Source organism: Lepisosteus oculatus, chromosome 6 (genome assembly GCF_040954835.1).
Source record: "Lepisosteus oculatus isolate fLepOcu1 chromosome 6, fLepOcu1.hap2, whole genome shotgun sequence".
In the NCBI taxonomy this organism is placed as follows: domain Eukaryota; kingdom Metazoa; phylum Chordata; class Actinopteri; order Semionotiformes; family Lepisosteidae; genus Lepisosteus; species Lepisosteus oculatus.
In genome coordinates, this window is record NC_090701.1 from 44440289 (window position 1) to 44558877 (window position 118589).

The window sequence follows — 118589 nt, forward strand, 5'->3', positions numbered from 1 at the left end:
TGTGTAGGAAGAGATTCAAATCTAACTCTGAAAACATGTAACCAGTTTAAGTGAAACTGGCTGGAGTCCAACACATTAGTAAACTCATCTTGGCATGAAACAGGAATTGATACTTGTTTTATTTTTGCACTATAATAATGATGATTACACAGTGGTCTGGTTTCACAATGCTAGGCATTACACTGTAAATCAATACCATCACGCACAAGTGCCCTCCCCCTACCCACAGTGTTCCGATCCTTGTGATAAATGACCATCTTCCATCAACCTGACATGTCTGTCCTGACCCATCCCACTTACTGTATACTGTACATCAATGTGACGTTAGGTCAGAGGTCAAGAACAAAATACAAATAACCTTTACCCACCAATGTGATGGAAGCACAAGGACACAATACAACTAGGCCCTCAACCATCACGCTTCATACACCAATGTGATGGTTGCGCAAGGTCAAAGGTAAAGGACACAATATAAAATACAATTTTTCCTCTTTATTCTTTATCTGTTTCTCCCTACAGCCCTATGGATGACAAGTATCAGGCTACAGTACAATACAATCTTTCCCGAGAAGAAGTTGACTCTCCTGGTGCAATACTCAAGAGCCTGGTACAGCAACAGAAGTACAGCAGTGTATCAGTGCAGCTGTGTAACTGTGTTTCAGGAGGACAGGACTTCGGTGTCCGAAAGCAGTAGTGAAATTACAGCAGTCTATTGGTTAACAGTGAAGTGGTGCAACTAAAAATAATTTTAAAAAAATATAAAAAGCGCTCTCTAGACTTGAAATAGGAAATGACAGAAGTAACTAAACAACATAACTAAATATAGTTAGTTTAAATATATAAACTACCAAAATGCATAAGAACTTAAGAAAGGTTACACATGAGAGGAGGTCACTCTGGTCATCTGGCCATCTGTTGCAAAACGCCAGGGTATCATCTTCAACAGCATAGCTGCACAACTTATTCTGTACTGTATATACTATCTATATACAATACATACCCATGTTAGATATATATATTATACAGTATATATATGTTTACAGAGAAACTCGTGCTCGCCATAAAGCAATCATTAGGAGTCAGGTAAAGCTTCTAACCAAAATGATTGTATCAATATAAAAGTGATTGTATTTTTCAAAATATACTGATGGAAAAAATAAATGCAACATTTTCTGGAATGAGAAAACTATTGTTTTAGCTTATGTACTTTCACAAAAAGTTGTTAATTTGTTTTAAGCCCTCTGACAAGCAATACAGCTTGTGCAGTGAGGCATTGCAACTTGCCAAATACACGAAAGCTCGTTAGGTGCACTTTTACCCAGCGAGGTCCTGGTGGAACAATGCCTGATCAGGTCACCTTTAAAAAAGCCTTAATTCAAAGCTTAGGTCACTGCAAGAAAAAGGCCACACTTAGTCAGTTTTCTGTGCATTCCATAATGCCTTGAATGTCACCAGAAGAAGGGAGGGTCATTGGCATGCTGCAGGTAGGCATGTCATGTGCCAGCATTGCCAGACACTATGGAGTAAGCCGCTCCACTGTGTCCTGACTGCAGAGAAGGTTTCAGCAGACCGGCAGGAAAGATGACCGTCCAAGATCCAGTCACCCTAGAGTGACCACACCAGAGCAGGACCGACACATCAGACTGGTCCATCTGAGAGATCGTTTCAGATCTGCCACCTGTACTGCTGCTGAAACTGCTGGCAGACACAATGCCCGCATCAGTGACAGGACAGTGAGGCTTCATGCTGCTGGCCTTAGAGCAAGGTGACCTGTCAGAGGCCCTCTGCTCACACCTCCTGGATGTCACACCCGACTGGCTTGGGCCAGACAGAAGCTGCGATGGACTCGTCAGCAGTGGCATCAGGTCCACTTCACGGATGAGTCACTCTTTAGCCTGTTCCACGCAGACGGGAGGGCCAGTGTGGAGGAAGAGGAGTTGGCTTCTTTTTTCCATCAGTATATAAAATATAGCAGAGAGCATTGTACTCAACCAACTAAGCATAATATTACAGGCAGAAAGCTTAAACAGTCATTAAAGTGTAACAATAGAAGGATGTGACAATATCAGCGCAACACTGCTTAGATCTGTCTTCTTCACTTCCTCTGTTATCAGCTCCTGGCCCTGTCACACAAGACTCTGAGCACGACCAAGTCTCCCATGACGCCAACACACACGTAAGTCAGGCCACTCACACCAAACTGTGTGTAGCTGCCAAGAAAGCTTGCTAAGGAGAGGACACCAATGAACAAACTGAAATGAAACATCATTAGAAGCCACTCTGTATTCATTCAGTGCATGCCTTCTTGTTCATTCACATCTTTGCCTTCAGTTCTGCCATTAGTAAAGTCATTAGCAAGATCTCTGCAAGACAGAAGGTTAAGCATAGGATGCCCCTCATACTCATAAAAATTCTGACATCCAACATATTGGATATATTACATATAATATAATACATTTATTACAACTGTGTGGAAAATATGTTTGATTTCACTACAGGATGTTCGAGACACCACATTCACACTGTTTTTATTTCACAAACCAAATGCAAGGTCGTTTGATTCCACTGTTTCTCCCTGTTCCTCTTCACAGAACTGTGAATAATGACACATCTGTCACGACAAGAGCAACAGTAAGGAGAGATTTTGAATACTTACACTTTTTAGCTAGAACTGTACATAAATATGCAGATTGATTATCAGTAATGTGTGAATACTGTACCAATTTGAATCCTGAATCTTTTCAATTTGAATCCTGACTGTGCTCTGTCCTCATGACTGTATCTCTCTCTTTTGTGCCCATTTCCATCCCTCTCACAGCCGACTACGACTACAAGAGTGACCACCTCTCCAACAACACATACGTAAGTGATGACATTTGCTCTTCTCCAAGTTTGTGGCTCAATACTAGTACACTGCTCATCCGTTTGTTTCTGTTGTACTCAGATAAGAGGACTAAGAATTTAAAATACAAGATTGGCTCATTCACACTCTTCTTGTTCCACAAACTGAATGTAAATAATATTTTGCCATCTTGCTGGATTTCACTGTTTCTTCCTGTTCCTAATCGCAGAACTATGGATGATGAATCTTCAGCTTCAGGAGAAGAAGAGCCTTTAACTTCAACCACTACAAGACCAACAGTAAGGAGAAATATTCAATCTTTACACTGTCTATCCTTACTCCTTAACTTCTTTACACATTCTTAATGAACTTGAGAAGCGTGTGACACTCATGTTGTTAGTTGGATCCCATTCATGTTGTTGAATTCCTTTCCTGTATCTCTGCCCTATTCCCCTTGGGTTTGCATGTAATAAATACCTCCTTGATCTCAGATGTAGTTCTGGAAAGTTTGAAAACCACCGATATTATTCCATTGGCTACTGACTCCTGATATATGTTTTAAAAATGTACATCCTTTAAACTCCAATTCCTTTCTGCCAACTCTAATGAAGATATCAAAAGGGGCTGTTGCACTTGAAATAAAACAGGAATCATAAAGTGAAATGTAGTCTCTAATCCATTTATGTTGGTGTTCAGACATGATATAGTAGTAAAATGCCTTTTGTTAAATCTCCCAATGATCATGCCATGTAAAATGTCATTGCTGCAGTGTCTATATTAATTCTCTCACATCCTGATTTTGCATTTGATTCTATAAATCAGGGTTTTCTATTCACTGAACTGGAGATTTTGTCTTGCGTATGTGGTTCAGTTCATTCTTGTCCGGGAACTTGGAATCTCAGCCAGTTTGTCTACTTTTAAGTCTGGTGTATTTTAACAAATACATTTTAGTGATATTTGTCATTAATGTATTTTGCTGACCTGGCTTCTTATTAAAGCCTGACCCCGTTCTGTCGTCATCACTGAATCTCTCTCTTTTGTGCTCATTTCCATCCCTCTCACAGACAACTACGACTACAAGAGTGACCACCTCTCCAACAACACATACGTAAGTGATGTCACTTGCTCTTCTCCAAGTGTGTGGCTCAATACTAGCACACTGCTCATCCATTTGTTTCTGTTGTACTCAGATAAGAGGACTAAGAATTTAAAATACAAGATTGGCTCATTCACACTCTTCTTACTCCACAAACTAAAGGTGAATAACATTTTGCCATGTTGCTAGATTTCACTGTTTCTTCCTGTTCCTTATCGCAGAACTATGGATGATGAATCTTCAGCTTCAGGAGAAGAAGAGCTTTTTACTTCAACCACTACAAGATCAATAGTAAGGAGAGCTTTTCAATCCTTCCTCTTTGTATCCTTAATCCTGCATGTCTTACTGAACTGGTATAGTGTGTGACACTCACATTCTGTCTGTTGAATCCCATTTGTGTTTTTTACTTTCCTGTGTCTCTGCCCTTTCGCCCTTGTGTTTGCATGCAATGCCTTCTTGAGCTCAGATGTAGGTCTGGGAGGGTTGAAAACTGCTGTTCAACTCCAATGGCCGCACACTCACGTTCTGTGTTTCTAAAAATATATATCCTTTACACTCCAAATCCCTTTAACAATTCTAATGAAGATATCAAAAAGGGCTGTTGCAGTTGAAATAAAATAGGAATCTGAAAAGGAAATGTAGTTTCTGAACCATTTATTTAATAGTTTAGACAATTATACAGCAGTGACATATCTTGTGTTAAATCTCCCAATGATCATGCCATGTAAAATGTCGTTGCTGCAGTGTCTATATTAATTCTCTCACATCCTGATTTTCCATTTGATTCTATCAATCGGGGTTTTATATTTACTGAACTGGAGAGTTTGTCTTGCATATGTGGTTCAGTTCATGATTGTCCGGAAACTGGAATCTCAGACTTTTGTGTCTGGTGTATTTTCATAAATGAACTTTATAGTGATTGTTTGTCATTAATGTATTTTGCTGACCTGGATTCTTAAAGAATCCTGACTGTGCTCTGTCCTCATCACTGTATCTCTCTCTTTTGTGCCCATTTCCATCCCACTCACAGCCGACTACGACTACAAGAGTGACCACCCCTCCAACAACACACACGTAAGTGATGTCACTTGCTCTTCTCCAAGTGTGTGGCTCAATACTAGCATACTGCTCATCCATTTGTTTCTGTTGTACTCAGATAAGAGGACTAACAATTTAAAATACAAGATTGGCTCATTCACACTCTTCTTGCTCCACAAACTGAAAGTGAATAATATTTTGCCATCTTGCTGGATTTCACTGTTTCTTCCTGTTCCTAATCGCAGAACTATGGATGATGAATCTTCAGCTTCAGGAGAAGAAGAGCCTTTAACTTCAACCACTACAAGACCAACAGTAAGGAGAAATAGTCAATCTTTACACTGTCTATCCTTACTCCTTAACTTCTTTACACCTTCTTAATGAACTTGAGCAGCGTGTGACACTCATGTTGTTAGTTGGATCCCATTCATGTTGTTGAATTCCTTTCCTGTATCTCTGCCCTATTCCCCTTTGGTTTGCATGTAATAAATACCTCCTTGATCTCAGATGTAGTTCTGGAAAGTTTGAAAACCACCGATATTATTCCATTGGCTACTGAATCCTGATATATGTTTTAAAAATGTACATCCTTTAAACTCCAATTCCTTTCTGCCAACTCTAATGAAGATATCAAAAGGGGCTGTTGCACTTGAAATAAAACAGGAATCATAAAGTGAAATGTAGTCTCTAATCCATTTATGTTGGTGTTCAGACATGATATAGTAGTAAAATGCCTTTTGTTAAATCTCCCAATGATCATGCCATATAACATGTCGTTGCTGCAGTGTCTATAATAATTCTCTCACATCCCGATTTGCATTTGATTCTATAAATCAGGGTTTTCTATTCACTGAACTGGAGATTTTGTCTTGCGTATGTGGTTCAGTTCATTCTTGTCTGGGAACTTGGAATCTCAGCCAGTTTGCCTACTTTTAAGTCTGGTGTATTTTAACGAATACATTTTAAGTGATATTCATCATTAATCTACTTTGCTAACCTGGCTTCTTATTCAAGCCTGACCCCGTTCTGTCCTCATCACTGAATCTCTCTCTTTTGTGCCCATTTTCATCCCTCTCACAGCCGACTAAGACTACAAGAGTGACAACCTCTCCAACAACACACACGTAAGTGATGACACTTGCTCTTCTCAAAGGTGTAGTTAAATACTAGCACACTGCTCATCCATTTGTTTCTGTTGTACTCGGATAAGAGGACTAAGAATTAAAAATACAAGACTGGCTCACACTATTTTTGCTCCACAAACTGAATGTGAATAACATTTTGCCATGTTGCTTGATTTCACTGTTTCTTCCTGTTCCTAAACACAGAACTATAGATGATGAATCTTCAGCTTCAGGAGAAGAAGAGCTTTTGACTTCAACCACTACAAGACCAACAGTAAGGAGAGCTTTTCAATCCTTGCGCTTTGTATCCTTACTCCTGCATGTCTTACTGAACTGGTATAGTGTGTGACACTCACATTCTGTTTGTTGGATCCCATTTGTGTTGTTTACTTTCCTGTGTCTCTGCCCTTTTGCCCTTGTGTTTGCATGCAATGCCTTCTTGAGCTCAGATGTAGGTCTGGGAAGTTTGAAAACTGCTGTTCAACTCCAATGGCCACACACTCACGTTCTGTGTTTCTAAAAATATATATCCTTTACACTACAAATCCCTTTACTAACTCTAATGAAGGTGTCAAAAAGAGCTGTTGCACTTAAAATAAAATAGGAATCTAAAAGGGAAATGTAGTTTCTGAACCATATATGTTAGAATTTAAACATTATACATCAGTGGCATATCTTGTGTTAAAGGTCCCAACGATCTTGTCATTTAAGCTGTCACTGGTGCAGTCTCTATATTAATTCTCTCAGATGTCAACTCTGCACTCGATTCTACAAATCTGGGTTTTCTAGTTATTCACTTGGAGAGCTTGTCTTGCACATGTTTTTCTGTTCATGACTGATTCAAATTACATTCCACTGCATATGAACTTTTCATTTATCTCGATGTAGTTAAGCAGCTGGGAAGATTACATCTGGTGTTCCTCAGGGCTCAATTTCTGGCCAACTATGTATGCGATTTCAGGTGTCCACTTGGTCACAATGAAAGCAATTTGGGTTGTTTTTATATTTTAACACGTGATATCAGAATACAGTATATAACGACATTCTATTTTGAAGCTCACTCTAAAATACACTGTTTGCACCAATGCTATAAATCCAGAGGAATTTCAATTTCATTTTAATTAGACTGAGGCCATGTTATGTAGCTGTTCCCGTCAATTAAGTTAAATAATCCTGCTTTCTATCAATTAGCAGCAGTGATGTAGATATTCGACTCAAAGGATTTCTAGGTTTTTCTCCAAGCATGGATGGACTTGAAATTCACATTAAGAATCATTTATAAGTCTTCAATTTCACTTCTCAGTAGTTTGGCTGGGCAGAATCCTATGCCGTGTGTTTCAGGAACATGAAAGTGTTTTTTGCAGTTGCTTTGTAAACCTTTTTAGTTATAATGCTCTAAAGTAAATGCAAGATTCTCTAAATCTCAAGTTAAAAATTTATTAGATCTCAGTTCTCAATATCTTGTTCCAACAATGTTACACGCAAGAAAATGCATGACTCCAATTCTGGAGATTATGCACCTGCAAATTTCATGTTTCAAATGCATTTTTAAACCTATATGCTAAGAACGCTGATTGTGGCATAGCTCCCTTGAACCTTGGCGAAGAGTTATGGATTCATTCCCAACTGAAAGAACGATCATTAAATTCTTGCCACATGATGTATTTCCACTGTTCTCCTACACTGCATGGGAGACATGGCCCATTCCTACTGTAACAGCAATTATTGCAGTCCAAACCCAAAAGAATTTGGAAGCTCGACTTTTAAGTCTAGCCTAAATTCTCAAATTTTCACAAGTAACTTTTCAGTGGCATTCCACGTACAATATTTTGCTGACTTGGCTTCACATTCAATCCTGACCCTGCTCTGTCCTCATCACTGAATCTCTCTCTTTTGTGCCCATTTCCATCCCACTCACAGCCGACTACGACTACAAGAGTGACCACCTCTCCAACAACACACACGTAAGTGATGTCACTTGCTCTTCTCCAAGTGTGTGGCTCAATACTAGTACACTGCTCATCCATTTGTTTCTGTTGTACTCAGATAAGAGGACTAACAATTTAAAATACAAGATTGGCTCATTCACACTCTACTTGCTCCACAAACTGAATGTGAATAACATATTGCCATCTTGCTGGATTTCACTGTTTCTTCCTTTTCCTTATCGCAGAACTATGGATGATGAATCTTCAGCTTCAGGAGAAGAAGAGCCTTTAACTTCGACCACTACACGACCAACAGTAAGGAGAAATAGTCAATCTTTACACTGTCTATCCTTACTCCATAACTTCTTTACTCATTCTTACTGAACTTGAGCAGCGTGTGACACTCATGTTGTTAGTTGGATCCCATTCATGTTGTTGAATTCCTTTCCTGTGTCTCTGCCATTTTCCCCTTGGGTTTGCATGCAATAAATACCTCCTTGATCTCAGATGTAGGTCTGGGAGGGTTGAAAACCACCGATATTATTCCATTGCCCTGATATATGTTTTAAAATGTATATCCTTTAAAATCCAATGCCTTTCTGCCAACTCTAATGAAGATATCAAAAGGGGCTGTTGCACTTGAAATAAAACAGGAATCATAAAGTGAAATGCAGTCTCTAAACCATTTATATTGGTGTTCAGACATGATATAGTAGTAAAATGCCTTTTGTTAAATCTCCCAATGATCTTGTCATGTAAGATGTCGTTGCTGCAGTGTCTATATTAATTCTCTCACATCCTGATTTTGCATTTGATTCTATAAATCAGGGTTTTCTATTCACTGAACTGGAGATCTTATCTTGCGTATGTGGTTCAGTTCATTACTGTCCGGAAGTTGGAATCTCAGCCATTTTGTCTACTTTTAAGTCTGGTGTATTTTAACAAATACATTTTAGTGATATTCGTCATTAATGTATTTTGCTGACCTGGCTTCTTATTAAAGCCTGACCCCGTTCTGTCCTCATCACTCAATCTCTCTCTTTTGTGCCCATTTCCATCCCTCTCACAGCCGACTACGACTACAAGAGTGACCACCCCTCCAACAACACAAACGTAAGTGATGTCACTTGCTCTTCTCCAAGTGTGTGGCTCAATACTAGCATACTGCTCATCCATTTGTTTCTGTTGTACTCAGATAAGAGGACTAACAATTTAAAATACAAGATTGGCTCATTCACACTCTTCTTGCTCCACAAACTGAAAGTGAATAATATTTTGCCATCTTGCTGGATTTCACTTTTCTTCCTGTTCCTAATCGCAGAACTATGGATGATGAATCTTCAGCTTCAGGAGAAGAAGAGCCTTTAACTTCAACCACTACAAGACCAACAGTAAGGAGAAATAGTCAATCTTTACACTGTCTATCCTTACTCCTTAACTTCTTTACACCTTCTTAATGAACTTGAGCAGCGTGTGACACTCATGTTGTTAGTTGGATCCCATTCATGTTGTTGAATTCCTTTCCTGTATCTCTGCCCTATTCCCCTTGGGTTTGCATGTAATAAATACCTCCTTGATCTCAGATGTAGTTCTGGAAAGTTTGAAAACCACCGATATTATTCCATTGGCTACTGACTCCTGATATATGTTTTAAAAATGTACATCCTTTAAACTCCAATTCCTTTCTGCCAACTCTAATGAAGATATCAAAAGGGGCTGTTGCACTTGAAATAAAACAGGAATCATAAAGTGAAATGTAGTCTCTAATCCATTTATGTTGGTGTTCAGACATGATATAGTAGTAAAATGTCTTTTGTTAAATCTCCCAATGATCATGCCATATAACATGTTGTTGCTGCAGTGTCTATATTAATTCTCTCACATCTCGATTTGCATTTGATTCTATAAATCAGGGTTTTCTATTCACTGAACTGGAGATTTTGTCTTGCGTATGTGGTTCAGTTCATTCTTGTCCGGGAACTTGGAATCTCAGCCAGTTTGTCTACTTTTAAGTCTGGTGTATTTTAACAAATACATTTTAGTGATATTCATCATTAATGTATTTTGCTGACCTGGCTTCTTATTAAAGCCTGACCCCGTTCTGTCCTCATCACTCAATCTCTCTCTTTTGTGCTCATTTCCATCCCTCTCACAGACAACTACGACTACAAGAGTGACCACCTCTCCAACAACACACACGTAAGTGATGTCACTTGCTCATCTCCAAGTGTGTGGCTCAATACTAGCACACTGCTCATCCATTTGTTTCTGTTGTACTCAGATAAGAGGACTAAGAATTTAAAATACAAAATTGGCTCATTCACGCTCTACTTGCTCCACAAACTGAATGTGAATAACATTTTGCCATGTTGCTAGATTTCACTGTTTCTTCCTGTTCCTTATCGCAGAACTATGGATGATGAATCTTCAGCTTCAGGAGAAGAAGAGCTTTTTACTTCAACCACTACAAGATCAATAGTAAGGAGAGCTTTTCAATCCTTCCTCTTTGTATCCTTACTCCTGCATGTCTTACTGAACTGGTATAGTGTGTGACACTCACATTCTGTTTGTTGGATCCCATTCATGTTGTTAACTTTCTTGTGTCTCTGCCCTTTCGCCCTTGTGTTTCCATGCTATGCCTTCTTGAGCTCAGATGTAGGTCTGGGAAGGTTGAAAACTGCTGTTCAACTCCAATGGCCACACACTCACGTTCTGTGTTTCTAAAAATATATATGCTTTACACTCCAAATTCCTTTGACAATTCTAATGAAGATATCAAAAAGGGCTGTTGCAGTTGAAATAAAATAGGAATCTGAAAAGGAAATGTAGTTTCTGAACCATTTATTTAATAGTTTAGACAATTATACAGCAGTGACATATCTTGTGTTAAATCTCCCAATGATCATGCCATGTAAAATGTCTTTGCTGCAGTGTCTATATTAATTCTCTCACATCCTGATTTTCCATTTGATTCTATCAATCAGGGTTTTATATTTACTGAACTGGAGAGTTTGTCTTGCATATGTGGTTCAGTTCATGATTGTCCGGAAACTGGAATCTCAGACTTTTGTCTACTTTTATGTCTGGTGTATTTTCATAAATGAACTTAATAGTGATTGTTTGTCATTGATGTATTTTGCTGACCTGGATTCTTAAAGAATCCTGACTGTGCTCTGTCCTCATCACTGTATCTCTCTCTTTTGTGCCCATTTCCATCCCTCTCACAGCCGACTACGACTACAAGAGTGACCACCCCTCCAACAACACAAACGTAAGTGATGTCACTTGCTCTTCTCCAAGTGTGTGGCTCAATACTAGCATACTGCTCATCCATTTGTTTCTGTTGTACTCAGATAAGAGGACTAACAATTTAAAATACAAGATTGGCTCATTCACACTCTTCTTGCTCCACAAACTGAAAGTGAATAATATTTTGCCATCTTGCTGGATTTCACTGTTTCTTCCTGTTCCTAATCGCAGAACTATGGATGATGAATCTTCAGCTTCAGGAGAAGAAGAGCCTTTAACTTCAACCACTACAAGACCAACAGTAAGGAGAAATAGTCAATCTTTACACTGTCTATCCTTACTCCTTAACTTCTTTACACCTTCTTAATGAACTTGAGCAGCGTGTGACACTCATGTTGTTAGTTGGATCCCATTCATGTTGTTGAATTCCTTTCCTGTATCTCTGCCCTATTCCCCTTGGGTTTGCATGTAATAAATACCTCCTTGATCTCAGATGTAGTTCTGGAAAGTTTGAAAACCACCGATATTATTCCATTGGCTACTGACTCCTGATATATGTTTTAAAAATGTACATCCTTTAAACTCCAATTCCTTTCTGCCAACTCTAATGAAGATATCAAAAGGGGCTGTTGCACTTGAAATAAAACAGGAATCATAAAGTGAAATGTAGTCTCTAATCCATTTATGTTGGTGTTCAGACATGATATAGTAGTAAAATGTCTTTTGTTAAATCTCCCAATGATCATGCCATATAACATGTTGTTGCTGCAGTGTCTATATTAATTCTCTCACATCTCGATTTGCATTTGATTCTATAAATCAGGGTTTTCTATTCACTGAACTGGAGATTTTGTCTTGCGTATGTGGTTCAGTTCATTCTTGTCCGGGAACTTGGAATCTCAGCCAGTTTGTCTACTTTTAAGTCTGGTGTATTTTAACAAATACATTTTAGTGATATTCATCATTAATGTATTTTGCTGACCTGGCTTCTTATTAAAGCCTGACCCCGTTCTGTCCTCATCACTCAATCTCTCTCTTTTGTGCTCATTTCCATCCCTCTCACAGACAACTACGACTACAAGAGTGACCACCTCTCCAACAACACACACGTAAGTGATGTCACTTGCTCATCTCCAAGTGTGTGGCTCAATACTAGCACACTGCTCATCCATTTGTTTCTGTTGTACTCAGATAAGAGGACTAAGAATTTAAAATACAAGATTGGCTCATTCACGTTCTACTTGCTCCACAAACTGAATGTGAATAACATTTTGCCATGTTGCTAGATTTCACTGTTTCTTCCTGTTCCTTATCGCAGAACTATGGATGATGAATCTTCAGCTTCAGGAGAAGAAGAGCTTTTTACTTCAACCACTACAAGATCAATAGTAAGGAGAGCTTTTCAATCCTTCCTCTTTGTATCCTTACTCCTGCATGTCTTACTGAACTGGTATAGTGTGTGACACTCACATTCTGTTTGTTGGATCCCATTCATGTTGTTAACTTTCTTGTGTCTCTGCCCTTTCGCCCTTGTGTTTCCATGCTATGCCTTCTTGAGCTCAGATGTAGGTCTGGGAAGGTTGAAAACTGCTGTTCAACTCCAATGGCCACACACTCACGTTCTGTGTTTCTAAAAATATATATCCTTTACACTCCAAATTCCTTTGACAATTCTAATGAAGATATCAAAAAGGGCTGTTGCAGTTGAAATAAAATAGGAATCTGAAAAGGAAATGTAGTTTCTGAACCATTTATTTAATAGTTTAGACAATTATACAGCAGTGACATATCTTGTGTTAAATCTCCCAATGATCATGCCATGTAAAATGTCTTTGCTGCAGTGTCTATATTAATTCTCTCACATCCTGATTTTCCATTTGATTCTATCAATCAGGGTTTTATATTTACTGAACTGGAGAGTTTGTCTTGCATATGTGGTTCAGTTCATGATTGTCCGGAAACTGGAATCTCAGACTTTTGTCTACTTTTATGTCTGGTGTATTTTCATAAATGAACTTAATAGTGATTGTTTGTCATTGATGTATTTTGCTGACCTGGATTCTTAAAGAATCCTGACTGTGCTCTGTCCTCATCACTGTATCTCTCTCTTTTGTGCCCATTTCCATCCCTCTCACAGCCGACTACGACTACAAGAGTGACCACCCCTCCAACAACACAAACGTAAGTGATGTCACTTGCTCTTCTCCAAGTGTGTGGCTCAATACTAGCATACTGCTCATCCATTTGTTTCTGTTGTACTCAGATAAGAGGACTAACAATTTAAAATACAAGATTGGCTCATTCACACTCTTCTTGCTCCACAAACTGAAAGTGAATAATATTTTGCCATCTTGCTGGATTTCACTGTTTCTTCCTGTTCCTAATCGCAGAACTATGGATGATGAATCTTCAGCTTCAGGAGAAGAAGAGCCTTTAACTTCAACCACTACAAGACCAACAGTAAGGAGAAATAGTCAATCTTTACACTGTCTATCCTTACTCCTTAACTTCTTTACACCTTCTTAATGAACTTGAGCAGCGTGTGACACTCATGTTGTTAGTTGGATCCCATTCATGTTGTTGAATTCCTTTCCTGTATCTCTGCCCTATTCCCCTTGGGTTTGCATGTAATAAATACCTCCTTGATCTCAGATGTAGTTCTGGAAAGTTTGAAAACCACCGATATTATTCCATTGGCTACTGACTCCTGATATATGTTTTAAAAATGTACATCCTTTAAACTCCAATTCCTTTCTGCCAACTCTAATGAAGATATCAAAAGGGGCTGTTGCACTTGAAATAAAACAGGAATCATAAAGTGAAATGTAGTCTCTAATCCATTTATGTTGGTGTTCAGACATGATATAGTAGTAAAATGTCTTTTGTTAAATCTCCCAATGATCATGCCATATAACATGTTGTTGCTGCAGTGTCTATATTAATTCTCTCACATCTCGATTTGCATTTGATTCTATAAATCAGGGTTTTCTATTCACTGAACTGGAGATTTTGTCTTGCGTATGTGGTTCAGTTCATTCTTGTCCGGGAACTTGGAATCACAGCCAGTTTGTCTACTTTTAAGTCTGGTGTATTTTAACAAATACATTTTAGTGATATTCATCATTAATGTATTTTGCTGACCTGGCTTCTTATTAAAGCCTGACCCCGTTCTGTCCTCATCACTCAATCTCTCTCTTTTGTGCTCATTTCCATCCCTCTCACAGACAACTACGACTACAAGAGTGACCACCTCTCCAACAACACACACGTAAGTGATGTCACTTGCTCATCTCCAAGTGTGTGGCTCAATACTAGCACACTGCTCATCCATTTGTTTCTGTTGTACTCAGATAAGAGGACTAAGAATTTAAAATACAAGATTGGCTCATTCACGCTCTACTTGCTCCACAAACTGAATGTGAATAACATTTTGCCATGTTGCTAGATTTCACTGTTTCTTCCTGTTCCTTATCGCAGAACTATGGATGATGAATCTTCAGCTTCAGGAGAAGAAGAGCTTTTTACTTCAACCACTACAAGATCAATAGTAAGGAGAGCTTTTCAATCCTTCCTCTTTGTATCCTTACTCCTGCATGTCTTACTGAACTGGTATAGTGTGTGACACTCACATTCTGTTTGTTGGATCCCATTCATGTTGTTAACTTTCTTGTGTCTCTGCCCTTTCGCCCTTGTGTTTCCATGCTATGCCTTCTTGAGCTCAGATGTAGGTCTGGGAAGGTTGAAAACTGCTGTTCAACTCCAATGGCCACACACTCACGTTCTGTGTTTCTAAAAATATATATGCTTTACACTCCAAATTCCTTTGACAATTCTAATGAAGATATCAAAAAGGGCTGTTGCAGTTGAAATAAAATAGGAATCTGAAAAGGAAATGTAGTTTCTGAACCATTTATTTAATAGTTTAGACAATTATACAGCAGTGACATATCTTGTGTTAAATCTCCCAATGATCATGCCATGTAAAATGTCTTTGCTGCAGTGTCTATATTAATTCTCTCACATCCTGATTTTCCATTTGATTCTATCAATCAGGGTTTTATATTTACTGAACTGGAGAGTTTGTCTTGCATATGTGGTTCAGTTCATGATTGTCCGGAAACTGGAATCTCAGACTTTTGTCTACTTTTATGTCTGGTGTATTTTCATAAATGAACTTAATAGTGATTGTTTGTCATTGATGTATTTTGCTGACCTGGATTCTTAAAGAATCCTGACTGTGCTCTGTCCTCATCACTGTATCTCTCTCTTTTGTGCCCATTTCCATCCCTCTCACAGACAACTACGACTACAAGAGTGACCACCCCTCCAACAACACACACGTAAGTGATGTCACTTGCTCTTCTCCAAGTGTGTGGCTCAATACTAGCATACTGCTCATCCATTTGTTTCTGTTGTACTCAGATAAGAGGACTAACAATTTAAAATACAAGATTGGCTCATTCACACTCTTCTTGCTCCACAAACTGAAAGTGAATAATATTTTGCCATCTTGCTGGATTTCACTGTTTCTTCCTGTTCCTAATCGCAGAACTATGGATGATGAATCTTCAGCGTCAGGAGAAGAAGAGCCTTTAACTTCAACCACTACAAGACCAACAGTAAGGAGAAATAGTCAATCTTTACACTGTCTATCCTTACTCCTTAACTTCTTTACACCTTCTTAATGAACTTGAGCAGCGTGTGACACTCATGTTGTTAGTTGGATCCCATTCATGTTGTTGAATTCCTTTCCTGTATCTCTGCCCTATTCCCCTTGGGTTTGCATGTAATAAATACCTCCTTGATCTCAGATGTAGTTCTGGAAAGTTTGAAAACCACCGATATTATTCCATTGGCTACTGACTCCTGATATATGTTTTAAAAATGTACATCCTTTAAACTCCAATTCCTTTCTGCCAACTCTAATGAAGATGTCAAAAGGTGCTGTTGCACTTGAAATAAAACAGGAATCATAAAGTGAAATGTAGTCTCTAATCCATTTATGTTGGTGTTCAGACATGATATAGTAGTAAAATGTCTTTTGTTAAATCTCCCAATGATCATGCCATATAACATGTTGTTGCTGCAGTGTCTATATTAATTCTCTCACATCTCGATTTGCATTTGATTCTATAAATCAGGGTTTTCTATTCACTGAACTGGAGATTTTGTCTTGCGTATGTGGTTCAGTTCATTCTTGTCCGGGAACTTGGAATCTCAGCCAGTTTGTCTACTTTTAAGTCTGGTGTATTTTAACAAATACATTTTAGTGATATTCATCATTAATGTATTTTGCTGACCTGGCTTCTTATTAAAGCCTGACCCCGTTCTGTCCTCATCACTCAATCTCTCTCTTTTGTGCTCATTTCCATCCCTCTCACAGACAACTACGACTACAAGAGTGACCACCTCTCCAACAACACACACGTAAGTGATGTCACTTGCTCATCTCCAAGTGTGTGGCTCAATACTAGCACACTGCTCATCCATTTGTTTCTGTTGTACTCAGATAAGAGGACTAAGAATTTAAAATACAAGATTGGCTCATTCACGCTCTACTTGCTCCACAAACTGAATGTGAATAACATTTTGCCATGTTGCTAGATTTCACTGTTTCTTCCTGTTCCTTATCGCAGAACTATGGATGATGAATCTTCAGCTTCAGGAGAAGAAGAGCTTTTTACTTCAACCACTACAAGATCAATAGTAAGGAGAGCTTTTCAATCCTTCCTCTTTGTATCCTTACTCCTGCATGTCTTACTGAACTGGTATAGTGTGTGACACTCACATTCTGTTTGTTGGATCCCATTCATGTTGTTAACTTTCTTGTGTCTCTGCCCTTTCGCCCTTGTGTTTCCATGCTATGCCTTCTTGAGCTCAGATGTAGGTCTGGGAAGGTTGAAAACTGCTGTTCAACTCCAATGGCCACACACTCACGTTCTGTGTTTCTAAAAATATATATCCTTTACACTCCAAATTCCTTTGACAATTCTAATGAAGATATCAAAAAGGGCTGTTGCAGTTGAAATAAAATAGGAATCTGAAAAGGAAATGTAGTTTCTGAACCATTTATTTAATAGTTTAGACAATTATACAGCAGTGACATATCTTGTGTTAAATCTCCCAATGATCATGCCATGTAAAATGTCTTTGCTGCAGTGTCTATATTAATTCTCTCACATCCTGATTTTCCATTTGATTCTATCAATCAGGGTTTTATATTTACTGAACTGGAGAGTTTGTCTTGCATATGTGGTTCAGTTCATGATTGTCCGGAAACTGGAATCTCAGACTTTTGTCTACTTTTATGTCTGGTGTATTTTCATAAATGAACTTAATAGTGATTGTTTGTCATTGATGTATTTTGCTGACCTGGATTCTTAAAGAATCCTGACTGTGCTCTGTCCTCATCACTGTATCTCTCTCTTTTGTGCCCATTTCCATCCCTCTCACAGACAACTACGACTACAAGAGTGACCACCCCTCCAACAACACACACGTAAGTGATGTCACTTGCTCTTCTCCAAGTGTGTGGCTCAATACTAGCATACTGCTCATCCATTTGTTTCTGTTGTACTCAGATAAGAGGACTAACAATTTAAAATACAAGATTGGCTCATTCACACTCTTCTTGCTCCACAAACTGAAAGTGAATAATATTTTGCCATCTTGCTGGATTTCACTGTTTCTTCCTGTTCCTAATCGCAGAACTATGGATGATGAATCTTCAGCGTCAGGAGAAGAAGAGCCTTTAACTTCAACCACTACAAGACCAACAGTAAGGAGAAATAGTCAATCTTTACACTGTCTATCCTTACTCCTTAACTTCTTTACACCTTCTTAATGAACTTGAGCAGCGTGTGACACTCATGTTGTTAGTTGGATCCCATTCATGTTGTTGAATTCCTTTCCTGTATCTCTGCCCTATTCCCCTTGGGTTTGCATGTAATAAATACCTCCTTGATCTCAGATGTAGTTCTGGAAAGTTTGAAAACCACCGATATTATTCCATTGGCTACTGACTCCTGATATATGTTTTAAAAATGTACATCCTTTAAACTCCAATTCCTTTCTGCCAACTCTAATGAAGATGTCAAAAGGTGCTGTTGCACTTGAAATAAAACAGGAATCATAAAGTGAAATGTAGTCTCTAATCCATTTATGTTGGTGTTCAGACATGATATAGTAGTAAAATGCCTTTTGTTAAATCTCCCAATGATCATGCCATATAACATGTCGTTGCTGCAGTGTCTATAATAATTCTCTCACATCCCGATTTGCATTTGATTCTATAAATCAGGGTTTTCTATTCACTGAACTGGAGATTTTGTCTTGCGTATGTGGTTCAGTTCATTCTTGTCTGGGAACTTGGAATCTCAGCCAGTTTGTCTACTTTTAAGTCTGGTGTATTTTAACGAATACATTTTAGTGATATTCATCATTAATCTACTTTGCTGACCTGGCTTCTTATTCAAGCCTGACCCCGTTCTGTCCTCATCACTGAATCTCTCTCTTTTGTGCCCATTTTCATCCCTCTCACAGCCGACTAAGACTACAAGAGTGACAACCTCTCCAACAACACACACGTAAGTGATGACACTTGCTCTTCTCAAAGGTGTAGTTAAATACTAGCACACTGCTCATCCATTTGTTTCTGTTGTACTCGGATAAGAGGACTAAGAATTAAAAATACAAGACTGGCTCACACTATTCTTGCTCCACAAACTGAATGTGAATAACATTTTGCCATGTTGCTTGATTTCACTGTTTCTTCATGTTCCTAAACACAGAACTATGGATGATGAATCTTCAGCTTCAGGAGAAGAAGAGCTTTTGACTTCAACCACTACAAGACCAACAGTAAGGAGAGCTTTTCAATCCTTGCTCTTTGTATCCTTACTCCTGCATTTCTTACTGAACTGGTATAGTGTGTGACACTCACATTCTGTTTGTTGGATCCCATCGTGTTGTTTACTTTCCTGTGTCTCTGCCCTTTTGCCCTTGTGTTTGCATGCAATGCCTTCTTGAGCTCAGATGTAGGTCTGGGAAGTTTGAAAACTGCTGTTCAACTCCAATGGCCACACACTCACGTTCTGTGTTTCTAAAAATATATATCCTTTACACTACAAATCCCTTTACTAACTCTAATGAAGGTGCCAAAAAGAGCTGTTGCACTTGAAATAAAATAGGAATCTAAAAGGGAAATGTAGTTTCTGAACCATATATGTTAGAATTTAAACATTATACATCAGTGGCATATCTTGTGTTAAAGGTCCCAACGATCTTGTCATTTAAGCTGTCACTGGTGCAGTCTCTATATTAATTCTCTCAGATGTCAACTCTGCACTCGATTCTACAAATCTGGGTTTTCTAGTTATTCACTTGGAGAGCTTGTCTTGCACATGTTTTTCTGTTCATGACTGATTCAAATTACATTCCACTGCATATGAACTTTTCATTTATCTCGATGTAGTTAAGCAGCTGGGAAGATTACATCTGGTGTTCCTCAGGGCTCAATTTCTGGCCAACTATGTATGCGATTTCAGGTGTCCACTTGGTCACAATGAAAGCAATTTGGGTTGTTTTTATATTTTAACACGTGATATCAGAATACAGTATATAACGACATTCTATTTTGAAGCTAACTCTAAAATACACTGTTTGCACTAATGCTATAAATCCAGAGGAATTTCAATTTCATTCCAATTAGACTGAGGCCATGTTATGTAGCTGTTCCCGTCAATTAAGTTAAATAATCCTGTTTTCTATCAATTAGCAGCAATGATGTAGATATTCGACTCAAAGGATTTCTAGGTTTTTCTCCAAGCATGGATGGACTTGAAATTCACATTAAGAATCATTTATAAGTCTTCACTTTCACCTCTCAGCAGTTTGGCTGGGCAGAATCCTATGCCGTGTGTTTCAGGAACATGAAAGTGTTTTTTGCAGTTGCTTTGTAAACCTTTTTAGTTATAATGCTCTAAAGTAAATGCAAGATTCTCTAAATCTCAAGTTAAAAATTTATTAGATCTCAGTTCTCAATATCTTGTTCCAACAATGTTACACGCAAGAAAATGCATGACTCCAATTCTGGAGATTATGCACCTGCAAACTTTCATGTTTCAAATGCATTTTTAAACCTATATGCTAAGAACGCTGATTGTGGCGTAGCTCCCTTGAACCTTGGCGAAGAGTTATGGATTCATTTCCAAATGAAAGAACGATCAGTAAATTCTTGCCACATGATGTATTTCCACTGTTCTCCTACACTGCATGGGAGACATGGCCGTTTGCTACTGTAACAGAAATTATTGCAGTCCAAACCCAAAAGAATTTGGAAGCTCGACTTTTAAGTCTAGCATAAATTCTCAAATTTTCACAAGTAACTTTTAAGTGGCATTCCACGTACAATATTTTGCTGACCTGGCTTCACATTCAGTCCTGACCCTGCTCTGTCCTCATCACTGAATCTCTCTCTTTTGTGCCCATTTCCATCCCACTCACAGCCGACTATGACTACAAGAGTGACCACCTCTCCAACAACACATACGTAAGTGATGTCACTTGCTCTTCTCCAAGTGTGTGGCTCAATACTAGTACACTGCTCATCCATTTGTTTCTGTTGTACTCAGATAAGAGGACTAACAATTAAAAATACAAGATTGGCTCATTCACGCTCTACTTGCTCCACAAACTGAATGTGAATAACATTTTGCCATCTTGCTGGATTTCACTGTTTCTTCCTGTTCCTTATCGCAGAACTATGGATGATGAATCTTCAGCTTCAGGAGAAGAAGAGCCTTTGACTTCAACCACTACAAGACCAGCAGTAAGGAGAAATAGTCAATCTTTACACTGGCTATCCTTACTCCTTAACTTCTTTACTTCTTCTAACTGAACTTGAACAGCGTGTGACACTCATGTTGTTTGTTAGATCCCGTTCATGTTGTTGAATTCCATTCATGTGTCTCTGCCCTTTTCCCCTTGGGTTTGCATGTAATAAATACCTCCTTGATCTCAGATGTAGTTCTGGAAAGTTTGAAAACCACTGACATTATTCCATTGGCTACTGACTCCTGATATGTTTTAAAAATGTACATCCTTTAAACTCCAATTCCTTTCTGCCAACTCAAATGAAGATATCAAAGGGGCTGTTGCACTTGAAATAAAACAGGAATCATAAAGTGATATGTAGTCTCTAATCCATTTATGTTGGTGTTCAGACATGATATAATAGTAAAATGCCTTTTGTTAAATCTCCCAATCATCAGGCAATGTAACATGTCGTTGCTGCAGTGTCTATTAATTCTCTCACATCCTGATTTTGCATTTGATTCTATAAATCAGGGTTTTCTATTCACTGAACTAGAGATTTTGTCTTGCGCATGTGGTTCAGTTCATTCTTGTCCGGAACTTGGAATCTCAGCCAGTTTGTCTACTTTTAAGTCTGGTGTATTTTAACAAATACATTTTAGTGATATTCATCATTATTGTATTTTGCTGACCTGGGTTCTTATTCAAGCCTGACCCCGTTCTGTCCTCATCACTGTGCCTCTCTTTCTTTTGCTCATTTTCATCCCTCTCACAGCCGAAAACGACTACAAGAGTGAAAGCCTCTCCAACAACACACACGTAAGTGATGACACTTGCTCTTCTCAAAGGTGTAGTTAAATACTAGCACACTGCTCATCCATTTGTTTCTGTTGTACTCAGATAAGAGGACTAAGAATTTAAAATAAAAGATTGCCTCATTCACACTCTTCTTGCTCCACAAACCGAATGTGAATAACATTTTGCCATGTTGCTTGATTTCACTGTTTCTTCATGTTCCTAAACACAGAACTGTGGATGATGAATCTTCAGCTTCAGGAGAAGAAGAGCTTTTGACTTCAACCACTACAAGACCAACAGTAAGGAGAGCTTTTCAATCCTTGCTCTTTGTATCCTTACTCCTGCATTTCTTACTGAACTGGTATAGTGTGTGACACTCACATTCTGTTTGTTGGATCCCATTCGTGTTTTTTACTTTCCTGTGTCTCTGCCCTTTTGCCCTTGTGTTTCCATGCTATGCCTTCTTGAGCTCAGATGTAGGTCTGGGAAGGTTGAAAACTGCTGTTCAACTCCAATGGCCACACACTCACGTTCTGTGTTTCTAAAAATATATATCCTTTACACTCCAAATCCCTTTGACAATTCTAATGAAGATATCAAAAAGGGCTGTTGCAGTTGAAATAAAATAGGAATCTGAAAAGGAAATGTAGTTTCTGAACCATTTATTTTATAGTTTAGACAATTATACAGCAGTGACATATCTTGTGTTAAATCTCCCAATGATCATGCCATGTAAAATGTCGTTGCTGCAGTGTCTATATTCATTCTCTCACATCCTGATTTTGCATTTGATTCTATCTATCAGGGTTTTATATTTACTGAACTGGAGAGTTTGTCTTGCATATGTGGTTCAGTTCATGATTGTCCGGAAACTGGAATCTCAGACATTTTGTCTACTTTTAAGTCTGGTGTATTTTCATAAATGAACTTAATAGTGATATTTTTCATTAATGTATTTTGCTGACCTGGATTCTTAAAGAATCCTGACTGTGCTCTGTCCTCATCACTGTATCTCTCTCTTTTGTGCTCATTTCCATCCCTCTCACAGCCGACTACGACTACAAGAGTGACAACCTCTCCAACAACACACACGTAAGTGATGTCACTTGCTCTTCTCCAAGTGTGTGGTTTAATACTAGCACACTGCTCATCCATTTGTTTCTGTTGTACTCAGATAAGAGGACTAAGAATTAAAAATACAAGATTGGCTCATTCACACTATTCTTGCTCCACAAACTGAAGGTGAATAACATTTTGCCATGTTGCTTGATTTAGCTGTTTCTTCCTGTTCCTAAACACAGAACTATGGATGATGAATCTTCAGCTTCAGGAGAAGAAGAGCTTTTTACTTCAGCCACTACAAGACCAACAGTAAGGAGAGCTTTTCAATCCTTGCTCTTTGTATCCTTACTCCTGCATGTCTTACTGAACTGGTATAGTGTGTGACACTCACATTCTGTTTGTTGGATCCCATTCGTGTTGTTTACTTTCCTGTGTCTCTACCCTTTCGCCCTTGTGTTTGCATGCAATGCCTTTTTGAGCTCAGATGTAGGTCTGGGAAGTTTGAAAACTGCTGTTCAACTCCAATGGCCACACACTCATGTTTTGTGTTTCTAAAAATATATATCCTTTACACTCCAAATCCCTTTGCTAACTCTAATGAAGGTGTCAAAAAAGGCTGTTGCACTTGAAATAAAATAGGAATCTTAAAGGGAAATGTAGTTTCTGAACCATATATGTTAGAATTTAAACATTATACATCAGTGGCATATCTTGTGTTAAAGGTCCCAACGATCTTGTCATTTAAGATGTCACTAGTGCAGTCTCTATATTAATTCTCTCAGATGTCAACTCTGCACTCGATTCTACAAATCTGGGTTTTCTAGTTATTCACTTAAAGAGCTTGTCTTGCACATGTTTTTCTGTTCATGACTGATTCAAATTACATTCCACTGCATATGAACTCTTCATTTATCTCGATGTAGTTAAGCAGCTGGGAAGATTACATCTGGTGTTCTTTAGGGCTCAATTTCTGGCCAACTATGTATGCGATTTCAGGTGTCCACTTGGTCACAATGAAAGCAATTTGGGTTGTTTTAATATTTTAACACGTGATATCAGAATACAGTATATAACGACATTCTATTTTGAAGCTAACTCTAAAATACACTGATTGCACTAATGCTATAAATCCAGAGGAATTTCAATTTCATTACAATTAGACTGAGGCCATGTTATGTAGCTGTTCCCGTCAATTAAGTTAAATAATCCTGCTTTCTATTAATTAGCAGCAGTGATGTAGATATTCGACTCAAAGGATTTCTAGGTGATCTCCAAGCATGGATGGACTTGAAATTCACATTAAGAATCATTTATAAGTCTTCACTTTCACCTGTCAGCAGTTTGGCTGGGCAGAATCCTATGCCGTGTGTTTCAGGAACATGAAAGTGTTTTTTGCAGTTGCTTTGTAAAACGTTTTAGTTATAACGCTCTAAAGTAAATGCAAGATTCTCTAAATCTTAAATTAAAAATTTATTAGATATCAGTTCTCAATATCTTGTGCTAACAATGTTACACGCAAGGAAATGCATGACTCCAATTCTGGAGATTATGCACCTGCAAACTTTCATGTTTCAAATGCATTTTTAAACCTAAGCGCTAGGAACGCTGTTTGTGGCTTAGCTCCCTTGAACCATGCCGAAGAGTTACGGATTCATTCCCAACTGAAAGAACGATCAGTAAATTCTTGCCACATGATGTATTTCCACTGTTCTCCTACACTGCATGGGAGACATGGCCCATTGCTATTGTAACAGAAATTATTGCAGTCCAAACCCAAAAGAATTTGGAAGCTCGACTTTTAAGTCAATATTTTACAATATTTTGCTGACCTGGCTTCACATTGAATCCTGACCCTGCTCTGTCCTCATCACTGTCTCTCTGTCTCTTTTGTGCCCATTTCCATCCCTCTCACAGCCGACTACGACTACAAGAGTGACCACCTCTACAACAACACACACGTAAGTGATGTCACTTGCTCTTCTTCATGTGTGTAGCTCAATACTAGTACACTGCTCATCCATTTGTTTCTGTTGTACTCAGATAAGAGGACTAACAATTAAAAATAGGAGATTGCCACATTCACACTGTTCTTATTTCAGAAATTGAATGTAAATAACTTTTTGCTATGTTGCTTCATTTCACTGTTTCTTCCTGTTCCTTATCACAGAACTATGGATGATGAATCTTCAGCTTCAGGAGAAGAAGAGCCTTTAACTTCAACCACTACACGACCAACAGTAAGTAGAAATAGTCAATCTTTACACTGGCTATCCTTACTCCTTAACTTCTTTATTCCTTCTTACTGAACTTGAATAGCGTGTAACACTCATGTTGTTAGTTGGATCCCATTCATGTTGTTGAATTCCTTTCTTGTGTCTCTGCCCTTTTCCCCTTGGGTTTGCATTTAATAAATACCTCCTTGATCTCAGATGTAGTTCTGGAAAGTTTGAAAACCACCGATATTATTCCATTGGCCACTGACTCCTGATATGTGTATTAAAAATGTACATCCTTTACACTCCAATGCCTTTCTGCCAACTCTAATGAAGATATCAAAAGGGGTTGTTGCACTCAAAATAAAACAGGAATCATTAAGTGAAACGCAGTCTCTAAACCATTAATGTTCGTGTTCAGACATGATATAGCAGTAAAATGCCTTTTGTTAAATCTCCCAATGATCTTGTCATGTAAGATGTCTTTGCTGCAGTGTCTATATTATTAATTCTCTTATATCACGATTTTGCATTTGATTCTATAAATCAGGGTTTTCTACTCACTGAACTGGAGATTTTGTCTTGCGTATGTGGTTCAGTTCATTACTGTCCGGAATTTGGAATCTCAGCCATTTTGTCTAGTTTTATGTCTCGTGTATTTTAACAAATGAACTTTATAGTGATATTCGTCATTAACGTTTTTTTCATTAAGGGAAATATGTAGTTTTTAAATATTTCAAGCAGGAGTTATACAACAGTGAAATTGATTTTTTAAAGCTGCCAAAATCTTGTCATGTAAGCTTTGTTTGGTGTTGTATCTATTTTAGTTCTCTTAGATCCCAACTCTGCATTCAATTTCATAAATCATTGTTTTCTAGTTACTCGGTTGGAGAGTATGTCTTGCATTTAGGGTTTTATTCACGATTGTTTTAAATGATATCCCACTGCATACAGTATGAGCATACTTCTGTCGATTTGTGTAGTTACGCAACTGAGAAGATCATGTGAAATATCTTCTTTTTAAAGCTCACGGTGATCTTATATTGTAAACTTTGTTGTTTGATATATCTACAGTATTTTTAGTATGACAGTATTATTCTTTTAGGTGCCAACTCTGCATTCACTTCTATTAATCAGGGTTTTGTAGTTACTCAGGTGGAGAGTTTCTCTTGCATCTGTGGTTCTGTTCATGATTGTTTTAAATCATATACTGCTGCAAATGAACATGTTATTTTTGTCAACAGCTGAGATCATGTCTGGTGTTCCTCAGAACTCAATTATTAGCCCTCTTTTTATCTGTTCTCATGTGTCAGCTTGATCAGACACTAAACAAACACATCACTGTCTCTCTGTCTCCTTTGTGCCCATTTCCATCCCTCTCACAGCCGACTACAACTACAAGAGTGACCTCCTCTCCAACAACACAGATGTAAGTGATGTCACTTACTCATCCCTAATGTGTAGTTCTATACTGCTAAACTACTCATTCGTTTCTCCTTGCTCACTTAAGTGGAAAAGTCTATACTGATATACTAATCCTCTTGTTTGTGTTGTACTCCAGTAAGATGTCTAAGAATTAAAAATAGGAGGTCCCCTTGAATCACATTTCTCTCATTTCACAAACTGAATACGACTATGTTTTTGCCTGGTTGCTTGATTCCACTGTTTCTTCCTGTTCCTCTTCACAGAATTGCGGATGATGACTTTTCAGGCTCAGGAGAAGAGCCTTTTTCTTCAGCCACTACAAGACCAACAGTAAGGAGAGATTTTCAATCCTTACACTTTGTTTCCTACCTCCTTCATGTTGTACTGATCTAGGATTGCATATGGCACCCATTCATGTTATATAATTCCCCTCTTGTATTCCTGCCTTGGGTTAAGATCAGACACTCAACAAACACATCACTGTCTCTCTCTCCTTTGTTCCCATTTCCATCCCTCTCACAGCCAACTACGACTACTACAGCGATCACATCTCCAACAACACGGATGTAAGTGATGTCACTTACCCATCTCCAAATGGGAAGTTCTATACTGCTAAACTACTCATTCTTTTCTTTGTGTTGTATTTCTATAAGATAACTTAGAGATAAATTGGAGATCCCTCAGAATCACAGAGTTCTCATTTCCCACACTGAATATGAGTACATTTCCATTATTTCTTCCTGTTCCTCTTCACAGAATTGTGGATGACGACTTTTCAGGATCAGGAGAAGATCCTTTTACGAGACCAACAGTAAGGAGGGATTTTTTGAATCCTTACATTTTGTATCCTTACTCCTGCATGTTGTACTGAACTGGTATTGTGTATGACAATCGTGTCCTGTTTGTTTGCTCCCATTTGAGTTGTTTAAGGCTTCTCTTGTATCTCTGCCCTGTTCCCTTTGGGTTTAGACATTATAAACTCAGGTGAAGGTCTGGCAAGTTTGAAAATTGCTGCTGTTCATTCCAGTGGCCATCCTTATATGTGCTTAAGTAATATGCATGCTTTTCACCACCAATCCCCTTTGCCTTCTATACAGGCCACATCAAAAAGTGCTATTTCTTTAAACAACTAGGAATCTGAAAGGGAAATGCATAGTTTCCAAAATGTTTAAGCAGGATGTTAGACATTATACAGCACTGAAATATCTTTTTTGAAAGCTTCAATTGATCTTGTCATATAAAATAGTTTGTTTTGTCATCTACAGTCTCTATTTGAATTCTATTAGATGCCAACTCTGCATTCATTCTATAAATCAGGGTTTTGTAGTTAATCAGGTGGAGAGCTTGGCTGGTATCTATGGTTCCGCTAATTTTTTTTTGTTTTAAATCATATCCAGCTGCCTGTTTATACAGTATTTTATTTCTGTCAATGTTTGTAGTTATATAGCTGGTAAAAACACATCTGCTGTTCCCCCATGCTCAATTACTAGGCCTCCGTTCATCTCTTTTCAAGTGTCAACTTGATCAGATACTAAACAAAAACTCCTTTGTGCCCATTTCCATCCCTCTCACAGCCAACTACGACTACAAGAGTGACCACCTTTCCAACAACACACATGTAAGTGATGTCACTAGCTTTTATACGAGTGTATAGTTTCATTCTAATAATAAACTGCTCAGATATAGCTGTGTGCTGTACATTGATGGAGGAGTAACAACTAGAAATATAACATCCCTCAATTTCAAAGGTTCTCAATTCAAAAACCAGATGTAAGAAACATTTTGCCAGGTTGACTGATCCCACTCTTGATCTCTGTCTCTCTTCACAGAACTAAGCGTGATGATGTTACAGATTCAGGGATAGAAGAGCCCTACATCCCAGTTACTACAAGGTCCACAGCTAAAGTAAGGAGTGGTTCTGAAACTACATACGTTGGGTCCTTACCGGTGTACAGAATATCATACTGAAAGGGTATTACAGATCACTGGGAGACCCACATTCTCCTTCTTGAATACTTCTTCTTTTTAATTTCTTCTGTGTCTGGGTCCCAATCACTTGGCACTGAGTATAATAAATCAGTCCTTTGGCTCAAAATTACAATGTACAGTGTTGAGTCGTACAGCTTTCTAGTCAGTTCTCAACAAATCCTGGCTGTAATACTATAGAAGGAGTTCAGTTCAGCGCCAGTCCTCATTTCCTCGTCTTATGCAGACGTTATGCAATGATGTTGTATTCTGAACGTATCACAAATTGCTGCTGGAGTGAATTAACACTTTTCAAGCCTTTAAGAGATCTCTCAAATATTCAATATTATTCAGTCCGCACCTGTTAAAGCAGCTATTGATCTTCTCATGTAAACAAATTCTGGTGCAGGATCTTCATTAACTCTTTCATGTCCCATTGCAGCCTTCTGTTCTGTAAATGAGGGCATTCCAGTTACGTGGATAGAGAGCTTGTTCTACAAGCTGTGTTACTGTTATTGTTTTAATGTTACCTCTCTGAGCATCAAAGTATTAGTTCTGTTGATATATGTGCATATACAGCTGGAAAAATGTACGTCTGGTGTTCCACAGGGATCTATATTGGGTCCCTTATATTTCAGTCATTATCGCTCCTCTTGCTCAAGAAATATAATTACATGGGTCATTTTGAATTTTAAAATGTATGTCTGATATTGGTTAAATATTACAAAATGGGGATTTTAGTTCTACTTTAAATTAGAAGAAATCAGAATATATACATACTTAACGTAGAGGGATGTCCTTCAAATACTCTTTTACATTTATTCTAAACAAAATAACATGAAGACAGTGTAATATTCCCTGTTGATTCCTGGATTCATCGAATAAAGGCAAAGGTACACACCTATCCTCTTTACACTGTATAGCACTTTTACATTAGGTGCTGTAAGCAATGATATGATTTCAAGACAAGTTAGGAAAATATGCACCAAAGTGACTTATTACTAATTATTGACTATCTGTATGCTGAGTGTAAAATGTTTAGAATTGTTCTTTGTTTACACTTGTCCTCTGTCCTCAACATTGTCTCTCTGTCTTCTTTGTGCCCATTTCCATCCCTCTTGCAGCCGACTACGACTACAAGAGTGACCACCTCTCCAACAACACACACGTAAGTGATGTCACAAGCTTTTATACGAGTGTATAGTTTAATTCTAATAAAAAACTGCTGAGATATAGCTGTGTGCTGTACACTGATGGAGGAGTAACAACTAGAAATATAACATCCCTCAATTTCAAAGGTTCTCAATTCAAAAACCAGATATAAGAAACATTTTGCCAGGTTGACTGATCCCACTCTTCTTCTCTGTCTCTCTTCACAGAACTAAGCGTGACGATGTTACAGATTCAGGGATAGAAGAGCCCTACATCCCAGTTACTACAAGGTCCACAGCTAAAGTAAGGAGTGGTTCTGAAACTACATACGTTGGGTCCTTACCAGTGTAAAGAATATCATACTGAACGGGTGTTACAGATCACTGGGAGACCCACATTCTGCTTCTTGAATACTTCTTCTTTTTAATTTCTTCTGTGTCTGGATCCCAATCACTTGGCACTGAGTATAATAAATCACTCCTTTGGCTCAAAATTACAATGTACAGTGTTGAGTCGTACAGCTTTCTAGTCAGTTCTCAACAAATCCTGGCTGTAATACTATAGAAGGAGTTCAGTTCAGCGCCAGTCTTCATTTCCTCGTCTTATGCAGACGTTAGGCAATGATGTTGTATTCTGAACATTTCACAAATTGCTGCTGGAGTGAATAAGCACTTCTCAAACCTTTAAGAGATCTCTCAAATATTCAATAATATTCAGTCCGCACCTGTTAATGCAGCTATTGATCTTCTCATGTAAACAGATTCTGGTGCAGGATCTTCATTAACTCTTTCATGTCCCATTGCAGCCTTCTGTTCTGTAAATGAGGGCATTCCAGTTACGTGGATAGAGAGCTTGTTCTACAAGCTGTGTTACTGTTATTGTTTTAATGTTACCTCTCTGAGCAACATGTACGTCTGGTGTTCCACAGGGATCCATACTTGGTCCCTTATATTTCAGTCATTATCGCTCCTCTTGCTCAAGAAATATAATTACATGGGTCATTTTGAATTTTAAAATGTATGTCTGATATTGGTTAAATATTACAAAATGGGGATTGGTTCTACTTTAAATTAGAAGAAATCAGAATATATACATACTTAACGTAGAGGGATGTCCTTCAAATACTCTTTTACATTTATTCTAAACAAAATAACATGAAGACAGTGTAATATTCCCTGTTGATTCCTGGATTCATCGAATAAAGGCAAAGGTACAAACCTATCCTATTTACACTTTATAGCACTTTTACATTAGGTGCTGTAAGCAATGATATGATTTCAAGACAAGTTAGGAAAATATGCACCAAAGTGACTTATTACTAATTATTGACTATCTGTATGCTGAGTGTAAAATGTTTAGAATTGTTCTTTGTTTACACTTGTCCTCTGTCCTCAACATTGTCTCTCTGTCTTCTTTGTGCCCATTTCCATCCCTCTCGCAGCCGACTACGACTACAAGAGTGACCACCTCTCCAACAACACACACGTAAGTGATGTCACAAGCTTTTATACGAGTGTATAGTTTAATTCTAATAAAAAACTGCTGAGATATAGCTGTGTGCTGTACACTGATGGAGGAGTAACAACTAGAAATATAACATCCCTCAATTTCAAAGGTTCTCAATTCAAAAACCAGATGTAAGAAACATTTGGCCAGGTTGACTGATCCCACTCTTGTTCTCTGTCTCTCTTCACAGAACTAAGCGTGATGATGTTACAGATTCAGGGATAGAAGAGCCCTACATCCCAGTTACTACAAGGTCCACAGCTAAAGTAAGGAGTGGTTCTGAAACTACATACAATGGGTCCTTACCAGTGTACAGAATATCATACTGAACGGGTGTTACAGATCACTGGGAGACCCACATTCTCCTTCTTGAATACTTCTTCTTTTTAATTTCTTCTGTGTCTGGATCCCAATCACTTGGCACTGAGTATAATAAATCAGTCCTTTGGCTCAAAATTACAATGTACAGTGTTGAGTCGTACAGCTTTCTAGTCAGTTCTCAACAAATCCTGGCTGTAATACTATAGAAGGAGTTCAGTTCAGACCCAGTCTGCATTTCCTTGTCTTATGCAGACGTTAGGCAATGATGTTGTATTCTGAACATATCACAAATTGCTATTGGAGTGAATTAACACTTTTCAAACCTTTAAGAGATCTCTCAAATATTCAATATTATTCAGTCCGCACCTGTTAAAGCAGCTATTGATCTTCTCATGTAAACAGATTCTGGTGCAGGATCTTCATTAACTCTTTCATGTCCCAATGCAGTCTTCTGTTCTATAAATGAGGGCATTCCAGTTACGTGGATAGAGAGGTTGTTCTACAAGCTGTGTTACTGTTATTGTTTTAATGTTACCTCTCTGAGCATCAAAGTATTAGTTCTGTTGATATATGTGCATATACAGCTGGAAAAATGTACGTCTGGTGTTCCACAGGGATCTATATTGGGTCCCTTATATTTCAGTCATTATTGCTCCTCTTGCTCAAGAAATATAATTACATGGGTCATTTTGAATTTTAAAATGTATGTCTGATATTGGTTAAATATTACAAAATGGGGATTTTAGTTCTACTTTAAATTAGAAGAAATCAGAATATATACATACTTAACGTAGAGGGATGTCCTTCAAATACTCTTTTACATTTATTTTAAACAAAATAACATGAAGACAGTGTAATATTCCCTGTTGATTCCTGGATTCATCGAATAAAGGCAAAGGTACACACCTATCCTCTTTACACTGTATAGCACTTTTACATTAGGTGCTGTAAGCAATGATATGATTTCAAGACAAGTTAGGAAAATATGCACCAAAGTGACTTATTACTAATTATTGACTATCTGTATGCTGAGTGTAAAATGTTTAGAATTGTTCTTTGTTTACACTTGTCCTCTGTCCTCAACATTGTCTCTCTGTCTTCTTTGTGCCCATTTCCATCCCTCTTGCAGCCGACTACGACTACAAGAGTGACCACCACTTCAACAACACACACGTAAGTGATGTCACAAGCTTTTATACGAGTGTATAGTTTCATTCTGATAATAAACTGCTCAGATATAGCTGTGTGCTGTACACTGATGGAGGAGTAACAACTACAAATATAACATCCCTCAATTTCAAAGGTTCTCAATTCAAAAACCAGATGTAAGAAACATTTGGCCAGGTTGACTGATCCCACTCTTGATCTCTGTCTCTCTTCACAGAACTAAGCGTGATGATGTTACAGATTCAGGGATAGAAGAGCCCTACATCCCAGTTACTACAAGGTCCACAGCTAAAGTAAGGAGTGGTTCTGAAACTACATACATTGGGTCCTTACCGGTGTAAAGAATATCATACTGAACGGGTATTACAGATCACTGGGAGACCCACATTCTCCTTCTTGAATACTTCTTCTTTTTAATTTCTTCTGTGTCTGGGTCCCAATCACTTGGCACTGAGTATAATAAATCAGTCCTTTGGCTCAAAATTACAATGTACAGTGTTGAGTCGTACAGCTTTCTAGTCAGTTCTCAACAAATCCTGGCTGTAATACTATAGAAGGAGTTCAGTTCAGCGCCAGTCTGCATTTCCTTGTCTTATGCAGACGTTAGGCAATGATGTTGTATTCTGAACATATCACAAATTGCTGCTGGAGTGAATAAACACTTCTCAAACCTTTAAGAGATCTCTCAAATATTCAATATTATTCAGTCCACACCTGTTAAAGCAGCTATTGATCTTCTCATGTAAACAGATTCTGGTGCAGGATCTTCATTAACTCTTTCATGTCCCATTGCAGCCTTCTGTTCTGTAAATGAGGGCATTCCAGTTACGTGGATAGAGAGCTTGTTCTACAAGCTGTGTTACTGTTATTGTTTTAATGTTACCTCTCTGAGCAACATGTACGTCTGGTGTTCCACAGGGATCCATACTTGGTCCCTTATATTTCAGTCATTATCGCTCCTCTTGCTCAAGAAATATAATTACATGGGTCATTTTGAATTTTAAAATGTATGTCTGATATTGGTTAAATATTACAAAATGGGGATTGGTTCTACTTTAAATTAGAAGAAATCAGAATATATACATACTTAACGTAGAGGGATGTCCTTCAAATACTCTTTTACATTTATTCTAAACAAAATAACATGAAGACAGTGTAATATTCCCTGTTGATTCCTGGATTCATCGAATAAAGGCAAAGGTACAAACCTATCCTATTTACACTTTATAGCACTTTTACATTAGGTGCTGTAAGCAATGATATGATTTCAAGACAAGTTAGGAAAATATGCACCAAAGTGACTTATTACTAATTATTGACTATCTGTATGCTGAGTGTAAAATGTTTAGAATTGTTCTTTGTTTACACTTGTCCTCTGTCCTCAACATTGTCTCTCTGTCTTCTTTGTGCCCATTTCCATCCCTCTCGCAGCCGACTACGACTACAAGAGTGACCACCTCTCCAACAACACACACGTAAGTGATGTCACAAGCTTTTATACGAGTGTATAGTTTAATTCTAATAAAAAACTGCTGAGATATAGCTGTGTGCTGTACACTGATGGAGGAGTAACAACTAGAAATATAACATCCCTCAATTTCAAAGGTTCTCAATTCAAAAACCAGATGTAAGAAACATTTGGCCAGGTTGACTGATCCCACTCTTGTTCTCTGTCTCTCTTCACAGAACTAAGCGTGATGATGTTACAGATTCAGGGATAGAAGAGCCCTACATCCCAGTTACTACAAGGTCCACAGCTAAAGTAAGGAGTGGTTCTGAAACTACATACATTGGGTCCTTACCAGTGTACAGAATATCATACTGAACGGGTGTTACAGATCACTGGGAGACCCACATTCTCCTTCTTGAATACTTCTTCTTTTTAATTTCTTCTGTGTCTGGATCCCAATCACTTGGCACTGAGTATAATAAATCAGTCCTTTGGCTCAAAATTACAATGTACAGTGTTGAGTCGTACAGCTTTCTAGTCAGTTCTCAACAAATCCTGGCTGTAATACTATAGAAGGAGTTCAGTTCAGACCCAGTCTGCATTTCCTTGTCTTATGCAGACGTTAGGCAATGATGTTGTATTCTGAACATATCACAAATTGCTATTGGAGTGAATTAACACTTTTCAAACCTTTAAGAGATCTCTCAAATATTCAATATTATTCAGTCCGCACCTGTTAAAGCAGCTATTGATCTTCTCATGTAAACAGATTCTGGTGCAGGATCTTCATTAACTCTTTCATGTCCCAATGCAGCCTTCTGTTCTATAAATGAGGGCATTCCAGTTACGTGGATAGAGAGGTTGTTCTACAAGCTGTGTTACTGTTATTGTTTTAATGTTACCTCTCTGAGCATCAAAGTATTAGTTCTGTTGATATATGTGCATATACAGCTGGAAAAATGTACGTCTGGTGTTCCACAGGGATCTATATTGGGTCCCTTATATTTCAGTCATTATCGCTCCTCTTGCTCAAGAAATATAATTACATGGGTCATTTTGAATTTTAAAATGTATGTCTGATATTGGTTAAATATTACAAAATGGGGATTGGTTCTACTTTAAATTAGAAGAAATCAGAATATATACATACTTAACGTAGAGGGATGTCCTTCAAATACTCTTTTACATTTATTCTAAACAAAATAACATGAAGACAGTGTAATATTCCCTGTTGATTCCTGGATTCATCGAATAAAGGCAAAGGTACACACCTATCCTCTTTACACTGTATAGCACTTTTACATTAGGTGCTGTAAGCAATGATATGATTTCAAGACAAGTTAGGAAAATATGCACCAAAGTGACTTATTACTAATTATTGACTATCTGTATGCTGAGTGTAAAATGTTTAGAATTGTTCTTTGTTTACACTTGTCCTCTGTCCTCAACATTGTCTCTCTGTCTTCTTTGTGCCCATTTCCATCCCTCTTGCAGCCGACTACGACTACAAGAGTGACCACCACTTCAACAACACACACGTAAGTGATGTCACAAGCGTTTATACGAGTGTATAGTTTCATTCTGATAATAAACTGCTCAGATATAGCTGTGTGCTGTACACTGATGGAGGAGTAACAACTAGAAATATAACATCCCTCAATTTCAAAGGTTCTCAATTCAAAAACCAGATGTAAGAAACATTTTGCCAGGTTGACTGATCCCACTCTTGTTCTCTGTCTCTCTTCACAGAACTAAGCGTGATGATGTTACAGATTCAGGGATAGAAGAGCCCTACATCCCAGTTACTACAAGGTCCACAGCTAAAGTAAGGAGTGGTTCTGAAACTACATACATTGGGTCCTTACCAGTGTACAGAATATCATACTGAACGGGTGTTACAGATCACTGGGAGACCCACATTCTCCTTCTTGAATACTTCTTCTTTTTAATTTCTTCTGTGTCTGGATCCCAATCACTTGGCACTGAGTATAATAAATCAGTCCTTTGGCTCAAAATTACAATGTACAGTGTTGAGTCGTACAGCTTTCTAGTCAGTTCTCAACAAATCCTGGCTGTAATACTATAGAAGGAGTTCAGTTCAGCCCCAGTCTGCATTTCCTTGTCTTATGCAGACGTTAGGCAATGATGTTGTATTCTGAACATATCACAAATTGCTATTGGAGTGAATTAACACTTTTCAAACCTTTAAGAGATCTCTCAAATATTCAATATTATTCAGTCCGCACCTGTTAAAGCAGCTATTGATCTTCTCATGTAAACAGATTCTGGTGCAGGATCTTCATTAACTCTTTCATGTCCCAATGCAGCCTTCTGTTCTGTAAATGAGGGCATTCCAGTTACGTGGATAGAGAGGTTGTTCTACAAGCTGTGTTACTGTTATTGTTTTAATGTTACCTCTCTGAGCATCAAAGTATTAGTTCTGTTGATATATGTGCATATACAGCTGGAAAAATGTACGTCTGGTGTTCCACAGGGATCTATATTGGGTCCCTTATATTTCAGTCATTATCGCTCCTCTTGCTCAAGAAATATAATTACATGGGTCATTTTGAATTTTAAAATGTATGTCTGATATTGGTTAAATATTACAAAATGGGGATTTTAGTTCTACTTTAAATTAGAAGAAATCAGAATATATACATACTTAACGTAGAGGGATGTCCTTCAAATACTCTTTTACATTTATTCTAAACAAAATAACATGAAGACAGTGTAATATTCCCTGTTGATTCCTGGATTCATCGAATAAAGGCAAAGGTACACACCTATCCTCTTTACACTGTATAGCACTTTTACATTAGGTGCTGTAAGCAATGATATGATTTCAAGACAAGTTAGGAAAATATGCACCAAAGTGACTTATTACTAATTATTGACTATCTGTATGCTGAGTGTAAAATGTTTAGAATTGTTCTTTGTTTACACTTGTCCTCTGTCCTCAACATTGTCTCTCTGTCTTCTTTGTGCCCATTTCCATCCCTCTTGCAGCCGACTACGACTACAAGAGTGACCACCACTTCAACAACACACACGTAAGTGATGTCACAAGCTTTTATACGAGTGTATAGTTTCATTCTGATAATAAACTGCTCAGATATAGCTGTGTGCTGTACACTGATGGAGGAGTAACAACTACAAATATAACATCCCTCAATTTCAAAGGTTCTCAATTCAAAAACCAGATGTAAGAAACATTTGGCCAGGTTGACTGATCCCACTCTTGTTCTCTGTCTCTCTTCACAGAACTAAGCGTGATGATGTTACAGATTCAGGGATAGAAGAGCCCTACATCCCAGTTACTACAAGGTCCACAGCTAAAGTAAGGAGTGGTTCTGAAACTACATACATTGGGTCCTTACCGGTGTAAAGAATATCATACTGAACGGGTATTACAGATCACTGGGAGACCCACATTCTCCTTCTTGAATACTTCTTCTTTTTAATTTCTTCTGTGTCTGGGTCCCAATCACTTGGCACTGAGTATAATAAATCAGTCCTTTGGCTCAAAATTACAATGTACAGTGTTGAGTCGTACAGCTTTCTAGTCAGTTCTCAACAAATCCTGGCTGTAATACTATAGAAGGAGTTCAGTTCAGCGCCAGTCTTCATTTCCTCGTCTTATGCAGACGTTAGGCAATGATGTTGTATTCTGAACATATCACAAATTGCTGCTGGAGTGAATAAACACTTCTCAAACCTTTAAGAGATCTCTCAAATATTCAATATTATTCAGTCCACACCTGTTAAAGCAGCTATTGATCTTCTCATGTAAACAGATTCTGGTGCAGGATCTTCATTAACTCTTTCATGTCCCATTGCAGCCTTCTGTTCTGTAAATGAGGGCATTCCAGTTACGTGGATAGAGAGCTTGTTCTACAAGCTGTGTTACTGTTATTGTTTTAATGTTACCTCTCTGAGCAACATGTACATCTGGTGTTCCACAGGGATCCATACTTGGTCCCTTATATTTCAGTCATTATCGCTCCTCTTGCTCAAGAAATATAATTACATGGGTCATTTTGAATTTTAAAATGTATGTCTGATATTGGTTAAATATTACAAAATGGGGATTGGTTCTACTTTAAATTAGAAGAAATCAGAATATATACATACTTAACGTAGAGGGATGTCCTTCAAATACTCTTTTACATTTATTCTAAACAAAATAACATGAAGACAGTGTAATATTCCCTGTTGATTCCTGGATTCATCGAATAAAGGCAAAGGTACACACCTATCCTATTTACACTTTATAGCACTTTTACATTAGGTGCTGTAAGCAATGATATGATTTCAAGACAAGTTAGGAAAATATGCACCAAAGTGACTTATTACTAATTATTGACTATCTGTATGCTGAGTGTAAAATGTTTAGAATTGTTCTTTGTTTACACTTGTCCTCTGTCCTCAACATTGTCTCTCTGTCTTCTTTGTGCCCATTTCCATCCCTCTCGCAGCCGACTACGACTACAAGAGTGACCACCTCTCCAACAACACACACGTAAGTGATGTCACAAGCTTTTATACGAGTGTATAGTTTAATTCTAATAAAAAACTGCTGAGATATAGCTGTGTGCTGTACACTGATGGAGGAGTAACAACTAGAAATATAACATCCCTCAATTTCAAAGGTTCTCAATTCAAAAACCAGATGTAAGAAACATTTGGCCAGGTTGACTGATCCCACTCTTGTTCTCTGTCTCTCTTCACAGAACTAAGCGTGATGATGTTACAGATTCAGGGATAGAAGAGCCCTACATCCCAGTTACTACAAGGTCCACAGCTAAAGTAAGGAGTGGTTCTGAAACTACATACATTGGGTCCTTACCAGTGTACAGAATATCATACTGAACGGGTGTTACAGATCACTGGGAGACCCACATTCTCCTTCTTGAATACTTCTTCTTTTTAATTTCTTCTGTGTCTGGATCCCAATCACTTGGCACTGAGTATAATAAATCAGTCCTTTGGCTCAAAATTACAATGTACAGTGTTGAGTCGTACAGCTTTCTAGTCAGTTCTCAACAAATCCTGGCTGTAATACTATAGAAGGAGTTCAGTTCAGACCCAGGCTGCATTTCCTTGTCTTATGCAGACGTTAGGCAATGATGTTGTATTCTGAACATATCACAAATTGCTATTGGAGTGAATTAACACTTTTCAAACCTTTAAGAGATCTCTCAAATATTCAATATTATTCAGTCCGCACCTGTTAAAGCAGCTATTGATCTTCTCATGTAAACAGATTCTGGTGCAGGATCTTCATTAACTTTTTCATGTCCCAATGCAGCCTTCTGTTCTATAAATGAGGGCATTCCAGTTACGTGGATAGAGAGGTTGTTCTACAAGCTGTGTTACTGTTATTGTTTTAATGTTACCTCTCTGAGCATCAAAGTATTAGTTCTGTTGATATATGTGCATATACAGCTGGAAAAATGTACGTCTGGTGTTCCACAGGGATCTATATTGGGTCCCTTATATTTCAGTCATTATCGCTCCTCTTGCTCAAGAAATATAATTACATGGGTCATTTTGAATTTTAAAATGTATGTCTGATATTGGTTAAATATTACAAAATGGGGATTGGTTCTACTTTAAATTAGAAGAAATCAGAATATATACATACTTAACGTAGAGGGATGTCCTTCAAATACTCTTTTACATTTATTCTAAACAAAATAACATGAAGACAGTGTAATATTCCCTGTTGATTCCTGGATTCATCGAATAAAGGCAAAGGTACACACCTATCCTCTTTACACTGTATAGCACTTTTACATTAGGTGCTGTAAGCAATGATATGATTTCAAGACAAGTTAGGAAAATATGCACCAAAGTGACTTATTACTAATTATTGACTATCTGTATGCTGAGTGTAAAATGTTTAGAATTGTTCTTTGTTTACACTTGTCCTCTGTCCTCAACATTGTCTCTCTGTCTTCTTTGTGCCCATTTCCATCCCTCTTGCAGCCGACTACGACTACAAGAGTGACCACCACTTCAACAACACACACGTAAGTGATGTCACAAGCTTTTATACGAGTGTATAGTTTCATTCTGATAATAAACTGCTCAGATATAGCTGTGTGCTGTACACTGATGGAGGAGTAACAACTACAAATATAACATCCCTCAATTTCAAAGGTTCTCAATTCAAAAACCAGATGTAAGAAACATTTTGCCAGGTTGACTGATCCCACTCTTGTTCTCTGTCTCTCTTCACAGAACTAAGCGTGACAATGTTACAGATTCAGGGATAGAAGAGCCCTACATCCCAGTTACTACAAGGTCCACAGCTAAAGTAAGGAGTGGTTCTGAAACTACATACGTTGGGTCCTTACCGGTGTACAGAATATCATACTGAAAGGGTATTACAGATCACTGGGAGACCCACATTCTCCTTCTTGAATACTTCTTCTTTTTAATTTCTTCTGTGTCTGGGTCCCAATCACTTGGCACTGAGTATAATAAATCACTCCTTTGGCTCAAAATTACAATGTACAGTGTTGAGTCGTACAGCTTTCTAGTCAGTTCTCAACAAATCCTGGCTGTAATACTATAGAAGGAGTTCAGTTCAGCGCCAGTCTTCATTTCCTCGTCTTATGCAGACGTTAGGCAATGATGTTGTATTCTGAACATTTCACAAATTGCTGCTGGAGTGAATAAACACTTCTCAAACCTTTAAGAGATCTCTCAAATATTCAATATTATTCAGTCCGCACCTGTTAAAGCAGCTATTGATCTTCTCATGTAAACAGATTCTGGTGCAGGATCTTCATTAACTCTTTCATGTCCCAATGCAGCCTTCTGTTCTGTAAATGAGGGCATTCCAGTTACGTGGATAGAGAGGTTGTTCTACAAGCTGTGTTACTGTTATTGTTTTAATGTTACCTCTCTGAGCATCAAAGTATTAGTTCTGTTGATATATGTGCATATACAGCTGGAAAAATGTACGTCTGGTGTTCCACAGGGATCTATATTGGGTCCCTTATATTTCAGTCATTATCGCTCCTCTTGCTCAAGAAATATAATTACATGGGTCATTTTGAATTTTAAAATGTATGTCTGATATTGGTTAAATATTACAAAATGGGGATTTTAGTTCTACTTTAAATTAGAAGAAATCAGAATATATACATACTTAACGTAGAGGGATGTCCTTCAAATACTCTTTTACATTTATTCTAAACAAAATAACATGAAGACAGTGTAATATTCCCTGTTGATTCCTGGATTCATCGAATAAAGGCAAAGGTACACACCTATCCTCTTTACACTGTATAGCACTTTTACATTAGGTGCTGTAAGCAATGATATGATTTCAAGACAAGTTAGGAAAATATGCACCAAAGTGACTTATTACTAATTATTGACTATCTGTATGCTGAGTGTAAAATGTTTAGAATTGTTCTTTGTTTACACTTGTCCTCTGTCCTCAACATTGTCTCTCTGTCTTCTTTGTGCCCATTTCCATCCCTCTTGCAGCCGACTACGACTACAAGAGTGACCACCACTTCAACAACACACACGTAAGTGATGTCACAAGCTTTTATACGAGTGTATAGTTTAATTCTGATAAAAAACTGCTGAGATATAGCTGTGTGCTGTACACTGATGGAGGAGTAACAACTACAAATATAACATCCCTCAATTTCAAAGGTTCTCAATTCAAAAACCAGATGTAAGAAACATTTTGCCAGGTTGACTGATCCCACTCTTGTTCTCTGTCTCTCTTCACAGAACTAAGCGTGACAATGTTACAGATTCAGGGATAGAAGAGCCCTACATCCCAGTTACTACAAGGTCCACAGCTAAAGTAAGGAGTGGTTCTGAAACTACATACGTTGGGTCCTTACCGGTGTACAGAATATCATACTGAAAGGGTATTACAGATCACTGGGAGACCCACATTCTCCTTCTTGAATACTTCTTCTTTTTAATTTCTTCTGTGTCTGGGTCCCAATCACTTGGCACTGAGTATAATAAATCACTCCTTTGGCTCAAAATTACAATGTACAGTGTTGAGTCGTACAGCTTTCTAGTCAGTTCTCAACAAATCCTGGCTGTAATACTATAGAAGGAGTTCAGTTCAGCGCCAGTCTTCATTTCCTCGTCTTGTGCAGACGTTAGGCAATGATGTTGTATTCTGAACATTTCACAAATTGCTGCTGGAGTGAATAAACACTTCTCAAACCTTTAAGAGATCTCTCAAATATTCAATATTATTCAGTCCGCACCTGTTAAAGCAGCTATTGATCTTCTCATGTAAACAGATTCTGGTGCAGGATCTTCATTAACTCTTTCATGTCCCATTGCAGCCTTCTGTTCTGTAAATGAGGGCATTCCAGTTACGTGGATAGAGAGCTTGTTCTACAAGCTGTGTTACTGTTATTGTTTTAATGTTACCTCTCTGAGCAACATGTACGTCTGGTGTTCCACAGGGATCCATACTTGGTCCCTTATATTTCAGTCATTATCGCTCCTCTTGCTCAAGAAATATAATTACATGGGTCATTTTGAATTTTAAAATGTATGTCTGATATTGGTTAAATATTACAAAATGGGGATTGGTTCTACTTTAAATTAGAAGAAATCAGAATATATACATACTTAACGTAGAGGGATGTCCTTCAAATACTCTTTTACATTTATTCTAAACAAAATAACATGAAGACAGTGTAATATTCCCTGTTGATTCCTGGATTCATCGAATAAAGGCAAAGGTACAAACCTATCCTATTTACACTTTATAGCACTTTTACATTAGGTGCTGTAAGCAATGATATGATTTCAAGACAAGTTAGGAAAATATGCACCAAAGTGACTTATTACTAATTATTGACTATCTGTATGCTGAGTGTAAAATGTTTAGAATTGTTCTTTGTTTACACTTGTCCTCTGTCCTCAACATTGTCTCTCTGTCTTCTTTGTGCCCATTTCCATCCCTCTCGCAGCCGACTACGACTACAAGAGTGACCACCTCTCCAACAACACACACGTAAGTGATGTCACAAGCTTTTATACGAGTGTAAAGTTTAATTCTAATAAAAAACTGCTGAGATATAGCTGTGTGCTGTACACTGATGGAGGAGTAACAACTAGAAATATAACATCCCTCAATTTCAAAGGTTCTCAATTCAAAAACCAGATGTAAGAAACATTTGGCCAGGTTGACTGATCCCACTCTTGTTCTCTGTCTCTCTTCACAGAACTAAGCGTGACGATGTTACAGATTCAGGGATAGAAGAGCCCTACATCCCAGTTACTACAAGGTCCACAGCTAAAGTAAGGAGTGGTTCTGAAACTACATACATTGGGTCCTTACCAGTGTACAGAATATCATACTGAACGGGTGTTACAGATCACTGGGAGACCCACATTCTCCTTCTTGAATACTTCTTCTTTTTAATTTCTTCTGTGTCTGGATCCCAATCACTTGGCACTGAGTATAATAAATCAGTCCTTTGGCTCAAAATTACAATGTACAGTGTTGAGTCGTACAGCTTTCTAGTCAGTTCTCAACAAATCCTGGCTGTAATACTATAGAAGGAGTTCAGTTCAGCCCCAGTCTGCATTTCCTTGTCTTATGCAGACGTTAGGCAATGATGTTGTATTCTGAACATATCACAAATTGCTATTGGAGGGAATTAACACTTTTCAAACCTTTAAGAGATCTCTCAAATATTCAATATTATTCAGTCCGCACCTGTTAAAGCAGCTATTGATCTTCTCATGTAAACAGATTCTGGTGCAGGATCTTCATTAACTCTTTCATGTCCCAATGCAGCCTTCTGTTCTGTAAATGAGGGCATTCCAGTTACGTGGATAGAGAGGTTGTTCTACAAGCTGTGTTACTGTTATTGTTTTAATGTTACCTCTCTGAGCATCAAAGTATTAGTTCTGTTGATATATGTGCATATACAGCTGGAAAAATGTACGTCTGGTGTTCCACAGGGATCTATATTGGGTCCCTTATATTTCAGTCATTATCGCTCCTCTTGCTCAAGAAATATAATTACATGGGTCATTTTGAATTTTAAAATGTATGTCTGATATTGGTTAAATATTACAAAATGGGGATTTTAGTTCTACTTTAAATTAGAAGAAATCAGAATATATACATACTTAACGTAGAGGGATGTCCTTCAAATACTCTTTTACATTTATTCTAAACAAAATAACATGAAGACAGTGTAATATTCCCTGTTGATTCCTGGATTCATCGAATAAAGGCAAAGGTACAAACCTATCCTCTTTACACTGTATAGCACTTTTACATTAGGTGCTGTAAGCAATGATATGATTTCAAGACAAGTTAGGAAAATATGCACCAAAGTGACTTATTACTAATTATTGACTATCTGTATGCTGAGTGTAAAATGTTTAGAATTGTTCTTTGTTTACACTTGTCCTCTGTCCTCAACATTGTCTCTCTGTCTTCTTTGTGCCCATTTCCATCCCTCTTGCAGCCGACTACGACTACAAGAGTGACCACCACTTCAACAACACACACGTAAGTGATGTCCAAAGCTTTTATACGAGTGTATAGTTTAATTCTGATAAAAAACTGCTGAGATATAGCTGTGTGCTGTACACTGATGGAGGAGTAACAACTACAAATATAACATCCCTCAATTTCAAAGGTTCTCAATTCAAAAACCAGATGTAAGAAACATTTGGCCAGGTTGACTGATCCCACTCTTGTTCTCTGTCTCTCTTCACAGAACTAAGCGTGATGATGTTACAGATTCAGGGATAGAAGAGCCCTACATCCCAGTTACTACAAGGTCCACAGCTAAAGTAAGGAGTGGTTCTGAAACTACATACATTGGGTCCTTACCGGTGTAAAGAATATCATACTGAACGGGTATTACAGATCACTGGGAGACCCACATTCTCCTTCTTGAATACTTCTTCTTTTTAATTTCTTCTGTGTCTGGGTCCCAATCACTTGGCACTGAGTATAATAAATCAGTCCTTTGGCTCAAAATTACAATGTACAGTGTTGAGTCGTACAGCTTTCTAGTCAGTTCTCAACAAATCCTGGCTGTAATACTATAGAAGGAGTTCAGTTCAGCGCCAGTCTTCATTTCCTCGTCTTATGCAGACGTTAGGCAATGATGTTGTATTCTGAACATATCACAAATTGCTGCTGGAGTGAATAAACACTTCTCAAACCTTTAAGAGATCTCTCAAATATTCAATATTATTCAGTCCACACCTGTTAAAGCAGCTATTGATCTTCTCATGTAAACAGATTCTGGTGCAGGATCTTCATTAACTCTTTCATGTCCCATTGCAGCCTTCTGTTCTGTAAATGAGGGCATTCCAGTTACGTGGATAGAGAGCTTGTTCTACAAGCTGTGTTACTGTTATTGTTTTAATGTTACCTCTCTGAGCAACATGTACGTCTGGTGTTCCACAGGGATCCATACTTGGTCCCTTATATTTCAGTCATTATCGCTCCTCTTGCTCAAGAAATATAATTACATGGGTCATTTTGAATTTTAAAATGTATGTCTGATATTGGTTAAATATTACAAAATGGGGATTGGTTCTGCTTTAAATTAGAAGAAATCAGAATATGTACATACTTAACGTAGAGGGATGTCCTTCAAATACTCTTTTACATTTATTCTAAACAAAATAACATGAAGACAGTGTAATATTCCCTGTTGATTCCTGGATTCATCGAATAAAGGCAAAGGTACACACCTATCCTATTTACACTGTATAGCACTTTTACATTAGGTGCTGTAAGCAATGATATGATTTCAAGACAAGTTAGGAAAATATGCACCAAAGTGACTTATTACTAATTATTGACTATCTGTATGCTGAGTGTAAAATGTTTAGAATTGTTCTTTGTTTACACTTGTCCTCTGTCCTCAACATTGTCTCTCTGTCTTCATTGTGCCCATTTCCATCCCTCTCGCAGCCGACTACGACTACAACAGTGACCACCACTTCAACAACACACACGTAAGTGATGTCACAAGCTTTTATACGAGTGTATAGTTTCATTCTGATAATAAACTGCTCAGATATAGCTGTGTGCTGTACACTGATGGAGGAGTAACAACTAGAAATATAACATCCCTCAATTTCAAAGGTTCTCAATTCAAAAACCAGATGTAAGAAACATTTTGACAGGTTGACTGATCCCACTCTTGTTCTCTGTCTCTCTTCACAGAACTAAGCGTGACGATGTTACAGATTCAGGGATAGAAGAGCCCTACATCCCAGTTACTACAAGGTCCACAGCTAAAGTAAGGAGTGGTTCTGAAACTACATACGTTGGGTCCTTACCGGTGTACAGAATATCATACTGAACGGGTATTACAGATCACTGGGAGACCCACATTCTCCTTCTTGAATACTTCTTCTTTTTAATTTCTTCTGTGTCTGGGTCCCAATCACTTGGCACTGAGTATAATAAATCAGTCCTTTGGCTCAAAATTACAATGTACAGTGTTGAGTCGTACAGCTTTCTAGTCAGTTCTCAACAAATCCTGGTTGTAATACTATAGAAGGAGTTCAGTTCAGCGCCAGTCTTCATTTCCTCGTCTTATGCAGACGTTAGGCAATGATGTTGTATTCTGAACATATCACAAATTGCTGCTGGAGTGAATTAACACTTCTCAAACCTTTAAGAGATCTCTCAAATATTCAATATTATTCAGTCCGCACCTGTTAAAGCAGCTATTGATCTTCTCATGTAAACAGATTCTGGTGCAGGATCTTCATTAACTCTTTCATGTCCCAATGCAGCCTTCTGTTCTATAAATGAGGGCATTCCAGTTACGTGGATAGAGAGGTTGTTCTACAAGCTGTGTTACTGTTATTGTTTTAATGTTACCTCTCTGAGCATCAAAGTATTAGTTCTGTTGATATATGTGCATATCCAGCTGGAAAAATGTACGTCAGGTGTTCCACAGGGATCTATACTGGGTCCCTTATATTTCAGTCATTATTGGTCCCCTTGCTCAAGAAATATAATTACATGGGTCATTGTGAATTTTAAAATGTATGTCTGATATTGGTTAAATATTACAAAATGGGGATTGGTTCTACTTTAAATTAGAAGAAAGAATATATACATACTTAACGTAGAGGGCTATCCTTCAAATACTCTTTTACATTTATGCTAAACATAATAACATGAAGACAGTGTAATATTCCCTGTTGATTCCTGGATTCATCGAATAAAGGCAAAGGTACACACCTATCCTATTTACACTGTATAGCACTTTTACATTAGGTGCTGTAAGCAATGATATGATTTCAAGACAAGTTAGGAAAATATGCACCAAAGTGACTTATTACTAATTATTGACTATCTGTATGCTGAGTGTAAAATGTTTAGAATTGTTCTTTGTTTACACTTGTCCTCTGTCCTCAACATTGTCTCTCTGTCTTCTTTGTGCCCATTTCCATCCCTCTTGCAGCCGACTACGACTACAAGAGTGACCACCACTTCAACAACACACACGTAAGTGATGTCACAAGCTTTTATACGAGTGTATAGTTTAATTCTAATAAAAAACTGCTGAGATATAGCTGTGTGCTGTACACTGATGGAGGAGTAACAACTACAAATATAACATCCCTCAATTTCAAAGGTTCTCAATTCAAAACCAGATGTAAGAAACATTTTGCCAGGTTGACTGATCCCACTCTTCTTCTCTGTCTCTCTTCACAGAACTAAGCGTGACGATGTTACAGATTCAGGGATAGAAGAGCCCTACATCCCAGTTACTACAAGGTCCACAGCTAAAGTAAGGAGTGGTTCTGAAACTACATACGTTGGGTCCTTACCGGTGTACAGAATATCATACTGAACGGGTGTTACAGATCACTGGGAGACCCACATTCTCCTTCTTGAATACTACTTCTTTTTAATTTCTCCGCTGTGTCATTTTAAATGTTAAAATCCAAGGTGTGCCCAGTTGCTACAAGGTCCACAGTTAAACGAAGGAGTGGACCGCATAGATTGTGTCCTTACCAGCGTACAATGAATTCAAGTGGTATCATATATTACTGGGACACCCACATTGTGATTTTTGAATACTGTTTCTATTGTAAATTAGTAGTTCAGTAGTAAACAAAATATGGGGCGCAGTTCCACTTTAAACTATATTCAGTCAGAATATATACATACTGTACTAAACCTATATGCTTGTTCTTAAAACCTTCTTTTGAATTTGTGATAAAAAAAGAACAAAATGAAGACCGTGTACTTTTCTCCATTGAATCCTGTCCCAGCTCTGTCCTCATCTCTCTCTCTTTTGTGCCCATTTCCATCCCTCTCACAGCTGACAACGACTACAAGAGGGACCTCCTCTCCAACAACACACACGTAAGTGATGTCATTTACTCATCTCCAAATGAGAAGTTCTATACTGCTAAACTACTCATCTGTTAGTTCGTGTTATATTCAAGTAAGTGGACTAACAAATACCTCTAAGAAGTACCTCGCAATATAGTCTTCCTATTTGTCAAACCAAAATGCAAGTTATCTTTTTCCAGGTTGTTTGATTCTACTGCTTCTCCTCTTCACAGAATTGAGGACAATCACTCTTCAGGGTCAGGAGAAGAAGAGCCTTTTACTTCCACCACTACAAGGCCAACAGTAAGGAGAGCTTTTCAATCCTTACACTTTGTTTCCTACCTCCTTTGTGTTGTACTGAACCAGTATTGCGTGTGACACCCATGTTCCTTTTGTTGGATCTCATTCATTTTGTTAACACCGTTAATGCAAGGAGTGTTTTTTTAATTCCATCCAGTTGTCTTCTTAAATTGTTTTTGAACTTCCCATGAAGGAGTCAGAAATGTAATGACAAAATCCTCAATGACTTATATAAAGCACCTGTGGGATGATGGCACCAGGCGATGGACTCGAAAGTAGGATTCTCACATGGGTTTGAACTGTACACAAGGGTGTCAGAGATAGAAAGATTGTGTGAGCCAAATTCCCCTATTTTGTTTTTAATAGAGCTGGGCACAATGCCTGACTCTGACGTATGTCTATGTTTGGAACGTTTGATGTGCAAATGTCTCCTGAGCTACAGACAGGAATCATCCAGAGCTATGTGTATACTGTGCTGTATAGTGTTCTGTGTATATACTGTGTGCTTTGTACTTGCTTTGTGTGTGCTGTCTGTATACTCTGTATATACCGTGCAGTGTGTAGAGTGCAGAGTGAGAAAATGAGGAGCTTTACAATGTGTCAGAGTTTCTCCTCTGATCACTCTTTGAGAACTACAGTACTGTACATCAAAACGACTGTGTCCTCAAGTCCTCATTTCATGTCCATTCTCATTTCTCTTCCTATCACAGGAGACTCTGACTACAGTGGTGTCCCCTCCTCCTGAAACACTGACGTACGTAAACTTCTTTCCTTATTTAGTAGCAACTGCACAGTCTTGATTACTTGTGACAGAATGAGAGAAACCCTCAGGTCTCCAAAAATGATCAATATTCTAAAAATAACAACACATTGTACTACAGGCTATGAAATCATCACTTACATTTTAGTTAACTGATTGTGCTCTCTGTCTTACTCCTTAGAACTCTGCATGTCTTTCTACCGACCACTGGTGAATCACTGATCTTCCAAAACGTGACTGCTGTCCATGTTACGATGACCCTAAGAGGTAGGTTTCACCTTCCTGACAGTGTGACTACCTGATTATTACTAACACCAAGTAGAGAGCAAGCATAGAAGGAAGGCTAATTTAATGCACTCTCATATTACAACTCACTATAAGGATAGTGCTCTTCCCTGAAGAATTCACTGACCTTCTAAATATGAAATATATATTATGTCTTAATGTTCAATTTTCACAAATATAGGACTGAAACTGCAGACAACCAAAGGAACTTCTACAACCACAATTCCGGCTAACACTACAACCACAGCTACCCCCACTCCCTCTACAACCACGCCCGAGGCCTCCTCTACAACCACGCCTGAGGCCCCCTCTACAACCACGCCTGAGGCCCCCTCTACAACCACGCCTGAGGCCCCCACTCCAACCACGCCCGAGGCCCCCACTCCCTCTACAACCACGCCCGTGGCCCCCTCTACAACCACGCCCGTGGCCCCCTCTACAACCACGCCCGTGGCCCCCTCTACAACCACACCTGAGTTCCCCTCTACAACCACGCCTGAGGCCCCCTCTACAACCACGCCTGTGGCCCCCTCTACAACCACGCCTGTGGCCCCCTCTACAACCACGCCTGAGGCCCCCTCTACAACCACGCCTGAGGCCCCCTCTACAACCACACCTGAGTTCCCCTCTACAACCACGCCTGAGGCCCCCTCTACAACCACGCCTGAGGCCCCCTCTACAACCACGCCTGAGTTCCCCTCTACAACCACGCCTGAGGCCCCCTCTACAACCACGCCTGAGGCCCCCTCTACAACCACGCCTGAGGCCCCCTCTACAACCACACCTGAGGCCCCCTCTACAACCACGCCTGAGGCCCCCTCTACAACCACGCCTGAGGCCCCCACTCCAACCACGCCTGAGGCCCCCACTCCAACCACGCCTGAGTTTCCCTCTACAACCACACCTGAGTTCCCCTCTACAACCACGCCTGAGGCCTCCTCTACAACCATGCCTGAGGCTCCCTCTACAACCACGCCTGAGGCCCCCTCTACAACCACGCCTGAGGCCCCCTCTACAACCACGCCTGAGGCCCCCTCTACAACCACGCCTGAGGCTCCCTCCATAACCACGCCTGAGGCCTCCTCTACAACCACGCCTGAGTTCCCCTCTACAACCATGCCTGAGGCCTCCTCTACAACCACGCCTGAGGCCTCCTCTACAACCACGCCTGAGTTCCCCTCTACAACCACGCCTGAGGCCTCCTCTACAACCACGCCTGAGTTCCCCTCTACAATCACGCCTGAGTTCCCCTCTACAACCACGCCTGTGGCCCCCTCTACAACCACGCCTGAGTTCCCCTCTACAACCACGCCTGAGGCCCCCTCTACAACCACGCTTGTGCCCTCCTCTACAACCACGCCTGAGGCCCCCTCTACAACCACGCCTGAGGCCCCCTCTACAACCACGCCTGAGGCCTCCTCTACAACCACGCCTGAGGCCCCCTCTACAACCACGCCTGAGGCCCCCACTCCAACCACGCCTGTGGCCCCCTCTACAACCACGCCTGAGTTCCCCTCTACAACCACGCCTGAGGCCTCCTCTACAACCACGCCTGAGGCTCCCTCTACAACCACGCCTGAGGCCCCCTCTACAACCACGCCTGAGGCCTCCTCTACAACCACGCACGAGTTCCCCTCTACAACCACGCCTGAGGCCTCCTCTACAACCACGCCTGAGTTCCCCTCTACAACCACGCCTGTGGCCTCCTCTACAACCACGCCTGAGGACACCACTCCAACCACATCCGAGTTCCCCTCTACAACCACGCCCGAGGCCTCCTCTACAACCACGCCCGAGGCCCCCTCTACAACCACGCCCGAGGCCCCCTCTGCAACCACGCCCGAGGCCCCCTCTGCAACCACGCCCGAGGCCCCCTCTACAACCACGCACCAGTTCCCCTCTACAACCACGCCTGAGGCCTCCTCTACAACCACGCACGAGTTCCCCTCTACAACCACGCCTGAGGCCTCCTCTACAACCACGCCTGAGTTCCCCTCTACAACCACGCCTGTGGCCTCCTCTACAACCACGCCTGAGGCCCCCACTCCAACCACACCCGAGTTCCCCTCTACAACCACGCCCGAGGCCTCCTCTGCAACCACGCCCGAGGCCCCCTCTGCAACCACGCCCGAGGCCCCCTCTGCAACCACGCCTGAGGCCTCCTCTACAACCACGCCTGAGGCCTCCTCTACAACCACGCCTGAGGCCCCCACTCCAACCACGCCCGAGGCCTCCTCTGCAACCACGCCCGAGGCCCCCTCTGCAACCACGCCCGAGGCCCCCTCTGCAACCACGCCTGAGGCCTCCTCTACAACCACGCCCGAGGCCCCCTCTACAACCACGCCCGAGGCCCCCACTCCAACCACGCCTGTGGCCCCCTCTACAACCACGCCCGAGGCTCCCTCTACAACCACGCCCGAGGCCCCCTCTACAACCACGCCCGAGTTCCCCTCTACAACCACGCCCGAGGCCCCCTCTACAACCACGCCCGAGGCCCCCTCTACAACCACGCCTGAGGCCCCCACTCCAACCACGCCTGTGGCCCCCTCTGCAACCACGCCCGAGGCCCCCTCTACAACCACGCCCGAGGCCCCCTCTACAACCACGCCCGAGGCCCCCACTCCAACCACGCCCGAGGCCCCCACTCCCTCTACAACCACGCCTGAGGCCCTCTCTACAACCACGCCTGAGGCCCCCACTCCAACCACGCCTGTGGCCCCCTCTACAACCACGCCTGAGTTCCCCTCTACAACCACGCCTGAGGCCTCCTCTACAACCACGCCTGAGGCCTCCTCTACAACCACGCCTGAGTTCCCCTCTACAACCACGCCTGAGGCCCCCACTCCAACCACATCCGAGTTCCCCTCTACAACCACGCCTGTGGCCTCCTCTACAACCACGCCTGAGGACACCACTCCAACCACATCCGAGTTCCCCTCTACAACCACGCCCGAGGCCTCCTCTACAACCACGCCCGAGGCCCCCTCTACAACCACGCCCGAGGCCCCCTCTGCAACCACGCCCGAGGCCCCCTCTGCAACCACGCACGAGTTCCCCTCTACAACCACGCCTGAGGCCCCCTCTACAACCACGCCTGAGTTCCCCTCTACAACCACGCCTGAGTTCCCCTCTACAACCACGCCCGAGGCCCCCTCTGCAACCACGCCCGAGGCCCCCTCTGCAACCACGCCCGAGGCCCCCTCTACAACCACGCCCGAGGCCCCCACTCCAACCACGCCTGTGGCCCCCTCTACAACCACGCCCGAGGCCCCCTCTACAACCACGCCCGAGTTCCCCTCTACAACCACGCCTGAGGCCCCCACTCCAACCACGCCTGTGGCCCCCTCTGCAACCACGCCCGAGGCCCCCTCTACAACCACGCCCGAGGCCCCCTCTACAACCACGCCCGAGGCCCCCACTCCAACCACGCCCGAGGCCCCCACTCCCTCTACAACCACGCCTGAGGCCCCCTCTACAACCACGCCTGAGGCCCCCACTCCAACCACGCCTGTGGCCCCCTCTACAACCACGCCCGAGGCCCCCTCTGCAACCACGCCCGAGGCCCCCTCTGCAACCACGCCCGAGGCCCCCTCTGCAACCACGCCCGAGGCCCCCTCTGCAACCACGCCCGAGGCCCCCACTCCAACCACGCCCGAGGCCCCCACTCCCTCTACAACCACGCCCGAGGCCCCCACTCCCTCTACAACCACGCCTGAGGCCCCCTCTACAACCACGCCCGAGGCCCCCTCTGCAACCACGCCCGAGGCCCCCTCTGCAACCACGCCCGAGGCCCCCTCTGCAACCACGCCCGAGGCCCCCACTCCAACCACGCCCGAGGCCCCCTCTACAACCACGCCCGAGGCCCCCTCTACAACCACGCCCGAGGCCCCCTCTACAACCACGCCCGAGGCCCCCACTCCAACCACGCCCGAGGCCCCCTCTACAACCACGCCCGAGGCCCCCTCTACAACCACGCCCGAGGCCCCCTCTACAACCACGCCCGAGGCCCCCTCTACAACCACGCCCGAGGCCCCCACTCCAACCACGCCCGAGGCCCCCACTCCAACCACGCCCGAGGCCCCCACTCCAACCACGCCCGTGGCCCCCTCTGCAACCACGCCCGAGGCCCCCTCTGCAACCACGCCCGAGGCCCCCTCTGCAACCACGCCCGAGGCCCCCTCTGCAACCACGCCCGAGGCCCCCACTCCAACCACGCCCGAGGCCCCCACTCCAACCACGCCCGAGGCCCCCTCTACAACCACGCCTGAGGCCCCCACTCCAACCACGCCTGTGGCCCCCTCTACAACCACGCCTGAGGCCCCCTCTACAACCACGCCTGAGGCCCCCTCTACAACCACGCCTGAGGCCCCCTCTACAACCACGCCTGAGGCCCCCACTCCAACCACACCTGAGTTCCCCTCTACAACCACACCTGAGTTCCCCTCTACAACCACGCCTGAGGCCCCCTCTACAACCACGCCTGAGGCCCCCTCTACAACCACGCCTGAGGCTCCCTCCATAACCACGCCTGAGGCCTCCTCTACAACCACGCCTGAGTTCCCCTCTACAACCATGCCTGAGGCCCCCTCTACAACCACGCCTGAGGCCCCCTCTACAACCACGCCTGAGGCCTCCTCTACAACCACGCCTGAGTTCCCCTCTACAACCACGCCTGAGGCCTCCTCTACAACCACGCCTGAGGCCCCCTCTACAACCACGCCTGAGGCCCCCTCTACAACCACGCCTGAGTTCCCCTCTACAACCACGCCTGTGGCCCCCTCTACAACCACGCCTGAGTTCCCCTCTACAACCACGCCTGAGGCCCCCTCTACAACCACGCTTGTGCCCTCCACTACAACCACGCCTGAGGCCTCCTCTACAACCACGCCTGAGGCCCCCTCTACAACCACGCCTGAGGCCCCCTCTACAACCACGCCTGAGGCCTCCTCTACAACCACGCCTGAGTTCCCCTCTACAACCACGCCTGTGGCCTCCTCTACAACCACGCCTGAGTTCCCCTCTGCAACCACGCCCGAGGCCCCCTCTGCAACCACGCCCGAGGCCCCCTCAGCAATCACGCCCGAGGCCCCCTCTACAACCACGCCTGTGGCCCCCTCTACAACCACGCCTGAGGCCCCCTCTACAACCACGCCTGAGGCCCCCTCTGCAATCACGCCCGAGTTCCCCTCTACAACCACGCCCGAGGCCCCCTCTACAACCACGCCTGTGGCCCCCTCTACAACCACGCCTGAGGCCCCCTCTACAACCACGCCTGAGGCCCCCTCTACAACCACGCCTGAGGCCCCCTCTACAACCACGCCTGTGGCCCCCTCTACAACCACGCCTGAGGCCCCCTCTGCAACCACGCCCGAGGCCCCCTCTGCAATCACGCCCGAGTTCCCCTCTACAACCACGCCCGAGGCCCCCTCTACAACCACGCCCGAGGCCCCCTCTACAACCACGCCCGAGGCCCCCTCTACAACCACGCCCGTGGCCCCCTCTACAACCACGCCCGAGGCCCCCTCTACAACCACGCCTGAGGCCCCCTCTACAACCACGCCTGTGGCCCCCTCTACAACCACGCCTGAGGCCCCCTCTACAACCACGCCTGAGGCCCCCTCTACAACCACGCCTGAGGCCCCCTCTACAACCACGCCTGTGGCCCCCTCTACAACCACGCCCGAGTTCCCCTCTACAACCACGCCCGAGGCCCCCTCTACAACCACGCCTGTGGCCCCCTCTACAACCACGCCCGAGGCCCCCTCTACAACCACGCCCGAGTTCCCCTCTACAACCACGCCCGAGGCCCCCTCTACAACCACGCCCGAGGCCCCCTCTACAACCACGCCCGAGGCCCCCACTCCAACCACGCCCGAGGCCCCCACTCCAACCACGCCCAAGGCCCCCTCTACAACCACGCCCGAGGCCCCCTCAACAACCACGCCTGAGGCCCCCTCTACAACCACGCCTGAGGCCCCCACTCCAACCACACCTGAGTTCCCCTCTACAACCACGCCTGAGGCCCCCTCTACAACCACGCCTGAGGCCCCCTCTACAACCACGCCTGAGGCCCCCACTCCAAACAAACCTGAGGCTCTCTCTACTGCAACTACAACACCTACTACCACCAAAACTAACACTCCAACTACAACACCTACTACCACCAAAATTACCACTCCAACTACCACCACTTCTACTACAACACCTACTACCACCAAAACTACCACTCCAACTAACACACCTACTACCACCAAAACTACCACTTCTACTACAACACCTACTACCACCAAAACTACCACTCCAACTACAACACCTACTACCACCAAAACCTCCACTCCTACTACAACACCTACTACCACTCCTACTACAACACCTACTACCACCAAAACTACCACTCCAACTACAACACCTACTACAACACCTATTACCACCAAAACTACCACTCCAACTATAACACCTACTACCACTCCAACTACAACACCTACTACCACCAAAACTACCACTCCAACTACAACACCTACTACCACTCCTACTACAACACCTACTACCACCAAAACTACCACTCCAACTACAACACCTACTACCACTCCTACTACAACACCTACTACCACCAAAACTACCACTCCAACTACAACACCTACTACCACCAAAACTACCACTCCAACTACAACACCTACTACCACTCCTACTACAACACCTACTACCACCAAAACTACCACTCCAACTACAACACCTACTACCACCAAAACTACCACTCCAACTACAACACCTACTACCACCAAAACTACCACTCCTACTACAACACCTACTACCACCAAAACTACCACTCCTACTACAACACCTACTACCACCAAAACTACCACTCCAACTACAACACCTACTACCACCAAAACTACCACTCCAACTACAACACCTACTACCACCAAAACTACCACTCCTACTACAACACCTACTACCACCAAAACTACCACTCCAACTACAACACCTACTACCACCAAAACTACCACTCCTACTACAACACCTACTACCACCAAAACTACCACTCCAACTACAACACCTACTACCACCAAAACTACCACTCCAACTACAACACCTACTACCACCAAAACTACCACTCCTACTACAACACCTACTACCACCAAAACTACCACTCCAACTACAACACCTACTACCACCAAAACTACCACTCCAACTACAACACCTACTACCACCAAAACTACCACTCCAACTACAACACCTACTACCACTCCTACTACAACACCTACTACCACCAAAACTACCACTCCAACTACAACACCTACTACCACCAAAACTACCACTCCAACTACAACACCTACTACCACCAAAACTACCACTCCTACTACAACACCTACTACCACCAAAACTACCACTCCAACTACAACACCTACTACCACCAAAACTACCACTCCAACTACAACACCTACTACCACCAAAACTACCACTCCAACTACAACACCTACTACCACCAAAACTACCACTCCTACTACAACCAAAACAACAGGTAAGTCTGCTCAGGTAATGTAAGGCAAACTGATCTGCTTTGTAAAATCACAGAATGAATATCTCATTTGTCACTTCAACACTGACTGGATAAGTGCTTTAACATTAAAAGAACAAGTAAACATTGATATATACAGTATATACACGTCTAGCCAAACACTCAATTTTAAGAGGTATTACCAGCACTGTGATTAGATTTGGGTCATGCATTATGATTCTTAGTTTTCATTAAGTATGCAGTATCTTATCTGATAAACTTTGTTATGTGTGATTGACATATTCCCTATTACAAACGTTAATTTTTTATTAACTGTTTAAGATTAATGCAATCTGATTTGTTCACTGACGTTAATAAATTTGCACACGAGAGTTTATATCTCCCATTGTCTTTTCCACGAGCAGTGACAACAACACCTGTACCTGCAGTTTCAACAATATTTAAACTGGTGTTCACCATGGCAATGAATTTCATGCCTCAGCTGAACGACCGCTCCTCTAAGGAATTTCATCAATTGGCAGCGACTGTTACAATACAGGTAGGTATCAATGGGTCCCTCTGCCAAAAGTAACAGTCTGGCTGTATCAGGTATACAGCTGGGTGAAGGTTTATTTAATACTGCTCCACAGATTATCAGAAACCGACTAGTACAAGCATTCTAGACAGCAAGTAAGAAAGTCAAGTCAAAGTTAAGAAATAAATGCAAGAGTCTAAGTCTAAGCAACTCAAAAGTCTAAGATGAACAGCTGGATATTTCCTGAATCCCTGGGAAAGAACAGAAGTAGCATGGTTTGCAGTGAGTCTTTGGTTTGGGATTCCTCACCCTCTTGCTAACATTTTAGGTGAAATAATGATAATGCAAACAAACAGAATATCATAAAAAGCAACCCAGACCAAAACAAACGTATATCAAATTATCTTTACATTCCGTGAGATTGACTCTGCACTAGGATTCTGGGAGTGGTTCTTTAGGAAGACAAAAGAGACAGAAACAGGAGAGTTTTGTTCACGATCTTTACCCAGCGACTCCTCCATAACTGTCATACTCAGATAAGAGGTGACTGAAAGGAGTTGCACAGGGGAAAATCTTCAGGGTGACACCATCCTTTGAGGACCAGTAGAGGGCTGTTACACTCTGAAAATACGGAAGTACGTTTCTCACACAATTCCTGTATTGCAGCCAGGAGAAAAGTCACAGATCTTGCAGTTTCAAACAAAGTAATTAAACAAACTTAAGAGTCTTACATTGGTCTTAAGTATCCATTTCTTTCTCTCAGTTGAGTGACAGCCGAGGTGGAGTAATCCACAAAATTCAAACTTGTTCCTTTTTCACTCATAGCTTGATTTCGTGTACAGAACGAAGTATGGATCTATTTTCATTGGCGTCATCTTGTTAGGATTCAGGTAAGGAATTTAATTCTGCTGAGTGCTGACCAGTTAGCTGAGTCACTCTCTTGCCCTCTACATACTCTTGTCTTGTAGGTTTCATTCAATTGAGGACAATTCCCTCTAATTCTGAAATGACTTAGACCTACAGTTTGTTTTTTGTCGTGGTGTAACAGTGGGACTCATTCCTTAACTATTCATTACCAAATTCATTCAGGTTTGAATCCGTTTTTGCAGGCATAATGTCTAAAGATATCCAGAAAAACAGGTCGGTTTTAAAGTTACTACAATTCAAATAATTGTCAATTATTAATAATTCAAATAATAGATATCACCCAATACAATCATTTAAAATTAGAAGTCAGTGGGAGGACACTGGTCCACTTGACTTTCGATCACTCAGTAAATCCTCAGAGACTGTGGCATCAGTGTTAACACAGTTCACACTAGTGATAAAAGCCTGCGGGAGGTGAGCTAAATCTCCTTCTTTTCCCCGGACAGGCCAGGATCTGTTATCGCAGACACACAGCTGGAATTCAGGAGCTCAAACACAACTCTTACTGGCACTGCTATAATCAAAACTCTTGTGGAAGCGAGTGAAAACTCCAGTCTCACCAACTTTACTCTGCCACTGAACACCTCAGCAATCCAGGCAACAAGTAAGGAAGAAGCAGCATGGCCGTCTTTCACTTCACTTTGCAATCTCTCTGTAGAACTAGCTTGCAAAATCTTCAGAATGTGCTGGTGTAATTCAATTAAACACCTGCCTCATTGCAAATCCCCTCTAATCTGGTTTCAGACAATTACTCAGCACCGAAAATGCCTATGTTAAAGTCATTTACAATCTTCTTATGACTGCAGATTCTCTGACTATCCTTATTCTCCTTGACCTCAGTGTTGCTTTTGATAGTAAATCGTGGCATCTTACTTTTTCATCTTGAGACTGTATGTGGAGTTTCTGACATTCGTTCATGTTCGTTAAGTCTGGTGTTCATCACTTGGCCCCCAACCATTCAGCATTTACATGTTTCCAATTGGTCAGCTATTAAAATTACGTTGTCTGAATGATCATTTCTATGCCAAAGATACTCAAATCTATGTCCATACTTAACCTGACAATGAAGTAGCTGTTTTTTCACTCTCTCTAATTGCATCTCTGACCTAAAATCCTAGACGACACAGTACTTGCATTACAATCTAAACTGAAGAATTTGGAGGTGATATTGGATCCAGGCTTGACGTTTGACCCCCATGTGCAAAATGTTGTAAAACCATCTGCTTCCACCCTAGAAATATCACCAGACTATGTCCTATTCCGTCACTGACTGTAGTGGAAAAACTGGTCAGCACATTTGTCTGTAATTTTCTAGAATTACTGCACCACCCTTCGTTCTGACTTCTAAATCCTCATGCTCACCTATATTGCTGTAATTGCTTGGCACCTCAGTACCTTCTTTTGTTTTGTTTTTAATTTCCCAGTAAAGTGCTTTGAAAAGATACTTTGATTACTATTATTATTGTTGTTATTATTGTTAAGAGAATAATGGTTAGACAAGAATATACAGTATGGTAGACATTTCAAAACAAGTTAACCTAAAGTACATCATGACAGGAAGAAGCTTAGTTTCAGTCCCTGCTAACATCTAGTCTTTTAGATCTACAACTGTAATGTCCTCTGCTTTTGAGTGTCACTAATTATTGTTTCATTTTCTATCACCAGAAATAGAAACAACAACAGCAGTCCCTACAACTCTTCTTACAACTCCACTTCCATCCACTACTACACAACCTACCAACACTACTCCAACCAATTCACCAATAATTACTCCTACAACCACCCCTCATACTACTGACACATCTACAACACCTACAATTACTCCTACAACCACCCCTCATGCTACTGACACATCTACAACACCTACAATTACTCCTACAACCACCCCTCATGCTACTGACACATCTACAACACCTACAATTACTCCTACAACCACCCCTCATGCTACTGACACATCTACAACACCTACAATTACTCCTACAACCACCCCTCATGCTACTGACACATCTACAACACCTACAATTACTCCTACAACCACCCCTCATGCTACTGACACATCTACAACACCTACAATTACTCCTACAACCACCCCTCATGCTACTGACACATCTACAACACCTACAATTACTCCTACAACCACCCCTCATGCTACTGACACATCTACAACACCTACAATTACTCCTACAACCACCCCTCATGCTACTGACACATCTACAACACCTACAATTACTCCTACAACCACCCCTCATGCTACTGACACATCTACAACACCTACAATTACTCCTACAACCACCCCTCATGCTACTGACACATCTACAACACCTACAATTACTCCTACAACCACCCCTCATGCTACTGACACATCTACAACACCTACAATTACTCCTACAACCACCCCTCATGCTACTGACACATCTACAACACCTACAATTACTCCTACAACCACCCCTCATGTTACTGAATCATCTACAACACCTACAATTATTCCTACAACCACCCCTCATGTTACTGACACATCTACAACACCTACAATTACTCCTACAACCACCCCTCATGCTACTAACACATCTACAACACCTACAATTACTCCTACAACCACCCCTCATGCTACTGACACATCTACAACACCTACAATTACTCCTACAACCACCCCTCATGCTACTGAATCATCTACAACACCTACAATTACTCCTACAACCACCCCTCATGCTACTGACACATCTACAACACCTACAATTACTCCTACAACCACCCCTCATGCTACTGACACATCTACAACACCTACAATTACTCCTACAACCACCCCTCATGCTACTGACACATCTACAACACCTACAATTACTCCTACAACCACCCCTCATGCTACTGACACATCTACAACACCTACAATTACTCCTACAACCACCCCTCATGCTACTGAATCATCTACAACACCTACAATTATTCCTACAACCACCCCCCATGCTACTGACACATCTACAACACCTACAATTACTCCTACAACCACCCCTCATGCTACTGACACATCTACAACACCTACAATTACTCCTACAACCACCCCTCATGCTACTAACACATCTACAACACCTAAAATTACTCCTACAACCACCCCTCATGCTACTAACACATCTACAACACCTACAATTACTCCTGCAAACACACCTAAAACAGATATTTCTTCCGCAACACCTACTACAACCCCATCCAATTCTACTATTACATCTACAACTTCTTCTACAGCCAGAACTACAGGTAAGTTCGCTCAGTTAACCCAGGTCAAGCAGATCAGCTTTGTACAGGCACAGGATCGATGTCAAGTTAGTTTTAATCTGTAAACACATACACTGACTTTAAGCCTGATTGCATACATGCTTTTAGTTTATATAGTTTAAATAACAAATAAACATTTAGATAATTACATGCCAAGCACAACCTCAATGTCAACAGTTATCACTAGCACTCTGGATAAATCGCTCTTTCTAATTAGTATTTGTCACTTAACATTTATTTATTTGATTAATGTTGTTTTGTTTTATTCACACTTTCCTTAAAACGTTTGAAAAAAAACATTTTCTTTATAGTAGAAGATTGATGTTTCACTGCAGTCTGATTTGTGCATTGACTTTAGTCACAAGCAACAATGTATATCTCTTTATATAAATATACAATTTATATTGTTTTTCCCATGAACAGCGACAAAGATTACAGAAACAACTACAGCCCCAACAACGCCATCTATACCCACATATCTGACGAGATTTGCACTAGTGTTCAGCCTTATAAGGTCGTTTGAGCCAGGGCTGAATGACCCCAGCTCAACACAATACAAGGAACTGGAACTGAATGTTACAAAACAGGTAGGTTGGCTCTCTTTGGATTATTTAACACTGAAGAGCTGGATGACTAGAAACGACTGCAGGCAGGAGGAGGGGCGACAGTGTCTCCACTGAGCTTCTCAAAAGAACACAAGCCGCAGGATTTGCAGTCTGTCTCTTATTCAGATTGTTTTTCCCCTTGTTACCAGTAACAGTGGCTCCTTAAGGTGGATCAACTCATTACTTCATGCAAATGGAACGTTTTATGCAAACAAGCAGGAAATGTTGTTTCACACCAGTGTTTTGCGAAAAGGATGGGGAAACCACTTCCTCTCAAACCCAAAAGATGGCACTGTGTCTGCAGACTCGTGACCACGTGTTTTCCCGTTTCAGAGTCCTATAACGTTTGGTTAGACTTTTAGGTGCGGTCTGGCTGGGTGAAGGCAACTTTTTTAAAGTGAGTTAAACAATCCCACATGTACATGCAGAATTTCTAGAATGCCTTCTCTCTCCATACTGGACCACTGTCTTTGGGACTTTGATTTTGTGAATCTAGAAGTCCATCGGTTTGTTTTCCCCATGAGGGTATATTTTACAGCAGTCCACAGTCAACATTCTGTACCTGTGATGCCAAGCTGACCAAGTAACCATGTCGCAAGGGGCACACGAGTGCATTTCTGTCAGCCAATCTTCATTTTAGAGTGCCCAGCACTACAGTCTCAATAATTAAAGCACAGAAGTGGGAAGTAACTACACCTGCCACAGGTCCCACTATGACCAGCTTTCTCTTAGTTCGGTCCAGAATTCAACATCTGGCAAAGCCAAAGACTGACCCATAGCACTTGGCCTAAGATGGATGATGGATAAAATTGTGACACGTCCAGGACAGTCGCTACAAAACCATGCAAGACTGTTCACCCTTTCTGCAATGGCCAGGAAGTCTAATTAGGGGTCAGACCCCTTCAGTACCATGTCTGGGTATATGGCCAGAACTCCAGGAGTAGGAGCTGGTGACTGGAATACAAGAGAACTGGAACTGGAACCAGAGATGGTGATCTGGGCTCCATAAGAACCACTGGCTGGTTTGCACTGACATTATGTTTGGAATAATGTACTTAGTCATGACCTGCAGGGATCCGAGCTAGGACCATGACTGCTCTTATGTACATCAAGGATGGAATTAGTGGAAGACCGCAGAGATCTCTATTAGGACCACTTCTGTTCTTAATCATACAGCTGATGTAATTAGGGATGTTCCACAGGGATTTGTGCTAGGACCACTGTACTTATTCATTCATATCAAGGATATAGATGCTCGTACAGTCAGTAGATCAGATGGTGCAAAAATAGTAGAACTAGCAAACAGTGTAAAAGCAGCAAATTCATTTTAAAAAGATTTAGATAAAATTCCAAAACTAGGCAAAGACCTAGCAAATGATGTCTGATGTAGACAAGACCTGGGTTTTGCATTCTGGTAGGAAGAACACGTGATCTTGAGTATAAATTAATTTTCTCTGTCAGTTGATACCTTGTTGTAGACAGAGTAAGTTACAAAGTCCTAACTTCTTTCTAACTTGTTTTTTCAACAGCTTAATACGATTTACAAAAAGAAATACGGAATTCTCTTCATTCAGTCCAAGGTGACAGGATTCAGGTAAGGACTTGAGCTCTGCCACATGCTGGCCAATCAGCTGTTTACTCTCCAGGCCTCCACTTGGGTCTTCAAGTGTCAGCTCAGCTGAGCACAGCTCCCTCTGATGTGGGTGTTACTTAGACAGTTTCTCTTTAGGTGTAACAATGTAACAATATAACAAGGTGTAAATATTCACTACCTAATTCATTCAAGTGTGAATCAGTTGTTAGAAAGTTAAATTTAAAAGCAGATTTTCAGCTTTAACTGGAACAATTTAACCTTTGGTTTTAAGCTTCTGAAGACTGAACTTGGTCCAGATTATTTATTATAGTGGTACCAACATATCGTATCCCTGTCACGTCTGCCTCTGGAAGCAGGTGACATCATAGCTAGCCATGTTAAGTAGAGTGAAGTCTCATTCACTTAAAAAGTCCTAGTGTGTCAATATCACATGATATATGAACATTGTTCACAGTAATATAATAATGTTCTTGAATTTATTAAGTGACTTCCATCCCAAACCGTCTCGAATTGCTCCTCAAATGCTAGTGCAAAGCTCTTCATTTACCTCTGAACAGCTCCTATTAGACAGCAGATAAGCTGGAGAAATGAGACTTGGCTTCACAAATTGAAGCCAGAATAGACAAACCCAGAATATAAACTAGCCAAGAAGCTAGAGTTGCCACTTCTTCTCTAAAGAACAGCCATGGGATCTTTGACAACATAATAGTCAGGGCCTCGGTTTAATGTGTCAGAGGACAGCACGTCCTTCAGGACAGGATCCAGGGGCACAACACTGGAACGCTGGATTGGAAACTGCACTCTAGAGAGAAGAGCGCGCTCTACTGGTTCACTAAAACTACAGGATCGTGCTGGATTGTTCCTGGAGGGCACCCATCCCAGTATTGGCCGAGCCCAGCCTTGTGAGGCTGCTCAGATCAGATCAGGCTGCAAGGTGGCAACAGTGCCAACTATTACAAGAACAGTTCAGAACAATCAGAAATTAAATTAAACTCTAAACTTAAAATACCCTCAAATGTCTGGAAAATGTAGACTCTTAGATTAATCCCCCCCCCCCATATCCAAAATTTTAAAATAATATTCAGCAAAAATGCCCAATGGATTGAGTGGTATAAATCATTTTTAAAACTACTGAGATGTCTATTTTTGAATCGCGGACATAACACACTGAAATATTTTACAATCGGTCAGTGGGGGGGGGCACAGGGTTCAGACACCGGTCATTAAGTGGCTATTGAAAACTCCACAGAGAGGCTGTGACGAGTGATTCAAGGTACCTCTAATCAAAAACAACGTGCTGGAGGCGGTGAACTGTCCTTCTTCCCTCTGCTCAGGCAAGGCTCCGTTATCACAACCACCGAGCTGGATTTCAGGAGCTCCGCTCCCAGCGCCATTGAGATCGCCAACGCTTTCAAGGACGAGCTGGCGAACTTCACTCCGCCAGTGGACAACACGACAATACAGGCAACAAGTAAGAAAGAGGGAGTGGGGCCGTCTCTCTCCTGACCCTTCTCCTGACGTGCGCCTTTGGTATTTTCTCAGTAGAAATGCTAAGAGAATGAATACCCCTTAGAAGCCAACACAGATGTCGCAGAAGACACGAACCTCAAATCATGCCAGGAAGTTTTTTTTTTTTTAAATATATATAAAGAAAGTCACGGAGCAAATGTTTACCTCACTCGGCACCGCTGCCAAAGTCTCGTCTTTCACCTCCACCGCTCTCCTCCCCTGGACGCCCCGACTTTCACTGACCAATTCTTCTTGCGCTTTCCATCACCAGAGCTGGAAGCCAGCACAGCCGCCCCGGCGAGCACAACGGTAACGACCGGGCCGGCCAGGCCCGCCTCCGGAGGACACACCGCGACCGCCAGGGCCCGCTGGACCTTCCTCCTGACCCTGGCCGCTCTCGTCCTGCCCCGCGCCGCCCGGCTGGACAGCCCGGCCTGAGGCCTCGGAGCGCTCGGCGGCTCCCGGACCCTGCTTTTATTTATCAAGAGCGTTTCCAAAAAAATCTTCCGATGTAAAATCAGTTGACTATTCCTTCATATAACGTGCAAAAAGAGAAATCCCTTTCATATGTCTCGCTTGCTTTTTCAGCATATTGATATAAAGGTGCAAAATGAAGTATTATTTAAGTCCATCTTCTAAAACCTCACTTTAATACGCTGTTTTTTCCTTTTCTTGATTTCAATACGTTAAAACGTGCTCACGGTTCTACCGGTTTTTTGCTTTGTCTTCTTTTGTAAAGTACCCTGAGATTCTCATGTAAAGTGCAATATGTAAAAATAAATATTATGAAGCATGTTTAAAAATGATGCGTGTTGCGTGTGACTCATCACTCCATCCCCCTTTCTCTCCAGGACAGCCTGGTTTCCTTCTAATCCTCTCTGTTCATTCGCAGGTTTCGACTTCATGTCTCTCTTCATCTCCCCTCGACCCAGCTCTTGTTCTCCTGTGCTATATAATCTCTGCTGACCCCCCTGTCTTTCTCACACCTGAAGAAGGCTCCACAACCGAAAACCTTGCGTTTCCTTTCTTCTCTTTTCAGCATGGAGTAAACCTTTACTTGCTCCTTCGCTGACGCAGCCCCCTGCTTGAACTGTATCAGTGTTAGATCTTTAACTCTAAGTGTATAATACGCATCACTTGGCGTGATGTGAACTCGGGGAACGACTGCACAGCCCACAGACTGCCACAGCTCCTATCAGGCTCAGACACAGGCACTGGGAGCTGCAGAACAATTACATGCCTGTAATTCCTGCGTTCCTTCCTTGCCCAGTAATCCCCAGTACAAACAGGTCTTCGTCCTCGGGGGCGCCGCACAAAAGCACAAGGCACTGCAGGCTATTGTACCACCCCACTCCTCCAAATGCTCCAGTAATTCCAGCCCTTTCCCTTCCGGCTCACCTTTTCCCTCCTGGATCCCAGATGGACAACGTCAGGCTCTTTCAAACTGCCTCGGCAACCTCAACCAGCACAGTGTTCAGTTCACTCCGCCTGTGACTATATCACTACTGCAGGACAGTATCCAGGCCGCCATCAAGCACTTGAAACAATCTGTTTACAACGTCTGCATGGTCTGGGATGTGGACGTAGGTTAGTGACACATCTCAGGTGAGTCGGCTTGGATTTCTAGGACAGCTTCCTGAAAATCCCCGCCCAGCTACAATCTGTCGTGCTGACAGAAGAGGAAATGTCCACACCACAGTGTGGGAAAGGAATCGCCACTCACCCAATTGAACTCGTAATTACATAGGTCAACAAAAGTCCTCAATGTCACACTGCCGAAATACTATGCTTCCGGTACGTTGAACTATTAATGAGACAGAACAGCCAACATACTGAGCCCCTAACAGCGAGAAAACAAAGGGATTCACTGCAGGGAGGCTCCAACACAAATTATTCCGGAGTTTCAACACATTTATTCAAAACTATTCCCACTGCCAATAATTCCAATGATCCCAGACGTTACCTGAAGCAGGTTACTGAATTACCTCACTTAACCATATAATAGAAGACTACAGAGTATAATACTCTTTAGCAGGGCTGGGAGTTTTTCTTGAGTATTTTGTTTTTGAATTTTGGGTTAATCCTGCTATGTAACATCTCCTCGTTCGAACACTTCAATCACCTTAATCAATCACTCACTGTAATTTACGCGCAGTATGTGCATATTAACAGCAAAGATTACGAGCTGGTTTAATTGAACAGCATCGCAGTGTGCAGCAATAAATCGAAATGGCCCCATACATGTATGTACTGTAATGCGCCAACAACAGTTTGCTTTGAAGAGATGTGAAATACTGATAGCAGAAATACGTGCGGTAGTACAGAAAAACACTGTAAAGCGGAAAACTAAAAAGTTTCGCAGGCCGTGGTTTCTTGTCTGTTAAAAACTGAATCACTGATGCTGTTGTGTAGAAAGAACACACACGCGTTCCTCAGCATCCAGGGGACGGGTAACAGCTATTGTGCATCGTTTAGACTTGAACTCTATGTTTGGATACCACGTCCCTTCATCTCTTCGGAGACGAGCTTGTCAGCTCCTTCACTAAACCAACCAATAACCTATTGTTCATAAGTTTTAGCCAGTTAAATGAGTGCTCTCTAAATTTAAGCATGAGCAGGATGATCTGTGTGTTTTTTGTCGGCCTGAAGGGGAGCATTTTGGTGCATTTATTTGTTAGGTGCCTGTGTTAGGGTCTGTGAAGGTGTTTTGGACGGACTTGCAGAGTTTTGTTTGCAGGCAGTTAAAGGTGCTTTTTAGATTTAAGGATTTTGGTATTTTATTGGACTTTTGAATAGAAAATTTGGAAAAAGAGCATTTATTTATAGTAAATGTATTCGTCATTCCGGGTAAAACGTCACATTCATAAATCAAAATGGTCTGATAATACTCCCCTTTTCAGTACTTTTGAGGTGGAGATGAAACACTATTTAAATTCTCTAAAAAATTTGAGAAATGCTAAAGCAAGGAAAACATGATATATGTAAAAAAATACAATTTGATCACATAATTTACTTCATTACCTCTGGCAGTTAAATGTTTTTCTTTTCTGTTTGTGTTTTTTTTCTCTTGTACCCGTTTCTGATCCTCTGGTTGTATTTGTATTTGTAAATTCTTTATACCTTTAATTAAAAAAACTAATAACCTATTTCAAACCACAGTGAAGGGCGCCATCCAGCGGTGTGTAAACTGGCATTTGTTCAAATATAAAGAAATAAAACCGTGTGCTTACCTGTTGCGGATAATTCACAACAGCCGCGACACCTTATGATAATAGGAACAAAAATTGAACCATACATATTCATAAACATTTTTGGGTATGTTTAAGATTCCGTTGCATTTCACTCAACAGCACTTTTGTTTCCGTCAATACACATTTTTTTTCTACCGCACTCTACGACAAACCCACACTCAAGGTTTGGAAACCGGACATACTCTAAGCTACTTACACTGCGCCCTCTTGTGGCCTGGAGGTCTGATGGGTCTCTCCACCCATTTACTATTTTTTCTCTAATGTATAATTTATTAATAAGCCCCATAACCCCAATTAATTTATAGAGGAAAATACAACATATTAAAAGGGTACATGCGAATTGTTTTGTGGTGAGGATGGCTTTTATTGGTAATGTTGGTTATGCGTTACAACAGGGAAGGAGCTCTCGGTAGGGAGATTCCAAGGTAGGAGGTGTAATTCATCACATGTTCTGCACATGACTTGCTTTTGCCCCCAGTCAAGTGGGCGTTTTACTGGAACAAATCTGCCAAAGTACCTCTGCTCCATCCTGATACACAGGAGTCCAGTGTGTCTCTCCTGTTGAGCCATGTCCTCCATGTCTTCTCACAATCTTCGCTTCAGACTGGTCATCTTGCCCTGAGATGGACTTCCAGGGCCCCCTTCAGGGTGTGTCTTGTCTGTCTGGGTGTGCTCTGCAACTGCATTCTGGTTAGAACTGATCTAGAATAGATTTGTCCTCTCTGTTTAGATTCCCACATTACTGACTGGTTGGTTTGTACACATGCACCTGGTGTGTGCTGGTTCCACAACTGGGCCATCTGACTCAAAACCACCCACAAGGGACTTTGAGAACATGCTTTGAATTTACCAAAAACAGTTTCTGCAATCTGAGACTTTTTGTATTCATTGCGTTCAATGTTTGTGTTTGCACTTGAATGTCATGCATTTTAATTATTTGTTGTCATTTTAAAACTCTTGAAAAGCTTCTAAACGTATAGGCTTTTATTTTTAGATAAGGACAACATTACAAAAGCTTGTTAGCGCCAGGAAAAACAAACAGCATTGTGTTTAATCTCAATATTTATTGTATTTAAAGGGATTCGTTTGAACTCGATTGTTTTTGCATTTCAACAAGATAATATTGCATTATGCTGCCAACCACCGAAACCTGTTAGCGATGTGGAGAAAAAAAGTATATAATGCATTGAAACAAGATCATATTGATAGTCCTCTAGACAGTGAGACCCTTGATGTCCGGGTGAAGTTATTCATGGTGAGTGAAAGGTTGGAGAACGTGCGGTTTGAAAATGAAATACAGACTTCAGAACAACATTGCAAACATCAAACCAAGTAACAGCCTCAGGGGTTGCAATGCCAGCCCGCCAGGAAGGAAAGATTTTAATCTTGACCAAGCTAAGGTTAAATTGCACTGCTTCTAAGCTTTTCAAGTCCCAGTTAGGCATGCAAGTAAATGGACTAGAAACAGGGTTGGGAAGGTTTTATAACAACAGAATAGGTATGTCTCCCACTTAAACTCTTGCCTGTAGGGGCAGTTTCATGTGCAGGCTCTTCCTGCTGTGCTGCCTCATGGGTTTACTGACAAACAATGGAATCATAATGTTTCCCTTTTAAAGCTCCTTGAAATATTCCATCAACACCATCACAGACGACGAGAGCCCTGCATTAATTACAACAGAATCTCTTTATTCTCCTCACTGCGCAGCAGAATTAAATAATAAAAATAATAATGCTTTTTAAACAATGAATACATTTTAAAACTGAAATTGTACAGTATTTACATTCAATAGATAATTAAAACATTGATACATTGAAAAATATTGCACAGAAAGATCAGAACACTAATAAAGTACAGAACAATATACATGATAATGTAAGTATTTATTTTCTTTAAGATAAAGGTTGAACATAGTTTTTTTTCTTTTTATACTTTTTTTTTAAATTAACTTAATCATATATATGAAAGTTTGAGATCTGAAAATGTTTCTATGAAATTTTCCATTCTAAAAATTGAATTATAATGGTTTGAATTTAAAGATCTGGAATTTTAAATTCCGACTCACTGTGTGATTTCATCAAACATTCTCAGGCATAAAAACATAAAACTCACGTTTCTGCTTTTTTCTGTATCAGGACCATTTTTATCCTGACATTGTCAAATGAAACATTAATAATTATTAATTGTATCATATTTGTTCATGTAATATTCTTGTGTTGAGTCATTACTCATTCTGGGTTGAGGCCAGAACACACAAGACAGAAGTGATCCTTCCCATAATGTTAAACTTCACCACAGTAATGGCAGATTCATTTATGCCAAGCTAGCGGTTCAGAAGTATTTACTCAGTTCAAGAAACCTTCTACAGATCCATCAGACTCTCCCTTATTATTGCACACACTACTGTAAGAGAGAGGAGAAGAGTTGTGACTGCACCCAAACTGGAAGATACTCCTGCAATGTTGCTTCCAGATGTTGGTGATCTTGTAGTTGTGGTAGTTGATTTCTTGGTGGTTGTACTTGTAGTTCTTGAACCTGTGCTTGTCGCTGTTGTGGTTGTTGAGCTCGTGGTTGTTGTTGTTGGTGGTGGTGGTGTTGTAGTTGTGGTCGGTGAACTCATGGTCATGTCTTTTGGTCCTGTAGTTGTTGTAGTTGTGGTTATGGGTTTTGTGGTTGGGGTCGTTGAGCTCGTGGTTGTTGTTTCTGGTCTTGTAGCTGATGTAGTTGTGGTTGCTGGTGTGGTGGTTGGGGTTTCTGAGCTTGAGGATGTGATTGTTGTTGCAGTAGTTGTGGCAGAAGTTATCACTTTTGTAAAGGAAACAAAAAGATGTTGTGAGTTATAATTCTGTGATGTCATATTCATAAGTCACTGTATCTTTATTCTTTTTTTCCCAGAAATATTCATTAGCTTATTTATATAACCTTTAATTTAGATTTCATATTAATCCTTTTATTCCAATTCTGTAATTGTTCTAGAACTGATGCTTTATGAAAGGTAAATGTTGTTACAGGAGTAACAAGGAGTGCAGCAACATGGACTTGTTAGAGGAGTGGTTGTAAAATCTATAATTTCCCATTCACATCTTGACAGTTCACATTTCAGAAAAACGTATGCAGTTCACAGAGTCTCAAACAATGAGTACAAACTGAGCTATTCACTGATCTACAGGTGAGCTTACTGGGTTTGGGTTATAGTTGGTTTAAACAAAGAGGATTAAAGGGAGTTTCCTGCTTTACACAAGTTTATTAACTTTGTGGTAAATTATTATATTCTTCATCCACACACAGAAACATGGGATGGAAATAAAAGAGGAGATGAAGGGGCAGACAAAAGGGAGGGAGCTGAAGGATGACAGATAGAGACAAAGAAATGAAATGCCTTTGCCCGTCTTTTGCTCTAAGTTTGTACCAGGAGAGAGGACTTTATTCTGATCAATCTTGGAGACCATATCCTGGTTTAGTAATTTCAACCTTGATTCAGAAAGCTTGTTGTCTTGCTATTTTAGGAAATTATGAATTACTTTACCCGCTTGGAAGAAGTGGTTAGAAAATGGATGGATGATTTCCTTTGCTGTGGAGTCCTTAGGCTAAAATCTTTCTCTACAAATCTGGCAAATCATCATTAGAATTGGGAGACAGATTCCCATTCAGTTTTGAACATCCATGAAGTAGGAAGGGATATTTTTGTGCTGTGCAGTTATGTGATTGTTTTGTTAATAAATATTGGTTTACCCTAACAAGATTTGACTCTGATTTATACTTTTTCACGAGAGGTGTGCCAGAGAATATAAGAAACACCTTTGCTACAAATTGGTACCTCTCATTTGGGTATGAATGTTGTGACTTCTTCGATTCCTACAGTGTAAATCTAGTTTCCTCTTGTTTGTAACCTTTCCTGTTTTCTTATTTCTAAGGCCACTTATTCTCCCTGTTTTTAGTCTTTAAATCTTTATAAAGGGGCACAGACACAATGCTCAGCGTGTTGCTGTTGCTGTATGCATGTATTTGGTGATGTACCTTTAGAATAAAGAGATTGATTCCCATTTGTTTTGTGGAGTTCAGGTTATAGGAAGGAAGCTTTAATATTAGTTTGTCTCATTTATTTAATAACTTAAAATAGAGAATTAAGCAAGAGAACTCAGGTTAAATAACAGTAGGATCCATATAGGATCTTTATTTCCCAATTGTTGCATTTACTTACATTAATAATGAAAATGCAGAATTATCCCATAGAAGTAAGGTTATATCACAGCACGTTTAATACAGTGATATGTCACTTTCAAAAGCTGCATGTACTTACATGTGGCATTAATGCTGGAAGGAATGATGTTCAGGAAGGTCTCAGACTGAGCCTCGGATATCTGCAAATCACTGATAACATTGGTGATGTTTGGCACAACTGTCTCATTACGGAATATGAGGTCTACATCCACTCCTACTGATCCACTCCTGTAGGTCAAGGGAAATAAAGAAGAGAGATATTTACTAATGGGTTGGAGCAATGTGTCATTCATGAGAGAGAAGATCCCAGTGTCCTCCTCACATTAGGGAACAACCAATTATGTGAAGTCATGACTGGTTATTTCAAGGGACAACTATATTGAATAAACACTCTAACAGACACCATGGATTAACAGGAAAATCACTGTTCCTGTAAATTTCAAAGTCTTTACTTTTTTCCTTTTAATAGTTTTTATATGTTTGGGTAACTGAAAATCCATTCACATACTGTAGTTTTGATGAAGTGAACCTATTGTCTGCACTGGTAGAAAATTCCAAAAATGTAGCTCACCAAAATCGCTTGACTTCACATCGCAGGAAGGTAAGTGGATATTTTTTTTTGTACACTGAGTAACACTGTAAAATAAGAAAACAGAAAACATTAATACCACCTCAGGCCTGGTAGATAAATTCTTCAATCAACGGTTCAAAACATACAAGTACTTACCTCTCCAGAGACATTTTGAGCCAGCTGTTTATACTTGGCAGATGAAGAATTATTCAGTTCGTCTTGGAAATCCCGAATCATTCGGAAAGTCAGCAGAATTATACCGTTCCTCTCTGATGTGGTTATGATAGTTGTCATGGTTGTAGTGGTGTCTGTGGTTTGAGCTGAGCTCGTGACAGCAGTCGGAGCTGTGGATTTCGTACTGGAAGTTGTTGAGGTTGTAGTGGGAGACGTTGGAGTAGCTGGGGTTGTAGAGTATGCTGAACTGGGAGTTGTAGCTGTGGGTGTACTGCCATGAGGTATTGTGGTCCTACTTGTGTTTGTAGTAGAAGGAGCTGTTGTGGTTGAAGTAGGAGCTGCAGCGGGCGAAGTGTGAAGTGGTGTAGTTGTCATGGGAGTGGTCGTTTGTGTAGCAGAAGATGCAGATGTGCTTGTGGTGGGTGGATAGGTTATGCCTGCTGTAGGAGTGATAGAAGTAGCAGTGGTAACAAATGCCATTGTTGCAGCTGGAGCAGTAGTTGTGAATGTGGCGGGTGAACTGTTGTTGGTACTGGAAATTGTTTTGGTAGTACTTAAAATATCTCCTCTGGTTGTAGATGAAGCTGTGGGCGTTGTGGAAGGTGGAGTGGTGGTTGTGGTAGGAGCTGTGCTTGTTGTACTGGGAACTATTGTGTTATTAACAGCAGCTGTGGGAGATGCAGATGGAGCTGTAGATCTAGTGGTGGCAGGAAGAATGGTGGTGGCTGTTGTAGTGGGAGTTGCTGTAGTAGTTGTAGTTGGAGTCTGAGTTGTAGTTGTTGTAGAAGGAGACGCGGTTGAAGTAATAGCAACTGCTGTTGTTGCCGTGCTAGTAGTGGAAGCTTCCTTTATCGTACCTGAAGCTGTAGTTCTGGCAGAAGAAGTTGGTGTTGAACTAATAGTTAGAGATGTAGTTTTAGTTGTTGTGATAGGAGATGTGGTGGTAGCAGTAGTTGCTGTAGTTGTACTGGGAATTGCTGTAGTTGCTATGGGAGCAGCTGTTGTTGAAGTGGGAGCAGCTGTGGTAGTTGTAGCTAGAGATGCAGTTGTGGAAGACAATGTGGTAGTAACAGCTGGGGCTGCAGTTGTTGTAGAAGGAATAGTTGTTTTAGAAGTAGGAGCAGCTGTGGTTGTTGTAGTTGGACCTGTAGTCATGGGTCTTGAGGAAGATGAAGTGTTGGTAGCAGGTGCAGTAGTTGTAGTGGGTATTGTTGTGGTAGTACTGGGAGCGGCTGTTCTTCTTGTAGTTGGACCTGTGGTTGTGGTGGGAGGAGAGGTTGTGGTACTAGAAGGAGTTGTGGTTGTTGTGGTGGGAAATGTTGTTTTAGTAGTGGGAACAGCTGTGGTTGTTGTAGTTGGACCCGTAGTCATGGATCTTGAGGAAGATGAAGTGTTGGTTGCAGGTGCTGTTGTTGTTGTAGTGGGTATTGTTGTGGTAGTACTGGGAGTGGCTGTGGTTCTTGTAGTTGGAGCTGTGGTTGTGGTGGGAGGAGAGGTTGTGGCACTATAAGGAGTTGTGGTTGTTGCAGACGAAGGTACATTTGTGGGTGTTGTAGGAAGTGAAGTGGTGGTACTAGGGGCTGTGGTTGTTGTAGTGGTGGAAGGCGAGAAAGTGGAGGAAGTAGCAATTGTTGAGGTAGTAGTGGGAGCAGCTGTGGTAGTTGCAGTTGGCGCTGTAGTTGTGGTTGCTGTGGAAGACGATGTGATAGTAGTAGCTGGGGCTGTAGTTGTTGTAGAAGGAATTGTTGTTTTAGAAGTAGGAGCAGCCGTGGTTGTTGTACTTCGACCTGTAGTCATGGGTCTTGAGGAAGATGAAGTGTTGGTAGCAGGTGCAGTAGTGGTTATAGTGGGTATTGTTGTTGTAGAAGTAGGAGCAGCTGTTGTAGTAGTTGTGGGAGGAGCAGAGGTTGATGTGCTGGTAGTTGTAGTTGTGAGTGGACTTGTAGTTGTGAGTGGAGGTGTTGAGGTAGTAGCAGGAGCTGTTGTAGTAGTTGTGGGAGGAGCAGAGGTTGTTGTACTGGTGGTTGTAGTTGTGAGAGGAGCTGTTGAGGTAGTAACAGGAGCTGCTGTAGTACTTGTAGGAGGAGCAGAGGTTAATGGACTGGTGGTTGTAGTTGTGAGACGAGGTGTTGAGGTAGTAGCAGGAGCCATTGTAGTTGTTGTGGGAGAAGCAGAGGTTGTTGTGCTGGTAGTTGTGGTTGTGAAAGGACTTTTAGTTGTGAGAGGAGGTTTTGAGTTAGTAGAAGGAGCTGTTGTAGTAGTTGTAGGAAGGGCAGAGGTTGTTGTACTGGTAGTTATAGTTGTGAAATGAGGTGTTGAGGTTGTAGCAGGAGCTGCTGTAGTAGTTCTGGGAGGAGCAGAGGTTGTTGTACTGGTAGTTGTAGTTGTGAAAGGAGGTGTTGAGGTAGTAGCAGGAGCTGTTGTAGTCATTGTGGGAGGAGCAGAAGTTGTTGTGCTGGTAGTTGTAGTTGTGAGAGGACTTGTAGTTGTGAGAGGAGGTGTTGAGGTAGTAGCAGGAGCTGTTGTAGTCATTGTGGGAGGAGCAGAGGTTGTTGTGCTGGTAGTCGTAGTTGTGAAAGGAGGTGTTGAGGTAGTAGCAGGAGCTGTTGTAGTAGTTGTGGGAGGAGCTGAGGTTGTTGTACTGGTGGTTGTAGTTGTGAGTGGAGGTGTTGCGGTAGTAGCAGGAGATGTTGTAGTACTTGTAGAAGGAGCAGAGGTTGTTGTACTAGTGGTTGTAGTTGTGAGAGGAGGTGTTGAGGTAGTAGCAGGAGCTGTTGTAGTCATTGTGGGAGGAGCAGAGGTTGTTGTGCTGGTAGTCGTAGTTGTGAGTGGAGGTGTTGCAGTAGTAGCAGGAGTTGTTATAGTCGTTGTGGGAGGAGCAGAGGTTGTTGTGCTGGTAGTTGTAGTTGTGAAAGGAGGTGTTGAGGTAGTAGGAGCAGCTGTTGTAGTAGTTGTGGGAGGAGCAGAAGTTGTTGTGCTGGTAGTTGTAGTTGTGAGTGGACTTGTAGTTGTGAGTGGAGGTGTTGAGGTAGTAGCAGGAGCTGCTATAGTACTTGTGGGAGGAGCAGAGGTTGTTGTACTGGTGGTTGTAGTTGTGAGTGGAGGTGTTGCGGTAGTAGCAGGAGCTGCTGTAGTACTTGTGGGAGGAGCAGAGGTTGTTGCGCTGGGAGTTGTAGTTGTGAGTGGAGGTGTTGAGATAGTAGCAGGAGCTGTTGTAGAAGTTGTGGGAGGAGCAGAGCTTGTTGCGCTGGGAGTTGTAGTTGTGAGAGGACTTGTAGTTGTGAGAGGAGGTGTTGAGGTTGTAGCAGGAGATGTTGTAGTACTTGTAGGAGGAGCAGAGGTTGTTGTACTAGTGGTTGTAGTTGTGAGACGAGGTGTTGAGGTAGTAGCAGAAGTTGTTGTAGTCGTTGTGGGAGGAGCAGAGGTTGTTGTGCTGGTAGTTGTAGTTGTGAGAGGACTTGTAGTTGTGAGAGGAGGTGTTGAGGTAGTAGCAGGAGCTGTTGTAGTACTTGTAGGAGGAGCAGAGCTTGCTGTACTGGTAGTTGTAGTTGTGAGTGGAGGTGCTGAGGTAGTAGCAGGAGCTGTTGTAGTACTTGTGGGAGGAGCAGAGGTTGTTGTACTGGTAGTTGTAGTTGTGAAAGGAGGTGTTGAGGTAGTAGGAGCAGCTGTTGTAGTAGTTGTGGGAGGAGCAGAGGTTGATGTGCTGGTAGTTGTAGTTGTGAGTGGACTTGTAGTTGTGAGTGGAGGTGTTGAGGTAGTAGCAGGAGCTGTTGTAGTACTTGTGGGAGGAGCAGAGGTTGTTGTACTGGTGGTTGTAGTTGTGAGAGGAGCTGTTGAGGTAGTAACAGGAGCTGTTGTAGTACTTGTAGGAGGAGCAGAGGTTAATGGACTGGTGGTTGTAGTTGTGAGACGAGGTGTTGAGGTAGTAGCAGGAGCCATTGTAGTTGTTGTGGGAGAAGCAGAGGTTGTTGTGCTGGTAGTTGTGGTTGTGAAAGGACTTTTAGTTGTGAGAGGAGGTTTTGAGTTAGTAGAAGGAGCTGTTGTAGTAGTTGTAGGAAGAGCAGAGGTTGTTGTGCTGGTAGTCGTAGTTGTGAAAGGAGGTGTTGAGGTTGTAGCAGGAGCTGCTGTAGTAGTTGTGGGAGGAGCAGAGGTTGTTGTACTGGTAGTTGTAGTTGTGAGAGGAGGTGTTGAGGTAGTAGCAGGAGCTGCTGTAGTACTTGTGGGAGGAGCAGAGGTTGTTGCGCTGGGAGTTGTAGTTGTGAGTGGACTTGTAGTTGTGAGTGGAGGTGTTGAGGTAGTAGCAGGAGCTGTTGTAGTAGTTGTGGGAGGAGCAGAGCTTGTTGCGCTGGGAGTTGTAGTTGTGAGAGGACTTGTAGTTGTGAGAGGAGGTGTTGAGGTTGTAGCAGGAGATGTTGTAGTACTTGTAGGAGGAGCAGAGGTTGTTGTACTAGTGGTTGTAGTTGTGAGACGAGGTGTTGAGGTAGTAGCAGGAGTTGTTGTAGTCGTTGTGGGAGGAGCAGAGGTTGTTGTGCTGGTAGTTGTAGTTGTGAGAGGACTTGTAGTTGTGAGAGGAGGTGTTGAGGTAGTAGCAGGAGCTGTTGTAGTACTTGTAGGAGGAGCAGAGGTTGCTGTACTGGTAGTTGTAGTTGTGAGTGGAGGTGCTGAGGTAGTAGCAGGAGCTGTTGTAGTACTTGTGGGAGGAGCAGAGGTTGTTGTACTGGTAGTTGTAGTTGTGAAAGGAGGTGTTGAGGTAGTAGGAGCAGCTGTTGTAGTAGTTGTGGGAGGAGCAGAGGTTGATGTGCTGGTAGTTGTAGTTGTGAGTGGACTTGTAGTTGTGAGTGGAGGTGTTGAGGTAGTAGCAGGAGCTGTTGTAGTACTTGTGGGAGGAGCAGAGGTTGTTGTACTGGTGGTTGTAGTTGTGAGAGGAGCTGTTGAGGTAGTAACAGGAGCTGTTGTAGTACTTGTAGGAGGAGCAGAGGTTAATGGACTGGTGGTTGTAGTTGTGAGACGAGGTGTTGAGGTAGTAGCAGGAGCCATTGTAGTTGTTGTGGGAGAAGCAGAGGTTGTTGTGCTGGTAGTTGTGGTTGTGAAAGGACTTTTAGTTGTGAGAGGAGGTTTTGAGTTAGTAGAAGGAGCTGTTGTAGTAGATGTAGGAAGAGCAGAGGTTGTTGTACTGGTAGTTGTAGTTGTGAGTGGAGGTGTTGAGGTAGTAGCAGGAGCTGTTGTAGTACTTGTGGGAGGAGCAGAGGTTGTTGTGCTGGTAGTCGTAGTTGTGAAAGGAGGTGTTGAGGTTGTAGCAGGAGCTGCTGTAGTAGTTGTGGGAGGAGCAGAGGTTGTTGTACTGGTAGTTGTAGTTGTGAGAGGAGGTGTTGAGGTAGTAGCAGGAGCTGCTGTAGTACTTGTGGGAGGAGCAGAGGTTGTTGTGCTGGTGGTTGTAGTTGTGAAAGGAGGTGTTGAGGTTGTAGCAGGAGCTGCTGTAGTACTTGTGGGAAGAGCAGAGGTTGTTGTGCTGGTAGTTGTAGTTGTGAGAGGACTTGTAGTTGTGAGAGGAGGTGTTGAGGTTGTAGCAGGAGCTGCTGTAGTAGTTGTGGGAGGAGCAGAGGTTGTTGTACTGGTAGTTGTAGTTGTGAGAGGAGGTGTTGAGGTAGTAGCAGGAGCTGCTGTAGTACTTGTGGGAGGAGCAGAGGTTGTTGCGCTGGGAGTTGTAGTTGTGAGTGGACTTGTAGTTGTGAGTGGAGGTGTTGAGGTAGTAGCAGGAGCTGTTGTAGTAGTTGTGGGAGGAGCAGAGCTTGTTGCGCTGGGAGTTGTAGTTGTGAGAGGACTTGTAGTTGTGAGAGGAGGTGTTGAGGTTGTAGCAGGAGATGTTGTAGTACTTGTAGGAGGAGCAGAGGTTGTTGTACTAGTGGTTGTAGTTGTGAGACGAGGTGTTGAGGTAGTAGCAGGAGTTGTTGTAGTCGTTGTGGGAGGAGCAGAGGTTGTTGTGCTGGTAGTTGTAGTTGTGAGAGGACTTGTAGTTGTGAGAGGAGGTGTTGAGGTAGTAGCAGGAGCTGTTGTAGTACTTGTAGGAGGAGCAGAGGTTGCTGTACCGGTAGTTGTAGTTGTGAGTGGAGGTGCTGAGGTAGTAGCAGGAGCTGTTGTAGTACTTGTGGGAGGAGCAGAGGTTGTTGTACTGGTAGTTGTAGTTGTGAAAGGAGGTGTTGAGGTAGTAGGAGCAGCTGTTGTAGTAGTTGTGGGAGGAGCAGAGGTTGATGTGCTGGTAGTTGTAGTTGTGAGTGGACTTGTAGTTGTGAGTGGAGGTGTTGAGGTAGTAGCAGGAGCTGTTGTAGTACTTGTGGGAGGAGCAGAGGTTGTTGTACTGGTGGTTGTAGTTGTGAGAGGAGCTGTTGAGGTCGTAACAGGAGCTGTTGTAGTACTTGTAGGAGGAGCAGAGGTTAATGGACTGGTGGTTGTAGTTGTGAGACGAGGTGTTGAGTCAGTAGCAGGAGCCATTGTAGTTGTTGTGGGAGAAGCAGAGGTTGTTGTGCTGGTAGTTGTGGTTGTGAAAGGACTTTTAGTTGTGAGAGGAGGTTTTGAGTTAGTAGAAGGAGCTGTTGTAGTAGTTGTAGGAAGAGCAGAGGTTGTTGTACTGGTAGTTGTAGTTGTGAGTGGAGGTGTTGAGGTAGTAGCAGGAGCTGTTGTAGTACTTGTGGGAGGAGCAGAGGTTGTTGTGCTGGTAGTCGTAGTTGTGAAAGGAGGTGTTGAGGTTGTAGCAGGAGCTGCTGTAGTAGTTGTGGGATCAGCAGAGGTTGTTATACTGGTAGTTGTAGTTGTGAGAGGAGGTGTTGAGGTAGTAGCAGGAGCTGCTGTAGTACTTGTGGGAGGAGCAGAGGTTGTTGTGCTGGTGGTTGTAGTTGTGAGTGGAGGTGTTGAGGTAGTAGCAGGAGCTGTTGTAGTACTTGTGGGAGGAGCAGAGGTTGTTGCGCTGGGAGTTGTAGTTGTGAGTGGACTTGTAGTTGTGAGTGGAGGTGTTGAGGTAGTAGCAGGAGCTGTTGTAGTAGTTGTGGGAGGAGCAGAGCTTGTTGCGCTGGGAGTTGTAGTTGTGAGAGGACTTGTAGTTGTGAGAGGAGGTGTTGAGGTTGTAGCAGGAGATGTTGTAGTACTTGTAGGAGGAGCAGAGGTTGTTGTACTAGTGGTTGTAGTTGTGAGTGGAGGTGTTGAGGTAGTAGCAGGAGCTGTTGTAGTAGTTGTGGGAAGAGCAGAGGTTGTTGTGCTGGTAGTTGTAGTTGTGAGAGGACTTGTAGTTGTGAGAGGAGGTGTTGAGGTAGTAGCAGGAGCTGTTGTAGTACTTGTAGGAGGAGCAGAGGTTGCTGTACTTGTAGTTGTAGTTGTGAGTGGAGGTGCTGAGGTAGTAGGAGCAGCTGTTGTAGTAGTTGTGGGAGGAGCAGAGGTTGTTGTACTAGTGGTTGTAGTTGTGAGACGAGGTGTTGAGGTAGTAGCAGGAGATGTTGTAGTCGTTGTGGGAGGAGCAGAGGTTGTTGTGCTGGTAGTTGTAGTTGTGAAAGGAGGTGTTGAGGTTGTAGCAGGAGCTGCTGTAGTACTTGTGGGAGGAGCAGAGGTTGTTGTGCTGGTAGTTGTAGTTGTGAGAGGACTTGTAGTTGTGAGAGGAGGTGTTGAGGTAGTAGCAGGAGCTGTTGTAGTACTTGTAGGAGGAGCAGAGGTTGCTGTACTGGTAGTTGTAGTTGTGAGTGGAGGTGCTGAGGTAGTAGCAGGAGCTGTTGTAGTACTTGTGGGAGGAGCAGAGGTTGTTGTACTGGTAGTTGTAGTTGTGAAAGGAGGTGTTGAGGTAGTAGGAGCAGCTGTTGTAGTAGTTGTGGGAGGAGCAGAGGTTGATGTGCTGGTAATTGTAGTTGTGAGTGGACTTGTAGTTGTGAGTGGAGGTGTTGAGGTAGTAGCAGGAGCTGTTGTAGTACTTGTGGGAGGAGCAGAGGTTGTTGTACTGGTGGTTGTAGTTGTGAGAGGAGCTGTTGAGGTAGTAACAGGAGCTGTTGTAGTACTTGTAGGAGGAGCAGAGGTTAATGGACTGGTGGTTGTAGTTGTGAGACGAGGTGTTGAGGTAGTAGCAGGAGCCATTGTAGTTGTTGTGGGAGAAGCAGAGGTTGTTGTGCTGGTAGTTGTGGTTGTGAAAGGAGTTTTAGTTGTGAGAGGAGGTTTTGAGTTAGTAGAAGGAGCTGTTGTAGTAGTTGTAGGAAGAGCAGAGGTTGTTGTACTGGTAGTTGTAGTTGTGAGTGGAGGTGTTGAGGTAGTAGCAGGAGCTGTTGTAGTACTTGTGGGAGGAGCAGAGGTTGTTGTGCTGGTAGTCGTAGTTGTGAAAGGAGGTGTTGAGGTTGTAGCAGGAGCTGCTGTAGTAGTTGTGGGAGGAGCAGAGGTTGTTGTACTGGTAGTTGTAGTTGTGAGAGGAGGTGTTGAGGTAGTAGCAGGAGCTGCTGTAGTACTTGTGGGAGGAGCAGAGTATGTTGTGCTGGTGGTTGTAGTTGTGAAAGGAGGTGTTGAGGTTGTAGCAGGAGCTGCTGTAGTACTTGTGGGAAGAGCAGAGGTTGTTGTGCTGGTAGTTGTAGTTGTGAGAGGACTTGTAGTTGTGAGAGGAGGTGTTGAGGTAGTAGCAGGAGCTGCTGTAGTACTTGTGGGAGGAGCAGAGGTTGTTGCGCTGGGAGTTGTAGTTGTGAGTGGACTTGTAGTTGTGAGAGGAGGTGTTGAGGTTGTAGCAGGAGATGTTGTAGTACTTGTAGGAGGAGCAGAGGTTGTTGTACTAGTGGTTGTAGTTGTGAGACGAGGTGTTGAGGTAGTAGCAGGAGTTGTTGTAGTCGTTGTGGGAGGAGCAGAGGTTGTTGTGCTGGTAGTTGTAGTTGTGAGAGGACTTGTAGTTGTGAGAGGAGGTGTTGAGGTAGTAGCAGGAGCTGTTGTAGTACTTGTAGGAGGAGCAGAGGTTGCTGTGCTGGTAGTTGTAGTTGTGAGTGGAGGTGCTGAGGTAGTAGCAGGAGCTGTTGTAGTACTTGTGGGAGGAGCAGAGGTTGTTGTACTGGTAGTTGTAGTTGTGAAAGGAGGTGTTGAGGTAGTAGGAGCAGCTGTTGTAGTAGTTGTGGGAGGAGCAGAGGTTGATGTGCTGGTAGTTGTAGTTGTGAGTGGACTTGTAGTTGTGAGTGGAGGTGTTGAGGTAGTAGCAGGAGCTGTTGTAGTACTTGTGGGAGGAGCAGAGGTTGTTGTACTGGTGGTTGTAGTTGTGAGAGGAGCTGTTGAGGTAGTAACAGGAGCTGTTGTAGTACTTGTAGGAGGAGCAGAGGTTAATGGACTGGTGGTTGTAGTTGTGAGACGAGGTGTTGAGGTAGTAGCAGGAGCCATTGTAGTTGTTGTGGGAGAAGCAGAGGTTGTTGTGCTGGTAGTTGTGGTTGTGAAAGGACTTTTAGTTGTGAGAGGAGGTTTTGAGTTAGTAGAAGGAGCTGTTGTAGTAGTTGTAGGAAGAGCAGAGGTTGTTGTACTGGTAGTTGTAGTTGTGAGTGGAGGTGTTGAGGTAGTAGCAGGAGCTGTTGTAGTACTTGTGGGAGGAGCAGAGGTTGTTGTGCTGGTAGTCGTAGTTGTGAAAGGAGGTGTTGAGGTTGTAGCAGGAGCTGCTGTAGTAGTTGTGGGAGGAGCAGAGGTTGTTGTACTGGTAGTTGTAGTTGTGAGAGGAGGTGTTGAGGTAGTAGCAGGAGCTGCTGTAGTACTTGTGGGAGGAGCAGAGGTTGTTGTGCTGGTGGTTGTAGTTGTGAGTGGAGGTGTTGAGGTAGTAGCAGGAGCTGTTGTAGTACTTGTGGGAGGAGCAGAGGTTGTTGCGCTGGGAGTTGTAGTTGTGAGTGGACTTGTAGTTGTGAGTGGAGGTGTTGAGGTAGTAGCAGGAGCTGTTGTAGTAGTTGTGGGAGGAGCAGAGCTTGTTGCGCTGGGAGTTGTAGTTGTGAGAGGACTTGTAGTTGTGAGAGGAGGTGTTGAGGTTGTAGCAGGAGATGTTGTAGTACTTGTAGGAGGAGCAGAGGTTGTTGTACTAGTGGTTGTAGTTGTGAGACGAGGTGTTGAGGTAGTAGCAGGAGTTGTTGTAGTCGTTGTGGGAGGAGCAGAGGTTGTTGTGCTGGTAGTTGTAGTTGTGAAAGGAGGTGTTGAGGTTGTAGCAGGAGCTGCTGTAGTACTTGTGGGAAGAGCAGAGGTTGTTGTGCTGGTAGTTGTAGTTGTGAGAGGACTTGTAGTTGTGAGAGGAGGTGTTGAGGTAGTAGCAGGAGCTGTTGTAGTACTTGTAGGAGGAGCAGAGGTTGCTGTACTGGTAGTTGTAGTTGTGAGTGGAGGTGCTGAGGTAGTAGGAGCAGCTGCTGTAGTAGTTGTGGGAGGAGCAGAGGTTGTTGTACTAGTGGTTGTAGTTGTGAGACGAGGTGTTGAGGTAGTAGCAGGAGATGTTGTAGTACTTGTGGGAGGAGCAGAGGTTGTTGTGCTGGTAGTTGTAGTTGTGAAAGGAGGTGTTGAGGTTGTAGCAGGAGCTGCTGTAGTACTTGTGGGAGGAGCAGAGGTTGTACTAGTGGTTGTAGTTGTGAGAGGAGGTGTTGAGGTAGTAGCAGGAGCTGTTGTAGTACTTGTGGGAGGAGCAGAGGTTGTTGTGCTGGTAGTTGTAGTTGTGAAAGGAGGTGTTGAGGTTGTAGCAGGAGCTGCTGTAGTACTTGTGGGAGGAGCAGAGGTTGTACTAGTGGTTGTAGTTGTGAGAGGAGGTGTTGAGGTAGTAGCAGGAGCTGTTGTAGTACTTGTGGGAGGAGCAGAGGTTGTTGTGCTGGTAGTTGTAGTTGTGAGAGGACTTGTAGTTGTGAGACGAGGTGTTGAGGTTGTAGCAGGAGCTGCTGTAGTACTTGTGGGAGGAGCTGAGGTTGCTGTACTGGTAGTTGTAGTTGTGAAAGGAGGTGTTGAGGTTGTAGCAGGAGCTGCTGTAGTACTTGTGTGAGGAGCAGAGGTTGCTGTACTGGTAGTTGTAGTTGTCAGAGGAGGTGTTGAGGTAGTAGCAGGAGCTGCTGTAGTACTTGTGGGAGGAGCAGAGGTTGTTGTGCTGGTAGTTGTAGTTGTGAGTGGAGGTGTTGAGGTAGTAGCAGTAGCTGTTGTAGTAGTTGTGGGAGGAGCATAGCTTGTTGTGCTGGGAGTTGTAGTTGTGAGAGGACTTGTAGTTGTGAGAGAAGGTGTTGAGGTAGTAGCAGGAGCTGTTGTAGTAGTTGTAGGAGGAGCAGAGGTTGTTGTACTGGTGGTTGTAGTTGTGAAAGGAGGTGTTGAGGTTGTAGCAGGAGCTGTTGTAGTTGTTGTGGGAGGAACAGAAGTTGTTGTGCTGGTAGTTGTAGTTGTGAGAGGACTTGTAGTTGTGAAAGGAGGTGTTGAGGTAGTAGCATGAGCTGTTGTAGTCGCTGTGGGAGGAGCAGAGGTTGCTGTACTGGTAGTTGTAGTTGTGAGACGAGGTGTTGAGGTAGTAGCAGGAGCTGTTGTAGTACTTGTAGGAGGAGCAGAGGTTGTTGTGCTGGTAGTTGTAGTTGTGAGAGGACTTGTAGTTGTGAGAGGAGGTGTTGAGGTAGTAGCAGGAGCTGTTGTAGTAGTTGTGGGAGGAGCAGAGGTTGTTGTACTGGTAGTTGTAGTTGTGAGACGAGGTGTTGAGGTAGTAGCAGGAGCTGTTGTAGTACTTGTAGGAGGAGCAGAGGTTGTTGTGCTGGTAGTTGTAGTTGTGAGTGGAGGTGCTGAGGTAGTAGCAGGAGCTGTTGTAGTAGTTGTGGGAGGAGCAGAAGTTGTTGTGCTGGTAGTTGTAGTTGTGAGAGGACTTGTAGTTGTGAGAGGAGGTGTTGAGGTAGTAGCAGGAGTTGTTGTAGTACTTGTAGGAGGAGCAGAGGTTGTTGTACTGGTGGTTGTAGTTGTGAGAGGAGGTGTTGCGGTAGTAGCAGGAGCTGTTGTAGTACTTGTGGGAGGAGCAGAGGTTGTTGTGCTGGTAGTTGTAGTTGTGAGAGGACTTGTAGTTGTGAGAGGAGGTGTTGAGGTAGTAGCAGGAGCTGTTGTAGTACTTGTAGGAGGAGCAGAGGTTGCTGTACTGGTAGTTGTAGTTGTGAGTGGAGGTGCTGAGGTAGTAGGAGCAGCTGTTGTAGTAGTTGTGGGAGGAGCAGAGGTTGTTGTACTAGTGGTTGTAGTTGTGAGACGAGGTGTTGAGGTAGTAGCAGGAGATGTTGTAGTCGTTGTGGGAGGAGCAGAGGTTGTTGTGCTGGTAGTTGTAGTTGTGAAAGGAGGTGTTGAGGTTGTAGCAGGAGCTGCTGTAGTACTTGTGGGAGGAGCAGAGGTTGATGTGCTGGTAGTTGTAGTTGTGAGAGGACTTGTAGTTGTGAGAGGAGGTGTTGAGGTAGTAGCAGGAGCTGTTGTAGTACTTGTGGGAGGAGCAGAGGTTGTTGTGCTGGTAGTTGTAGTTGTGAGAGGACTTGTAGTTGTGAGACGAGGTGTTGAGGTTGTAGCAGGAGCTGCTGTAGTACTTGTGGGAGGAGCAGAGGTTGCTGTACTGGTAGTTGTAGTTGTGAAAGGAGGTGTTGAGGTTGTAGCAGGAGCTGCTGTAGTACTTGTGTGAGGAGCAGAGGTTGCTGTACTGGTAGTTGTAGTTGTCAGAGGAGGTGTTGAGGTAGTAGCAGGAGCTGCTGTAGTACTTGTGGGAGGAGCAGAGGTTGTTGTGCTGGTAGTTGTAGTTGTGAGTGGAGGTGTTGAGGTAGTAGCAGGAGCTGTTGTAGTAGTTGTGGGAGGAGCAGAGCTTGTTGCGCTGGGAGTTGTAGTTGTGAGAGGACTTGTAGTTGTGAGAGGAGGTGTTGAGGTAGTAGCAGGAGCTGTTGTAGTAGTTGTAGGAGGAGCAGAGGTTGTTGTGCTGGTAGTTGTAGTTGTGAGAGGACTTGTAGTTGTGAAAGGAGGTGTTGAGGTAGTAGCATGAGCTGTTGTAGTCGCTGTGGGAGGAGCAGAGGTTGCTGTACTGGTAGTTGTAGTTGTGAGAGGAGGTGTTGAGGTAGTAGCATGAGCTGTTGTAGTCGCTGTGGGAGGAGCAGAGGTTGTTGTGCTGGTAGTTGTAGTTGTGAGAGGACTTGTAGTTGTGAGAGGAGGTGTTGAGGTAGTAGCAGGAGCTGTTGTAGTAGTTGTGGGAGGAGCAGAGGTTGTTGTACTGGTAGTTGTAGTTGTGAGACGAGGTGTTGAGGTAGTAGCAGGAGCTGTTGTAGTACTTGTAGGAGGAGCAGAGGTTGCTGTACTGGTAGTTGTAGTTGTGAGTGGAGGTGCTGAGGTAGTAGCAGGAGCTGTTGTAGTAGTTGTGGGAGGAGCAGAAGTTGTTGTGCTGGTAGTTGTAGTTGTGAGAGGACTTGTAGTTGTGAGAGGAGGTGTTGAGGTAGTAGCAGGAGTTGTTGTAGTACTTGTAGGAGGAGCAGAGGTTGTTGTACTGGTGGTTGTAGTTGTGAGAGGAGGTGTTGCGGTAGTAGCAGGAGCTGTTGTAGTACTTGTGGGAGGAGCAGAGGTTGTTGTGCTGGTAGTTGTAGTTGTGAGAGGAGGTGTTGAGGTAGTAGCAGGAGTTGTTGTAGTCGTTGTGGGAGGAGCAGAGGTTGTTGTACTGGTAGTTGTGAAAGGAGGTGTTGAGGTTGTAGCAGGAGCTGTTGTAGTCGTTGTGGGAGGAGCAGAGGTTGTTGCGCTGGTAGTTGTAGTTGTGAGAGGAGGTGTTGAGGTAGTGGCAGGTGCTGTTGTAGTAAAGGGTGAAGTTGTATTATCTGAGGCTTCAGATGTTCTCATAGCTGTACATAGAATAGAATGTTAATGTCAATAAAATGTTCAAAACACCCCTTTGTATTCATGTCCATTTCAATCAATAACGATTTCATCTTTAAATCTATTTCCAGGTACAAACACTATGTTTTGTCTTAACTATCTTTTGTGAAAACAAATGATAATGTTGATGCATTTTTTTCTTTCTACACAGACCAAATTTGAAGAGAGAGGCATTTGGTATAGGGGGATATTAAGACAATTATGCTTTTCAAAGAACTGTAATGTTCAGAACAGTGTTGAGTGGTGACAGTTTGTTCATTTGCAGTGAGTGACCGAGTGAGGGACGCTGCGTGACCTCCATGTGATAACACGGACTTCCGTGATCGCTAGTGTGAACTGTGTAAGGGCCAGTAACTTATCAGAGGGCTGGACTCACCAGCCAGGAAGAGTATAAGTGCTGCAATCCCCCCTCTCATCCTGTTGTCCATCCTGAAGAAGACTCGAGAGGTTCAGTAGCTGCTCAGTGTTCAGCAGAGTTGGTGTCTGGTCTCTCCAGTAACTTGTGCTTCAGTGCTCTTTTTCCTAATTCACACACAAACATAAAATCTTATTTGTGTTTATTCATGATTCACCTTTTCATTCTTGTAGGAGCTTCTCTGCTGAGACCTTGATTAAGTCTTAACCAGAGTCACATGATGTTGAAAATGCCATAGGCCACAAGGAAATTCATTTCAAACCAGGAACAGGAGGTAAGTCTTTACGCAAAGGATAATGGGAGTATGGATCAGCCTAGCAGGCCATGTTCTCAAAACTGATACTCTAGCTTCTTTCTAGCATAGGATGGAGGAGATCTTCAAATCAATTAGCTATCTACGTAATGGACTTCATATCCTGAAATTCCTCTTTCCAACTGTTTCATGTCCTCAAGCTACATGATTAGTGATGCGTTATTTACTTGCAGTCTTACTGTCGTTGTTACAGTATATCATCTGATGTGATGACATTGCCAATGGTCTTACTAACCCAACTCAAGAGTGACAATACCCAACATGATAACATGAACAGTCAGCCTGTTCGAAACGATAATGCACCAGCTCGGACATCTCAACGCAACCAAACCAGCAGAAAGGAAAGGAACAATCTCACCTCATATTGCTTGTTTAGTTTAGGAAGGATGCACAGCAACACGAACACATAAATGAAACATAAATCATAAAACATACATCACAGAATTTTCTCCCATTAATACTGAGTCCTTGATTATTTTTTTTTTTGCTCACTGTCGTTTTTCAGATTTTTCAATAGTTGGGAATTGCGCGAAGAACTGTTATTCTAATTGTGTTTATCTAATTCCCTGCGTTTATCAAGTTGCAAAGGAAAAAAAACCTGGAAAATGTTTGCAAAGTAATGAAATCGAAGATAGAATTGTCGTATTATTGCAAGATGCCTTGAAAATAGGAAATACCCTTTTTATGGGTAACAGAGTAAAATACTGTTGTGGAATCCTGACAAGTGTAGCTATCGTTAACGGACTTAATGTGAGAAAAGAAAGAAGCTTAATGGTCTCTGTTTAAGAGCATAAGACAGGTCTCAAACAAGTAGAGGCATTCAACCTACTGTATCTGACCTGTCCGATAGTTAAGAGCCCATTGGTCCCAGGATCTCATGATGACCTGAGCTGAGCACATCCTCCCTAATTAGTGGGATGCCTGAGGAGGGTGAGGACACTGGAACCCAGAGAATGTCCTTCCTTATTCCACCCAGCTTTGTTCAACAGGCCCCTCAGTCCCAGGGCTAAGCAACCTGCTTTTAGTGCCATTTAGGGTCTTTGAACATTCCAATGAACTCAATCGCAAACTGACCCTCAATCTTCTTCAACGCCTGGGTCTCCTGGGCGAATGAGATCAGTTTGATCATTCTGGAAGAGCTGGAGCAAAGATATAAAATGGAATGGACCGGTGGAGCCAATTGGTTAATGATGTGGAAACTGACCTCCCTAATTGAATCGGAGGAGGAGTTGAGGTACAGCGACTACTGTATATGACTCTGTAATCACTGGGACACTTTGTGATAGGAAGAGATCTAAAAAAAAAGATTTTATATTCCAAATAGTTCATTTGTAGATGTGCCGTTACACCATTGTTGAGGTAAAGACATGATGGGGGATGCCAGTGCGCAGGAGACATGAGAACATGTTTACAGATATCTCATATTCCTGCTCATTTTATACTTGATGATCGGTCAGTTCGCCTCACGTGGGCCTGAGCACAGGCATCACACAGACTTCAAGAACTAACGTTTCTCCACAGAAGGGAAACTCTCTGGGGTACGCACGGATTCACAAGGTCACCCTAAATGTTTAGAAAGGGCCAGACTGTAGAGGACCACAGTGGAAGCTGGAAAGGATTGCTGTTCTCGTGATCATCCATCCATTTCAACTGCATCTCCCCAGGGAGAGCACCACAGGAACTTTGCTCAGGACCCTGGGGCTAATCACTCCTCCCCCCTTCAAGTGATCATTTAACTATTCCAAATGTGCAAGCACTTCCGAGACATGTTCTTCACCTTTTAGCAACTGTGACAGAGGTGATGCATTTTTCTGGACACTGTGAGCACTAAATTCTCAATACTAGTACAAAGGCTACAGTACATTGATTACTGTTCTAAAATCAATTGAGATGATACAGTTATAGGTTTCTAATCTGCAAGCATACACATAACCCCCCCCAAACAAATTAGAAGACATTCCTCATCCTATACTGAGACACTCTCCACTCCCTGGTCAGACCAATAAAGCGATTAGCAAGATGCCTAGAAAAGTGCAAATGCCTTTCTTTCTTGTAGGCTTACTGCAGAATACTGGTTTCCCCTGTATTTCACTGGACTTAACATGAGAACACTAGGCAGGTCCCAGATGACAGGCGGCCATTGGGTAGTTAGTACTTAACTGATTCTATTATCTCATCTTGAATGAATCTCCACACTCCCAAATCCTTTCTGTAAAGAGGTGCCTCCTGTATTTTGGTTTCAAGTACGTTAAAATTTGGCCATATATATAGTTTCCACAATGGGTACATTTATAATGTGTACTCTACAAAGGCCATTTTAAGAACAGAGCACAAAGTTTTACCATGATGTTCTTTAACAATTCAGGAGAAACATAATTATAGTAATAATTAATAATAAGTCAGTGGTCATTGAGAGCATTAGTTGGCTATTTGGTGTTTTATCAGACCAGGCTGGTGCCAGATAAATAATTATTATTATTATTTTGTATTCATAGTTTATTTATTACAATACTACCAGCAAAACAGCACTACTGATAATAAAACAATGTTGCCCATGATCTCATATGTTATTTCCAAGATCTAATAGTAATTGCTGTTAGTGTGTTATGGTTCCCATCTTATAACATTGAAGTGTCACAAGAACAAACTGGATTCTTTAAATTGGTCTTCAGTTTCAAATCCTCAAAATGATCATGACAATCTTATTGTCTTGATGTTTATTGATAGAGTTTAGTGACAGATCCACATGTAATTATTATTAAAAACGTGAATCATGGTATTGATGGTGCTACTGTAATAAAGGGGGGAACAGGAAATTAAAGATCATCCGGCTAGTTCCTTAGCCCCATTAGCGAAATACTCTCAATGACCAACCACAACCTTTTCGAGATCACAGTTGTCAGCGGTATTCTTATGATGCATTGCTGGATTTAACACTTCCTCGCACTTCAACGTATGAGTTCATTAAATTACATTTCTACCCAAGGAGTTAGAGGCAGCAATTCAGTGCAACACTCCCAAGAAACAAAATAATATCCAGATATCAGTGTGCATTTCCATATTCACTCGAAGAACGATCGATAAATCGATTAATAATGCATGTAATACATACATTCACATCGTTCCACACAAGCAGCGAGGAAAAGCAGAAAACATCAATAGTCACAAGAACTCCAGTGTTACAGCTGACAAGACTGAAGTCAGCTGAAACCCAGGCAGTATTTGAGATGAAGTCGGTACTTACCCGCTCTAATGAATGAATGAATTAATTAATGAAGAAATGTTAATGGAGTAGGGCTGTGTGGTGAGGGCGTCTTCGCGCTGGTGCTCCAGCGGTGAACAGATGTGAGGCGGGGAGTCCGCATCTAGCTCTTTTATACCCGTCCATACCTGTTCCAGAACACACCCCACACATCTCCCACACCGCTCCCTCAAGCTCCACCTGTTAGAAAGAGCATCTCGGTGCGACTGTGGCCCCGCTCCCTATAGAACAACATCGACGCGCAGCGAAGAAGAAGATCGATTTATTTTATTTATTTTTTTTTACAGGTTGAGTTTCCAAATCCCGGGTACGCTCAAAAATATCGTTCGGGATCAGGTGCAGTACTGTATATCATCGATTTGAAAAGGTAGAGAGTGGAATCGGAATCGGTGAACACATCTCGTCTTACAACATTCCTTTCCGATCGGCTAGTTGATTCCTCGGCCAATTTCAAGTGTTATTTAAAAATAACTTAAGAGGTTTATCCGGCGTCACTGATATTTCAAGTCTACGTTTTCTCCTGCTGCGTGCAGGGCTCGGGTCGGAGGTCACGATATTACGCGCTAGACATTCTTAAGGGAGCGGCTGAGGTAAAGACGGGAACACGAAGCTTCTCACCTGTAAACAGCCGTTTCAGAGGAAAAAGCTGGACAGCTGACGTCTAACGGTTCATTTCCCTCTTGTTAATTACACAATGATGAGTATTTTCTCGGAAATGCGTGTGTAAATCTATGAACATGGCGAATTGCCAGTAAATGTGGATGTATCAGAATCCGAGGCGAGGCTCCGAGGAACATCTGAGATGAAGTTGATTCACTCATTGTAAAAATTGAGCTTTGGTGCTACGTTTCCCTTTCAATTGCCTAATGACCAAAAGGCTGTGTTTTCACTGTGTGCCCTGCGATGGACTGGTGTCCTGTCCGGGGTGTACCCTGCCTTGTGCCCTGTCCATTGCTTGCTGGGATAGGTTCTCCCTCTGCTGCAACCCTGTACTGGAAAAAGATGTTAGAAAATGTATGGACAGAACATATGTGATATAACAGGACTGTATATTTCACTGTAAGCATTCTGGTGGTCTTAACACACACTGTAGGTACATCACCTCTAACTGGCTTCATAATAATTACTCCTTGCATTTCATATAGCACATTTTCATCAAGAGGGATCTGAAATCACTTTCCATGTACAGTAGGAGGAAAACAATATTTCTTAAGCAATAAATAGGTTGTATTGATGTAAAGGGATGCTAAATCATTGATTTAGTTTTTACGTATATTCTGTCTATTTTCTATTGCTGTTGCAGTCGTAGAGTTTTGCTTGAGCACAACAAGCCCAGTTTCTCAGGTTGCCCAGTGGGGTTTTGCCTTCCCATGATTCCCTCCAGTGATGGTGTCAGGGCCTGGCTCAGTCAATGAGCCTTGGAGGAAAATATAATCAAGTGCAAACTATTTTCTTCAGTCTTTGTTAACCTTTGATACTCTCTGTATCACATAACACTTTGAAATGTATAATAGCTTAAAATATTTAAAAGCTTCTCTTCTGCAAAGCTGAAGACTCTGAAAAATGTAAAACCTTAAATACTACAGGTATAGGAAAACAGGAGTGTCTCCTATCACCAGGACTATTCTGTCTAGACAAGCTGGAGGACAGGAGTGTCTCCTCTCACATAGACTCTTCTGTCTAGACAAGCTGGAGGACAGGAGTGTCTCCTCTCACATAGACTCTTCTGTCCAGACAGGCTGGAGGACAGGAGTGTCTCCTCTCACATAGACTCTTCTGTCTAGACAACCTGGAGGACAGGAGTGTCTCCTCTCACATAGACTCTTCTGTTTAGACAAGCTGGAGGACAGGAGTGTCTCCTCTCACGTAGACTCTTCTGTCCAGACAGGCTGGAGGACAGGAGTGTCTCCTCTCACATAGACTCTTCTGTCTAGACAAGCTGGAGGACAGGAGTGTCTCCTCTCACATAGACTCTTCTGTCTAGACAAGCTGGAGGACAGGAGTGTCTCCTTTCACATAGACTCTTCTGTCCAGACAGGCTGGAGGACAGGAGTGTCTCCTCCGATGAAATGGCTGATTTAAAATTTAAATTAATACTTTACTCAAGTGTTCACCAAGGAAGGAACAGAGAACATACTTCAGTCTGAGGATGAACAAAGTTCTTTATTGGAGAGGCAGGAGTGTTTCTGGCACTAGAAACGAGAGACACAGCCCTTCCAACAGGTATTCAGGACAGGACTTGAACCCAAGGCCGGGAGATGAGCTCATGCAGCATCCACCCATAATGAGAATGACAAAACTGAAGCAAGGAATTATTAAGCAGTAACTCTGAGTTTTTGTACACCTGAAGCTGTGTAAGAGTAAGCAGAATTAAATTAGAGGACCACATATATAAAAATAAGATCCTTCTCTATACCTAAAATAACGGGAAAAGGAAACATGAACCTAGAGGCGGTAGATTGTGATTAACAAGCTTCTGAACTATTATCGCCCTACTCCCCACCTCGCAACCTTCGCTCTTCTGATTCTGCTCTCCTTACTGTCCCCCAAGCCCGTCTACATTGTATGGGTGACAGGGCCTTCTCCTGTTATGCCCCCAAGCTCTGGAACTCTCTCCCCAAGGATATCAGAGAGTCACCTTCTCTAAACTCCTTCAAATCCAGACTCAAACCCGTCTTCTTCAGAAAAGCCTTTACTTAACTGGTTCCACTCTTCACCCCTCTGCTTTTCCTAGTACCACCATCCACTGTCTCCTCTATATATTGTAATTGTGTTTTATCTTGTGTATTCTTCTTATTTATTGTTGTTGTCATCCTGCAAAGCGCTTTGAGAAGCCACCTTTAAAGGCGCTATATAAAATAAAGTTTATTATTATTATTCTTAGAACAAACTATAACGACAGCATACAGGGGATATAATATGGTTTATACAGATTTCCAAATAAATCTGCCTTTAGGCAAAGAGCTCAGCCAGTGCCAAAGAAACAATACCCTCCCAACTCACTCATCACTCATCAAGAGACGAGAGCAAAACGACAGATTTGTCTCGGCTTTCCCCCTGTGCTTCCTAGATGCCCATCTTGTCCTCTCCTGGGCTTCAGGACTGCGCTGCTAAGGGCGCCACCTTAAATCGCCGCCCAGGGCGTGAATGAAGTATTTTGAATTGAATCGAACTGAAAAGTTAAAAGAAACGGTGTCGCAATCCAAAGCCGGATCCGTCAGCCAGAAAAACGCACCTTTCTGCATAACACAACAGCCCCTTTTTTCACTGGCAATCGAGCGAAAACCAGAACTCATTCCCTGTGACGCAGGGGCAGTCGGAAAGCACACGTTTTGTTATCGTTAAAAACCGTAGGCGTCAATCATCGCATCAAAGACAGCCAGGGCGGGGCCGATGTTGTTGTGCGGATGACTGGCAATAGAAATGTCATTACACGCTTATATAAACAGTGGATAGTGGTATATCAAGGTAGTTGCACAGGACTCGCTGAAGGGAATTACGTGCGCGTGATTCCCCGAGGTTCCTACTAGAACGCGGCCCCCGCGCGCGTGATTCTCCAGTTGCTGGTGGTAACCTCAGTGTGACCTTTAACCCCGGTCCTGGTATCCCCGATCTGGTCGATCTCGTCCTCCACTCTCCCCGTTTTAGGAAGTGGCAACCCCTGCAAGGAATGGACAATTTAGCAATTCAGTAGTTTCTTTTTGTTTTGGTTTAAATTCAGGGAGCGGCGCTCGTTTAGAGCCAAAGTAGTTCTAGTCTTTGTGTATCAGAAGCTCCTGTCCGTGTTTTAAAGATGATGAAATGCTGCAAATGAGCAGAGAGACGCCTGAGGTGCTGTAGTTTTGCAGAAGACGAAAGTGACACTTAAGCTGCATAAGGCAGACTGTCATGTCATAGAAGGAATGTAGGACCAAAAGGTTAATTCCAGTTTCGAGTTTCCATAAAAGCCACATCCCTGTTAACTGAAGGAGATGTTTGAAAGTATTGTACATAACCTGCTTGTGAACGTCTACACATACACTAGGTAGGGAGAGACTATTGCATGTCTCTGTTCTCTCTGATCTCCTGAGAGAATCTCTCTGACCAGATTAAAACCTCTTTTCAGATGTTCACTGGTCTGCGCTGGGACATCTTGTCTCCATACAGTTGCTAAATTAATTGATCAGGTCTCCTGCTTGACAAGTGGTTCAGGTCTTTTGTGCAAAGTGGCACCCGAGGCACATTCGTGCTCACCCGTGCGAACCACCTGTTATTCTTCTGCTGCGAGCTGAAGCTGATGTCACAGACCAATCAAACCATCACTTCACTGCTAAAATGCTTTAAAAAAAGTTAAAAGAGAAGGGTATTCAGCCCATGTAGCTCATTTGGTAGTTAGACCTCATACATCTATTTCTTAAAAGTAGCCAGAGTATCAGCTTCAACAACATGGCTTGTTGGCAGCTTGTTCCACACACCCACCACCCTCTGTGGAAAGAAGTGCCTCCTCATCATGGCTTTAAATGAGGAGTCACAATAATATTCATTATAATCACAGTGCTGGCCTTTGTCAGCTGTGTATTTTCTGGTGGTTCCCCGACAACAAGCATTATCAGGGAACCAAGGCTGATTTCTGTGGATTCAAATATTAGCAGCACCATTTCCTGCTGTTGTTGCCTGGGAGAATGATATTTGAGATACACAATACAGAAAAACAGCAAATAGCTAAATGATTAATGAGGGCAATGACTCAATCTTAGTTCAATCAGGGACCAAATCTCTCCTAAGCTAAATATAGATCAGGTATTTCATACGCCTCTTGAATCTGCGCAAAAAGAGAGACACTATTTACTTTGGAGCCTTTTCAAATATGGGCACTACAGGCATAATCCAAGCAGTCTTGCTACATTCCTGTTGTACTGATGGCTATCTGGAGACACAGACACAGGCGGGGTAGCTCTGCCTTAAGTGACACCTGTGCTGCATTGCTTGGTGCAATTTATTCTTCTGACGTTTTTCTGCTCTGGACACTCGTAATCTCACTGCTGCAGGCATGTTTTGCCAGTTATAGTCCCAGTCCGGGTCATGAGACAAAACAGATTCGTTCGGATGAAGTGCTGAGAATTGCAAAAAAGTGCAAAAATTCAGAGCTGGAATTGTACTTTGCATGAATAGAAGCATGACAAGACTGACTGAAGTGAATTGTGAATATCCCAGTTAGCTTTTCCCAGAGAGGTGACCTCTGTTAGTATCGGTTTATGTGAGCTGTGCAGTTTATACTGATAGGTATCTCCTTTAGCTTCTGCTAATTCTCCGGTAGGTGCTTTTATCCAAAGCAACTTACATCTGCACCCATTTACACACCTGCGTATCTTACTGGTGTCACCACTACTGCCCTTATTCTGTGTGCCTATACTACATCTGTAATTACACTGAGAAATACAGTATTTTTAGAACTAAAATATATCTCTGTCTCAAGTTATATACTGTAGAATATATGTTATCTACCAGCTACTTTAATATTAAGAATAATATAAAGTTTATGAAAACAAGTTCAGGAATTGTAAGTTTCAAATCCACTGGAAGAAATTGAAATGATACATTTTCATTTTCCTGACAGTTAGGATGTATTTTCAGAAGTCATAGAACAATACAAATTGACTTGTCATTAATGTGGTGGATCGTGAGGCATATAGGTTTCAATGAAGAAGATTTAGTAAGGTCCAGAGAGTCTGGAGCGAAATTAGCTGATCTTGGAGAATGTATAAGAGATCACATGGAAAACTGTGTGGAGATGTCATGGTTAGACTCTCTGTTGGGTGTAGATTGAACACAACCTTAAAATAGACAGATAACTGCATTGTCCTGACATAACTGTCCCTGTTTAGGAAACTTTAGACTGGTCACCAATGAGAGGAAACCAGAAACTGTCCTAGAGCACAATATTGCCAGAGTTTTAATTTAATATTATTAATGATAATTGTAGTTACCCTTCAGATTTATCAACCTAGGCCAACTCTGAAATTCTTGTGAGATTCTCTTGGAAAAAACAATAGCAGGGAGAAAATAATCTACATGTTATTATTTTACTTATTGCTTAATGCAGTTATAATGCACTATTAGTGAAGTAAATGAAAAAAGTAGTACTGCAGTATTTTGTCCACAGAACTGCTATGGTAATATAAACTTTCATCTCTCTGTCACTCCTCAGCCATTATTTGAAATGAGACTTCTGCCCCACGCATACTGTAGTATCAGCTGCTCTAGTGAACAATAACAGCACTGCTAAATGAAGCTTTCTAATCCAAACAAAATCTGAGCCCTGAGGGGCTTGAGGTCAGACAGCAACAGTGAATCTGCCTGTGAGCCTGGTGTTGTTCTCAGCTGGGAGAGTCACGCCAAACAACCTCTAATACACTGTTCCTCTATCAACGTCATTAGGATCCGACTGAACTACTGAGAGTCACCTTACCTTGAGAGCTTCAAGCAGGTATCTCCTGACAGACACCTTGTCTTCAGAGCTCTGAGCAGGTGCAGTATCTTCTGACAGACACCTCGTCTTCAAAGCTCTGAGAAGGTGCAGTATCTCCTGACAGACACCTCGTATTCAGAGCTCTGAGCAGATGCAGTATCTCCTGACAGACACCTTGTCTTCAGAGCTCTGAGTGGGTGCAGTATCTCCTGACAGTCACCCTGTCTTCAGAGCTCTGAGCAGATGCAGTATATCCTGACAGTCATCTTGTCTTCAGACCTCTGAGCAGGTGCAGTATCTCCTGATGGGCACTTTGTCTTCAGAGCTCTGAGCAGGTGCAGTATCTCCTGACAGACACCTTGTCTTCAGAGCTCTGAGTAGGTGCAGTATCTACTGACAGTCACCTTGTCTTCAGAGCTCTGAGCAGGTGCAGTATCTCCTGACAGACACCTTGTCTTCAGAGCTCTGAGCAGGAGCAGTATCTCCTGACAGGCACCTTGTCTTCAGAGCTCTGAGCAGGTGCAGTATCTCCTGACAGACACCTTGTCTTCAGAGCTCTGAGCAGGAGCAGTATCTCCTGACAGACACCTTGTCTTCAGAGCTCTGAGCAGGTGCAGTATCTCCTGATGGGCACCTTGTCTTCAGAGCTCTGAGCAGGTATCTGCAGACAGAACGAGTGCAGCAGGGATCCTGAAGTCTTCTTTGTGTTGGCGCTATTTCAGCCTGAAATTGAAGGTGCAAGCGCAACTGACAATCCTTGGAGCCTAATGATGGTGAAGGAACTGTGGAAGGAGAACAGAAAGGCCCAACAAAAGCTTTTAAACATGTCTTTTTTTTACCTCTCTATAAATCCATCTCCCTCTCTCCAGTGCTCTCCAGAAGTCTAAAACTAGGATTTGCACGAACCTTCCTAATAATCATTTGTTTTGGAAAGGCATGACTTATTTTTATTCAAATCAATTCAGTTCCTACCCCCGGGGACCAAGTCAAGATGTGCAGAGGGCTGAACCTCGTTCTTTTCAACAAGGGAAGTACTGGGACCATTCAGTGACATGTGCCTCTCGTTGATCAGGCATTGCTCAGAAGAGAGCCATGAACATCCTATCAATCTATCAGTGCTTGGAGTCTGTAGTCCAAAGACAAAGCCAGATCGGAATAGGAATTGGACAACATGACACGGCTTCAGGCTCTCTGTTCTTGTTACTTCCTCCTATCCTCTCCTGTAGCGTCTGTCTCCTCCCAGGTGCAGGACCTCTGTCCCAGACCCCTCCTTAATCACTCCCACGATTATCAGCAGGATCAGCCCAGCGCCTCAAGAGCCGGATCTGTCACAAACCTGCAATGGAGGAGACTGAAAGGGCAGAGGGGGACGTAGCCTAGGGGCAAAACAACTGACGCTTTTTAAGAACACTTTGGTATTTTCTTTGGCCGTGGTGAATCCAGAAAGCGTCACAGAGAGAAAAACAGTGTGAGTAATATGTTCAGGAATGCCGATCCACATGGTCCTTGCTTGTCAGCTGTAGCTGATACACAGGTTGGTTTTGTTATCTGGTGGTAATGAGCCAATGGTGACATTTAACTTTGGTTGGAGAAACGCTATGAAAGTATGCCACAGTCATCCATCTTGCATGAGATCAAAAACCAAAATGGGCCTCAGTTCGCAGTGCGGCTCTGGAAATAAGTAATAGGGTGACGAGTCGAAGGTAGTCAACACTAACCATGAGTGCACTGTGACAGGGGAGGACAGCCCTGGTCCTGGAGAGCCCTGGCTTGCGAACTTTCTAAACTCTTGTCAGTAAAGTGAATCGAATGATCCAGTTAAATCAGGACCTCGAGGGTGACAAGACCTCGGTGGTCTGCTGTCTCTGGCCTGCTCCACTGAGCAGACCACCTGGGGCTCAGAGTGAGTGTAGACGTCAGTGACAGTCCTGTGAAACCACCCTGACTGTGGCTCTGCAGTATCGGGGGTTTCCAGCGCAGTAAATGGACTAGTAAGCTGTAGTAATTGCTGCTGCTCTAAAATCACTAGGATTAACAACAGCCAAGAACTAAGGGTATTGAAAGGATTATTGAATATTTCAAGTTCTGATAAGTTGGCACAACCCTGCTGTTACAAGTGCAGCTGGCCCTAATGAACTCCCATTACCCAATAACCACACCACACCCCTTCCCTCACTACTTAAACCCTCTGCTCACCGTGTTCACTGCTCGGTATTAGGAATCTTCCCGCCTCCTGAGCTCTCGTTACCGGCACCCTCCGACACCTTGTTCTCTCGGACCCCTTTCCAGCTTGTACCTTCCCACCCTTCTCCCGTCTCGCCCTGCTCGGATTCGTTTGCCTAGCTCTCCTCTCTGGACTCGCCTGCGCCTGCTCTCCTGCCTCGCCCTTCTCGGACTCGTTCACCCCAGGGTTCGTAATACTCGAGCGTAACAGCCGTGGCCTGAGGACGAGGGGCTGGGACCCCTGCAGAGTGAGGAGCGAGGCGGAGCCAGGGGGCAGGAGGCATATACAAGAGGAATTTGAGGGAGACAAGGGGATCACGTTCAGTATAAATGATGTATAAGGGAGGAAATGACATCATGACTGATTGCAGATTGCAGGCAGCTGAGGCTGATTGAACTTGGCTGCTGTCATCCCTCCCAGTTACAATAATGACAAAATAATGGCATATAAACTCTGTATGATTTTGTTTCAGGTGCAGAAGGCTTTATACTGTACAAACAATTCAGTATCCATACATCAGTAATTTCAAGACCCATGCATTGTACCCCCGTCAATAACACCCGTATGGCAAAAAGGCTTCGAAAACTTCGAAACCCCTCAACCACCATCCAATTAACAGACACCTGATGAGCCTATTTACTCGTGATCGAGCCCATGTTCTGTATTATTCAAAGATCTCATTGAGCTGTTTCCTAAAAATAAACAGGGCGTCAGTGTCAACCTCATGGCTGGGCAGCTGGTTCCATACCCCCACCCCCCTTAGTGTAAAGATAAGGAAATAAGGGAGGGCAGGGTTTCTCTAACCTCAGGGGTTTTCGTGGGGAAACGTCCTCTTAAAAGTGTCAGGGAGTGTTAGACAAAGACATTTCCAGGCCAGAGTGTCACAAAACAGAGTGTTTGTGAGATTTAGAGAGGTTAGGTGATTGATTATGTGAGAGCGTGACAGTATCACTGGAACCACGTCTGTGTGCACTCTACAATTAGTAATCAAATCACACATTAATTTAGTGCAAATCATGGTCATTTTCAAAGCAGCAAGGAAAGAGCTTAATCTGATGATACACACATACTGCTTTGCTCGGCCTCTTCCACACATTTTTACACAAACTAAATCCCCTCAGTCCACTCCATCACCCACAACTGCGACCTACAGATACACAAAGAAAAGTCTTCGGAAGCTGTTTTTGGCGCCCTCTAGTGTTCGACTCGAGGCCATTGCAGCCCTGCGCCCATGGCACTCAAACGAGACGTCACCCAAGATTCTGATTTCCTGGAATCACTGACTACATGTTGGAAGTTAACTAATTAATCACAACAGTTAATTAAGTCCATGCTCCCAGCTGCACCACCAATTCAAAAATCCAGCGTCCCACAGTAATTTGTCCTAGTCAAGAATATACATATGGTTGGCTAGGTAGCATTTAATTGATCTACTGGAAACTGGTATTTTGAAACTAAAGGAAGTGCATTTGCAACTGATCACCTGAGGCACTTCCTTACAGAAAGGGTGGTGGGATTGTGGAGCAACACACCCAGTCAAGGTGTTAAAGCCGATACCCTGTTCTCTTTCAAAGAAAAGAGACGCTCCTTCACACAAAGGGTGGTGGGAGCATGGAGCATGATACCCAGTCAAGGTGTTGAACCAATACCCTGGTTTCTTTAAAAACAGGAGGCACATCTTTACACAAAGGGTGGTGGGAATGTACAAAAAAAAGGTAGAATTAGATTTGCCCTGGAGCTTTGTGAAATAATTAATGGTTGTGTAACTTTAAAGTTAGAAAGACGTACTGTATATCTGTATATATATCGTATGAGGGCTGTAGTGGGTTTAAGAGCAATTGGTATGAATAATGTGGATGAAAATTATTTAACTCTTGACAACCTCCATCCAAAAAGACATCTAATTCCTCTTCTGATCCAGATGTGCTGAATTCTGGCTCACATTGACTTCATATATGCCAGAAAAACACAAGTCAGGTTGAGTCAGTTGAGTCAGGTCTGTCCCCCTGCAATGTGGGGAGTTCAGTTCCTGTTTTGAAATCGTCAATCCAGCAGCAACCAGCTCTACAGCAGCTCGAGCTGGTGACCCTCCTCGCTTTCTCCCTCTGGGCAAGAGCCAAGAGACACTCAGGAATGACAAGAGCCTGCCGATTACTGCGCTTGCTGGCATTTGTCAAAGATGTCTTTAACGTTCCTGACACGGGTGAGGTATGTTAAGTAGATAATTCTCCAAAATCAAATGCAGATTAAAAATCTCTCTTTCTGTTGCCCGGAGGCTTGTTTCGCGCTGTTTATTTTATTCCGTGAGCTCATGGATTCGACTCGTTCTGCCACTGTTGTCTGGGATCGCAGGGGCTCGGCGGCGGCTGCACTGGGTCAGCACTGGGGTGGGAGACCCCTGAGGAAATCCGGGTCGCTGTTGTAAGTGGCGTTGGCAGACCAGCAGGTGGCGCTCTTCGTTTCCAAACTCTCCTTTTAGTGAAGTACCCTGTCTCTCTGCTGAAGAGGTGCAGCAATTTCTCTGCTGACAACTGGACGGACTTCAGTTTTTTCCCAAGCCCTTTTTTTTAACTCTTCGGGGGGGTATCCTTTTTTCTCCTTTCCTGTGGATGCTTTGCTCTAGTGGACATGGTTTACAAGGTTCCTTTATTAGAAAAAAAACTACTGTTGATCAACTCTGCCTCTGTCCTGTTAGTGACAACCTGCTGCCAATGTTGCCAACTGAACGACTCAGCAGTCTGCAAAGGTGCCGGAACCCTACTCCCCACACAGGTCCCCCAGAGCCGCCAGCTCACTCACACACTGCAGAGAATCCCCATGATGAGAGAATGAGCGCAGCTCACTTTGTTAGTAAAAGAACACAGCACACAAGACCTTCCTGCTCCAAGCACAGGAAGTGGCCTTTGCTATCTTATTTGGTTTACTGGTTAAATTAAGAATACCAAGTCCAAAATGATGTACAGTATCTGCAAAAACCAAGCTGAGCAGAGAGAAGTACCTATTTGTCACTCACCTAAAGAATGCTCCTTAGCCGAAACGTTGTGTCTCTTTTCCTTTCAGCATGGGGATAAAAGCCTTTTCCTGTTCCTTTGCAGCCTATGCATGCTGACTCAGCTCCCTGCTTGTACCTATTTGTCTTCTCTTCATGACGGGAGACAAGGTTGCTCAGTGGAAACGTTCTTGCAGCAGCCCCAGAGGTACAGGCGTTCTGCCAGGGTTTGGCCCGCTTTCAGGAAGAGCTGAGGTTTGGGCTGCTCTGCAGCTCTATGATGGTACAGCTCTGGGTGTTATCCCAGCCTGGGTTATGCCTGATTTGCCATGTGTGATGATGGAATTTCATGGAAATAAAGTGTGTTGTTTGAGAGTAGTGTTGGTTGGGTGTGGGCTTGGTTGGGTCTGTGTTCAGATCAGTAGGGACTATCAAGGAAGCAGCTGAATCCCTGGGATAAGATCGTGTTGCCTGGGATCCAGGTTTAATGCCAAAACGCAGGGCTTCTTGCAGAAGAAGGTTGGTGCTTGAACCTGGGGCAACGGGGGAGGGGAAAGACAAAAGGTCAGGGAAGCAGGAGCATACCTGCTCCAATCTCTTCCTCGTGTTTCTGTTAAAAAATCCAGGACACAGCTCCAGTTTCCATACGACGCTACGAGCAGTCTGTGTAAGTCCTGTTTTTGGAAAGTTCACTCCTGACATCAGTCCCCTCAGTAGATATCAACTTTAGAAATGCAGGTGGTACAAAAGATGACAACCATGACCTTGGAAGGGCAGTTTTAGGTAGACTCTTTTCTACTCTTGTAAATGACCGTTTTTGTTGTTCAAAAACTGTGCTAACACTGTGCTCTCTTACAGCTTCAAGCACTGATGAGCAGGGTTCTGCCAGGATTGTGCACCACCTACTGGCCACACATAGGAATGACAGGCTCTTATTCCCAGCACACCTCTCACACACCAAGGAAACATTCCAGGCAGAAATCCAAGGAAAACTGCATTTTCATGAATCAGTTGGATCTACTTCATATCCTATTGGATAGAAACAATATGCAATTTGGGAGATTTTTATATAGAAAAACCACCAAGCATGTTGGTGACATGGTCAGTCTTGTTTGTAACTGACTCTTAAAGAAGTGTGTCGCCTGACAGGTGCACATCTACATTTAAAGCTCTTTAAAAATTGCTCCTTGTAATGCAGTATTTTTGAAAATTGGTCAAATTAAAATAATCATTTGGGGACACATTCAGAAAAGTAAGTACGGACTATTATTTCTAAGTGCCAATGAATCCTTTAATAGGCACATTTATATGGAGTAGTAGAATCAGAAGTATAATAGAATCATTATTCTGTTGACATTCTTTGCAAATGCTGGCAATGTGCCTGTAGATGAGCCAGATCTAAAAGTGTTGTTAGAGTTGCTTCACAATTTGATATCGAGATATTACTGCACCTCGTTGGAGAATTCACACCCATTTTGTGATGCTTGCACACTTTGAATATGTTAATCAAAACCTGAATGCTCCGGTTGAAGCCTACGAAGGGTAAGATAAGTTACAGCAAATGGCAGTAAAAACTAAGGAGAAACACCTGAACTATGTTGATTGCAACAGTCTGCTGAATGCTCAGGCTCAAACACAAGAAAGTTACTGGACCAGCAACTAAAATCAGCTCCTGGTTTAGTGACTCCAGGACAAGAACATAAGAGAGCATTTCCAAATCACCCTCTCACACAGAATCCAAGCTCTGCAAGTCCAAACACACCCCGACCTCTTGTCCACCGTGAGGAAGAGCAAAGCCTGGAACAGAGAGGGCAGGGACCAAAGACAGCTTGGAAAGAGGCATGTGAGGACTCCTCCGGTAGGAGCACAGGACAGCACGAGAACTGGATCTCGGGCGAACCACTCAACCAGCTAAACAGACCCTCAACAAGAGTCACACCAGAGCACAGAAAGCACAACAAGATCACTTCCAAGCAGATAAAGAAGGGAATAAAAAGTGTCAGAAGAGATAAAAGGCAATTCATTGTCAACTTGGCGAACCCAGCCAATCTAGACATGTCAAGACTTGACATCTGACATCTTGACATCACTAGAGAGCTGGCAGGAAGTGTGGCCAGTGTGGCAGGAAGACACTGCCCCCTGACCGACCAGTCACAGATAAACACAGAAGAGCACTCGCCAAGCCAGAGGAGCAGCTCAGGAGATGGGAAGAACATTTCAGGGAGGTCTTAAACAGGCCGCCTATCACGAACCACACACGAGCACTTAAACATCACAGCATACCCACGAGCACCTCTCACCCGCGCACACACTAATTAATCAATTATCATTCCTCAGGCTCTTCACTATTTATACCCACTCAGTCTCCGCTCACTACTGAGGTTCCCTCTTCCGAGCTCAACCCTCGCTTTACCTTTTTGGGAAAGAGCACTTTAAACCTAATCATCTTTGGGCTCTCGAAACCCTTCCTCAATCCCTTGACTACGGCATCACTTTCCGTTTTTAGGATTTGGTTCCTTTTAGAACTTTCCGGAACCCTTCCGGGACTTATCTACCACAGCCTCGCATGGGGTCCCAACCAGCCGCTTCGCTGCTTCTCCTGACAACGATGGCGCCCAGAGATGATGGGGTACCCCCAGACCAGGCCGAGGCAGCAGACCTGCTGTATCAACTCTTCAAACAGGTATGGAAGGAGGAAGAAGTACCCAGAGTGGACTGTAGGTCATCCAGCAGAACTCTCCAGAAAAGGCAACAGCTACAGGGGCATTATGCTTTTATCTATGCCGAGGAAAGTCTAGAGCAGGATCATCCTAGAAAGGCTGTCAAAAGTTCTGGGTCAAGAACTGAGAGACCAGGCAGGATTCAGACAGGACAGGTCTTGCACCCATCACTTTGCTGTGGTCTTTCTCACTGTCAATTAGACCAGAGGGAGGAATACATCTGACAGCTGTGGACTTGCAGAAAGCCTTCGACAGCCTTGATCAAGCACCCTGTGGGAAATCATGGCATATCATGGAACTCTGGAGGAGTTGTAGCTTTACCTACAGTCATTTAGTAGAGTAGTTCTCAATGGACACTTGCCGACATCTTCATGGTGAAAACAGGAGTCAGACAGGGCTGCCTGCTGTCTCTGTTGCTACAAAGAACACAAGGGTTTAAGAAGAGCAGTGCTCAGACCCATGATCTCGATATTTGGTGGAAGCGAGTTTGGCAGCAATCACAAGTCTGCTCAGGTGAGTTTCTGCCAATTTTGCACACCGGCTTGGAGCAGGTTTTGCCCATTCTGCCGAATTTCTTCCTAAAAAACACTGTTCTCACATGATGATCTGAACACTTTCATTTTCTTCTTCATCATGAGGAGTAAAAACAGCAATGTGGAAGTCAAACCTGATCCCTCAGCAGGATCTGACCCAACTGCTGAGTTCAGCCCAGCTCCTGGCCCAGGAACACAAGACACTCACACAGTGTGTAGGGCCGGTGCCCTGGCTACTGGACATGAAGGACAGCTGGGTCTCACCCCAGGGTTCAGTGTTCAGTGTTTAGGCCGTGACAGATACCTACACACATATATAAAGTCCCACTTTATCTCTCATTTTTGGTAAGAGATCACCAATGTCAGAATCAATATCTCAGAAAAAACTGAGATACTTTGAAGAGACAGAAGGGATAAGAGAATAGGAGGTTTTCACCACCGCTTGTGTAATGTTTTCTCATCTTCTACCATTGGAATCAAATGTTGTTTAGTTGAAGATCCTTTAGGATAAATAGAAGCAAGTTGCCAGTTTTGGGATTAAAATTATCACACTGTTTATTTTATTGTTATTTCATTTGGTTCTGCAGTCTTCTGTCCCTCTCATTACGTACCAGCTCTTTCAGTGTGAGAGAGTTAGAAAAATTCTGTAGTCTTCTATGCTATTAAAAAAGTCTGTGTAGTTACATTTGCAGTCAGATTGCCCTATAAACACAAGTCTTTTCTCTACTCTTCAGCCAGGTGTTAATCTCCTCTTGTGTCCTGGACTGCAATGATCCTGAGCAGATTGTCCTAGACACAGACATGTGACCACACCAGACTCCCCTCAGGCCCAGGCACTGGGTGCAGATGTTTGCAGGGTGAATTATGTGTAAAGGAGCTGTGTGACACTGGGTGCATATGTGATATCTGTGATAAACATCAAGTGTTTCTTGTGGGTTTATGGCTGTTTTGCAAGAATTGCAACAAAGTTTCCAGTTAGAGGTTAGAGTCAGTCACTTGCCCACACAGATACCCCCATCTCATCTCATCTCAGTCCTACTGACACCCTCCCCCATCCAGAGAAGCTGTGAACTGAGAGCTGCTTCTTTCTAGCACACAAGAATTATTCAAGTGGACATAAAACTAAGATAGTGTTTACATAAGGAGAGCATGTTGATCCCATCAATACTTTTAGTAGCTGAAATTCAATTTATCTTTGGAAGAGATGAGAACATATTGATACAAAAGAGGGGGGTTGCGAAAATAATGAGTATTAGGGATCGACCGAGCAGTTTAGTCAATAAGTAAAATAAATATGTTTAACCCCCTAACTTGTAAGTGACTTCTCCAGATTATACCCGATTGGTTGGCATAACTAGAGGCACGTGAATTCTTTGTTCTCTGGCACAGCTGTGGTGAAAAGAGTAATAACCCAGGCACACTCGGTTAAACAAGTATTTATTAACAATCACAGTGACACAAACTACGCTACGCACAGCAAAAATACCACGCACAAGTTATTATATTTACAGTATGTACAGACAAGGCGTTCCAGAGGCCTAACGTTCTAGTCACCCAGAAGACACCAGGCTGCTTCCTAGCATTCGACTCTTAAATAAAGCCTACAGAGAATAAAATAAGAGATAAGCTGCCTTCTAACCTGCAGTTAAATCCCTCTCTTTCCACAAACCCGGAAACAACAAAATAAAGGGGAGCTTATCTCTCTATTCTAAAAATGCACTCACAAGCAGGAAAAGCTGTCTTTAACCGAGATATTTTTATTCAGGCAACCCAGGTTCCCTAAGAACACAGAACAGCACGCTCTCTCTAGCAAGGCTGGAACACTGAGCTGTAGTCGGGTTTTGTCTGGATGATCATGAAGTAAGGGCTCTCGCCTGGCACAAGCTTCAAGTTTCAATTCCTCCAGACTCCCCTCTCTCTCTTCTCTTCTTCTCCTCTCCAGATCTAAACTTATTGTTAGAAAATATTAGTGAGGCAGAAAAACCAGGGCAATCCCCAGAGGCGTAGTCGAAATAACAGTCCGAGGTCCGAAAGAAGAAGGTTAACAAACCAGTGCAAAAGTACAAAACCAGAAGTGGAGCCGGAAGTCGAGAATCAAAACCAGAACGAGAACCAAAGTACCAAAACCAAAACCGGGAGACGTAGTCGGAGAACAAACCAGGGTCAGGAAGCCAAAAACCAAGTAGTAAGTAATAGTGAAAAGCCGAAGTAGCTCTAACCATGAAAACCCCAATACTGAGCCCAGGGGAGAGTGTGAAGGGCTGGGGTAAATGGTCTAACTGGGAACCGTGCTGGAATGCGAGGTGGAATGACGAGTCCTCCGGGGGTGTGGCGCAACACTTATACAGCGTGTTTCTGGACTGCTGATAGACACTAAATCATTTACCCACAACGTAATTAACTAGGCCAACTAGCTATATGATTGCTTTGATCACTGCATCTCAGCAAACATCCCCTCCGCTTGGCAGCTGGAAACCTAATCCATCCAGGCCCTTTCATCCTGGGGTAAACAGGCAGGTCACTGGATTGATGCTTAACCAGGTTCCATGAACAGCTCCTGCAAGAAAGGCCGAATCACCGCAGACAGTTTTGGTCTGCCCAGCCCAAACGCAGGCCTGGTTTTCTTCAGCAGCACTGGGTGGCCAGCAGTGATGCTGCTCTGGCCCAAATCAATGCCCACTGTCTCGTGTTGGCCCTGCATTGTGAGCTCCCACATGAGTTCAGATGAGCGCTGTTGAATGCCGTGAAAAACGTGCATGGGAGACATGGCAGTGCATAATTATAGTGATAACGTTCCGTGTCAATGCCATTGTACAATTCGAGGAAAACGCTGCACAAATATGAAATCTACTTCTGTACGAGCACCTCTCACCCGCGCACGCACTAATTAATCAATTATCATTCCTCACGCTCTTCACTATTTATACCCACTCAGTCTCCGCTCACTACTGAGGTTCCCTCTTCCGAGCTCAACCCTCGCTTTACCTTTTTGGGAAAGAGCACTTTAAACCTAATCGTCTTTGGGCTCTCGAAACCCTTCCTCAATCCCTTGACTACGGCATCACTTTCCGTTTTTAGGATTTGGTTCCTAAACTTTCCGGAACCCTTCCGGGACTTATCTACCACAGCCTCGCATGGGGTCCCAACCAGCCGCTTCGCTGCTTCTCCTGACAACGATGGCGCCCAGAGATGATGGGGTACCCCCAGACCAGGCCGAGGCAGCAGACCTGCTGTATCAACTCTTCGAACAGGTATGGAAGGAGGAAGAAGTACCCAGAGTGGACTGTAGGTCATCCAGCAGAACTCTCCAGAAAAGGCAACAGCTACAGGGGCATTATGCTTTTATCTGGGCCGAGGAAAGTCTAGAGCAGGATCATCCTAGAAAGGCTGTCAAAAGTTCTGGGTCAAGAACTGAGAGACCAGGCAGGATTCAGACAGGACAGGTCTTGCATCCATCACTTTGCTGTGGTCTTTCTCACTGTCAATTAGACCAGAAGGAGGAATACATCTGACAGCTGTGGACTTGCAGAAAGCCTTCGACAGCCTTGATCAAGCACCCTGTGGGAAATCATGGCATATCATGGAACTCTGGAGGAGTTGTAGCTTTACCTACAGTCATTTAGAAGAGTTGTTCTCAATGGACACATGCCGACATCTTCATGGTGAAAACAGGAGTCAGACAGGGCTGCCTGCTGTCTCTGTTGCTACAAAGAACACAAGGGTTTAAGAAGAGCAGTGCTCAGACCCATGATCTCGATATTTGGTGGAAGCGAGTTTGGCAGCAAACACAAGTCTGCTCAGGTGAGTTTCTGCCAATTTTGCACACCGGCTTGGAGCAGGTTTTGCCCATTCTGCCGAATTTCTTCCTAAAAAACACTGTTCTCACATGATGATCTGAACACTTTCATTTTCTTCTTCATCATGAGGAGTAAAAACAGCAATGTGGAAGTCAAACCTGATCCCTCAGCAGGATCTGACCCAACTGCTGAGTTCAGCCCAGCTCCTGGCCCAGGAACACAAGACACTCACACAGTGTGTAGGGCCGGTGCCCTGGCTACTGGACATGAAGGACAGCTGGGTCTCACCCCAGGGTTCAGTGTTCAGTGTTTAGGCCGTGACAGATACCTACACACATATGAGCAAATTATAAATTATGAATAAAATAAAGTCCCACTTTATCTCTCATTTTCAGTAAGAGATCACCAATGTCAGAATCAAGATCTCAGAAAAAAACTGAGACACTTTGAAGAGACAGAAGGGATAAGAGAATAGGAGGTTTTAACATTTTCACCACCGCTTGTGTAATGTTTTCTCATCTTCTACCATTGGAATCAAATGTTTTTTAGTTGAAGATCCTTTAGGATAACTAGAAGCAAGTTGCCAGTTTTTGGATTAAAATTATCACACTGTTTATTTTATTGTTATTTCATTTGGTTCTGCAGTCTTCTGTCCCTCTCATTACGTACCAGCTCTTTCAGTGTGAGCGAGTTAGAAAAATTCTGTAGTCTTCTATGCTATTACAAAAGTCTGTGTAGTTACATTTGCAGTCAGATTGCCCTATAAAGACAAGTCTTTTCTCTACTCTTCAGCCAGGTGTTAATCTCCTCTTGTGTCCTGGACTGCAATGATCCTGAGCATATTGTCCTAGACACAGACATGTGACCACACCAGACTCCCCTCAGGCCCAGGCACTGGGTGCAGATGTTTGCAGGGTGAATTATGTGTAAAGGAGCTGTGTGACACTGGGTGCATATGTGATATCTGTGATAAACATCAAGTGTTTCTTGTGGGTTTATGGCTGTTTTGCAAGAATTGCAACAAAGTTTCCAGTTAGAGGTTAGAGTCAGTCACTTGCCCACACAGATACCCCCATCTCATCTCATCTCAGTCCTACTGACACCCTCCCCCATCCAGAGAAGCTGTGAACTGAGAGCTGCTTCTTTCTAGCACACAAGAATTATTCAAGTGGACATAAAACTAAGATAGTGTTTACATAAGGAGAGCATGTTGATCCCATCAATACTTTTAGTAGCTGAAATTCAATTTATCTTTGGAAGAGATGAGAACATATTGATACAAAAGAGGGGGGTTGCGAAAATAATGAGTATTAGGGATCGACCGAGCAGTTTAGTCAATAAGTAAAATAAATAAGTTTAACCCCCTAACTTGTAAGTGACTTCTCCAGATTATACCCGATTGGTTGGCATAACTAGAGGCACGTGAATTCTTTGTTCTCTGGCACAGCTGTGGTGAAAAGAGTAATAACCCAGGCACACTCGGTTAAACAAGTATTTATTAACAATCACAGTGACACAAACTACGCTACGCACAACAAAAATACCACGCACAAGTTACTATATTTACAGTATGTACAGACAAGGCGTTCCAGAGGCCTAACGTTCTAGTCACCCAGAAGACACCAGGCTGCTTCCTAGCATTCGACTCTTAAATAAAGCCTACAGAGAATAAAATAAGAGATAAGCTGCCTTCTAACCTGCAGTTAAATCCCTCTCTTTCCACAAACCCGGAAACAACAAAATAAAGGGGAGTTTATCTCTCTATTCTAAAAATGCATTCACAAGCAGGAAAAGCTGTCTTTAACCGAGATATTTTTTTCAGGCAACCCAGGTTCCCTAAGAACACAGAACAGCACGCTCTCTCTAGCAAGGCTGGAACACTGAGCTGTAGTCGGGTTTTGTCTGGATGATCATGAAGTAAGGGCTCTCGCCTGGCACAAGCTTCAAGTTTCAGCTCCTCCAGACTCCCCTCTCTCTCTTCTCTTCTTCTCCTCTCCAGATCTAAACTTATTGTTAGAAAATATTAGTGAGGCAGAAAAACCAGGGCAATCCCCAGAGGCGTAGTCGAAATAACAGTCCGAGGTCCGAAAGAAGAAGGTTAACAAACCAGTGCAAAAGTACAAAACCAGAAGTGGAGCCGGAAGCCGAGAATCAAAACCAGAACGAGAACCAAAGTACCAAAACCAAAACCGGGAGACGTAGTCGGAGAACAAACCAGGGTCAGGAAGCCAAAAACCAAGTAGTAAGTAATAGTAAAAAGCTGAAGTAGCTCTAACCATGAAAACCCCAATACTGAGCCCAGAGGAGAGTGTGAAGGGCTGGGGTAAATGGTCTAACTGGGAACCGTGCTGGAATGCGAGGTGGAATGACGAGTCCTCCGGGGGTGTGGCGCAACACTTATACAGCGTGTTTCTGGACTGCTGATAGACACTAAATCATTTACCCACAACGTAATTAACTAGGCCAACTAGCTATATGATTGCTTTGATCACTGCATCTCAGCAAACATCCCCTCCACTTGGCAGCTGGAAACCTAATCCATCCAGGTCCTTTCATCCTGGGGTAAACAGGCAGGTCACTGGATTGATGCTTAACCAGGTTCCATGAACAGCTCCTGCAAGAAAGGCCGAATCACCGCAGACAGTTTTGGTCTGCCCAGCCCAAAAGCAGGCCTGGTTTTCTTCAGCAGCACTGGGTGGCCAGCAGTGATGCTGCTCTGGCCCAAATCAATGCCCACTGTCTCGTGTTGGCCCTGCATTGTGAGCTCCCACATGAGTTCAGATGAGCGCTGTTGAATGCCGTGAAAAACGTGCATGGGAGACATGGCAGTGCATAATTATAGTGATAACGTTCTGTGTCAATGCCATTGTACAATTCGAGGAAAACGCTGCACAAATATGAAATCTACTTCTGTACGAGCACCTCTCACCCGCGCACGCACTAATTAATCAATTATCATTCCTCAGGCTCTTCACTATTTATACCCACTCAGTCTCCGCTCACTACTGAGGTTCCCTCTTCCGAGCTCAACCCTCGCTTTACCTTTTTGGGAAAGAGCACTTTAAACCTAATCTTCTTTGGGCTCTCGAAACCCTTCCTCAATCCCTTGACTACGGCATCACTTTCCGTTTTTAGGATTTGGTTCCTAAACTTTCCGGAACCCTTCCGGGACTTATCTACCACAGCCTCGCATGGGGTCCCAACCAGCCGCTTCGCTGCTTCTCCTGACAACGATGGCGCCCAGAGATGATGGGGTACCCCCAGACCAGGCCGAGGCAGCAGACCTGCTGTATCAACTCTTCAAACAGGTATGGAAGGAGGAAGAAGTACCCAGAGTGGACTGTAGGTCATCCAGCAGAACTCTCCAGAAAAGGCAACAGCTACAGGGGCATTATGCTTTTATCTGTGCCGAGGAAAGTCTAGAGCAGGATCATCCTAGAAAGGCTGTCAAAAGTTCTGGGTCAAGAACTGAGAGACCAGGCAGGATTCAGACAGGACAGGTCTTGCACCCATCACTTTGCTGTGGTCTTTCTCACTGTCAATTAGACCAGAGGGAGGAATACATCTGACAGCTGTGGACTTGCAGAAAGCCTTCGACAGCCTTGATCAAGCACCCTGTGGGAAATCATGGCATATCATGGAACTCTGGAGGAGTTGTAGCTTTACCTACAGTCATTTAGTAGAGTAGTTCTCAATGGACACTTGCCGACATCTTCATGGTGAAAACAGGAGTCAGACAGGGCTGCCTGCTGTCTCTGTTGCTACAAAGAACACAAGGGTTTAAGAAGAGCAGTGCTCAGACCCATGATCTTGATATTTGGTGGAAGCGAGTTTGGCAGCAATCACAAGTCTGCTCAGGTGAGTTTCTGCCAATTTTCCACACCAGCTTGGAGCAGGTTTTGCCCATTCTGCCGAATTTCTTCCTAAAAAACACTGTTCTCACATGATGATCTGAACACTTTCATTTTCTTCTTCATCATGAGGAGTAAAAACAGCAATGTGGAAGTCAAACCTGATCCCTCAGCAGGATCTGACCCAACTGCTGAGTTCAGCCCAGCTCCTGGCCCAGGAACACAAGACACTCACACAGTGTGTAGGGCCGGTGCCCTGGCTACTGGACATGAAGGACAGCTGGGTCTCACCCCAGGGTTCAGTGTTCAGTGTTTAGGCCGTGACAGATACCTACACACATATATAAAGTCCCACTTTATCTCTCATTTTTGGTAAGAGATCACCAATGTCAGAATCAATATCTCAGAAAAAAACTGAGATACTTTGAAGAGACAGAAGGGATAAGAGAATAGGAGGTTTTCACCACCGCTTGTGTAATGTTTTCTCATCTTCTACCATTGGAATCAAATGTTGTTTAGTTGAAGATCCTTTAGGATAAATAGAAGCAAGTTGCCAGTTTTGGGATTAAAATTATCACACTGTTTATTTTATTGTTATTTCATTTGGTTCTGCAGTCTTCTGTCCCTCTCATTACGTACCAGCTCTTTCAGTGTGAGAGAGTTAGAAAAATTCTGTAGTCTTCTATGCTATTAAAAAAGTCTGTGTAGTTACATTTGCAGTCAGATTGCCCTATAAACACAAGTCTTTTCTCTACTCTTCAGCCAGGTGTTAATCTCCTCTTGTGTCCTGGACTGCAATGATCCTGAGCAGATTGTCCTAGACACAGACATGTGACCACACCAGACTCCCCTCAGGCCCAGGCACTGGGTGCAGATGTTTGCAGGGTGAATTATGTGTAAAGGAGCTGTGTGACACTGGGTGCATATGTGATATCTGTGATAAACATCAAGTGTTTCTTGTGGGTTTATGGCTGTTTTGCAAGAATTGCAACAAAGGTTCCAGTTAGAGGTTAGAGTCAGTCACTTGCCCACACAGATACCCCCATCTCATCTCATCTCAGTCCTACTGACACCCTCCCCCATCCAGAGAAGCTGTGAACTGAGAGCTGCTTCTTTCTAGCACACAAGAATTATTCAAGTGGACATAAAACTAAGATAGTGTATACATAAGGAGAGCATGTTGATCCCATCAATACTTTTAGTAGCTGAAATTCAATTTATCTTTGGAAGAGATGAGAACATATTGATACAAAAGAGGGGGGTTGCGAAAATAATGAGTATTAGGGATCGACCGAGCAGTTTAGTCAATAAGTAAAATAAATATGTTTAACCCCCTAACTTGTAAGTGACTTCTCCAGATTATACCCGATTGGTTGGCATAACTAGAGGCACGTGAATTCTTTGTTCTCTGGCACAGCTGTGGTGAAAAGAGTAATAACCCAGGCACACTCGGTTAAACAAGTATTTATTAACAATCACAGTGACACAAACTACGCTACGCACAGCAAAAATACCACGCACAAGTTACTATATTTACAGTATGTACAGACAAGGCGTTCCAGAGGCCTAACGTTCTAGTCACCCAGAAGACACCAGGCTGCTTCCTAGCATTCGACTCTTAAATAAAGCCTACAGAGAATAAAATAAGAGATAAGCTGCCTTCTAACCTGCAGTTAAATCCCTCTCTTTCCACAAACCCGGAAACAACAAAATAAAGGGGAGTTTATCTCTCTATTCTAAAAATGCATTCACAAGCAGGAAAAGCTGTCTTTAACCGAGATATTTTTTTCAGGCAACCCAGGTTCCCTAAGAACACAGAACAGCACGCTCTCTCTAGCAAGGCTGGAACACTGAGCTGTAGTCGGGTTTTGTCTGGATGATCATGAAGTAAGGGCTCTCGCCTGGCACAAGCTTCAAGTTTCAGCTCCTCCAGACTCCCCTCTCTCTCTTCTCTTCTTCTCCTCTCCAGATCTAAACTTATTGTTAGAAAATATTAGTGAGGCAGAAAAACCAGGGCAATCCCCAGAGGCGTAGTCGAAATAACAGTCCGAGGTCCGAAAGAAGAAGGTTAACAAACCAGTGCAAAAGTACAAAACCAGAAGTGGAGCCGGAAGCCGAGAATCAAAACCAGAACGAGAACCAAAGTACCAAAACCAAAACCGGGAGACGTAGTCGGAGAACAAACCAGGGTCAGGAAGCCAAAAACCAAGTAGTAAGTAATAGTAAAAAGCTGAAGTAGCTCTAACCATGAAAACCCCAATACTGAGCCCAGGGGAGAGTGTGAAGGGCTGGGGTAAATGGTCTAACTGGGAACCGTGCTGGAATGCGAGGTGGAATGACGAGTCCTCCGGGGGTGTGGCGCAACACTTATACAGCGTGTTTCTGGACTGCTGATAGACACTAAATCATTTACCCACAACGTAATTAACTAGGCCAACTAGCTATATGATTGCTTTGATCACTGCATCTCAGCAAACATCCCCTCCGCTTGGCAGCTGGAAACCTAATCCATCCAGGTCCTTTCATCCTGGGGTAAACAGGCAGGTCACTGGATTGATGCTTAACCAGGTTCCATGAACAGCTCCTGCAAGAAAGGCCGAATCACCGCAGACAGTTTTGGTCTGCCCAGCCCAAACGCAGGCCTGGTTTTCTTCAGCAGCACTGGGTGGCCAGCAGTGATGCTGCTCTGGCCCAAATCAATGCCCACTGTCTCGTGTTGGCCCTGCATTGTGAGCTCCCACATGAGTTCAGATGAGCGCTGTTGAATGCCGTGAAAAACGTGCATGGGAGACATGGCAGTGCATAATTATAGTGATAACGTTCCGTGTCGATGCCATTGTACAATTCGAGGAAAACGCTGCACAAATATTAAATCTACTTCTGTAAATTATTACTCTTTACTCTCGCACAAAACTACTTGAACCAGAGAATCCTGTACTGACAGCAACTGGTACAAAGGGGGGTTATGAAAATGGTGAAAATCAGAGATTGACCAAGCAGTTTAGTCCACAAATAAAATATTTATTCATAACTCCCAGCTTGTAAGTGATTTCTCCAGAATATACCCGAGTGGTTGGTGTAATTAGAGGCACATGAATTCTTTCTCTGAAACAGCTTTGGTGAAAAGAGTAATAATCCAGGTGCACTTGGTTAAACAGATGTTTATTAATGATGACAGTGACACAAACTACACTACATAACATACAATGAGCTCTGGGTTCAACTGGGGTTGGGGTGGGCTCTGTGTGTAGTTTGTATGTTCTCCCTGTGTTCATGTGGGTATCCTTTGGGTGCTCCGGTTTCCTCCCACAGTCCAAAGAGATTCAGGCAGGTTAGCTGGCTTCTGGGAAAATATGCCCTGGGGTGTGTGTGTTTCTGGGTGCCCCGCAATGGACTGGCGTCCTGTCCAGGGTGTACCCCGCCTTGCACCTGGTGCTTGCCAGGATAGACTGTGGCTCCGCCGTGACCCTGAATTGGAAGCAGCACTTAGAAAATGGACGGGTTGCTTTTTGCAAAAGCTGTCAGAAATAAAGTATGTTGAAATGCAAAGTCTGTGAATTTCTGGCTCAGTCTTTCTCTTTAATCTCTGTCTAAACAGATGCATAAAAACACGTTAAGCACCAAGTGTGAACTGTAACAGTCTCCGTCCTGTGAGCTTCTTCCTTCTAGCACACAGGACTTCTTAACACAAACACAAACCTCAAACTTAGACACAGAAAAAAACATAGAACATAGAAAAGACAGATTGAAAAGAGTTCTGGACCACTTCCCTTAAGTGTGTGTGTTTATACTTCAGTGTTCATCAGTATTATTCTTGCTGCCTGTGGTATGATAGCGTATTGCTGAGCCCTATAACTGTTAGTAAAGCCCTCAGACTCTCAATGCACAGACACGAGAAGAAAATAATACTAAGCTTTTTATGTCCTTAAATTCTTGCCCTTTATCATGTACTTTTGTATCGCCTTCCTTGTCTTAAACTAGTTCCTCTTTATTTTGTTTTAATCTGTCTATGAAATGCTGGTTTCCAGTCTGCAGTTCCTCACTCTTGGGCCCAATCTGTGTGCAGGCAGGGGCACAGAGCAGCAGGATCGCTCCACAACAAATTCTCACAACTCATCCTCAACCTTCTTTTTTTTCTGATGTTTTCAGAGAAAATCTTGTCTTTTTCTGAATGTTGCGCGCTGTGGGG

The 118589-nt window shown here is 42.7% G+C and overlaps 7 protein-coding genes and 5 long non-coding RNA genes across 13 annotated transcripts in view; 9 read left to right on the forward strand and 3 right to left on the reverse strand.

Moving 5' to 3' along the window:
- Window positions 1-4171, forward strand: part of LOC138239467 (uncharacterized) — a 13935-nt gene extending 9764 nt beyond the window's left edge. Inside the window, exons 7-12 of the mRNA XM_069191674.1 lie at window positions 520-607; window positions 2115-2176; window positions 2592-2631; window positions 2819-2862; window positions 3072-3141; window positions 4160-4171. Coding sequence (XP_069047775.1) covers window positions 520-607; window positions 2115-2176; window positions 2592-2631; window positions 2819-2862; window positions 3072-3141; window positions 4160-4171 — 316 coding nt within the window. The remainder of the gene's footprint in view (window positions 1-519; window positions 608-2114; window positions 2177-2591; window positions 2632-2818; window positions 2863-3071; window positions 3142-4159) is intronic.
- Window positions 4172-4983: 812 nt separating this feature from the next.
- On the forward strand, window positions 4984-6395 carry LOC138239445 (uncharacterized). Of its 2 annotated transcripts, XR_011189918.1 has the most exons (4): window positions 4984-5012; window positions 5222-5291; window positions 6057-6100; window positions 6305-6395. It is a non-coding gene; the product is annotated as an uncharacterized lncRNA (long non-coding RNA). The 2 variants fall into 2 exon arrangements; XR_011189917.1 differs by lacking the exon at window positions 4984-5012 and having other exon boundaries at window positions 5129-5291.
- An 8329-nt stretch (window positions 6396-14724) lies between these two features.
- LOC138239444 (uncharacterized) lies at window positions 14725-15967 on the forward strand. The gene is made up of 3 exons (XR_011189916.1): window positions 14725-14824; window positions 15574-15617; window positions 15827-15967. It is a non-coding gene; the product is annotated as an uncharacterized lncRNA (long non-coding RNA).
- A 916-nt stretch (window positions 15968-16883) lies between these two features.
- On the forward strand, window positions 16884-31407 carry LOC107078156 (uncharacterized). The gene is made up of 23 exons (XM_069191675.1): window positions 16884-16983; window positions 17733-17776; window positions 17986-18055; window positions 18820-18863; window positions 19068-19137; window positions 20784-20827; window positions 21037-21106; window positions 21866-21909; window positions 22118-22187; window positions 22937-22980; window positions 23190-23259; window positions 24865-24908; window positions 25118-25187; window positions 26549-26592; window positions 26852-26918; window positions 27111-27154; window positions 27345-27399; window positions 28163-28206; window positions 28418-28493; window positions 29678-29721; window positions 29933-30018; window positions 31147-31190; window positions 31402-31407. The coding sequence occupies exons 1-23, from the start codon at window positions 16918-16920 to the stop codon at window positions 31405-31407; spliced, it is 1260 nt and encodes a 419-aa protein (XP_069047776.1). The 5' UTR covers window positions 16884-16917.
- An 8733-nt stretch (window positions 31408-40140) lies between these two features.
- LOC138239442 (uncharacterized) lies at window positions 40141-41986 on the forward strand. Its single transcript, XR_011189914.1, has 4 exons — window positions 40141-40184; window positions 40396-40471; window positions 41656-41699; window positions 41911-41986. It is a non-coding gene; the product is annotated as an uncharacterized lncRNA (long non-coding RNA).
- A 1138-nt stretch (window positions 41987-43124) lies between these two features.
- Window positions 43125-44974, forward strand: LOC138239443 (uncharacterized). The gene is made up of 4 exons (XR_011189915.1): window positions 43125-43168; window positions 43380-43455; window positions 44640-44683; window positions 44895-44974. It is a non-coding gene; the product is annotated as an uncharacterized lncRNA (long non-coding RNA).
- Window positions 44975-46132: 1158 nt separating this feature from the next.
- Window positions 46133-56132, forward strand: LOC138239468 (mucin-2-like; the record flags this gene model as incomplete). Its single annotated transcript, XM_069191677.1, has 10 exons — window positions 46133-46152; window positions 46364-46439; window positions 47619-47662; window positions 47873-47948; window positions 48486-48529; window positions 48733-48802; window positions 49510-49553; window positions 49741-49826; window positions 50026-54473; window positions 54642-56132. Coding segments are annotated over exons 8-10 (5952 nt in total), but the record flags the coding sequence as incomplete, so codon positions are not given.
- Window positions 56133-57290: 1158 nt separating this feature from the next.
- LOC138216037 (uncharacterized) lies at window positions 57291-61251 on the forward strand (the record flags this gene model as incomplete). Its single annotated transcript, XM_069191678.1, has 5 exons — window positions 57291-57366; window positions 57768-57901; window positions 58703-58767; window positions 59251-59408; window positions 60470-61251. Coding segments are annotated over exons 2-5 (1086 nt in total), but the record flags the coding sequence as incomplete, so codon positions are not given.
- Window positions 61252-61765: 514 nt separating this feature from the next.
- On the forward strand, window positions 61766-66588 carry LOC107078158 (uncharacterized). Its single transcript, XR_011189912.1, has 5 exons — window positions 61766-62056; window positions 62498-62661; window positions 64209-64273; window positions 65608-65744; window positions 66054-66588. It is a non-coding gene; the product is annotated as an uncharacterized lncRNA (long non-coding RNA).
- A 7370-nt stretch (window positions 66589-73958) lies between these two features.
- LOC107078157 (uncharacterized) lies at window positions 73959-75439 on the reverse strand. Its single transcript, XM_069191679.1, has one exon. The coding sequence runs from the start codon at window positions 75366-75368 to the stop codon at window positions 73959-73961; it is 1410 nt and encodes a 469-aa protein (XP_069047780.1). The 5' UTR covers window positions 75369-75439.
- A 794-nt stretch (window positions 75440-76233) lies between these two features.
- LOC138239469 (probable serine/threonine-protein kinase clkA) lies at window positions 76234-77936 on the reverse strand. Its single transcript, XM_069191680.1, has 4 exons — window positions 77928-77936; window positions 77348-77886; window positions 76724-77206; window positions 76234-76624 (listed from the first exon to the last, which is right to left on the reverse strand). The coding sequence occupies exons 1-4, from the start codon at window positions 77934-77936 to the stop codon at window positions 76234-76236; spliced, it is 1422 nt and encodes a 473-aa protein (XP_069047781.1).
- A 1183-nt stretch (window positions 77937-79119) lies between these two features.
- Window positions 79120-82106, reverse strand: LOC138239470 (uncharacterized). Its single transcript, XM_069191681.1, has 4 exons — window positions 81746-82106; window positions 80792-81523; window positions 80154-80212; window positions 79120-79896 (listed from the first exon to the last, which is right to left on the reverse strand). Exons 1-4 carry the CDS (start codon window positions 82104-82106, stop codon window positions 79120-79122), a joined length of 1929 nt encoding a protein of 642 aa, XP_069047782.1.
- Between the last annotated feature and the right edge of the window lie 36483 nt (window positions 82107-118589).

Bases quoted from the DNA above. Each gene is read 5' to 3' on its own strand.
- LOC138239470 (XM_069191681.1), bottom strand. From the start codon at position 82,106: ATGGCTCCTGCTACTACCTCAACACCTCGTCTCACAACTACAACCACC. The intron at 80,213-80,791 runs GTATAACAACCT...CTACTACAACAG, and splicing joins TCTCACAACTACAACTACCA to CTGCTCCTACTACCTCAACA. The intron at 79,897-80,153 runs GCTCCTCCCACA...TACAACCACTAG, and splicing joins CTACCAGTACAACAACCTCT to TACAACAACCTCTGCTCCTC.
- LOC107078156 (XM_069191675.1), top strand. From the start codon at position 16,918: ATGGATGATGAATCTTCAGCTTCAGGAGAAGAAGAGCTTTTTACTTCA. The intron at 22,188-22,936 runs GTAAGGAGAGCT...TCCCTCTCACAG, and splicing joins CAACCACTACAAGACCAACA to CCGACTACGACTACAAGAGT. The intron at 30,019-31,146 runs GTTCTGAAACTA...TCCCTCTCGCAG, and splicing joins CACAGCTAAAGTAAGGAGTG to CCGACTACGACTACAAGAGT.
- LOC107078157 (XM_069191679.1), bottom strand. From the start codon at position 75,368: ATGACTACGGGTCCAACTACAACAACCACAGCTGTTCCCACTACTAAA.
- LOC138239469 (XM_069191680.1), bottom strand. The intron at 77,207-77,347 runs GTACAACAACCT...CTTCTACAACAG, and splicing joins TCTCACAACTACAACCACTA to CTCCTGCTACTATCTCAACA. The intron at 76,625-76,723 runs GTACAACAACCT...CAACAACCTCAG, and splicing joins TCTCACAACTACAACCACTA to CTCCTCCCACAACTACTACA.